Source organism: Hyaena hyaena, unplaced genomic scaffold, assembly GCF_003009895.1.
Source record: "Hyaena hyaena isolate Hyena2069 unplaced genomic scaffold, ASM300989v1 scaffold_294, whole genome shotgun sequence".
In the NCBI taxonomy this organism is placed as follows: domain Eukaryota; kingdom Metazoa; phylum Chordata; class Mammalia; order Carnivora; family Hyaenidae; genus Hyaena; species Hyaena hyaena.
This window is the reverse complement of record NW_024080923.1, coordinates 1,871,923-2,015,687: the sequence shown is the minus strand read 5'-3', so window position 1 is coordinate 2,015,687 and position 143,765 is coordinate 1,871,923. Positions and strand designations below refer to the sequence as shown.

The 143,765-nt window shown below is 44.3% G+C and overlaps 4 protein-coding genes, 1 long non-coding RNA gene and 1 pseudogene across 7 annotated transcripts; 3 read left to right on the top strand and 3 right to left on the bottom strand.

The window, feature by feature from the left end:
• Positions 1-24,073: 24,073 nt before the first annotated feature.
• EPDR1 (ependymin related 1) lies at positions 24,074-51,270 on the bottom strand. 2 transcript variants are annotated; one of them, XR_005530970.1, is made up of 4 exons: positions 50,981-51,270; positions 27,050-27,258; positions 25,262-25,840; positions 24,074-25,228 (listed from the first exon to the last, which is right to left on the bottom strand). XR_005530970.1 is itself a non-coding variant. In XM_039247243.1 (3 exons), exons 1-3 carry the CDS (start codon positions 51,268-51,270, stop codon positions 25,536-25,538), a joined length of 804 nt encoding a protein of 267 aa, XP_039103174.1. In that variant the 3' UTR covers positions 24,074-25,535. The 2 variants fall into 2 exon arrangements, 1 of the variants encoding a protein (XP_039103174.1); XM_039247243.1 differs by having other exon boundaries at positions 24,074-25,840.
• A 3,944-nt stretch (positions 51,271-55,214) lies between these two features.
• Positions 55,215-68,690, top strand: SFRP4 (secreted frizzled related protein 4). Its single transcript, XM_039247196.1, has 6 exons — positions 55,215-55,659; positions 56,922-57,002; positions 57,108-57,173; positions 59,294-59,492; positions 63,645-63,708; positions 66,007-68,690. Exons 1-6 carry the CDS (start codon positions 55,215-55,217, stop codon positions 66,190-66,192), a joined length of 1,041 nt encoding a protein of 346 aa, XP_039103127.1. The 3' UTR covers positions 66,193-68,690.
• A 2,069-nt stretch (positions 68,691-70,759) lies between these two features.
• On the bottom strand, positions 70,760-107,537 carry NME8 (NME/NM23 family member 8). Of its 2 annotated transcripts, none has more exons than XM_039247198.1 (18): positions 107,484-107,537; positions 107,310-107,349; positions 107,173-107,230; positions 106,868-106,974; positions 103,194-103,265; positions 98,141-98,257; positions 92,424-92,490; positions 91,915-91,988; positions 90,667-90,759; positions 89,366-89,553; positions 87,082-87,257; positions 85,060-85,204; positions 84,073-84,180; positions 81,713-81,864; positions 79,923-80,067; positions 78,791-79,030; positions 76,060-76,198; positions 70,760-70,889 (listed from the first exon to the last, which is right to left on the bottom strand). In XM_039247198.1, the coding sequence occupies exons 2-16, from the start codon at positions 107,340-107,342 to the stop codon at positions 78,793-78,795; spliced, it is 1,773 nt and encodes a 590-aa protein (XP_039103129.1). In that variant the 5' UTR covers positions 107,343-107,349; positions 107,484-107,537; the 3' UTR covers positions 70,760-70,889; positions 76,060-76,198; positions 78,791-78,792. The 2 variants fall into 2 exon arrangements, with proteins under 2 accessions (XP_039103129.1, XP_039103128.1); XM_039247197.1 differs by lacking the exon at positions 70,760-70,889 and adding an exon at positions 71,913-72,206.
• A 609-nt stretch (positions 107,538-108,146) lies between these two features.
• Positions 108,147-132,432, top strand: LOC120241866. The gene is made up of 6 exons (XR_005530971.1): positions 108,147-108,234; positions 118,220-118,316; positions 126,656-126,915; positions 129,215-129,303; positions 131,033-131,129; positions 132,197-132,432. It is a non-coding gene; the product is annotated as an uncharacterized LOC120241866 (long non-coding RNA).
• On the top strand, positions 110,020-110,777 carry LOC120241863 (annotated as a pseudogene).
• LOC120241862 (probable G-protein coupled receptor 141) lies at positions 123,046-126,689 on the bottom strand. Its single transcript, XM_039247244.1, has 2 exons — positions 126,620-126,689; positions 123,046-124,287 (listed from the first exon to the last, which is right to left on the bottom strand). The coding sequence occupies exon 2, from the start codon at positions 124,250-124,252 to the stop codon at positions 123,365-123,367; it is 888 nt and encodes a 295-aa protein (XP_039103175.1). The 5' UTR covers positions 124,253-124,287; positions 126,620-126,689; the 3' UTR covers positions 123,046-123,364.
• Positions 132,433-143,765: the final 11,333 nt, after the last annotated feature.

The following is a 143,765-nucleotide window of genomic DNA, read 5'->3' as shown; positions in this document are numbered from 1 at the left end:
GCCCCTCAGTCTGAATGATCAAATTTCTCAGAACACCCCAGGAAGAAAAGTTTATAGAAACTTTCACACTGAGAATCTAAGCCAGGTGAATGGCTGAAGTCACATGTAATTCTGTTAAAGCCTATGTATTTATTTTAATTGCTCACAAGGACCACAATAAAACGTCCACTGCTTTTCCTGCTTTCAGGCTCCAAGTTCATGACTCCCTCTGACTGGGTTCCACTGAGTTTCCAGAGATACACAGTGGCTGGAATATTGATGTAGAGGATTTAAAAAATGATCTTAATACCTGGTTGATTTGGTTTTGCTTGTCAGGCAAAGGAATTCATATACTCCCCTGCCCAAATTGTAGGGTTCAGGGTAACCTTGAAGTTTTGACACCTGGGGCATTTTCTTGTTCATCACGGAAACCAAGATGGGAGACTTTGGTGCAGAGAGCATCCCAGAGTCTGTCAGAAGTGTTCCCCGGACTGTGTATTTGCTCCACGCTGCTCCCTGTCATGCTGCATGGAAGGAGATATGGAATGACTTAAATATGCTTCTTCTGAAGACATGAAGAGACAGGAGTCCCCAGACTGGAGTAGAGCTCTTTGATTAAAAAAAATAAAAAGGCAAAAACACCTGCTGAGTAGGGTAAAAGAGGTCTGCCATTTGGTGGATCTCCAGTTATATCCACGTGGGTGTACATCTAGTTACAAGCACTGCTCTGTGTATATGTTCCATCAAAGACAACTATCATCTCAGTCACTGGCTCTTATGGAAACAGCTGCTTTAACTTAGCACAATGCCATGACAAACCCCTTGGGATAGCAGCCGAGATGGTCACTGAGTACACTGGTTAGGAAAGAAATGAGGAAAGAAGGAAGGAAGGAAGGAAGGAAGGAAGGAAGGAAGGAAGGAAGGAAGGAAGGAAGGAAGGAAGGAAGGAAGGAAGGAAGGAAGGGAGAGAAAAAGAGTGTTCCCCTGCTCTCAATTAGAAAAGGACAGGAATACAAGAACCAGAGAGAGGAGAAAAGGAAGGAGGTGCAGTTGCTGAAGGAGATGCCAAGCAATGTGGGGCAGTTTCCAAGAGACTCTTAAATTGTCCTGTTCAGTCTTGGGATGTGTTCTCTGCCATCTGTCAAGTCCTTCTGCCCGCCCCCAATTGCAGTAAAGACCTTGAATAGTTTGTTTGTGGAAATAATGGAAAGGTGCAGAGAATGATTCAGGAGTGTCTGAAAGCCCTGGCTGGGGGAGACTATGGGAATTGGTACCCCTTTAGGAATTCACAGGACACAGGTAATGAAGACAAAATGCTGGACATGGAAGAAAAAAACCCTACAGAACAAGAGACACATATATTGGGATTACCCAACCCTGGAACTCATGGCTGGGGAGTGATTGCTAATGGAGGATTATAAAAAAATTAAATTAAATTAAATTAAATAAATAAACTTTTGGATTTAAAGACAGAATGACTGAGTTGAGTAAAAGGGAATTCACCCTACATACATTTGCCCAATATATCCCATGAATGATGACTAGAGCAGACAGTTCTTGCCGGACAAACTTCACTTCCAATTCCTTAACAAAACATCCTTGCTGTGGGGCAAGTACAATGTCTTTAAGGAGGCTATGGTTGGAAGAGCCCCCAAACCCTTCAAAGATCTTCCCTATGTGGTTCTCTCTGAGTTCTCTCCTGCCCTAAAGGGGTTTGGCATTGGGCCGCTTGGAGTATCAGCCAGGTAAGATAAGAATGAGAATTCTGGGGCGCCTGGGTGGCTTAGTCGGTTAAGCGTCCGACTTTCGCTTAGGTCATGATCTCGCGGTTCGTGGGTTCGAGCCCCGCATCGGGCTCTGTGCTGACTGCCAGCTCAGAGCCTGGAGCCTGTTTCGGTCTGTGACTCCCTCTCTCTCTGACCCTCCTCTGCTCACGCTCTCTCTCTCTCTCTCCTAGAAATAAATAAAAAATATTAAAAAAAAAAAAAAGAATGAGAATTCTGCTTTCAGGTAGGGCCATGAAGCATTTAAGGGCCTAAAGCAAGTCCAGTGTGACCAGAGAGTGGCCCAGGAGGCAAATCCTTAATTAGTACTAGGTTACAGCCAGTAAAAAAACAAAAAAACAAAAAAAAAACCAAAAAAACAAAAAAAAGACAAGTCCAGGTGTCAAAGAGTATGAACTGAGTCAAGTCAGGAAAGCAAGCTTGACTGGAAGTAAGAAGTGCACCACATGAGAGAGATTTCAGAGATAGGGCAGAGGGGATTTTCTCCAACAAGCTGCTAGGGCCCTGGCTTGCCGGTCCTTGCCATCAGCCACGTGGTTTGGGTTCTGGATGAGCTGGTATCAACTTAAATGTATAGGTTCAGGACAAAGCATCTTGAGGAAACAGCCCAGAGAATTAAACGGGGGGCTGCATCTTCATGGACTATACTACTCAAGCGTTCTTGCTAATTCACCAAATCCATGACCTAGGCTTTGTGGTACAGTAGAAAGAACATCACCTAGAAAATAAAGAAAAACGGTTGATTCCCAACTCCTCTGACAAGATACTAGCTTTTTTATTACGTTCAAGAGACCCATTTTTATGTTCTGAGCCTGTAAACGTTAAGATTAAAAAAAATACCTACCTTTCTAGACCATTCGTGAGGATCCAATAAATATATCCATGAAAGAAGATTATGCAGTGTTCAGTAAATACCAGTTTAAATCTGTTCCTCCCTCCCTTCCTCTTCCCTCCCTGTCTCCCTGTCTCCCCCTGTTCCTCCTGTTTACCCTTCCCAGTAGATACCCGTAGAAGCATCACTGCCTGAGCATCAAACCCACCGAGACTGCCAGTTCAGTCCTATTTTCCAGCACTCACGTAGACCTTGCCACAGTGACCTTCAAGTGCATTAATCTGCTGGCTTCCACCCACACCAGCTCAGTGAGGGTGATGCTCTGTGCCCACATGGACGTAAGCAGAGGGTGATTGTAACCCTGAGTCAGGGTCCCTAGGGAAGAGGAGCAGAAACCTCAGCAAACTCAAAGCATGTGTTTTCTGTCAGGAGAGCACGAGGGGAACCATGCGTCCAGTGTTTCCATGTCAGACGGGGGGCGCCTTGCTGAGAGCACCCACCCATCGCTGCTCAAGCCTCCCTGAAGGTAACTCATTCCCCTTGGCCCTGTGGCGAATCCATGTTAACAGTCCAGAGGATGTGGACTTGGTAACATCTTCTAAAAAGAGGTTATACACAGAATTATAAAACAGCGTTCAAGACCATATTGATACTCACATGACCAAAAGCATGCGGTATTTCTTTTGTGAGGAGAAGGGAAGGACAGCTTCAGTCCAGGGAAAAGTTTTGGAGGCATTTGCAGGAGGTAGCTGAGACCAGGCAACAGGATGAGATCACTCAGGGAGAGTGGGGAAAGCAGTATTTTAGGAGCAAAGAAAAACGGCATTGAAAGGCTACTCAGAGTAACTGGAATATACCAGAATAAACTAGTATCTTCAAACAACCAAGGCTAAGAAGTTCAAGGAATTATGAAGGTAGGGGCTAAGAGTACAGCTTAACATACACGTTGAATAAGACAGAGAAGCATTTCAATGGTTTTCTCTTTCTCCTAGGATAAGTTCTCAAATACCTCACTATGCCCAAATGCCTTTCAGCCTCATCTCATACCATTCTCTCATTTTCCTACCTCCATCTCTCTTTTCCAGGCCCTAATGGAGGCTTTAATGGAGCTTTCTTTTAGTTCCTGTAATGAACCATGTTCCCTTGTACCACCAGGCCTTTGTACATGCTGTTCCTCTTCCCCTCAAGTACACTTTAATTGGTCCTTGCAATCTCAGATAAACCATCATTTCCTCTGAGAAGCCTTTCCTGACAGACCCAGGTCAAGTCAAGTTCCTTAATTATATGCTATAATAAAATCATAATTATTTCTATCCTAGAACTAATCTCAATTTATAATTTTTCATTCATTTGTGTTATTTGATAAAAAATATTTCACCCACTAGATTGTAAACTTTTTGAGTGTGAGACTCAAGGAATTCTTAGTACAGCCCTCAGGATTTTAACCAAACAGCAGTTATTGCCAATCATAATCATGTCTAATGTGGACAGAGACTTTATGTGTTCTCTGCCCATTAATATATGCCTAAGTAGCCCCATCAAAATCACTGTGGTGTTTCACCATGATTCGTCACTCGAGATATACCCTGGCACATGTCAAGCCTATGAAGTTGCTGGTTGGGTTGATATAAGATAAGCCATTAGGTAGATTTTCTAGCCCTTAATCTTTGGAAGGGCTACAGACTCCTTTAAGAATCCAGTTAAAGCTATGGATATTGAAGTGGGTTGAATTGCGTCTCCTCCTAAAAGATATGTAGGAATCCTAACCTCTAGTAACTGTGAATGCGATCTTGTTTAGAAATAGGGCCTTTGCAGATGATCAAGGTTAAGATGAGGCCATTATGCTTGGCCCCAATCTAATATAACTGATGTCCTTATTATAAAGGGGAAGTCTACACACAGAGACAGACACATACAGGGAGAAACGGTGTGAAGACACAGCGAAAGCACCATCTGTAAGTGTACCTGAGGACCCCAGAATCTAGGGGAGAGGCTTCCAGCCGCCCAGAACTACAAGACAATAAATTTCTGTTGTTTAAGTCACCGAGTTTGTGGTCCTTTGTTAAGGCAGCCCCAGGAAACTAATACCGATCCCCTATATTACACAACTCTGCATGTAGTTTTGGGGTGTTCACAGACTCACTAAAACCTGGGTTAATAATTCCTGCCCAGATGTTATAATATTCCTGTACCCAAATCCCCTGGGATAAGGACAAAGAAAGAAGAAAATTGGCATCAGTAACTGCTGGCTACGTGTTTGACCTTAGCTAGACACTTGGCATTTGTTTCTCCATTGAACCCTTATAAGCACTCCACATAGTAGATGTTAGTATGCTCATCTTAGACGGGAGGAAATCGAGACCCTGAGAGATTTAACATCATGCACGAGTTCACACATTGAGAGAGCAGTTGTGCTGGGAATATGGCCTGAGTTCATTTACCCTGAAACCAAGGCTTTTTCCATTCTTACCCTGCCTCCGAGCATGAGTGATATGTGAGATCCATAGCACATGATGTGTGGTTTCCGGGGTTATGAAGCTACAGAGAGACCAGGGTTATACATGTGTCAGTGGCTTCGAGGGAAACAGGAGAATAGCTTTTAAAAAAAAATTAAAGAAAGGCTAGTCGTTTCTACTGTTTTCCTTTCGTTGTTTGCCACTATAATTTCTTTTGAAATAAGGATTTTGGTGTAGAAGGACTTTTGCTCTTGCTAGGCAGAGATAGAGAAAACAAAGGATTAATTAAGTCATACTGATGATAATTATCAAAGGAAGTTTAGGATTTTTATGGATGGGACAGTAGTGTGGATGAGACAGCAAAGAAAGTCAATCTCATTCATCAAAAAACTTACTGATCACCCACTCAGTGGCTGACTCCGTGCTCTTCAGACAAAGTCTGGCCACATAAAGCCTTAAATCTAGAGGGAAAAACCAAGTTACATCAGTCAATACAATAAAGTTAAATGTTGTATCATAAGCAAAAAAGAGTGTACTATATAGCAAATAGTGAGGTAACTAACTGCTTCTAGTTGGGTAGAAAACTGGATCTAAGTTTATCCCAAAGTCTGAGTAGTGAGTACCCTGGCACAGGAGATGAGAGAGGGGTGATTCCAGGCATGAGAAACACATGCAAAGGTCCTGGAGCAACAGAGAATATAATACATTTGAAGACCTGAACACAATTCATCACAACCTGAGTGTGGAATGGGAAGCGCCAAAAAGTAGGCAGTGGACAGGGTTGCAGAAGCTAGACCCTGAAGGTCCCTGAAAGCAGCTGTGTGATGGAGCTGTCTCTCGTTTCCTCCAGAACTCAAGAGCAGTGGGAAGCCATTACAGATTGGCAACAGAGGCGGGGGTCCTAGAGAGAGGGCTACTGGCTATGGAATCCAGCCAGTCACTTAGTCTCTCTGGGTCTCAGTTGCCTCACCCTCAGAGACGATAAGGGCCATGGTAGAGACTAAATGACTTATTCCTTGCAGTCCTCTGAGAATGGTGCTGTAGGCAGCATCGGCTCCTGTATTATAACAGGAGTACAGGCAAGACCTGGGCCCGTGGTACTGGCAGGTGCGGTTTTCCAAACACAATGCCTTTCATTGCACCTGTCTCCTGAGCACTGCTCCCTGGTGGCAAGTGCCGCAGTGGCGCTGGCCCACAGTGCTGCTGGATCACACATGAGTTTCCAACAGGCGTGACCTATTGGTCAGAGAGTGAGGCGTTTCCTTCTACCATCCTCACACACACTGTGTCAGCTTGGTGCTCACCAAGGCTAATGTCATTTGGGGTTGTGGGGTGGTGGAGCCCCACTGTCTGAACGCATCTGAATCTTTATGCCATAATTCTTCTCTGTTTTGCAGCTTTTTAAAAAAATGTTTACTGATCTTTGAGACAGAGAGCACAAGTCGGGGAGGAGCAGATGAGGGAGGGGATGAAGAATCCAAAGCAGGCTCTGCTCTGACAGCAACAAGACTGATGTGGGGCTTCGGACTCCACGAACTGCAAGATCATGACCTGAGCCAAAGGTGGATGAAGGCTCAACCGACTGAGCCACCCAGGTGCCCCTGTTTTGCAGCTTTGAAAAAAAGCTTAAAAGGTTTGGGGTTTTGCTTCATTGAGGCCTGAAGGAGATAATACTTAAAATCATCACCCTGACTCACTTGTCATATAAAAAGTTCAGAAAATTCAGTTTAGTTATGAGCTTCCCTCCTGTCTCCTTCAGGTGCAGTTTTAGAGCCAAAATATGTGTGGGTGTGAGTGACAGTTCTTTCAAATGTGCAGTGCCATGGGACCTGAGGGTTAAGGTCACATGTATGCTGTTCCCAACTCCACACCAAGCATCTGAGGATGGGGATGGAACCCAGAGATGTCTGGGAACCAGATAAAGCAGACTCTCCTTGTTCTGAAGATTTCTTTTCATTAAAGACAGAATCTCATACGTGCTGAGCACGTGCACAGCCCTACTGTAGTTGTTCACCCAGACATTATCCTTTACTCCGATAAACCAGTCAAGTAATTATTAGGAGTCTCATTTTTAAGGCTATGGAAAATGTGGCCCAAGGAGGTCTATAGATTGGACCAGAATCTCACATGGGTGGTTTGACTTAAAAGCCCGCAGGTTTCCTGTCCCTCATTGTAGTTCAGTGTCATTGGGCCCGAAGCTCTACACAGGACTTAGAGCCTGACCTGTATGAATCCAAGCTGTTTCACTTCCTGGCTCTGTGGCTTTGACCTAGCCACTTAGTCTTTCTGTACTTCCAATTCCTTAACTATAAAATAGATAATAAAAATATACATCTAGTAGGACTGTTATGAGGTAAGTGAATTAGGACTTGTAAAATTCTTAGGACAGTGCCTAATGATTAGTAAATGCCATAAGCAAGTTGGCCATTACTATTATTATAACTAGAAAGAGTAGCTTCATCAGGGGAAAGTAGGACATTCCCCAACATCTCTGGGATAAAAGTAAATACATATATAACCAAATAAACACATTTTTTAAAAGACAAAAAATATTCAATACTCAACCACAAAATCTCATTCCAAGAAATCTTCCCTAAAAAAAAAAAGAAGACGAAGGAGAAGAACCTTCCAAGGCAGATACATGAGAACTGTTGGTTTTTAAAAATTGTTTTCCAGTAAAAACTAATTCCGTTATATGCATCTCTTACACCCCCTCCCGTTTCCCCCACAGCTTCACTAAGGATAGGGATTAACTGAATAATACTATCTCTGTATCTCTGTCCCATGATTATCTACCATTATTATTAGCACCCTGAAGCAGAGCACATCCAGAGAATTCTAAAGAAACTTTACACTCATTAAAATCTTCAACCTCAAAGTTTATTCAGCTTATCCTCAGCTCCAGCTGGGATGATAGAAAGGATGGGGATTTCAGTGACATTCCTTGATGGGGCTAAGCACTAAATCCTAAGTTGTAGCTGTGGTTATGGGTCCAGAACCCCCTAGAGGCTCTTTCTTCTCCAAGTTTGTTGTTTTGTAAGTTTAGTTCAATTAGCAAATCTACATTGATCTTTTGTGCAAATAACTACAGTGAATGTAAGGAAAGTTTAAAACAGGGACTGCATTTGAGGAAAATGGAGTCTAGGAGGGAATCCATGAACCAGTCTCACATTAAAAGTAGGAAATGACTGTCAGAGTCTGGCTGGGGGAGGTACTAGAGCCAAAATATTTGGTATTATTACCAAAGTGTCCCTTAGACACTGGAGGAAATGTGATTAAAAGCCTTTCAACATAATTTTATTTTTTTAATTGAGATACAATTGATATGTAACATATTAGTTTCAGGTGTCTAATGTAAGGGTTCGATATTTGTACCTGGTGCAAAGTGGTCACCCCATGTAGTTAACATCCATTTTTTTCTTGTGAGGAGAACTTCTGAAATTTACCTCTTTTTGCAACTTTCAGTTAGGTGGTTAATACCTTTTGACCACCTTCACATATTTCCCGCCTCCAGCCCCCACCTCTGAAAACCACAAACCTGATCTCTATGAGTTATCTATAGAGTATCTATAGAGTATCTATGAGTTAGGGTTTTGGGGGGTGGGAGGGATTCCACATATAAGTGAGATTATATGGTATTTGTCTTTTTTTATCTCACTTATTTCACTTAGCTCAGAGTTTGCCCAAGGTGTCACAAGTGGCAAGATTTTCTTCTTTTTTATGGCTGAATAATAGTCCATTGTATACATCTAGCACATCTTTACCCACTCATCCATCGTTGGACACTTTAGTTGCTTTTATGTCTTAGCTATTATAACTAACACTGTGATGAACATGGGGGTGTGTATATCTTTTCAAATTAGTGTTTTCTTTCCTTTGGATTAATACCCAAAAGTAGAATTGCTGATAATATGGTAATTATATAATCAGATTTTTGAGGAACTTCCATACTATTTTCTATAGTGATTGCACCAATTTACATCCCTACCAACAGTACACAAAGGTTCCCTTTTTCTCCACACCCTCGCCAATACTTATTATTTTTTGTCTTTTCGATAATAGTCATTCTAACAAGTATGAGGTGATATCGCAGTGTGGTTTTGATTTGCATTTCTCTGGTGACTATCGATGTTGAGTACCTTTTCATGTACCTGCTGACCATTTGTAGGTATTCCTTTGAAAAATGTCTATTCAGAACCTCTACCCATTTTTTAGATTATTTGTTTTTTACTATTAAATTGTTTGAGTTCTTTATATATTTCAGATATAAACCTCTTAGCAGATACATGGTTTGCAAATATTTCTACCCATTCAGTTTAGTTTCCTCTTTATTTTGTTGATGGTTCCCTTTGTGGTGTGGAAGCTTTGTAGCTTGATATAGTGCCACTTGTTTATTTTTACTCTTGTTGCCTTTGCTTTTGGTGTCATATCCAAAAAATCATTGCCAACACCAATATCAAGGAGCTTACCATGTATATTTTCTTCTAGGATATTCATGGTTTCAGGTCTTGCATTCAAGTGTTAGTCCCTTTTGAGTTAATTTTTGTGCATGGTATAAGAAAGTTGTCCTGGAGCGCCTGGGTGGCTTAGTCGGTTGGGTGTCTGACTTTCGCTTAGGTCATGATCTTGCGGTTCGTGGGTTCGAGCCCCGCGTCGGGCTCTGTGCTGACTGCCGGCTCAGAGCCTGGAGCCTGTTTCAATCTGTGACTCCCTCTCTCTCTGACCCTCCCCTGCTCATGCTGTCTCTCTCTCTCTCTCTCCTAGAAATAAATAAAACATTAAAAAAAAAAAAAAAGAAAGTTGTCCAGCTTCATTCTTTTGCATGTGGCTGTTCAGTTTTCCCAACATTGTTTATCAAAGAGACTATGCTTTCCCTATTGTATATTCTCAACTCTTTTGTCATAAAGTAATTAACTATTTATGCATGGGTTTACTTCTGGGCTATCTATTCTGTTCCATCAATCCATGCATCTGTTTTTATGTCAATACTTTACTGATTTGTTTGAAATCAGAAAGTGTGATGCCTCCAGCTGTGACCTTCTTTCTCAAGATTGCTTTGGCTAGTGGGGCCTTCTATGGTTCTATACAAATTTGGGGGATTTTTTTCTATTTCCATAAAAAATGCTTTTTAAATTTGATAGCAATTACATTGAATCTATTGATGGATTTGTGTAGTTTGGACATTTAGACAGTATTAATTCTTCTAGTCCACGAGCTTGGAACATCTTTCCATTTTTCTGTGTCTTCAATTTCTATCATCGGTGTCTTATAGTTTTCAGTGTATGGGTCTTTCACCATTATTTTGTTTTTTTAACTGTCAAATAACTACTTTTCTTGCTCACCAGTAGTTTTTCAACAGCAACAGCATCAGCTGGGAGCTTAGAAATGCAAATTCTCTGACCTGACCCCAAATCTATCAAATCAGAAACATGGGGGTGGGATCAGCCATCTGATCCATCAACTCTTCCAGTGATTTCAATTCATGCTGCAATTTGGGAACCACTGCTCTAGGATTTTTACTTTATTTCTCCACTCGAAGTTGGCCAAAGGCCTGTGGAGGACACAGGGGTTTTGCCTGAATATGGACATTTTGAAGAAAAAGGGGTCTAAAGATCCCATGGCCAGGAAACAGAAGACTCCAACATTTTAATAGCCCAACAGGTTGAATTAACACTTTATGGTAAAAGATAGAAAACTGATGCATAGAAGATTGCCTCAACTGTCAAATATTAATCAAGGGAGTGCCAATGTTTTCTTTTAAAAAAAAAATGTGGAGCCGACTCTAAGAAATGGCTAAATGATTCATTAAAACTTTAAAGTTCTATAGCAAACAGCCAGACTGCAAGGAGTTATCTTGAAATAAGTTTAAAATTGGTGATATTAAATGCTCATCTCAACAATTTGGAGATGGGAGTGGAGGAGATGGCGGCATAAGAAATTTTTTAAGGCTGTTGAGTTCATATCACCAAGACCCTTTCCAGAAATGTGCCAAAGTAGAGGTCAGCAGCTGTGTTTCAGAGTCCTTAATGTCATCATCAACTCTTTATGTCACTGAGAATTACAGACTGGTTTTTTAAAGTTTTATTTATTTTGAAAGGAGAGAGAGAGAGAGAGAGAGAGGGAAAGAGTTTTGAGAGCAGGGGAGGGGCAGAGTGAGAGGCAGAGTGAATTCTAAACAGGCTCCGCGCTATCAGTACTGAGCTGGACGTGGGGCTCCAATTCACAAGAGAAGAGATGACAACCTGAGCCGAAACCAAGAGCCAGTCACTTAATCGACTGAGCCACTCAGGGACTTTTTAATATTCATAAATCAAAGAAGGTGAAAATGTCATGATAATGTTGTTTACCTTGCATGTCTTTGATCACTACTGAAGTAGGACACCACTTATTGGTCATTTATCTTTCTTCCTTTGTAAATTGTGTATTTGTGCCCTTCACTTATTTTCTAATGGCTATAAATATTTTTATATTTATATATAAATATATAAATTTTTATTTATTTTATATTTTTATTTATTTTATTTATTATACATAAATAATATATATACATATATATATAAATATCTAAAAATATAAATGATCTGTAAAATGTATTATATAGGAAATACATTGTAAAATATCTTTCTCCATCTGTCAATTATCTTTTCATCTTTATATTACATACATGATATATGTAGGTTTTTGTACCTATACTTATATATATATCACATATATAATTATTATGTGATATTATATATATACACACATACATATATATGTGTGTCAGTTCATTTCCTCCAAGGTATTTTTGTTTGCTTAAACTTTTCAATCCAAGAAATGTTTCCCTACCTAATGTCTTGGTAGCCTTCAAAAATTCTAAGGTGGTTTCACACGGTTTTTACATCCATCTGTTTAATGCACTACAATTTATCTCCGTGCACAGTATGGACAAAACTAGAAGTGGGTTTTGTTTCTAAAGGCAACGCACGATTTTCCCAGTAGTGTTTGGGTAAGAGAACCCATCCCTTACATGGGTTTATGATGCTTCATTACAAAATGGTACATTTGTGTGTCTGTTTTAACACTTATCGCACTCAATGATTTATCTATGAATTCCAGAGTCTATCCAACTTTTTATTTAACACCTCATTTTATAACTAACATCTCATCGGGAGAGCCCACAACTGCTCTCTCTTCCTCTCTAGTCCCAATTGTTTATTTTACTAGATAAACATTAAGATTACTTTGTCAAATCTCAAAGAAAACCCTTTTGGGATTGGAATTGAATTAGAATCTCTGTAGTAGGTGGGAAAATATAGTTCTATAGACTAGTAGGTAAATTCAAAAAGTGATTTAAAAAACATTATATCCTGCTGGATGTTTATGAAGCTTATGAATTTATTTTTTTTAGCATGGAGACTCCACAAACTTCTTATCATGGTTATTTTCAAGGAGCCTTTGATGTTCTGGTGCTGGTGTGAATATAACAACTTTTACCTTTATTTTATTTCTGATTGTCCGGTATTTTAAAAAGTTGATTTTAAAAATATTTACCATCTGCATTTCTTCTATTGAAATAGATCTTCAACTGGGTAGCCAGAGGCCGGTTTCCCAGGGGGCAGACACATTCCCGGTTCACAAACGATGTGGGCTGGGGAAGGCCAGGCCTCCATTCCGAAGACGTGTGTGCCCTATACAACATTCGTCTCTTCAGAGTCCTCGTTATTACATGACAGGGAGGAGAGTCATATACACTCTGTCATATACACAGGAGAGTGCTAGGGCCATGCTTAGTCTTTAACTTATTTCTCACAGAGCTGGAGGCTGGGAAGTCCAAGAGCAAGACACACCAGCAGACGGAGTGTCTATTGAGGCCCATTTTCCGGGTCATGGACGGCCGTCTTCTCACTGTGCCCTCACGTGGTGGAAGGCGCAAGGGAGCTCTCACAGGCCTCTTTTTTTTTCCTTAAGTTTATTTTTTGATTTGTTTTGAGAGGGAGAGAGAGCGTGAGCATGGGGGAGGGGTGGAGAGAGAGGGAGAGAGAATCCCAAGCAGACTCCGCTGTCAGCACTGAGCCCCACGTGGGGTTCAAACCCATTAACCGTGAGATCCTGCCCTGAGCCAAAGTCAAGGCCGACACTTAATCTCAGGCCTCTTTTGTGAGAGCATGAATCCCATTCATCTAATTGTGTGCCCAAAACAACCTCCTAATATAATCACCTTGGAAGTGAGGGTATCAACGTGAATTGGGGGAGGAAACAAACATTCGATCGACAGCAGGCCAATTCTCCATTAGTAAAAGAAGGTGGGGCCCTGGGTGGCTCAGTCGGTTAAGCGTCGGACTTCAGCTCAGGTCATGATCTTGCGGTTTGTGGGTTCGAGCCCTACGTCTGGCTCTGTGCTGCCAGCTCGGAGCCTGGATCCTGCTTCAGATTCTGTGTCTCCTTTTCTCTCTGCCTCTCCTCTGCTGGCGCTCTCTCCCTCTCTCTCTCTCAAAAATAAATAAAACCATTAAAAATTTTTTTTCAAAAAAGTAAGTGGCTGGCTTCAAGTGCTGGTGGCTCTCTGAATTTTGTCGTCAGCACAATTCCATGTGAAAGAAGAAAAATTCAATTTGATATCCTATATGCAGCATCACAGGCAGACATGGCCACGCATATATGTACATTATTTGTAACTAATCAGTGTTGCTTATAGTTCTAATTGTACACACACACACACACACACACACACACTTCCAGACACTAGACTGAGGAAAGATTTTCTCTTGCTTTCTTTATCTAGTTCTCCAAACCTGAGGTACATTAAATCATAACTAACACTTGACTAGAATTTCCTTGATTCCTTCTTCCTCCTCACCTTCCACGTCTAATCCATGAACACATCCCACTGGCTCTACTTCCAAATACACCCTGACTCTGGTCCCTTCTCCCCAGCCCACCACTGCCACCCCTGTGCAAGCCGCCTCCATCCCTCCCCTGGGCAACCTCGACAGCCTCCGAAGCTCTTGCTTTCCCTCCCACTCCCCTCAGCTGCTTCTGCACAGCAGGCAGAAGGACCTTTTTTTTTTTTTTTTACAAATAGTTTATTGTCAAGTTGGTTTCCACATAACACCCAGGGCTCATCCCCACAAGTGTCCTCCTCCATGCCCATCTCCTCCTCCCCCCACACCCATCAGTCCTCAGTTTTTGTCAGCATTCAAGAGTCTCTCATGGTTTGCCTCTCTCCCTTTCCCCCACCATTTCCGCCCTTCTTCTCCCCCTTGTTCCTCCGTCAAGTTCCTCCTAATCCTCCTATACGTGCACACATATGATATTGTCCTTCTCTGCCTGACTTATTTCACTCAGCATAACACCCTCAAGGTCCATCCATGTTGCTACACAGGCCAGATGTCATTCTTTCTCATTGCCATGTAGGATTCCATGGTATAGATAAACCACATCTTCTTGATCCATTCATCTGTTGATGGACACTTAGGCTCTTTCCATGTTTTAGCTATTGTGGAGAGTGCTGCTATGAACATTGGGGTACATGTGCTCCTATGCCTCAGCATTTCTGTATCCCTTGGGTAAATTCCTAGCAGTGCTATTGCTGGGTCACAGGGGAGTTCTAGTGTTGATTTTTTGAGGAACCTCCACACTGTTTTCCAGAGGGGCTGCACCAGTTTACATTCCCACCAACAGCGTAGGAGGGTGCCCATTTCTCCACATCCTCGCCAGCATCTAGAGTCCTCTGATTTGCTCATTTTAGCCACTCTGACTGGCGTGAGGTGGTATCTCAGTGTGGTTTTGATTTGTATTTCCCTGATGAGTAGGGATGCTGAGCATCGTTTCATGTGTCTGTTGGCCATCTGGATAGAAGGACCTTTTTTAAAAATACAGGTCAGGGGGCCTGGGTGGCTCAGTCGGTTAAGTGTCCAACTTCAGCTCAGGTCATGATCTCACAGTTTGTGTGTTTGAGCCCCACGTTGGGCCCTGTGCTGACAGCTCAGAGCCTGAAGCCTGCTATGGATTCTGTATCTCACTCTCTGACCCTCCCCTTCTCATCCTGTCTCTCTCTCAGAAATAAATTAAAAAAAAAAAACAACATTAAAATCAGGTCAGATTTTGCAAGTCTCTGATGCACACCTTCCATCATTATTCCAAAGCTCCCCATTGTCCTTGGAATAAAGTCCACACTCCTTGGGTGGCTCAGTCAGTTAAGCATCCGACTTGTGGCTCATGTCATGATCTCACAGTTCATGAGATGGAGCCCCATTTCAGGCTCTGTGCTGACAGCCTGCTTGGGATTCTCTCTCTCCTTCTTTCTCTGGCCCCTCCTTTCATCCTCTCTCTCTCTCTGCCTCTCTCTTTCTCTCTCTCTCTCTCCGCTGTCTCCCTCTGTCTCTCTCTCTTTCTCTCTCTGTCTCTCATTTTCTCTCTCTCAAAATAAACAAATGAAAACTTCAAAGTCCACACTCCATGCTGTGGCCCCCAAGCATCTGGGATCTGGCCCTTGCCTGCCTCTTCTGCCCCATCTAGGACCACTCTCTTTGAAGGGCTTGCCCACAAACTGCATCCACTTGAGCCTGTAGGTTTCCTCAAACAAGATGAACTCCTTGCACACAGACCCTGGATCCTTCCATGACCAGTTGCTTCTTGTTGTCAGATGTCTACTTAAAGGGCACTGTATCAGAGGCCTGCCCTGGCCGTCTCCATCGGAAGTAGCTATTTATTCACTCTGCTCTGTCGTCACCTTCTTTTTGTTCTCACTGTCGTTCTTGTCGCTCTCTGACCTGTGAATGGTCCGTCTGTGCCTGTCTGCCCACCCACCACCAGAATGAAGCTCCCTGAGGTAGGATGGTGCCTGTCTTGTCCCTCAGTGCATCCCGCTGCCTGGCAGGAAGTCTCATAGACGGGAGGGTCTCAGTAATGCTTAATGAGTGAAGGGGTTCCTGATCACCTGGACAGGTGATGGAGCTCAGGAAATAGCTGTTTCCCAGTAGGGGAGACACCTGCTACTTTCTGACCAATCAGGCCGGACCTTTGGCAGGAGTGATAATCATGGGTGGGAACACCTTTCTACCTTATTCATACTTGTTCTGTTGTTCTTCAAAGCCTAAGAAGGGAAATGGCCATGACCCTCGCTCAGCCTAGTGCTCGAATGGCTAGTTAGTGGTGATGCTTACACACCTTGGCAAACTCCAGGTGGAAACTTCTTGTTTCCAGTACTATTGCGACTTTATATTTTTTGTTTCTTTATTTGAGTGGACATTTGACCATGAAATTTGGAGAAAGAGAAGAAGGTGCCACCACAACCCAGCTGCCAATCAAACCGGAGGTGATAGTGACATAGTTTTATATTCAGCCCATGTTCAAAACTGGTGGTAAAGAATGGTGTTTTCATGTATTCATATTAGCCTTTTCTTCATTTAATAAATGTGACTCTTATAAGTAACATGCTAATTGCATACACCTGCCAGATAAAATAATGATTGAAAATTGTTATCAGTTATCTTCCCAAGTCAAAGGCATTTGAAGTGAACCTCAGTCTTCTCATTTATGAGATGGGACTAATAATAATAATGGTAGTAAATAGTATCTAGCTTAAAGGTTGTTATAAAGATTAAATGAGAGAATCAGCATAAAACTCTGACTGGAGACCCTGACAAAAATTAAGTGCTGGTTAATGTTCTCTAAGATTGAGGTTAATATTATTTTGATTTTCTGAATCCTTAATCCAGTGTATGCAAAATGGAAAGAACCATGGGAACCGTAAATATGAAGAGAAAGTCACTGCTATTTTACAAACTAAGGTTATCTTATCCCCAGTTGTTCCTGAGCATGGCTAGGGAGAAGCACACAATTCTGCCTGTGGGTATCGAACAATGGAGAATAGACATGTATCTCAGAGAGCAGGCCGGTTAATGGGGCAAGGTGGGCCCGGAGAGGGCACCAACTCCATGGGTCACCACAGACCACATCTAATCCTTTCACAACTTACAAGGTCACAAAAGTTTGATTTTGTTGATTCACGGAGGATTGGTCAGACTCCCAGGGGAAAGATAACAAAGGTGGGAAGTGTCTGACATTCTGGGTGCCTATTACTCGCAAAGCTGTCTGTTACACACTTTATAAATGGGATTTCGTTTAATCCTAACAAAACCCTTTAAAGAAGTAAGTAGACAAAACTTAGGCTCATGGGGGAGTTTCAGTAACTCGTCCCAGGTAACAGGTGACCTGATCAGCATTTGAACACAGGTATGGATGATTTCAAGCCCTCGTCCTTTCTATTATACCACACAGCCTTCCTCAGAAGCTAAAATACACTAACAAACTTAACTGTGACAAGAGGCTGGTATATACGCTAGAACAATGCAGTATTTTACAATGGTGTTTTCAGCCATTCCAGCGAGTGGAATACTCAAACCTGCCACTTAGGACATTCACTTGTGATGACAGATTTCTCAAGAAGGAAATTTCCAGCCAGAAACGAATCCACCAAATCTGTAAGAATATTCCAGACCACAGAGTGTACTGAATTCTGCCTGACCCATACACCTGCCCAAATCTTCCTCTCAGTTTTTAGGGTTCTTCTTCATGCACGTTGGCTAAGGCTCTGACCCGCCAAGGTCTAGGCAAGGTAGCAGTAGGCATTGAGGCCAATACTTTCTTCCCAAGTCCTTGCTCCTTTTCTCTGGGGCCAGTTGGTCTGCTCTGTGGCCCTTTTTGCTCAACTAGGAATACTAAGATTTACGTGAGCTGCAGTTCCTAATAGAGTGGACAGACGTAATCATTTAGTTGGCTCTGGGCTGAAGCTCCTTTGGCTTCTACTTCCTCCAGTTGGTCCGGTCTACTTCACTAGAGTTCTGCAGAGGTACTTGAAGGCCAAAGCCTCAGCTCAATAATGGTGATGATTCCCTGGGCCCTGTCTTCTGAGCTCACGCCTCTGTGGATCCTTGACAGAAAGAGGGAAGTAAAACCTGGGTATTCTTGGATCCTGGCCAACATAATAACACATACCTTTAATCTTATATTTGTCCCCAACATTCTCCACATATCTGCCAGATCCCGCCATTTTCTCTCCTGGACGCGGTTCGGTGAACACTGCCAAATCCTTGGTCTTCGATTTCTTAGCTAAACTCCATGTAAATCAACTTCTTTCTTCTAAAACATTTTGTCTGAAAACAAAGGGATGACATTCCAGTGCATCAACCCCATTCTAGCAGCACCCGGTCGGGACTGCATCCCAGTGGTGATCTTGCTTTAATTGAACTTTATGATTTCTCCAGCTTTTTAGCCCTGGGCATGCAGACCTTCTCCTTCTGTGGCTTGAATCTCTGAAGAGCTCATTTATCCTTTCATTATGAGTTGGTCTTATTCTTTCAATCACAGAATTTAACCTTATTTCCAAGTTGGGAGGTAACTAACTTTAGCCCATTTATGTCCGACTTCATTCAGCAAAAGTGTTACTTATACTTTTCCAGAGACATATGGGACTCATCTAAAGGAAGAATTTATTAACAAACTTATTTTTTAACAGACTGCTTGTACTGAATGATTATACATAGCAAGAATCTGGGAAAAACCTTGGGGCGCCTGGGTGGCTTAGTCGGTTAAGCATCCGACTTTCACCTAGGTCATGATCTCGCGGTTCGTGGGTTCGGGCCCCGCATCGGGCTCTGTGCTGACTGCCGGCTCAGAGCCTGGAGCCTGTTTCAGTCTGTGACTCCCTCTCTCTCTGACCCTCCCCTGCTCACGCTGTCTCTCTCTCTCTCTCCTAGAAATAAAATTTAAAAAAAAAAAGAATCTGGGAAAAACTTTATCTCCATTCCAGGAGCATCTGCTGCAAAAACCATAATAAACTCTTTTATTATCCAAACTATATGAATTATCTGATTCGTTTCCCACTCTTCCTAACCCTTGACCCAGGAAATAGAAAGTTTTCATACCTAAACTGGGAAGATAAGGGGTTTAAGGAAGAGTAAGATAGACCAGTGAGTTTTCAAAATCACGTGGTAACCCACTGTTGTCCAGGAACTGTCTGCGTAAAAATATAGTTCCATAAAAGTTAAACTGAGAAGTGTTCCACAAGGTTCAATTACTACACATCTGAGCACACCAGAATACTGAACATTAGTTGTTCTTAGTAGACAAAATAAAAATTATTTCACATTTACTGAACTGAAAAGCAGTATTTCCCAAAACAGTAGACTTTCTCCTTCAGGCTCTTTTCCTTCCTTATAAAATGGCAACATCTACTATTGGGTGCATAGATCCTAGGCATGTGAATACTTCTGAATTTCTGGTAGAAGGGGCCAATGGTTCATAGTTCAAGGAAGAACTGTCACTATGGAAATGCTAACTTACAGGGGAGATATCTGAACTGAAAATCACTCAGGTGTTGCCAGTAATGGCTTGAGCTGTTCTCATATCTATTCAATACACATCAATAACTCTGGATTGAGAATTGATGATGATACACCAAATGATGTGTCCTCCTCTTCCTTCTCTTTCTCTCCTTTCCCTCTCCTTCCCTTCCCCTTTCTCCTCCCCAATCTATCATTATTCTTCAGTTCTCTTTGCTATTTGGGACATACACCACATGTGCTAGAATATATAAGATTTCTAGAATCATGATATGTGATGATATCAAATAGGACACATAAGGAGTATTGGGACCCTCCCAAAATCTTTGCAGTGCTATTGGTTGCTTTTTGTGTAGTGTGAATTCTGGTGATAAGAACTTGTGTGTAGTTGCTGATTTGAGAGGAAATTATAAAAGTTGGTTAAGTGAAGGGAAGTTTAGCCAAAAAGAAACTTCACAAAAGCAGACAGCTTTGTTGAGCTTGAGACTTCACTTTGAGTTCATCCTCATTTCCATGATGCTAATGTATACCATAAATCAGTAAAGATTCCTGAGATTGTGCAAGCCAGACCAATCTATGTATTCACTTTATTATTATCCCCAAGCCCTTAAAAAGGCTAAAGCTGCTAAGAAAAAGTCGTTTAACACTTTAAAACCAAAAGGTTCTGCCAAAACAAAGAGCCTTGCTAAAAAGAGACAGAATTGCGACTGTTGATCACACATACCCATTGACCAATGTGGTTACAGAGTGTTTCAGAAATAGCTTCTTTTTAATGTTTATTCATTTCTGAGAGAGAGTCAGAGCGTGAGCAGGGGAGGGGCAGAGAGAGAGGGAGACACAGAATCTGAAGCAGGCTCCAGGCTGTGAGCGGTCAACACAGAGCTAGACGTGGGGCTTGGACCATGAGTTCATGACCTGAACCAAAGTCAGACGCTTAACCAACTCAGCCACCCAGGTGCCCCAGAAATAACTTGTATCTAAGTTTTTTTCTCATCAAAAGTGTTCAATACAACTTGATATTTCCTGATATTCTACATGTTCCAATGGACTTTGATGAGAAACTTGGCTTTGCTGAGATGTACTCACTCCATTAGGTAGGACAAATACGACATGACTCTAAGCAAAGGTACTGTTTCCACCACAAGGAGTGGAACAAAACCAAGAGGCCCTACATTGATATAATATATATAACTCCCCACGTGTCTAACCCAAAATGCTACTGTTAATCAAATAGGTGTGTGTATTTAGTTAACTGAAAACTTCAGTAGTTTAGGTTGGCGCCTCCTGGTTGGGAAACTATTACGTGTTTTCTCAACCTGGAGAAAGGTTCTCAATCAAGGAGATTGAGAAGTTACTAAATAAAGTACTTCAGGTTCAAAAAATCATTTCATAAGATAACCCATTGACTTATTATTTGTACTTTTTGGGTAATTTTCTTTATTGAAACTATAGAGCTCAGCTGAAAATTACAATGACAGCAGTCATATTTTAGTAAGAAGAGTACCGGTTTTGCCATCAAAAATTATCCAAAGGGGGCGACTGCGCGGCTCAGTCAGATAAGTGTCTGACTTTGGCTCAGGTCATGATCTTGTGGCTCGTGGGTTTGAGCCCCACATCGGGCTCTGTGCTGTCAGCTTGGAGCCTGGAGCCTGCTTTGCGTTCTGTGTCTCCCTCTCTCTCTCTGTCCCTCCCCTGCTCATGTTCTGTCTCTCTCTCCTTCAAAAATAAATAAACATTTTAAAAAGTCTTTAATTATCCTAAGGAAGGATAAGAACACTTAGCTATATGATTTGAGCAAATGTATGTTAAAATAAATATGAAGTATGCCATTGGGAATAAGGTAGCAGCTGCAGCAGCCTAGCACACACATGTATGCTCAGATTACCTACACTGTGTATGTTGTATTCACTGCAAATCATTCCCAAGTTATAGAATAATTATAGCCCACTCTTTGATTGCTGAGGCTCTATTACATTTTCCACCATTAAGTATGGAATAGATATTATAAATGTGCATTAATTTTTGCTCTAATGGAAGCAATGTGAATTTTTAAATTGGGATACCATAAAAGTGAGCATCACTTTCCCTGAATACAATATACAACAAATTATAGGCACAATCTTTCTCTTTACCTGTAGCTGAGCTACTAATACTGCCTTAAAACAAATAAAAAGGTATTTTGGTCATCATCCTAGCACAATTCTTAGTAGAAAAGATGATCGATGCTGAGAGATCCATATATAAAGCCAACTTTGTCTTTTATTTATTTTTTTATTTTTTTAATATTTATTTATTATTGAGAAACAGAGAAAGACAGAGCATAAGCAGGGGAAGAGCAGAGAGAGGGGGAGACACAGAATCTGAAGCAGGCTCCAAGCTCTGAGCTGTCAGCACAGAGTCCGACACAGGGCTCGAACCCATGAACCATGAGATCATGACCTGAGCTGAAGTTGGATGCTCAACCGACTGAACTACCCAGGCGCCCCAAGTGTGTCTTTTAAAGAGATGCCTTTAAATCTCATACATTATTCATGAGCCTTTGTGTCCTCCAGCTGAAGTCATTTTAACTCAGTGAGAACAGCAAGGACGCCATTACTACATTTAAGCTGCTTTCAACTGAAGGAGGAAGAGAAGAGCTACATGCTTGGAAAAACTGAAAAACACCCTTTGTGTTACAGGTGAATACATAGGCAAAGTGATTTAAAGTCACAGAGGGGTGGGGCGCCTGGGTGGCCCAGCCGGTTGAACCGCAACTCTTGGTTTCTGCTCAGGTCATGATCTCACCATTCATGAGATCGACCCCACATCAGGCTCCGTGCTGACAGTGAGGAACTTACTTGGGATTCTCTTTCTCTCCCTCTCTCTCTGCCCCCGACCCCACTCATGCACACACACACTCTCTCCAAAATAGATAAACATTTAAAAATATATAAAAATAAAAATCACAGAGGGAACATGCAGAGGGTGGAGTTTATAAAGGAAATCCAGCAAGAGGTAAGTAAATGACCTTCCAAATGGTGTGGAATTTAGCGCCGGGGTGGGGGGTGGGGGGGAATGAAGAGACTGTCAGAAATGTCCCCAGAGGTCTCAACTCTTTGGCCTTCTTAACACATTTAAATAATCTTGAAACATGTTTCAGTTTTAGGAAGTGCAACATTATCTCAAATAGCAAAACTTTGTGCAAGAAAGTCACCCTGATAAGAGAGCGGTGGGGGACAGAGAGGCCAGGCCCTTCGCCTCCCGTGGGCCAGTGGGAGCAGGACGGAAGGCGGTGGCGAGGGATGGGCCCTCGGAGTTGGAGGCGGAGGGTAGAGAACACCCAGCACGTGCGTGGGTCCTGGCACCTTGTCTTGGGAGAGGTGGAAGCCGCTCCAACGTGGCCTAAGGTCAGAGGCACCGGGCGGTCCTTTCATTTGTAGGAGCAATGAAATTGCCCTCCCTGCCCTCCGCACCAGCCCTCTTCTGTATGACTCCCACGTCCCCCAGAGAGTGTTTCCATAAGACTCGTGACTAGGGAAGGCCCCCTGCCGCCCAGGGGGGGACCCAGGCCTCCCTTCTCAGGCTGGGGTGGCAGCTGGGAAAGAGAGAGCAGCATGAGCGCTGAGGCTGGAAAGGAGGCAGGCCTGATCAGCAGGCCAGGGGGCACGGCGCTAAGGAGCCTCCCCTTCCCTTGACACAGCAGGGGCCCAGAGGACACCAACAGAGGTGGAGTCAAGGCCCACTGATAAAAAACCCTTCTGCAGGGGCGCCTGGGTGGCTCAGTCGGTTAAGCGTCCGACTTCAGCTCAGGTCATGATCTCATGGTTTGTGGGTTCGAGCCCCGTGTTGGGCTCTGTGCTGACAGCTCAGAGCCTGGAGCTGCTTCGGATTCTGTGTCTCCTTCTCTCTCTGACCCTCCCCTGCTCATGCCGTCTCTCTCTCTCAAAAATAAATAATATGTTAAAAAAAAAACCCTTCTGCAAGAGAGACTTTATTCATACCTGCAGAATGGCTCAACTACTAAAACAGGCCAAGAGCAGAACGCAAGGGCATCTGCATGCCCCTGAACAAAGGAAAAGGAGTTCCTTTCCTTTCTGTGCACTGGGGTGGGCAGAGCCTGAGATCCCAGGCTCAGGGGACACGGGCCCCTCTGTAAGGGTTGGGGACCATCATGTGGGCAGAGAGATAGGAAGTGGGCAGACGCTGTCACAACGGCTTTATCGGGCAGGCCCAGCTCGAAGGGAGCTAGAAGGCCCCGTGTGTGCGTTCCAGATGCCGGCCTTGCTCGGGCCTCGCTCTGCTCTGAGACCCCAGGGGCGTGGGCTCTGGAGATAACGGGGGCTCAGTGTCGCCCTGGGACTCACAGAGCAGAGGATGGCTTCGCGAGAAAAGAGCAGGGGAGACAGAGGCTGTGAAGATCTCGCAAAGGCCAGCGAGCATAAGAGCCTGGACCTGGATGGAGGCTGAGGGGGACCCACAGGAGCTACACTGACATGCTCGGGACACTGATCGCCTGTAAGGATACAGGAGAGAAACGGGCCGAGAATGCCCAACTTCCAGCCCAGGAAACGGGGCCTTGAGAGAAAGAGCAAGCCTTTGAGAGAGGACAGCGACCCCAGGAGACACCTTATTATTCATCAGAGAGGAGTTTTGACTCCCAAATAACCAAGAGAACCCACATATATGACAAGACTAAATGTATGAAAGAACACGAAGTGCAATTAAACTTGTTTATTGAAATAAACTGTGAGTAATACAGATTGTTTTCAGCATGTTACAGATGTCACACATTTCTCCTACTAATAGGCGATAGCCAGATGAAACACAATCGCCGAAAAATCTAGAATAATAAATTTTATTACTTAGACTCTCCCTAGAGGTCAGCAAACCCAACCCAACCCTTGAACAGATGAGGAAACCAAGGACCAGACAGGCTGGCGTCCCCCACTCTACAAATGTTTAGGGCACTGACCATGTGCCAGGCACTTATTTGGTGCTGGGCATATAAAAGTAAGCACAACGCGGTACCCGTATTCAAGCAGCTCGTAGCCAAGCTAGTGGGTGACAGTGTCCAGTAAGCAGGAAGCGAGCACACAGCCGAAGCAGTATCATGAGAACAGCATGCTCAAGCTACAGGGTGCACCCGATCCGGGCTCGGGAGCAGCATTCTGAAGGTCAAGTGCCAGCTGGCCTGCCAGGGGTGAGCAGAGGTCATACAGACACAGAGGGTGTGAAACAAGTGCCCCAGGAAGGCCCAGGTGAGCCAAAGGTAGTGCATTTAGTTAATCAAAGGAGTTCAAGTACAAAGGAATCCCTCTTCTGGATTTTGAAGACAACAGTCTCCTGACTTCTGACTCAGTGCTATTTTGAGAATACTACCTGTCTTTCTAGATCCCCTGACAAATACGTGATGATTCCGCACGTATGTATCAATACTCTTGCATAGAAAAAAAGGTAGCATACATAGCTCATGCTTCCCTAGGTACAGACATCAAGATTTTCAAACCCTCTCGTTTTACAGTGTCTCTTGGAGGCATGATTACTTTGCTTTATGGCCTTTTGTTTCCTCCCCAAATTTACATCACTCAGGTCATGCCATAAAGCCCTTACTCCTGGAAGGGATTTTAAGGAATCACTAAGTCGGTGGCGACAGGTGCAGGAGGTGGGGCTGGGGGAGGACTCAGCCCCCGGCCCGGCAGTAAAGGAGCCGTTATCTGTAGAGCGCGTACAAGTTAACAGTAACACTGACCAAGATCGTCCTGCCTTTTACTGTCACCCGGTGGCAGCTATCTTCAGTCACGCCAGTGATGAAACACTGCTCCCCGCCAGGCACAGCGCTCCTGCCGGCCCCGCCCGTGCACGCCAGTGCGCCTGGATACACCTGCGCACGCGGGGGGGGCACACCTGGACACACCTGCGCACGCGGGGGGCACACCTGGATACACCTGCGCACGCGGGGGGGCACACCTGGACACACCTGGCACGCGGGGGGGCACACCTGGACACACCTGGCACACGGGGGCCAGCGCCCGTGCAGGCTGGGCGCCTGACTGAAGTCCCCGGGTTGCCCTCCCTTCCGTTCCTGTCCCCGCACATCCTCCAGTCCAGTCCCTTCTGTAAACAAGGCGCGAGTAGTCAACAAAGTATGTACAGAGAACCCCGATCGACGTGCATCTTCCTACAAGGAGGACATGTATCTCCAGGGGAGGTTCTTACTTCTCGAAAGCCTCACGTTCCTTTCGAGGTGGGGATGACGTCCGAGGCCAGCACCTCTGCGCTCACGGGCTTCCCACGAGCAGTCGCCCCCCAGCCACTCGGCCTGGGCCGTCTGGCAGGTGCTGGGCGGCGTAAACACCGAGGGGTCTTCAATGCCCAGCTGTATGTCGAAAAACCGCGTGGACAGTATCACGCTGTAGTTCTTGGTGAAGGTTTCCTGGACGGGGTAGCAATCCTTGGCTGTGTAAATGCCAATCCAGGTTTCATCTGTAAGAGGGAGGGAGGGTGACTTTGTGATGTAGAAGGCAGGCAGGACGACCGTGTTGTGTTTTTTTTCTCTTGTGGGAAAATATGCATAAAATTTACCATCATAACTATTTGTAAGTCGTTCAGGGGCACCAAGTACGTCCACATTGTTGTGAAGACATCACCACCCTCTGTCTCCAGAACTTTTTCGTCTTCCCCAGTTGAAACTCTGTGCCCTTTAGCACTAACTCCGCACTCCCCTCCCCTAGCCCCTGGCACCCCCATTCCACTTTCTGTCGCTGAGAACGGGACTACTCTAGGCAACTCACGTAAGTGGAATTATATAGTATGTTTCCTCTGCTGACTGGCTTATTTCACTCAGCATAATGTCCTCAAGGTTCATCTACGTGGTAGCATGTGACGGAATCCCTTCCTTTTTTAGGGTTAAATAGCAATCCATCGTCTGTTCTCACATTGTCCGTTCTGGGTATTCATTATTCTGCTGAGGGACACCTGGGTTGGTTTCCACCATCTGGCAGAATTCATTCATTCATTATTCACTCATTCATTATCATGAAGAATGCTGCTGCAAACCTGGGTGCACACGTATCTTCTTGAGTCCCTGCTTTCCGTGCCTTCAGATGTACACTCAGCAGTGGAATCGCTAGGTCATATGCTAATTGTATGCTAAACTCGGCGGCGGGGGTGGGGATGGAGGGAACTGTTTTCACACTGTTTTGGCCTGTTTCCCACACAAGCCCTAACGCCTGTGTATCCGAAACAGCTTCGGAGTGGGCATGCAGAGGCACCGCCGAGAACAGCTTCCATTCTATACACAAAAGCAGATGCTCAGAATAATGGGAGTGGATCTGGACACTGTAATTTGAGGAAGTGACACAGAGACTCTAACATATACCTTAGACAGACATCTTCCGTGTCCCAGATCTCAGGCTTATTAAACATCAGAGCCAAGGCTAAGCCCATAACAGCCAAGGTGGTAGAAAGGTACAGGTGGTGCTGGAAGGCGGGGGTGTTTCAAATAGGCTTACACCCTGGAGCTAAACGACTAGTAGAGTACACACGGGGGCTCCGAAGCAGGTTGGGGGGGGGGGTGGATGTTAAACAATTGGATTAAGCTTTTAAATGTTAACTACCTTCCTTAGTGGACTTAACCTTTTTTCCCATCATGCTTCCTGGGACGCAGCCCTTGGATATTTTTTGAAGCCTTACATGATCTAGCCGACTTCCTGTCAGACCACTCCTGGACGGTGATCTGCTCTAGGGGTCCCCCGATGTAGTACTGGTCCTCAAAGGTGGCGTTCTGAGGAATGTCTAGAGGGTCCCAGGGCTCCGTCAGGGTGATCTTGGAGCACTGTTTGGTGGCTTGTTCAATCTGAAACATCACTCCATCCTTATAGAGCAAAATATATTCAAATAATCTGAAAGACAGATATAAAGAGACTTCATGTTATAATCATCATGCCTTCGGTCAGCGCACCGTCCAAAGGCCTGCGATATAAGTTACTTCTGGAATAGAACAAGCAGAAAAAATAGTTTGGCTTGATAGGCAATCATTTATTTGTTTATGAGCACGAGGCGCTTTGATAACCTAAATACAAAATAATTAAGACTAACGAGTTCAAAACTGAATATCAAATAACTGAGCACCTATTATATGTCAGACTCTGTGCTTAGGCTACAAACATGGGGAAGACAGGGCCCTGGGTTAACGGCTGGTTTGTGACCTTGGAGCACAGGGACACAAGAGGATCTGGCTTCGGCTTGGTTGAGTTCTCCCTGCAGCACTGAATCGGGAATTACTGGGGTGCATCAGGAAGCCGCTGAGGTCAGACCACACACCTGTGCCCCATTGCCTCAACTGTCAGTCATGAGTAATGGGCTTTCGGGGTGAGGCACAGCTGCGTGAGAATGGGCCCTCCTCCCATACCCGTGGGAGGCCGAGATGAGCAGGCAGAAGGTGAGGGGACCCCGGAATGACTGGTTTCCCGTGCAGCTTGTCCACATGCTCTAGGCCTCGTCTCTCCAGCCCACGCGTACGCCCCATGTGTGGAGTGAGCCAGAGGTATCCCCGGCTGGACTGGGAGTCTGCAGACGCCCCCCGTCACCCAGCACATGGCACTGTCACATGTGTCACACACAGTCCCGCGTCTAAAAGTTAAGCAATCCAGGAGATGGATTCCGAAATGTGTCTGATCGTCAGTCCAAGACTCAGGCCACTGCTGTCGGTCCAGCAGAGCGGCTGCAGCCTTGAGCTCACCCAGTGAAGAGCCTCGAGGGGATACTTTCGATGAGCAAATAAAAGGCAGCCAACATATGACCTGTGGTATGTGAGGCTCACTCCACTCCAGCCTCCATCTGCCTCCAGGGCAAGCCATCCCACGTCCAAGCTTAGAAAGTACCTTCTGGAAAAACCATTATAAAGGATCACTATCTATCTGGTCAAAATGGTACCACAATTTTAGTGTTATGCTCCCGTTTTCTACGGAGCCAGCATGGAAATATACACAGGACCTCATTTTATATATTTAGATATACCTATCCTGCTTCATTCCAGGAAACACTTGAAATGGCGTATGAGGGTCAGACCCATGCACAGACTTTTAGAAGTGGGAGTGATCGCAGAAAGAGAAGGAAGCGTTCATTTGCTGCGACACTGCTCCCATAAACGTGGAGCCGACCTCTCATAATAATACACGTGCAGGGTTCACACCCTCAGAAAGCCCTTCGAAGGAGATGGGGTGGGATTGTCACTGTCCTCTCATGCCCAGTGAAGTCCCTGGCACGTCAGTCTAAACATTCATGGAAGGAGCACACACACCTGGGGTACCTGAGTGGCTCAGTCTGTTGAGTGTCCAACTCTTGATCTCTGCTCAGGTCATGATCTCATGGTTCGTGAGTTCGAGTCCTGAGTCCGGCTCTGCACTGAGCATGGAGCCCAGCTGGGATTTTCTCTCTCTCTGTCTCCCTTTCTCTCTCTCTGACTCCCTCTCTCTCTGCCCTCCCCTGCTTGCACATACTTTCTAAATAAATATTTATTTTTAAAAAAGGAGTACAAAGACATTAGTATCAATATTAGAGCACTGTCCATTCATAAACATGGGACTCTGTACAGAGACCTGTTCCACGGTCCTCTCGGTGACAGCAAGCCCCACAGAACACCTGCTCCGTGTGCCCTCAGCGGGGGCTGTCATCTTTATTCTTCTCCTTGCCATCAGCAGCCCTCCGTGTGCCTTCCCAAGTCCCAGGCATCTAGCCCAGACAGCCGTTGGTCACTTTTGCCAGAACTCCAGCGGTATGCTTCTCACAGCGCAGGACTGCGCCCTGGACAGTACGCACCACGGGCGGGGGGGGGGGGGCCCTTCCTGAGAACAGCCCTTAGCTCCCGAATCCACAGGGCGCAGGAGGTGGGAGCCTGGCAGCCATGCTGGCCCTACGAGGGCCGGCCACCCTCCACAGAGCTCCCGGGACCAGAGGTGGACATCCCACCCAGGGGAGACCATCGGATCCTCGCCCCCTAACGTGGAGTTGTGGCCGCGCAGGTCACAGGTAGGCTCGGAAGCCATGGGAGGCTGGTTCCAGTGTGTGAACTGAGCGAGAGTGAAGAAGAATGAAGCAGAGCGAGGCACCAGCAAGCTGGGATTCCAGCAGTTGGCCACCTCCTGGATGCAGGTCTGTTTCCTCTGGTGTCCGGAACCTTCCTTTCTTCTGCTTGGAACTTTTTGTGTGACTCATAACCAGGTCTCCTCTCGAGGGGAGTTGAGGACCCCACGGGTCCCCCTAGAGCCCCGGAGAGCAGCCGCTGGGACAGCCGTGTCGTGTGTGGCGTGGCGTGGTGTGGTGGTGCAGCCTGCCACAGACCCCTGGCCACCGCTGCCCGCCCGAGGAACAGCCACCGGCTGCGGAAGGGAAGGGGTTCTGCCTGCTCCACTCTGTCCCGAGGCCAGCTCTGCCCCTCCACAGAGGTCAAATTTACTTTTAAAATGAGAACTCTCTGGAGCATCCGACTTTGGTGCAGGTTGTGATCTCGTGGTCCGTGAGTTCGAGTCCTGCGTCGGGCTCTGTGCTGACAGCTCAGAGCCTGGAGCTGCTTCCGAGTCTGTGTCTCCCTCTCTCTCTGCTCCTCCACTACTCTTGGTCTGTCTCTCTCAAAAATAAATAAACATTGGGGCGCCTGAGTGGCTCAGCTGGTTAAGTGTCCGACTTCGGCTTGGGTCATGATCTCGCGGTTTGTGGGTTCGAGCCCTGCATCGGGCTCTGTGCTGACTGCCAGCTCAGAGCCTGGAGCCTGTTTTGGATTCTGTGTCTCCCTCTCTCTCTGACCCTTCACTGCTCTCTCTCTCTCTCAGAAATAAATAAAACATTTAAAAAAATTTTTTTAAATAAATAAACATTAAAAAATTTTAAATAAAGCAATAAAATTAGAACTCTGGACTTGAAGTCATCCTTATAAAATGTTAATGTTTATTACTTCTGGGTGGTCTGAGCACAGGTGTTTGTTACAGTGTTCTCTGTACTCTTCTGTTTTCAAAATATTTAGTATTTTTAAAAGAGGCCATAATCTGATACTGAGGTTGTGTTGACAGTGCCTTAAGTAAAACAGAAAATATTAATTTAATGGGAAACCCAAACTAACCGAATCATTGTTTTTTTGTTTTTCAAAATCCCAAATGGGTAGAAAAGCGAGTGTTGGGAAAGGAGCCGCTGAGGCTTGGGTGTGCGTGGGAACATATTCACAGTGCAGAGGTGAGGCTCTCCGTCGCAAACAGGATACAGGCTCCGGAGCCCGAGATAGAGCCATTAGGTCAAAATGCAGAGATCAGCCAGGGTTGAAATGAATCATCTGCCCGGGACGCTGTGCGGGTTATTCCCTGCACAGACCCTAAGGGCTGACGGTCTTCAACAGAAACTTGGGCCCGGGAAGCGAGATCAGAGCCTGGCTCTGAACTGAAGGGCATTGCGAGGATGGGCGCCGTCCGTGACACTCCCGGGGTGCAAGCAAGGTGAGGCGCTGGGAAGGGCCTGGAGGACAAGGCAGCAGGCCAGCCCTGGGCCAACGGCCGCCTGCAAACTCCTCCTTGCTGGCCAGATCCCGAGCAAAGCACGGTTCCCGGGAGGGCCCGGCGAGGCCTCGGCTGTGAGCAAGGTCAGGCCGGCCGGGCCGGGCCGAGGGGACAGCGGGCTGAGCTCTCACCGCAGCCTCGGTGCAGACGGGTGCCCAGGCCCCATTCTGCCTCTCACCTCCTGGCACCGAGGACTTCTGTTGCGTCTGACGAATTTCTCAGGCCGCACTGACCATTTCTCTTCTTTCCTGAAAAATCCATTTTCTTAAAAAGTAGCTTCTACCATCCCCATGTTCTCCAAAACACTGAAAACCTGCAGACGTTTTAGATCTTTTGAACATGGGCGTCTGGTTTTGGTAAAATTGATTCATGTTCAAAGTAAAAAAAAAAAAAACAAAATCCAAAGAGAAATGGAAGATGACGTAAAAATGGCCCCCCAGAATCTCGAACTTACGGAAATAACAACTCTGTACCTCTCTGTGTCTAAACATACAGTGATATTTTCATTTCAATTTCTTAAAAGCCGGTAAAATAGACAGAACATAAAATTTACTACCTTAAGCACTTTTAAGTGCGCAGCTCACTAGTGCTAAGTGCTCTCATTCTGTTTCGAGAACTCTTTTCATTTTGCAAAACTGAAACCCTGTGCCCATTAAACAGCTCCCCATGTCTCCCTCCCCCAGCTCCTGGCAACCACCGGTCTCCCTTCTGTCCCCGTGAACTTGACTTATTTAGGGACCTCCTACAAGTGGAATCATTCGATAGCCAATCAACTGTGTGACTGGCTCATTTCACTGAGGATAATGTCCTCACGGTGCATCCATGTTGTCGCACGTGTCAGAGGTTCCTTCCTTTTTAAGGCTAATATCCCACTGAAAGTATACAGCACATTTTGCTTACCCATTCATCTGTGCCGGGCCCTGGCTTGTGTCCACCTTTAGGCTACTGTGAATAATGCTGCTATGAATGTGGCTGTACAAATATTGTACTGAGTTTTCATTATGTGTCTTGGACACATTTCACAAAAATGAGTGAATATACTGTCTTCTTTTTTTTTTTAATGAATGAATATAATGTTCTCTAACCTAAATTTCAATTTTTTTATCTTAATGTTTGCTTTGAGAGAAAGAGAGGGAGAGCACGTGCAAGTGGGAGAGGGGCAGAGAGAAAGGGAGAGAGAGAATCGTGGGGCTCCATCTCACAAATCATGAGAGCACAACTTGATCCAAAATCAAGAGTTGGGTGCTTAAACGACTGAGCCACCCAAGCACCCCTCTAATGTACATTTAAAATTCAACAATGTGTCCTTGATAGCCTTCCATGTCAAAAAATATGACATCTATGGAATCATTTTTTCCTAATTCATTAAGAAATGTTTTTTGAATGTTTATTTCTGAGAGAGAGAGAGAGAGAATGCAGGGGAAGGGCAGAGAGGATCCACAGTGGGCTCTGCACTGACAGCCACAGGCCCAGTGTGGGGCTCGAACTCACGAGCCAGGAGATCATGACTTGATCCAAAGTTGGATACTCAACTGTCTGAGCCCCCCAGGCGCCCCTGAAATATTTCTTAAGTGCAGAAGAGCTGAAGGACTAGTACAATGATCACCTTTGTATCAACCACTTAGATTTTGGCACATTTGCTTTTTCTAAATATTTGCTAAAAACAGGGCCTGTCTTGCCTCTGGCCGCACTACCATTATCACACTTGAAAAATTAAAATTAAGTCCCTAATGCCAGCTAATGTCTGCTCCATAGTCAGCTGTCCCCCCAGAACTCATTTTAAACTCTTTTTAAAAATCAGAACGCAGTCACGTCTCAAGCATTATATTTGGTAGTTACACCTCTACTGTTTTAAAAATCTGGAACACTACTCCTATCTTTTTAAAAAAATGTTTTTAAATACGTATTTATTATTGAGAGACACAGACAGAGCATGAGCAGGGAGGGACAGAGAGAGAGGGAGACACAGAATCTGAAGCAGCTCCAGGCTCTGAGCTGTCAGCACAGAGCCCAACGCGGGGCTCGAACCCACGGACCGTGAGATCGTGCCCTGAGCCGAAGTCGGACGCTTAACCGACTGAGCCCCCCAGGCGCCCCTGTCTTCTTCCTCTTTTTTTTTTTTTTTTTAATGTGGGCTTGACTCTCTGAAGACCCCAGCTCTGCACACAGTCCCCGTTCTAGATTTTTGTCAGTGTCCTAACTTAAGTTGTTGCTCTAGAACCTGTCATCCCTCCCAACTGGACATGGGTTCTAAAGGCTAGATGTGCTCTGGTTAAAGATTTTTGGAAAGAAATGGAGAAGGCTGCGTACTTCCTGGTGCATCACATGCGAGGACAAGGGATGTCCCAGCCCACGCTTAGCGCTACCGACTTCCATCACGTGTCGTGACTCCGGATGCCTTCACCATGACGATGTTTCCCTTCAGAGTCAGCAAGTAATTGATCAATAATACTGTGTGAAGCTGGGGATAGCCTGTTGGCCAATAACTGTCACCTAAGATTATGTCCTGAATCAACTATGTCACCAGAGATGGGTGGGAATGGTACCAACGGTATAACAAATGACATCTATCTATTTATCAATCATCACTCTGGACCCAAGAATTTTTATGTACTCAGTGTATGACAGTTAAAGGCATTATTCCATTTGATGCTCAAATTGTCCCAAGTTCCCTCAGTGGCAGTTGTTTCCAGCTGGTATTTGTAGCTTTGATGTGGCCCCTTAGTGTTCGAGTGCTTGTGTATATGTATGTATATGTGTGTGTGTGTGTGTGTGTGTGTGTGTGTATGTATGCTTGTGTGTATATGTATATACATGTATGTGTTTGTGTATACACACACACTATATACATCATATGTGTGTGTACACACACACACACACCACGTTTTGCTTCAGTGGTCCCCTACTCGTGACCACTTAGATTATTTCCACAATTTGTTAATATTAACAAAGCTGAATATAAATTGGAGAGAAACCCTTTTGCCTTTCTCTGTTTACAACCCTATGAAAAGTTTATAGATTGGAATTGTTGGATCAAATAAAATTCCCATTTTATATTTTACAAGATACTACTGTTTCCCAAAAGGAATACCAGGATTTTTAACTGGATGTAGAGCTTCACTCACTGTTTTCATTAGAAAGGTGCTGACAGGGAGCCTGGGGGGCTCAGTCGGTTAAGTGTCAACTTCAGCTCAGGTCATGACCTTGCCATCTGTGTTCCAGCCCCGCATCGGGCACCTGCTTCAGATTCTGTGTCTCCCGCTCTCTCTTCCCCTTCCCTACTCACGCTCTTTCTCTCTCTCTCTCTCAAAAATAAATAAACATTAAACAATATTTTTTAATTTAAAAAAAAGTACTGAAAATTTGCCCAACTAAGGGCCCCTGGGTGGCTCAGTCAGTTAAGCATCTGACTTCGGCTCAGGTCATGATCTTGTGGTTCGTGAGTTCAAGCCCTGCGTCGGGCTCGGTGCTGCCAGCTCAGAGCCTGGAGCCTGTCTTCGGATTCTGTGACTCCCTCTCTCTCTGCCCCTCCCCTGCTCATGCTGTCTCTCTCTCTCTCTCTCTCTCTCTCTTTCTCTCTCAGAAATAAATAAAACATTAAAAAAAATTTTTTAAAGCATCCAACTCTTGATTTTGGCTCAGGTCATGATCTCAGGGTTCGAGAGATTGAGCCCCACACTGACAGCATGGAGCCTGCTAGGGATTCTCTCTCTCTCTCTCTCTCTCTTTCTCTGCCCCTCCTCTGCTCTCTCTCTCTCCTCAAAATAAATAAATTATCATTGAAAAAGTTTACCCAACCATACTAAGGCAGGGGAAAAATCTTTCTGTCTAGTTCAGGATAAGGTTACAGACACTATGAACTGCACTGTACCAAAGCTGAGGTCGAGAACTCCAGGTTCCCAGTCTATTACTGGTGAGCTGTGTGATCATAATTTCAGTCTCCCTATGTCTCAGAGGTAACGAGAGACCCAAATTTTGAAGCTCAAAGCATTTGTATGAAGATGATTTAAGACGGCAGATATAAAACTGTTCTATAAATGCAAGGGATTGTAGCTTTGCAGGAACGTCGGGAAGTGGCTCTGTTTACTGTTACCCATTAATGCTTAATGAGGAAACGACTCACTTAACTTGTGTACATAGACTTGATCGGCTGTGTAACAAAGAAGGTCTAGTTCATCCGGGTGGGACGAAGGATGAAGGGGAGACCAATCCTGAGTGCGATAGCAGACCCCTCGGCAGCAGCCCTTTCTCTCTTGCTGCCTCTCAATATAGAGGTTAAGTATATTCATCTATTCACTTCCTTAGTTTCCCTTAGAGCTAGGGGTACAGTTGGCTCTGGCCTTGGAAATCTAAGAGGAAGTCTGTTGGGAGAGGAAATGCCCTGGAGATTTCTCTTCTCCCATAAAGGCAGACTCCCTGTCCCGTTGTATGTCTTTCATTTCCTGTCTGAATAAAGGGAGAGAAAGCTCAGAGTGGAGGCAGCCATCTTACAGCCATGAGGCAACAGGTCAGCGGGCCATTTTGCAGCCGTGAGCGAACAGTCTCTGGAGAAGACCCAGGGGCCTGGATGATACTGTTGAGTCAGACCTAGGAGCACGTGTCACCAGAATTCTGAGGTAAACTACAACCATCCTCGTAGTTGAAGCCTCCATTCACCAATTTTCTGACACGTGCGGCTGAAAGCACCGTAGATGAAATAAATCAAATCCACTGCTTTATAGTTATTATCAGATCCATTTTTTTAACAACCCTCCCGGAGCCCTTCATTCCAGAATGCGCAGGGCCCGAGGATTTGGCTAAGCCCAGAACCCACAATACCAGAGCCTGACCTGGGCGTGGGGAAGCCTGAGCAGCTACTGCCCATCCAGCCAGGACGCAACTGTTTTTCTGTCTTGAATCAGAGCAGCGAAGGGGAAAAAATACAGTCTGAGGCAGAGGTTACAGACTGGCAAATTCAGCTGGCTGACACATTATTAGCTTTTTCCTTTCTTTCTTTCTTTTTTTTTTAACAGATGAGAAAATATGAGGCTTGGAGCATAACTAAGTAGTAAATGATGTGCCGGGATTGGACTCGGGGTCTGATCTCCTATCAGATCCGTTCTAATTCACTAATGCTATGATCCTTCCCATCCACATATAACTGCTTGGCCATCCGAGCTATCTTCAGTTACAGAAAAGGGAGTGGACAGATATTAGATTGTGATTTCAAAAGGACTTTGGCTTTTGTGGAAGAAATTGGACAACCTCTGGATTTGTTTAATATGCAATATAATATATTAGTAATTCATGCCAGCTCTGTGACTCGAGGCCGGAAGAATGGAGTTTCGGCCACTTGCCATTCTGGCGTGTACCGAGGTTGAGTTACACCCTACAGTAATTATGAGACATAAAAGAAAAACGCTATTTCAAAATTGTTGTGTTAGACACCAACTTCATCGTGTAGGCTGATACCAACCACATACAACAAAAGGAATATTAAATTACTGGATAATGCAGCCCTAGGAGAAGTAAAATCAAAGACTAATTTTGCGTGCAATTTAAGAAGCTGTACGGTGATGGAACTCCACTGCTTGGATTCTAGTTCAAAAGAGGAAAACGCTGCTCCAGAAACTGAAGCGATTTTCTTTTTTTCCAAAAATGTTTCAGGATGAATACTGGCACAGGCACATACTCTTTCATCTAATGGAAGATCATGAAAAATGTGTCATGAGTTCAAGCTGTCTTTGTTTTTCAGCATTAAAAGGAAGATCCTCATTAGTACCGAGGTACCCATGTTGTGATTGCACCTGGTGATTTCTGGAACCACTTTTCAGAAGGTATAAAGAAGTCTGGGAGAGTATTAGAACAGTCAGGTTCATACAGTCAGCACCCTGCTTTTCAGGAGAAACTTCTCAGTTGCACTGTGTGTAAATATAAACGCAGACACTCTTCCAGCTAACAGTTACTGACTCTGTAAATCTTATTTTTTACTTTCTTTGGGATGTGGGATAATACTGAATTTAAGAAGAGAATAATGTGTGACCACAACAATAGCTCTCTACTAAAAACATGATTGAAAATACATGGGTTATGTAAGAAAAACATGATTATCAAAATAGCAAATGCAGCAGAGGCGACACAGAGTACTTTGGGAAACAAAGAAACAAACAAACAAGAAACAGAACAGTGAATTAAAAGGTATGATTCCAGAACTCTGGGAAGAACATGGGAAGGGATGAAAAGGCTACTGGAAAGTTAAGAAATTTGGGGGAACACAGGGTGCCTGGGGGGCTCAGTTGGGTAAGCATCCAACTTGGGCTCAGGTCATGATCTCACGGTTCGTGGGTTTGAGCCCCACGTCGGGCTCTCTGCTGACAGTGTGGAGCCTATTTCAGATTCTCTGCCTCTCTGCGCCCACCCCCCCTTTCAAAAAAACATTAAAAAAAAAAGAAATTTAGGGGAACTGATATAAGAGAACCAACACATCTAAGTACAGAGATATTCTACAAGAAACAAAGAAATGTTTTCCTTCTTGCTTGTAGAGTATCAAGACTTCAGAAACAGCAGATGAAATCTCCCCTAGAGCTAGACATGACCTGGAGGTGTTAATGATGTTCCAGGATAACAGAAACGACCTATAAAAACTAGGGCAGGAAAAAAAATTATTAAAACTAAACCAAAATTAGTTTGGTATCGGGGCGCCTGGGTGGCTTAGTCGGTTAAGCGTCCAACTTTCGCTTAGGTCATGATCTCGCGGTTCGTGGGTTCGAGCCCCGCGTCGGGCTCTGTGCTGACTGCCAGCTCAGAGCCTGGAGCCTGTTTCAGTCTGTGACTCCCTCTCTCTCTGACCCTCCCCTGCTCACGCTGTCTCTCTCTCTCTCTCTCTCCTAGAAATAAATAAAACATTTAAAAACAAAAAAAAACAAAAAACAAAATTAGTTTGGTATCAGACTTCTCTTCTAGAGCTCTAAATGCCATATAGCAAATTTTTAACAAAAAATACTATTATTATGCAATGAATTGTTTACTTATTTTGAGAGAGAGACAGAGTGAGTGGGGCAGTGGCAGAGGGAAAGGGAGAGAGAGGGAGGGAGAGAGGAAGAGAGAGAGATCCAGGTGCCTCTGTGCTGGCAACACAGAGCCTGACAGAGGTCTCAAACTCAGGAAACTGTGAGATCATGACCTGAGCCAAAACCAAGAGATAGATGCTCAGCTGACTAGGCTATCCAGGCACCCCTATTATCCAATGAATGGTACACACCCCAAAGTTACCGTTATGTAAAACAGCAATAAGTAGATGTTCTCAGACATTCTAAATTTCTGGAAGTATACAATGGCAACAGTACCCTCTTGGAGGAAAATTAATTGAATACATTTTCTAGCTGACATAAACATGAATCAAAATAAAGGATTCAGATAGATAAGAATATTAGCAAAGAAGAAATTGCGGTGAATAATAAAAGGAATAAATAATGTATGTTTCTTTTGTGGCAAAGCTACTTAGAAGTTTGTACAAACACACAATAAAAAGTCCTCTGTGTTTAACAAGTGAGGAGGTTGACCTTTTAGAGGCTTGACTCAGCAGAGTGAAAGAAGGAAGCACTAGAAGCCATGCAAACACTTTAAATTCTTTTCAGCCTAGTGAGTAGGACCTAAATAAGCGTGCGTCCTTTACAAAAGAAGTTGTATTCTGGTAACAGAGAAGTGGATTCCTTAGGGGAACTGAGACATCACGTGGGTGGCTTCTCGAGGGTCCCCAGGGCAAGCCGGACAATACCTGGAGCTGGACGGAGTGGGGGGGGGGTTGAGGGGGGAGGCTGAGGGGGATCACTGTCCAAAATACGGTGTATGACAAAGAGTCATGCAAAGGGTAGAAGGCTCAATTCAGAGAGAGAGAGGACTTCCACATGCAGAAGAAACATATAAACCACATCAGAACATGGCGCTTAACCAATGGCATTTCGGTGGTTATTAAATCTGGAGCAGATTCTCTCTCCAGCACCTCTGCTCCCCAGGGGGTGAGCTGGTAAAACTGCACACTGGTCCACTGCCCTGTTCCAACTCAGACAACTCCATGGTTTCTCCGGCATCTTCCTCAGAGGAACATCTGCCTTTCACAACTTGACATCCTGGATCAAGAGATCCCTGGTGAGGCATTCTGGGAAGGAGGATTTATAATTCCTGGGAATACAGGATGTATCTCAGTAAGGGACTCAGTAAGGTGGCGGGTGGGGGGGGGGGTCTGTTTTAGAAGCTTTGGAGCCAATGCAGATGGTCTGGTTTACCACAGTGCTCCCTGCAAGTATTTTCCAGCAAACTCAGGAGACCTTGCATCAGGGGTGAACCTGGAGGCCACGCCAACCAGCGTGGTAGTTCATGGCGCCTCATACATTCCTCCGAAGTTACATCTCACCTGTAGCTGATGACGCTATGTCAGCCTGAGGAACTCATGTGCCCTTGGCCCTGTACCACCACCATCTTCCCATCTGACTACACCTTCCTTGGCGACTTCTGAGACGCTCCAGAATAGCAGGTTCTCTGGGTTCCACGATCTGAGTGTTTGTGTCCCTCCTCCAACCACCAAACTGATCTTGAAAACCTAATGCCCACGGTGATGGCAGGAGCAGTGAGGTCTCTGGGAGGCGATTCATGAGGGTGGAGGCTTCATGGATGGGATTAGCGCTCTTACACGAGAGGCCCCAGCACGTGAAGATACATGTGAAGATACATGCTGGGGCCCTCCACCATGTGAAGATACAATGAAAGGTCTATGACCAGAAGGGAGCCCTTCCCCACCCATGCTGGCACCCTGATCTCAGCTGTCCACCTTCCAGAACTGTAAACAATGAACTTTTCTGGTATTCATTACAACAGCCTGAACCTCCTGAGGCACTGGGGGAGCTTGGAGGGGTTACTTTGGTGCCTCCTCTCAGGCAGGCTGACGTTTCTCACTCATTGGCAGAGCTCACACTCCGGAACTTTCCTCGCTGATCTAGCGTTGGCCACAACAAAAGCAGCCTTCCGTGAACGGGGCAACACAGCCTTTTTGTCCAGCGACAGCTGCCTTCTGTTTAAAAGCTGTCTGTCCAAAAGCTTCTCCATTGTTTGGAGGGTCTGAGGGCCAGGGGGGAATCCCGGGGTGGGGGTGGGGGGTCAGATTCCTCAAATGTCCTCTCCATTCAAAGAGGCACTGATTCTGAAGGAAGCCATTGGCACTTGGGAAATTCGCAATGCCCACATGGGGGAAAATTCTCCAAAACTGGGACTGTGGAGCAAGTGAAACTCTGAAGATAGTGTTTGATGAGGGAAGAGCTGGGGACGAGCTCGTGGATGAAATGAACATGGCGGATCCATTTCAGCAGGTCATGGTAGCTCTCCTGGCGGGATCCACCTCAAGCCTGCTTACAAAACTATACAAAATATGGGTAAGCAGTGCCATCTGAGGTCAAAAATTGTTCTTGATAAAGGAGATACATGATGTACAGTATAAATAATTAATAAACCATAAAACCCTTCTGTAAATCCATAAGTTGATTGTCAACATATCATGAGGGAAAAGAAAATACAAATACAGAATATTGAGAAGGAAAAAAGGATTGATAGATAAGGTGGGGTTGTTTCAGAGTTCAGAGAATATCATAGAAATGTATTAGGATGATAAATATAATCTTGATGAAATGGAAGATTTTCTAGGAAAATATAAATAACCAAAACTAATGCAGAATTAAGCATAAAGTTAAGGGGATAAATGGCCAGAGGTGGGGAAAAACCCTTAGAGGGGTCTAATGAGGTCTTAGATCTTTGATCTCAAAAGGAGATCAATGAGCTACTTTTCCAAAAGGGGTTGGGTCCTAATGGCTTCAGGAATTATTTTTTTCCAACCCCAAGTCTGTAGAGCAATAGAGACATATAGAAAGCTTGCCAATTCTTTTATCATTTTACAAAGCTTTTTCTATATTAAAGTACAGAAAGCAGAAAAAATAAAAACTAAAAACAAGCTGGATTGTGGCTAGGGATTAAAAACAAATCTTAAATATCAGTGAGTCAAATTAAGCAGACTACTAAAAGACTAATACATAATGATAAATTAGAACTTATTTTAGGAGCACAAAGATGGTTACTGTAAAGCAATCCATTCGTACAAATCCCTAGGTTTGTGAAGTTTCGTATCCACCCCGATTAAATTCTTTATAAAATAGGTCAGAAAAACATGAAGGAGTGTCTTGGTGAAACCAACAGCCCATAGGAGACTTACGTGTAGAATTTCAGAGACAGTCACAACACAGTGAGAGTCACAATAGGTGTGACAGCACTGTAGGCATGTCATCGTGCACTTGTTCTTTCTTCATCATTTTAGAAATCAGTTAAAGATAATTAGCCTCCTGGGGCATCTGGGTGGCTCAGTCGCTTGAGCGTCCAACTCTTGATTTCAGCTCAGGTCATGATCTCAGGGTGGTGGGATCAAGCCCAGTGTCAAACTCTGCACTGAGCGTGGAGCTTGCTTGGGATTCTCTCTCTCTCTCTCTCTCTCTCTCTCTCCCCCTCTGCTCCTCTCCTCCACTTGCTCTCTCTCACTCTCTCAAAATAAACATTAAAAAAGAAAAGAAAGAAAGAAATTATTCTATTAATGGTTACTTTAGTATGAGAAACATGTACAACATTTTGTTAAATATAAAAAAGTGCAGACCATTTTTCCATCTTAATTTTCAAATTTCATACACAGGAATAGGAAAAGAAATCCAGACACACATGCATCAGGGTTCTTAATCTATATGGAGGGTCTATGAGCCATCTTTACTCTCTTTACTCTGCGCTTCTGTGTTATTTAGGCTTTTCTGCCATGAACACGCATAATGCTAGTCATCCAAAAGCCATAAAACTGGTGTTTCTTCGCTCAACACACATTAATTGAGTCTTACTACGTACCACGCACTTCCAGATGCTGGGGTTTGGGTGATCAGCCAAACCAGTAACATTCTCTCACTGATGGAGAGACAGATAAACACCGGACAAATTAACCGACCGGACAATGTCATGCAGGGATCACGCCCTGAGGAAAACAGAACAGGATGTGATAGAGAGTGGCTGGTGGAGGGGGCGTCGCAGAGGGTCCCTCTGGGGAGATAGCGAGCTGAGACCCGGTGAGAAGCCAGTTCAAAGATGAGCGAAGGGGACGAGTCAGCATGGATGAGCTCGCACAGTGAAAATAAGCCGGTTGTGAAACGGTATGTGCTACAGAATGCGTGCCGGGCGTCGAAAAGTCTCCTAGGACATTCAGAAGATGCTAAGAGTAGTCATACTGGTTGAGCAGTTATGGATAACTTTTTCCTCTTTGCTTACTGTACTCTGGATATCCTTCTCCAATAAATAAATGTGTCAGCATTATTACTCACTCCCTCATTCAGCTATCTCCCCCCAAAAATCTAGTTCTGTGAGGCTAGAGATACAGCAGCAACCAAATCAAAGTTCCTAACAATGATGCCTTGCTCTGGGGCGAGGGGAGGCAGAGGAGATGAGGAAACAGGTTTAAAAAACATTAAATAGTAAGTCAGTTAGCAGTAAGTATCTTGAACATGTGAGGCGGTGACGTGGAGTGTATGAGAACGGTGGCAGGTGAGACAGTCAGATTTGGGAAGGGGTCGTGCAGCTTTTTGGGGAAAACGCTTTCTGTGCGCAGGAAGCAACAACGCAGGTGCCAGCAGTGGGGGAGGGGAGGAACATGCTGAGCCCTGGGCTGGAGCACGCTGGCAACCAGGGGATGCTACATGACAAGGTCAGGGACACGGTATGGAGGGAGCAGACCCCTTAGGGCGGCTGGGCCCTTGTAAGGACATTTATTCTCAGAGACAGAAAGGCACTGGAGGCTTCTGATCAGACAAGTGATATGATACCATATTTTTAGTGGAATCACCATTCAAGCTGCTATGCTGAGAACAGAAAGGGGCAAGTGTTGAAGTAGGCGGACCCATTAGGAGCCTAGTGCAAAGAGCCCAGGCAAGAACATTGAGGGTTTGGACCTTCGGAATGGTAGTGAACAGGTAGAGTGTGAGTCTCCACCAAAATTAGAGACGATAGGATCTGCTTATGGATTACTCGTGGCCTGTGGGAGAAGAGGAAATCAGAGGTGGCTCTGACAGTTGGTCCTGAGCAAATGGAGTAGCAATTAGCTGAACCTGAGAAACCTGCAAGAAGGATGACTTTCGATGTGCCTGTTTGTTTGTTTTCAGGGGAGGCATCGGTTTGGGGTATGCAGAGTCTGAGATGACGATCGGAGATCCAAAGGAAGAGGTCAACTCAGCATTTGGATATAGGGGCTTGGGGGGAGGGTACAGGACTGGGGTCGGGGGAGCTCTGGGCTGGAGACACGCTTGTGGGCGTCTTCTGTGGGGAGATGCCATCTAAAGCCATGACTCAGCTGAAGGCACCAACTGAGGGGTACAGACAGAAGAGTAAAGGGATGGAAGGGCGCCTGGGTGGCTCAGTCGGCTGAGTGTCCGGCTTTGGCTCAGGTCATGATCTCATGGCTCGTGAATTCGAGCTCTGCGTCGGGCTCTGTGCCAACAGCTCGGAGCCTGGAGCTGCTTCCGATTCTGTGTGTGTGTCTCTCTCTCTGTCTCTCAAAAATAAAAATAAAACATTTAAAAAATTAAAGAGAAGAAAAAAGTAACGGGATGGCAAGCCTGAGCCGTGGGACCTTCTACCATTAATGGTCCACAGGAAGACGAGGAAGAGCAAAAGGAACTGAGAAAGAAAGGAAATGAGGTGGAAGGAAGGACATGGGGAGAATGCGGTGTCTTGAAGCCCCCGTGAACAAAGATATCAAGATGGAGGAAATGAGCATCGTAAAAGGAGGGCTGATCAAAGATCATTCAGTTAGTAACGTGAAGCGTGCTGCTCTCCAGCTGAGCAGTCTCAGGGGAGGTGGGTTGCTCAAAGTTTGGTTGGCGGAGGTTCAAGAGAGGATGGGGCGGGGGGGTCAAAAATTGGACTTAGCTTGAGATTTGCTTTAAATAGAAGGGGAGAATGGGGTTTCAGCTGGTGGGATCGAGACAGGAATTTTTTCTTTAAAAATGGGTAAAATAAAAGAAATTATAAAGGGGAAAATAGAAGATTTTTACTGGAATTGGGGAAATATAAGACTATCACATTTAGTCCAGGAAAAACAAACCACTAATTGGTGGAATATTTTCAGATCTTTGGGCACTGTGCCCCTGACCGCCATCTTCGAGGGCAGAATCAGGAAGAAACGGCTCAAGGTCAACGGAGTGAAGTAAAGATGCATTCCGGGCAGTTGGGGGGCCACCTCCGGCTTCTAGTTAGAAGTTAGTCTTATACCCACCAGCCCTGTGACTCTGTGGGGCTTGTCTTCCTTGGCACTTAAAGTTCCTTGCTGGCTGCTTCTCCTCTGCCTCCCCCCGAAGTCCAGGGTCGACACACTCACTGAACTAAGACTCAAAGCAAACTTTACAGGCTTCCAAGAAAATCTCTTCCTTGAAGAAAAACTCAGTTTTGCAAATCAGCATGGTTTATTTTCGAGGATCAAAAGGCCACAAGCGGTCAGATTTCCTGAGCTAATAATAAAAGAAAGTGCTGGCTCTTGGTCTCAGGAGAGATCAAGAGGAGGGAAGAAAGGCAAAAAGAGTCCATCTGAAATCTGAAAGTCATGATGTCTTCAGATAGAAGCCTAATCCAGGCAAAACAAGGTTTGCAATTAAATAAATCCATGGAGCACTTCATACTAACTGACCTCCCCCAGCCACACAGATACATTCTGAGGACTGACAACCATAGAGTCCTGAGAAATCCAAAAGCAGACAAACATAAAATATATATATATACATACACATACATATATGTGTATATATATATACATACACATACATATATATATATATATATATAACCCGATCTTCCCCTTTCTCTCGTTCAACAATGTTGTCTAAAGTCACAAGGTAAGGCCAAGCAAAGTAGCCATCAGCATGGCCTGGTTGAGGGTGCAGAGCCCGAGTGCAGTGAGGAGGACACCCATGTAGGAGGGGACATCCCAGCCATGCACAGTTGGTTATACTGCGACTGAATAATGGGAACCAGTTTTCTCTGAGAAGGGGCCTATGAAAACAAACCATGTGGTAGTGGGGTGAAATCGGAGGTTCTGGGGCAGATACATATATGGATCAGATCTGGACGCATAGCAATGTATGCACATGTAAATCTACGTGTATACGTAAGAGTGACTCTGTGTGTGTGTGTGTGTGTGTGTGTGTGTGTGTGTGTGTTGAAATCTATATTCCCTTTCCTTTGTCCCCTGAGAGGGTTTGGAAGCAGCACCACCTAATAGCCATGAGCATAATGAAAGCAGAGATCTTGGCATCCAAATATTATTTTCCGGTAAAAGTTACCAGAGCTTCTTGAGAAATGGCACAAGAAATGGCGCAAATCTTGACTTATTACAAGACTTAAGCAGAGAGGGTACAGATGATTTGGGGACGTCTTATTGTGGCAACAAAAAAAAAGGTGCTCAAAGAATAAGAGGTACATGTTAAAAGAACATAAAAGCCAACTTAGAGAGGTGCCCATTGGCCACATCTGGGATAACGTGAACGTCAAACCAAACAATGAGAGCAAATGCATTACAGTGAGAATCCTTGAATCTGTGCTGATACAAGTAAATGAACAAGTTGAATGTCATGAAAAATGGGGTGCGTACCTGGTTTTATTTTGTACATGTATCCATGCATTACAAAGTTAAAAGGTGTCACTTAACAGTGAAGAGACTTTGCGGCCACCAGTTAACCAAGCGATCAGAGGGAACATCGGGGAGCAGCAAGAACAGAATACTACCTCTGTGATATTCCTACCACGGGTGAATAACTAGAATATCATCGTAAGGAAACATTCAACTAAAAACCCAGAAATGAGGAACAGTCTACCAAATAACTGGTTTGCCCTCTTCAAAAGTATCAAAGTACAAGAAAGACTGAGGAACCGTTCCAGACAGAACACCTAAATGCAATGCTTGAATATAAACTGGGTCCTTTTTGCTATAAACAGTATAAAAGAACAATTGCATTTCAGATGGTAGAAATGAATCCGTGTTAATTTGCTGACTCCTAGGGCTGCGTTGCAGTTACACGGGAGAATATCCTTGTTTGCAGGCAATACACACTGAAGTATCTGGGAGTTGTAGGGATATCACGTTGGCAATTCACTCTCAAATGATTCAGGGGGGGAAACTGGCTGTGTACTATCACTGCAACCTTTCTGTACGAGCGAGATCATTTCAAAATAAAATAAAATTCTATATCTCTAGGGGTAAAAACCCTTATCCTGTTGTTGAAACACAATGACCGTTGAAGTTGCCTAGTGTGATAACAGCCCTTGGGATTAATCTTCCACAGCAGATATATGGAGGAACATTCTGGAAGCAGTGCTGTTCATGCCCTAGTGTGCTCAGAGCTCCCACACAGACGAGAGCCTTCTGAGTTTGCAGCCAAAGCACTTGAGGGTGGTCCCTCTTTTCTCTAGCCATTGAATACAGGTTTAGGTGAAAAAGAGAAGGGAGAAAAAGCATTTTGGTTTTATCCATGCAAAGGGACAAGCTGAGAAAAGAATTAGAATCCATGTCAAGTTCATCGCATCTTGGTAGAAACAGGAATCAGCCTGATGTAATAAAAGCATGATTAATATCATTAAATCATTAAATGATTAGTATCATTTAATCTCTAAGGAAGAAGGCCTAAATAGTATTTAGTATAAACATTGTAGATCCTTAAAATTAAATTCAAAGACAAGAAACTGATATCCTGAGAAGTAAGGGATATCATTGCAGTGGGGAAGCCAGGGCTCAAGGCCATGTCTGGCATCCCATGACCCTCTCACTGCACGTCTGTGCTCTCTCTACAACACGATGTGGCTTTCTCCAAAAATACGAAACAGAAACGATATTCTGCTCTCCAAGAAATAGAATGCCCAGGCAAAACTGAGGCTGCCAGGAACTGATCAGAGTTTGATTGAGAATCCATTTTCTTTTCATCTTTTTTTTAAATTTCTAGGAGAGAGAGAGAGTGAGACAGCGTGAGCAGGGGAGGGTCAGAGAGAGAGGGAGTCACAGACCGAAGCAGGCTCCAGGCTCTGAGCTGGCAGTCAGCACAGAGCCCGACGCGGGGCTCGAACCCACCAACCGCGAGATCATGACCTAAGCGAAAGTCGGACGCTTAACCGACTAAGCCACCCAGGCGCCCCTTCTTTTCATCTTTTACCCCCGCCCCCCCAAATCCCCGAAGGTGTAGGATTGGTAGTTGAATGGTCTTCTAAGATATGCTCCCTAACACAGCCAGGCATATTTTCTTAATCCCTCTCTGCTCACTCTGTATCAGTAGTGTCATTGATTCTAACCCCCAAGCCACCATTTTGTAAGTGGGCGCAGTGAGCTACTGGTGGCCTAATAAAATTCATTCAGTATCTACACTGCTTCTCCCACAAAGTTCAACACGTTCACTGAAATATGAAAATAATCTTCTTGCTTTTCCTGGGTCTTCCAAATGCGATACTTTTGAGTTTAGCCAAGGAGTCAGGAAGGACAGTTGGAACCAGAAAACTAAATAGTATCAATTACTAATATTTCCCATTCTCTGCTAAGGCTGTCTTATCTGAAGCTTATAAAGTCGTTTAATCTTTTCCATCATCTCAGGGAAAAGAAAGCCTGGAAAATCCTAGTCATTCCACAGTAACTATCAGTGGGATTTTCCATAACTATCTGGATGCAAAATAAAAATCTTAAGAAGTTGATCCAATTCTAAAACTTACTTCTCAACTTACTAATAAATATGAAGAGACAACCCATCCATTTTTTCTTCAAATAACATCTGGTTTCTTGGCCGGACTGCTATACCTGAAAAAGCTTCTGAGTTTATTCCAGCAAATCTACATTTAAAGAGCTTAAAAATGCATTTATGCACTTAAACATTCTTTCCTACATCTGACTTAAGGCCTGAGATGGGACTGTGAGACAGGAACTTGCCAGGAAACTGGGAAGATGGGGAATAAAACTGCCTTCTAAAAACTAAACTGTGAGATCAACAACTGATAGGCCAGGACAAAGGCATGAGAAATCACTGCATGGGGGGGGACAAAACCCTCTCGGTGCAAGACTTGGCTGAGACCAACCAACTAACGACAGAACACATGCACATAAAGGCTATAGTAATCGATCATGGAGTCATGGATGAGGAAAGGTTGCTGAGACAGCCTGAACAGTACTCGCCAGAGTGGAGGGAGTCTGGCCCAGCAGGGCTGGGGTAGCACAGAACCATTCTTGACGAGACCTGTGTCTGATGAAAATGAACGCATCACTTCATCGCAGCCCCATTACCCCGGGCCGGCCTGTCTTGTTCGTGATGGAAAGCTCAACGCTGCACGTACGGCCTGGCCGAGAGCAGGCGATCATTAGATTCAGTGACTCTGCTCCAACTTTTTGCTCACAACCTCCTGATTATAATTTGGCTCGCCTACAGGGAGAGAATGACCTAGTCTTGTGGATCTGAGCATCCTGGCCCCCGTGCCAGCCACAGCACTCGCTGAAACATACGTTGTAGCTGGGAAGCCTCTTGCTGTGAGTCACCTCCCAAAGGAAGGGCTCTGGAAGGTCCAGAGGGTCAAGCTGCTGAGCCCACAGGCTGGCAGCGAGTCTCTGGGCCCAGGTCAGTTTACCAGGATGGTGACAGTGATACTGGTGTCGGAGACGGCCGAAGCCACGCACTGAGCAGGGACTACGTGTCAGACACCGCACCACGTGCTCTACATCCTGGAACTGGGTGAAACCCCACGGCAATCCAATACATTAGGCACCATGAGTATTCCCATTTTGTGAATGAGGAAACTGAGGCTCAGAAAGCTTTAGTAATCTCCCCAACGACCCACATCAGGATGCCTGCACTCAGACCCAGACTTACCCAACTCTAAAGCTTAATCTCTTCCCTTGTGAGAATACGGCGTCTGGGGGAACGGAGCCTGACCCTTCTCCTGGCCACACCCCTCTGCTCAGCAGTGTGCTCTGGGCCATTCCGGTCCGTCTGCGACATGACCGTCCGTCGGTACGCCAGCCTCCCCATCAGGGCACTAAAGGCTAGCAATTTCTCCCCGGTCAGAAGCGCGCAAAGCCAACCGTATCTCAGTGAACAGCGCCAGTATCTCCTTCACGCCATCAGAAGCCCAAAATGGCCACCTCTCCTTGACTCTTCCCTCTCCTCACCTCCTCTTGTCGGTAAACCCCCTCCATGCGTCCCTAATGAGTCTGCTTCTCACCACCTCCACGGCGGTTACCCATCTTACACCTGGACCCCGACAAAAGTCCCCCAGATCAGGTGTTTGCTTCCACCCCTGCCCTCCTTTGCTGGAAACCATACACCCAGTGATCAGCCCGTAATGCAATCATGACATTCCGCTGTTTGAAAATCCTTCAGTGAGTCCCAACCTCTCCACATCCTCCGTCTTCAGGCCTAACAGTGACTGGTCTGCAGTCCTTGGTACACACGCAGCCTGTCTGCTCCAGAATGTGCTGGAATACACCCGCAGCCCCACCCCAGCCCCAGCAGTCTTCCCTCCTCAGGTCACTGGTGCAGGGGCTTTGAGCCTCACGCACGCGTCAGCTCCTGCATGGAGCCTGGGTTAGTGGCCCGTCGAAAGTGCACCCGTTACACTCAGCACATCCTTCATCTCACCGAGTGGGAATTTTCCTTCATGTAGCTCTGCTCCCAGACCGGGACCTCCCCAAGGCCCAGGACCCACTCTGTTTGAACAAAGTGCTTGCCATGGAAACAATGCACGAAGAATGAATGAGAGCCCGGTAATATAGCACAGGTACCGGAAAGCACCCAGCTTCCTGGAGTCCCAGCTGAGTGGTCCTGAAAAAAAACTGTTGAATCTCCCTGGACCTCAGATTCTCGGTCTATAAAACCAAGATCATTAAGTTTCCGCTGTTAAACGGTTGTAAGATTGTCACGTAATACTGGAAAGCCCTCAGCACAATGCCAGGTATAAAATAAGCACACAAACATTGGTTGTTGTTACTATGTCCTTTGAGACGGAGCCACGGTGTTCTTTAAAGGCCTCAGAGATATTTCCAGGCCCCTGTGATGACTCGATGACTCGGCTGCTCCAGATGTCCTCAGGCCTCACGTTTTACCTTTCCACACGCATTAGCTTCCATCCTCGAACATACGGCTTTGAAAGCTTCTGTTCCTTCAGTACTTTCTTCAAGACACCTAACTCCTCAACAGACGCTTTTAGGTGAAATAACATCATTTGCCCCCGATCTTACAGCTCCCTGGGGCCTTCAACCATGGGCTCACATGCCACCTCCTTATGCAAATGCCGCAGAGGGGCCCGCGTAACCCGCCCACACGCACAGGGACGTCACAGGGAGCGGACAGGTGGTGACCCCGAAACAGAAATCAGGCCTCAAAGGGGGCAGGAGGAAGCGGAGGTCTCAGGAAGAGGAGGGCCATTGTCGCAGCGGACATGGGAAGGTGAAGCGTGAGGCCAGGAACAACATGGCCTCCCTCCTGCGTGGAATACTGTGCAGCTACTAAAAATAGCTCAGGGTCCAGTCAATAAAATGGCAAATAAGAACGCATTAAGAGGTGGTGTGTGCAAAGAAAGATCATGACTTCTGATCACAGTGTGTCTAACTTGCTTTAAAAATTTTTAAGGAAGTTGGCCCAAAGGTCCACAGCTGTAACCGGGAGGTGATATTTTCCTTGACTCCCCACACCTTTTGCAGGGTCGCCCCGCGCTTTTCAAATGCAACCAGAATTCTTCGCAGAAACACCCTCCGCGCGCCTGCCTCGCAGACGGCTCCGGGAAGAGGGGGCGCGGCGCAAACCACACGCCCGGGGCCGCGGGGGCTCCGAGGGCCTGACGCAGCAGCGTGGGCACCGGGGCGGACCTGGGCACCGGCCCCGCCGCCGCCCGCGCCTTCTGCACCGGCCCCCGCCCAGCCCCCCGACCCGGCCGCCAGCGCCGCCGAGCGTCTCCTCGGCCCAGCGGCCGCCACCCCAGGGCCGCCGCGACCTCGCCGCCCGCCCGCCCGCGGCCCCGGTACCTCTTGCAGGGGATCAGCGCCTTGCGTTCGTCCAGCACCCGCACGCGCCGGTTGAGCCCGTCGTAGGAGAGGAGGGCGCGGCTGGTGCGCCCGGTGCTCTGCCGGTACCCAACCTGGCGGCCCTCCCACTGCTGCGGCGCCTGGCACGGGCGCGGGGTCCCCGGCGCGCCCCCGGCCCCCGCCCCCGGCGCCGCCGCCCCCAGGCCGCAGAGGCCGCCCAGCGCGCAGACCCAGAGGCCGCGCAGCAGCCAGGCGCCCAGGGCCCCGCGGAGCCGAGCGCGCCCCGGCATGGCGGTCCGCCGCCCCACGAGAGCCCTAGGGAGACGCAGGGGGCGCCGGGCAGGGGGCGCGGGGGAGGGGGCGCCGCGCACGGGGCGCCGGGCAGGGGGCGCCGCGTGCGGCTGCTTCCCCGCTGCGCTCAGGGCGCGCGCGGTGCGGGGGGGCCGGGGCCGCGGCCGGGAAGCTCCGGTGAGCGGCGGGAGCTGCTGCTGCCCGGGCCGCTGCCCGCTGCGGCTTCTGTCTTCGCTTTGCTCTCTGCTGCCAACAGGAAATGCAGTGGCAGCGGTGCCACTAGCACCCTGCAGGGCATCCGCGTGTTAAAGGGGGGGACGGGGTGGGGGGCAGGACGGGGAGAAGGAATCCGTTTTCGCCAGTAACCGGAGGGGCCGCAGATAACCACGAAACTAGGAGATAAGTTCATGTTCAAGGTCAGTGCCGCTGCACTTGCCGGGCCCCGCACCCCTTGCCTCTTTATCAGAAGTGGCACCTTCTTCCTCCAAATAGAAATAGAAAGGTCCCTTCCTGAAGAAATGATATCAGTCATTATCATGGCCATTTTCAAGCCACCACTCTTAGTACAGAGCCCAGGGGACTAGGGGATAAGCCCTTGCCCTTGGGCATAGGACTCAGGGACATTGCCTTCAGGCTTCACTTGCAGTGAGACTGCTACCCTCACCCAACACCTGACTACACCACAAGCCTAGAGGTGTGTGAGTCTGGGAGTTTAGCATCAAGAACAAGGTTAATTGGGTTTAAGTTTTATGTTTTGATTTTCTTTTCTTTTTTTTTTTTTTTTTTTTTAAGGTAGGCTCCACACCCAGCACAGAGCCCATCGGGGAGCACTTCTGAGAGCTGACGCTCACAATTCTGACATCAAGACCCTGAGCGGAGACAAAGAGTCAGACACTTAACCAACTGAGTCACTCGGGTGCCCCTGTTTTGTAATATCAGGATGTACCATATGGAATCAAGAAGAAAAAGAAGCAACATTAAAATATAAAATAAAAAGACCCTTGCTTTCCAAGTTTATAGCGTCTTTTCCGCTGATCTGTGCTTCAAGGATGAGGAAGTGAGCCAGGTGACGTGAGAGAGAACATTCCTGAGCGAAGGACAAGGGGACAAGAGAAAATGGGTGGAGGGCTGGAGTTTAAGGGGAGTGATTTGGAGCCAGATCCCTCAGGGCCTTGAAACCAGGGAGAAGCGCCATCCGGTGTGAGCCTTAGGAAGCTCACACAGGCCTGAGTGTGGAGGATGGGCAGGGAGAAGCAGGTGGGAGAAGCTGCTAGAATCCAAATGAGAGACGCCCACGTCTGAACTAGAGCCGAGGCAGGCAGAGAGTGAACGGAGATGGGAGCTACAGAGAAGGGGGAAGTGCTTTCAGGTTGGGGCCACTGGGAGCTCAGTCCTGGATGGGGAAGGAAGCCAAGTCAGTTCAGGATTGGCTGACTGCGAGATGCCTGCGGGGCAGGCAGGTAGAAATACCCCCGGGGGACCGTTGGATAGGCGCTTCCAGAAACCAGCGGGGCTACAGGTCGGGTGTCAGAAGCGATTGGCATCTAGGTGGTAACTGAAGCCAAGAGTAGAGCAGTGGTGGCAGGGGCGGGGGAAGGGGCCACGTGGGCAGTATCTGGAGACAGTTTTGATTGTCATACGGGGTGGGGCCGAGCCTCCACTGGCATCTAGTAGGAGGAGGCCAGAGAGGCCACTAAACTTCCCAGAATGCACAGGACCCAGGAAAGAATTACCTGACCTCAGCATCAGCAGTGCGGAGGTCCAGAAACCCTGCAGACGGGGTGTGGGGGGAGCAGGAAGAGAATGGGCCCGGAGCCCTAGCAGGGAAGCAGCCCTTTAAGGAGGCTGAAAAGGAACCACCAGAGAGAAGCCACTGACCAGGGGGGCTTCCTCAGTTACGTGAGCTATGGGCAAAGGACCGTCAGGTACAGGGTGGTGGATTAAGTGCTAAGGCGGGGCCAGAGTACGGAGGCCGGAGACACAGTCTCCCAACGAATCCTTCACTGCTGCCCCTCCCCAAGTGGAAACACTACAGCCCGGCTGCCAGGGGGCCCCCCGAGGAGGCCAAAGGGCTCTAGAGAAAAGGCCTCTTACCTTCTCAGCCTTTCTTAAAAGGCCATGGAGAAGTCAGGGAAATAAATGCCTGCAGTGCTGGGACTTGGTACTTGCGGTTAAACAGAGGCAGCAGGCTCCGACTGGCGACACATTTGCCTCTTCAAGCAACTCTCGGCAAAAGGGTCAGGAGTTCAGCCGCTTCTCAAAATCGTATTTTCTTCCCTTGTAGGAATTTGGGCTGCAAATATTTTTCACTAAGCCAGGGGGGTTTGACTCATTGGATTCTACTGCTGGGAATGGCTTAAGATGTCGTCTGGGTTATTCCCTGTGCTTGATACTTCGCGGGCCTGGTCTGGCATCTTGGGAGCTTGGGTCCTGTCCTCGCTGAAACTAGCATACCTCTCGAGGTGGGTGACGCTGCCCTTGGACGCTCTGGGCTTCCCCTAAATAGAGCCTGGCTCCTTGGATGAATCTGGAAATAATATGTGTGTCATTTGTCCTGTTAACTTGCCATGTTTAATTCATGTGCCCTAAAAAAAATAATAAGATGGTTCATTTAAAGTGCTTAGCCCCACACCTCACCCGTTGTAAATGCTCAGTAAAATGCCAGCCGTAGTTTCTGTTCATTTTATTTTTTAATCGTGGTCAGAGTCAAACTAAACTATCGTTGTGGGTCACAAGGTGACCACAGCCAAGCTGTGACCAAGCTAAGCTTTGGAGACAAACAAAAGCAAAAAGCAATTACCTGCTGTCTGTTCAGGTTTCTAATTAGACTATGTTTTTAAAGATTAACATTCAGAAACCATGTTTTCATATTCTAACGTCCCACGAAAGCATCACATACCAGAAATCTTACTGCATGGAGATTAGTGTACTTGCAACAGCAAGGCCTGCGTCTTCAGCGCAGACCTTAGCCAGCGGTTGGTTTTATTGCCTCTTCCTAATAAGAAGAGAAAAGAGAAAACAAAATGTACACACTTGCTTTCCATGGCACGCAGGGTCTCGCTCAACTCAAATACTTTGCAAGCACATCAAAAACTCAAGAGTTTAGGCTGCTGCTGGGTTGGAAATGACTTCGGGCCTGAAGGGGGAAAAGTTTCTTTTTCAGGTTGTCGTGTCCGCTACTCACAGGTGTTCACGCTGGAGGGAGAGCCGGGAGTGAGAGGGCGGAGGGGACGTCGGCGGATGGGACCCTGTCTAGGCGGGAGACGCCGTTGCCGCGCCCCAGGCAGCTGCGTTCCCGGAGCAGGTCCAGGCCACCGCCACTCCGAGCCCAGCTCACGCGTCTGGACCCAGCGGTAACCCCGACTCCGCGCAACCCGGGGCGTCTGCGTCCGGTCCCACGGGACTGTCCCTCTCGCTTCTCACGCCCCCTCCTGGAGGAAGCAAGCGTGCTACGAATTAAGGGGCGGCCGAGGCTCCCCCTTCCCTCCACCCGCCTCTGTCTACACTCGGGGAGCCTCTCCGGCACAGGGCGCAGAGTCCAGCTTGGGCGCCATGGCGCGTCCCTCCCTCTCCCGGGATGCTCCCCCGCGCGCCCTTGGGTCCGGCGTCGGAACGGCTGCCGCGGCGCTCGCTGTCGGGGCGGAGGGAAGGGACTGGCCCGACTAGAAAGGAAGGGGCTTTGGGGCCGCGGCCCGCAGGGGTGACGTCACCGCCCGGCGGGGGGGGGGCGGGGGGCGCGTCGGGCGCCCGCGTCCGGGGAGGTGCCGGCATAAATAGGGCCCCGCAATGGCCGGGGCCGGCCGCGCCGCGAGCTGCGGGGCCCAGGACGGGAGCTGCCCGGCGGCCCCCGCGCCCCCGCAGGCCGAGCGCCGGACGCCGGACGCGCCTCTCCGGGCCCCGCGGGCCCCCCTCCCCGGGGAAGGCGGGAAGCCGCGGCGGCGCCATGCTGCTCCCCGTGCTGGCGGCGCTGAGCCTGGGGCTGCGCCCGGCGCTGGGCGTGCGCGGCGCGCCCTGCGAGCCGGTGCGCATCCCCATGTGCCGCCACATGCCCTGGAACCTGACGCGGATGCCCAACCACCTGCACCACAGCACGCAGGAGAACGCCGTGCTGGCCATCGAGCAGTACGAGGAGCTGGTGGGCGCCAACTGCAGCGCCGTGCTGCGCTTCTTCCTGTGCGCCATGTACGCGCCCATCTGCGCGCTGGAGTTCCTGCACGACCCGGTGCGGCCGTGCCGCTCTGTGTGCCAGCGCGCGCGCGCCGGCTGCGAGCCCCTGGTGCGCGCCTACAACCACAGCTGGCCCGACAGCCTGGCCTGCGACGAGCTGCCCGTCTACGACCGCGGCGTGTGCATCTCGCCGGAGGCCATCGTCACCGACCTCCCCGACGGTGAGCGGGGCCGCGGGGCGCGGGGCCGGGGGGCGCGGGGCCGGGGGGGGGGGGCGCTCCCGGCCGCCGCCCCCGCCTGACACCCCGCGCGGCGGCCCCGCCACGGACGCCCGCGGGCGGTGCCCCCCAGCTCGCTCCGGAGGACCGGGGGAGGCGGGAAGGGCCGGCCACCCGCCGTGCGTAAAAGTCTCCTCTCCCCGCAGAAAGTTGGGGAGCTGAAGAACGCCTCATCCCGTAGAGGACGTGTGTGGGTCGCGGGGCGCTTCTAACGACACACGTTGACCTTGACAATGTAGAGTTAACAGCAACGAACACGTTGTATTCCGGGCCCAGGAGGGGTCCGAGCCAGCGTCCGGCGCTCCCCGTGTCCGGTTTAACCCCCGAAACGATCCCACCGGGGTTCGCCGCCCAGTGTTAGCTCTTGAAAACTCTTTTCCGGGGGAAAAAAAAAAAAAGCAGTACCAGTCATCACTCCCCAGCAGGAGTGCAGTTTGTAAATTTAGTCCTTCTGGAAAATTGCGATGTCTGTTTCACGGTCAACATCTTGCAGCGTCTTAGTTAACTGGATCTCACTTTCGCTTCCTTTTTTGGGTCGTTTTGCTGTTTTACTAGGACCAAGAAACACATGTAAATCCACTTCTTGAAGTGAAACCTAAGAATATTTTTTGCATGAGTTTATCCCTGACCCAGGTTATTGCTGTTGCCTTAGTGTAGTTTCTGAGGTTATGTCTCAGAGCGGCATAGCGAAGGGAAGATGGAAACTCCTCTCTAATTCAGGCCTTTAGGAAAAAACATATTTGTTGCTTAAATTATATAAATGATAGAGGGTTCTGCTTGGTGGGGGGGCTACAGCTGTGGACTGTTTCTGCACTGCAAAATGAGAGGTGCAGATTTGGAAATATCCTGGATATTTTGATTAGTGTCAACTGTCCACTTGGAAAAACCAACATTTTTAAATGGATTTGGGAGTGAGGGTAGCCGTCTGTGTCAGCCAGGTCAAATGGACGCGCATTCACATCAATTCGGACGTGCCTTCACATCAATTTGTGCTGGATGGGCAAAATCTCACTCAGAAGTCTTCTTTCCTAAGCCCACGAATGTCCGTATGAAAGAAGTAGTCGACAATCCTGTGCCACTTTTACAATGTAGTATTATTCTTTGGTAATGCCCTGTTAGTTTATTTCTCCAGATGGTTCTTTATTCCAGCTGGGTGAACGGGCTAAGTCACTGACCACACCCGTGCGGCTCTGTGTGTGTTTCAGACGTTAAATGGATAGACATCACGCCAGACATGATGGTCCAGGAGAGGCCCCTTGATGTTGACTGTAAACGCCTAAGCCCTGGTGAGTTCTTTCTCCTCGAGATCTTTTTTTTTTTTTTTTTTTGCCTCCTCCCCAGAGTGACTTCCGAACACTCTTCCAACTTTCTATCTCTTTTGTCTCCTTCAGACCGCTGCAAATGCAAAAAGGTGAAGCCGACTCTGGCGACGTATCTGAGCAAAAACTACAGCTACGGTAAGTCGTCTGCTGCACCCATTCGCTCGACGAGTTGGCCGCTGACAAAGCCAGTCACGAAGCCAATCCCAAAGTGGTTCCCTACGTGGGTTCTAGAAGGCACAATCACCCACTCTGGGGGTTCTAGAAGGCACAATAATAAAATGTCTTGCTCTTCTGCGTAAGTCAAGCAAAGACAAAGTAAGTTACCCAGGGAGAATAGCGATGTGGCTTGGCACAAATGTGACGTCAAGGTCCTATTGATCTTGGTGAGAGATGCCACCCAGCCAGGAGACCGCCCGGCCTGTTCTCTTCCTGAGGTTTCCTTGCTGCAGGAAGGGTGGGGGAGCCATCCATGAACTTGATGATCAGAGGCCCAGAGGCCCAGGAACAAAGACCTGCCCGTGTTTCTTTTTACGTATAAACACCTATAGATATTGAACATCTAAAAGAAACTGTGGAGAGAAAGGTTAATCATGAGACCCTCTGGCTACAAGTATTGACATTGTTTAAATGCCCTCCTTATTTGAAAGAACAGTCAACACAGCTATTTTCAATTTTTTAGGTAAATGTAATTCTACTGTTCTCACTTGAAAGTAAATGTAATTGAAAATCTATTCTTTTAAAATATCTGAGCTATTTTATGTTCCTTTGCATTTCTTTTTTTTTTTTTTTTTTAATGTTTGTTTATTTTTGAGAGAGAGGGCGAGAGCGAGCGAGCAGGGGAGGGGCAGAGAGAGAGAGAGACAGAATCCCAAGCAGGCTCCCTGCTATCAGCACAGAGCCCATTGCAGGGCTCCAACCCATGAACCATGAGATCATGACCTGAGTCGAAACCAAGAGTCAAACGCTTAACCGACTGAGCCACCCAGGTGTCCCCTCCTTTGAACTTCTTAAATTACTCCTGCTGGAAAACAGAACCCGTTTTGGCAAAATGGTCATTTTGTTAACTTTGTTTTCCATATTCCAAACCGAGGTTTGAAGTCCCAAATCTTATGTTGTATATCGCATGTGAAAGTAGGAAGACCACGGCAATATAAAGGTCTGGAAAAATAACCTCTTAGTTACATTGTTAGATTTGAGATTATACGTAGCCAGTGCAAGTAACTCTACTAAACAAAAAACAAAAAACCAACTGACTTTTCCACTAGCTTTTATTGTTGTCATTTTAAAACCGTTCTTCCTAGATGTTATGTTAATCTAAACGACTTACCCACCCCCACCCCCACCCCCGACACTATCCAGGCCTAGTTGCTAATCTGAGTTTCACTGTCTTGCTGTCCACGGTGTCATGGCCACATAGCTTCTTTGAGGATGAAACCATTTTCTATTTAAGTCCTTTGCCTTCTTCCTACGCCAGCTTTCTAGGACAGAATCCAAGACAGAGATCCATGCTAGGCTGATTACAATTCCATGGAAGGCAGCAATCGCAAGGGACCCAAAGGGCCAGAATTTAAAGCTTGATCAGACACCGTGGTGTTGATTAACAGCCATCTGTAATTACACTTATGTCTGTACACCGCAGACCCCGCTTTGACCAAAGTCTGTGAAATGACAGGATTAAAAACAGTGATCTTCAGAGACTCCGGCCAATTCAAAAATGTTACAACTTTAATAGCTTCCTTTGGAAGACAGGAAGTTTCCAGCATCAGACGGGCAGTTGGACCACACAAACCGTAAAGTGGCTTGTGAGTCTGAGAACAGACGATTCTTACTTCCGATAGTCACGAGGCAATGACATTTTTACTGACATGCCACGTAACTGAATTTCCTGATATGTTCTTGGCAAGCAAGCCTGCAAAACAGAACTGATTTTAGATTTTCAAGGCTGGGAAAATTCTGTGAGGTTCTCTTCCCACATCCCAGCTGTAGCCCGGTGAGGAGCAGTCGCTGGCCCAGAGGCAGAGCCCGGACCGAGCCCGCCTGGCCCTTTGCCCTTGCATCTTGCAGGATGATCGAGCTCTCTAAACACGACGCCGACAGTACGATTGTGTGGGCTTCTGGCCTGCGTCTGGGCCGCTGGGACATGACCATAATTACAGGAGGGAGTCTTTGAGAGAGCTCGGCACTTGGCGTGAGTACACCATCCCTCTTCGTCTGCAGAGGCCTCATCGACACTTGTCTCAATTTTTAAATTGTAGTCATCCACGCCAAAATAAAAGCCGTGCAGAGGAGCGGCTGTAACGAAGTGACCACAGTGGTGGACGTGAAAGAGATCTTCAAGTCCTCGTCGCCCATCCCGCGCACACAGGTGCCGCTCATCACCAACTCCTCCTGCCAGTGCTCGCACATCCTGCCCCATCAGGACGTGCTCATCATGTGCTACGAGTCGCACTCCAGGTAGGCACGGAGGGGGTGCGGGGGAGGGAGCTGTGCACTGCTTAAGGAAACGCGGATCTCGTTCGCCAGCCCCGCTCTGTTGTCAGTAGTTCTTTTTACAAAGACCATTAAGGGGCACCTGGGTTGAGCGTCAGACTCTCGATTTCGACTCAAGTCGTGATCCCAGGGTCGTGGGATCGAGCCCCACATCGGGCTCTGTGCTGAATGTGGAGACTGCTTGAGATTCTCTCTCTCAATCTCTCTTTCTCTCTCTCTCTCTGCCCCTCTCCCCTCTTTCTCTCTAAATAAAGAAATAAAAAATTAAAAAATAGACTCGTGAATAAAAATACAGTTTCAACAGATGCCTCTGTTGGGCTGTCACATACCCTAAAGATCATTTAATGCCTTGTGGCACTAAGGAAAAACAGAAATAGGAGTATTTAAACGGAATCTTTAAAAATTAATTTTGGAATTTATTAAGGGACTTCAAAAATTATAGGCAGATTGGGGCACCTGGGTGGCTTAGTCGGTTGGGCGTCCGACTTTCGCTCAGGTCATGATCTCGCGGTTCGTGGGTTCGAGCCCCGCGTCGGGCTCTGTGCTGACTGCCAGCTCGGAGCCTGGAGCCTGTTTCAGTCTGTGACTCCCTCTCTCTCTGACCCTCCCCTGCTCACACTGTCTCTCTCTCTCTCTCCTAGAAATAAATAAAACATTTAAAAAAAATTATAGGCAGATAAATTACAATGAGTTAAAACAATTCGTTTCAAATCATTCAAATCAATCTTAGTGTGGCAAATATTTTTTTTAAAGAGCTCTTTAATAATCAAGTAAAGGCAGCCATTTGAGATGACAGTTTCAGATTTTCCTTATATACAATATGAATTTACAATATTTGATAGATCATTACATACATACCCACATTCACGCTCACACCCACCCACATATGTCCGCGTATCTCTAGCTGGGAGTAGGTTTCCCCACATCTCTTCTTGGCATCTTTTTATTTATTCTTTGAAAATTTTTAATGCTCTTATTTATTTCTGGGAGAGAGAGAGAAACCACGTGAGCAGGGAGGGTCAGAGAGAGAGGGAGACCCAGAATCCAAAGCAACCTCCAGGCTCTGAGCTAGCCATTGGCACAGAACCCGATGCGGGGCTCGAACCCACAAACCGTGTGACCATGACCTGAGCCGAAGTCAGATGCTTAACTGACTGAGCCACTCAGGCGCCCCGGCATCTTTTTATATATTGGTACATTCCTTAGAATGTACAAATCAGACTCTTCAGACCAGGTTACAGGATGGGCCCCATAACAGGCTGCAGTATATATCTCCAACAAAATCACTCAATTTTTTATACAAGTCTTCCCTTTAATTCCCTGCCATTAATGCTCCTCTCTTCTGGGTACAGCTGTAAACTGTTTTTTCAAAACACCTTTTGCAACTGACCTCACTCGAATACTTACTTTTCTGATCCGTATTCTGTCTTTCCTGATCTGTACCCTCCCTTGGGTACCCCTGGCTTTTTTTTTTTTTTCTTTAATGTTTATTCATTTATTTTGAGAGAGAGTAAAGTAGGGCCGGAGAGAGAATCCCAAACAGGCTCCGCGCTGTCAGCGCGGGCTTAGGGCTCGATCTCACGGTTGTAAGACCATGACCCTCAACCAACCCTCAACCGAGCCACCCAGGTGCCTCATGGGTGTCCTTGGCTTTAACGCTGCTCTTGTACTTCTATCTTGTCTCTCTAAAGAATGAATGGGGTCTCCCGGGGGGCTCAGTCGGTTAAGCATCCAGCTTCAGCTCAGGTCATGATCTTGCAGTTCGTGGTGTCAAGCCCCACATCGGGCTCTGTGCTGACAGCCAACTTGGAGCCTGGAGCCTGTTTCAGATTCTATATCTCCCTCTCTCTCTGACCCTCCCCTGTTCACACTGTCTCCCTCACTGTCTCTCTCCCTCTCTCTCTCAGAAATAAATAAAACATTAAAAAAAAAAAAACAAACAATGAATGGATGTTGACTGAATGTTGCTGGGCTCTTCTCTTGCATATTGTTTGTATCTGCTACCGGACTCAGTGCAGTTCTGGGAATGTACCAGACTGCTGGTCATTAAATTCTATTTGAGGGGCGCCTGGGTGGCTTAGTCAGTTAAGCGTCCAACTTTCGCTTAGGTCATGATCTCTCTGTTTGTGGGTTCTAGCCCCTCGTCTGGCTCTGTGCTGACTGCCAGCTCGGAGCCTGGAGCCTGTTTCAGTCTGTGACTCCCTCTCTCTCTGACCCTCCCCTGCTCACGCTCTCTCTCTCTCTCCTAGAAATAAATAAAATTTAAAAAATACATGTATAAAAATAATAAATTCTATTTTGATTCCTGTCATCCTTTCTGTTCATTTAGAGATTTAATGTCATTCTGATTAAAATACCAATAAAAATATTTTCGAACGATTGGGAGTTATGCCTTCCCACATAATGCCAATGATCATTTGTAAGCACAGACCGACATGGGCGTGGAAAGGAGATTTTGAAAATACCATTTGAGAGGAAATTGGTTTCTGCCTTAGGAGAAACAGAAAATTGGAACAAAGCTAGACTTGCTAAAACCATGTGGTGCAAAAGTAGACATGTAGATAAATAAAACAGAGGAAGAATTCTTGAGACAGATTCTAATGTGTAAAATAACATGTTAGGAAGGAAATATGGCAAATCAATTAGACCTGAGTATATTAGTTAGTAAATTGTTGCAAATATTTTTATTTGGAAAAACAGTACATATTTGCAATTTATACTATACCTTAAGATAAATTTCAAATGGATTCAAGAGATATTTTTGAAACTTAATCATAGAGGGTAAAATTAGGTGAATTAGACATGTGAAATCTGAATGACAAAATACTTTGCAAGCATGAAATCAATGTAAGAAATTACAAGAGAAAATGTCAATACATGACCTTTGATGACATTGTATCATGGACATAAAAATTACCAGAGAAAGACAACAAAGGTTGAGAAAAATACTTGCAATAGTTATGACAAAAGACTAGTAGCCTTATTCTATAAAGAGTTCATATAAGTTAACGTTTAACACATGAAGACTACAATATATAAATAATATGTACACAAATCTATATGGACAAGTTCCAAAAGAAATACAAGTAGTAAATAAATTTACCTCCTTAATTCTCTGGTCCAAATTAAAACATGATCTGAATGAAATTTCAACCATTCTGAAAACAATTTAGCACTGTGCCTTGAAAACTTTGAAAAAAATACATACTCTTGGACCCACTAATTCTACTTTAAAAAATCTGTCCTAAGTGGGGGCGCCTGGGTGGCTTAGTCGGTTAAGCATCCAACTTTCGCTTAGGTCATGATCTCGCGGTTCGTGGGTTCGAGCCCCGCGTCGGGCTCTGTGCTGACAGCCAGCTCAGAGCCTGGAGCCTGTTTCAGAGTCTGTGACTCCCTCTCTTTCTGACTCTCCCCTGCTCACGCTGTCTCTCTCTCTCTCCTAGAAATAAATAAAACATTAAAAAAAAATCTGTCCTAAGGGAATAATAAGCCAGTGCACACTAGTATATATACAAGGATATTCAACACAATGCTGGTGATAGTAGCGAAGCAATGAAGGAGGTTCAACAGTAGAGAAAGGCCTAAGTGTATCATGGATATCATTGTTGCAATATTATATGGTTATGAAAGCTGTATGTTTGAATTATCTCTATTATATGATAAGATGCATATAATAGAATGATAGAAAAAGAAACGTACAGTGTGATCTGAATACAGTGTGATTTAAAAATATAGGTACAGGCAAGAATAAAAGGAAATGCTAGTAAAATATAAACGGTGGATACGTGGATTGTAGAATCAAGGTTTATAAAGAATTTTGGTTTGTAGGGCCCCTGGGTGGTTCAGTTGGTTAAGCATCCAACTCTTGATTTTGGCACAAGTCATGATCACATGGATGTGAGATAGAGCCCTGAGTTGGGCTCCTAGCTAATTGTGGAGTCTGATTAAGATTTTCTCTCTCTCCCTCTGCCCCTCTCCCTGGCTAGCATACTCGCTCTCTCGCGCTCTCAAAAAAAAAAAAAAAAAGAATTTTGGTTTTTTACAATTTTTTTGTATTTTTAACTTTTTCCTTTTTATAATCTGAATTGCTTAAAATAAATTTCTTTTTTTTTCCAGGATGATGCTTCTTGAAAACTGTTTAGTTGAAAAATGGAGAGATCAACTTAGTAAAAGATCCATAGTAAGTATAATTGGCAATACCACGAATAGCAATCTAAGTGCATATAAAGAAATTCTGTAGAACTGGGGAATTCTTCACTTTCTTCCATTTCCAGGCTCTCACAGGAGCCTGAAATCACAGCAGTATTTTTGTCTTTTGAATAAGTAGTTAAGAGCAAAGTTCTTCTCATTTCAACCTCAAAGATGATTTTGTTGCACTCAGTCCTGATCTAATGGTTATTTCTAGATTAAATTAGGGTTTTTTCCTTTGGTATTTAATTTAACTATTTTACCAAACAGTCAGGTACGAGCAGAGTTAACAACCATTGGGATTAAAACAGACATATACATGAAAGGGTGTGAACCCACAATTCGAAAATTCATGCTTTCTCCATACAAAGCGTCATCACTCTGCATATTTAAAATGATTATGAGACTTTTATCATAATAAATTATATACAAACTGTAATCATTTTGTGGCCAAATCCATGATTTTCAGTGGCATCGTCATAGAAATATTAGTAATTCAATTAGAAGAGTTAGAATAATTTTTTGCCCAGAGATATGCTATCACATCAGAGCTAAAGAAATCAGGTCATTGGCTTGAGATGTTTAAAGCATCCCCCCTCCTGAAAGTACAGATAGATAGATCTAGGAGAGTTTGTGCTGTCAGGTTCACAGTGGTCCTTCCTACTGCCTGGGTGGGGAAGAAGTGTATGTTAATACTGACTTCATGGAGAGGGGAGTTTGAACATAGCCTCTTCTGTGTGTTCCAGGATCACATGACTGTTACAGCTGAGCTGAAAACTCAGAGCTGTCAGGAGCACGCTTAGCCTTACGGGACAGAAAATTCTAGCAGGATGGGTTATCTCGTTTCCAAGACTACAGTAGATGAGAAACATCAGTGTAGAAAGCAGGTCCAGCATGAGAACCCAGGAGGAAAGAAAGCTTTCCAGAATCATAGCTATTTAGAGGCCCCTGGGTGGCTCAGTCGGTTAAGTGTCTGACTTTAGCTCAGGCCATGATCTCATGGTTTGTAGGTTCAAGCCCCACTTTGGGCCCCACATTGACAGAGTGAAGCCTGCTTAGGATTCTCTCTCTGCTTCTCCTCCCACTCATGCTTTCTCTCTCTCTCAAAAATAAATAAATAAATAAAAATAACTAGGGGCGCCTGGGTGGCTCAGTCGGTTAAGCGTCTGACCGGCTCAGGTCATCTGACTGGCTCAGGTCATGATCTCGCGGCTCGTGGGTTCGAGCCCCGTGTTGGTCTCTGCGGACAGTTCAGAGCCTGGAGCCTGTTTCAGATTCTGTCTCCCTCTCTGCCCCTTCCCCACACACTCTCTCTCTCTCTCAGAAAATGAATAAACATTAAAAAGTTGTTTTTAAGTATTAAAGATTCATAGCTGTTTGGGCCATTCACTTTTGCAGCAAATATTGTAATACCCTTCAGTAAGAATTTGAAAATATCACTATATAATAGCAAATGTAATGTGTTTACTATTTTAGAACACATAGAGTCGTGCCCTGAGAAGGTGGAGACAGTATTTCTAGTGCCTAGAACAATGTCTGGTCCGTGGTCATGCTCAGATTCTCTGCTGAATGAAATATAACAAAGTAGGGGCATTTGTGTTATAATAAAAAGCAGTGTCTATTCAAGTAGACTTTGTCAGTTTTTTCTTACATGCAGCTATTTAAATAAATAGTATTTCTTTCTATAATAAGCAGTGTATATAATTTTCTATCAAGGAAACTACTACCCAGAATGCCTCATTTCTCCTGGGTTCTGAGTAGCTAGCACTTGAGTGGATTCCTAGATGTGGGTGGGGCCTCTGTGTTCCTTTGGATGTAAGAGAATTAGGTGAGCCTGTCCATAAACATGGGAAGAGACCTTTGGACTTCCTAGTGAGGCTGGATAAATTTCTGCTCTTTGCCATGTCGCAGCCTGTTTAGAAGCTTTGCCGTGTAGGAGTGTTGCATCATCGAGCCTGTGGGCAAAAGTACATGGGCTGGGGCCTCGGGCTCTGGAGTCAGACTGGGTGAATTTGAATCCCAGCTCTGACATTTATCAGCTGTGGGACCATCTGCAAATAAGCTCTGTGTGCTCCCTTCCCAGTCATGACCATGGCGTCCACCTAGAAGGGCTGTTGTGAGTTTCAGTGAAACGAATGCGAATCAAGACTTCCTCCCATACTGAGCCCCTTTTCGAATCACCTGGTATATGATAATGCAGGGTAGCTAAATTGCATTAATTCTGATATTAGGGCCACAGCATGACACGGTGAGACGCATCTGATGGTCATGTGTGCAAATTGCCTCCCAGCAGTGGGAAGAGCGGCTCCAGGAGCAGCAGAGGGCAGGTCAGGACAAGAAGCGATCGGCTGGGCGTTCGGGTCGTAGCAACACCCAGAAACCGAAGGGAAAGCCGCCTGCTCCCAAACCGGCGGCCCCCAAGAAGACCATCAAAGCCAGGAGTGCCCAGAAGAGAACAAACCCCAAAAAAGTGTGAGCCAACAGCGGAGACTGCCTCTCGGGATGAGGCCGGGCACTGCCCAGCCAGCCTGGGGGCGCGGTGCCCTCTCCTTGCCTCAACGATGGCAGTCCCCCGCCACAGACTCATCGTACGGCCGTTTCCTTGATGATATGCTTCCATTTTTTCTTTTTCAGCTGCCACCAACCCTAGTGGTAGGTACGTCCTTTGTTTGGTACGGAACGTACAGGAAAGCGGGGAGCCGGGGGACAAAGCTTCTCGTGGCATTCAGAGGGGCCCTGGTTGCGCGTAGTCTGTGAGATCTCCAGGTGGGGAAGGGATGCCTGCTCCTTACCATTTGACCTAATATGTGCATTGTAAAATAAATGCCATATTACAAACAAAACACCCATTTTTTTTTTTTTATAATACGTTGTATTTCAGCTTCTGTTGTTCAAATGCTTGCGATGTTTCAAAATGTGATTGAAAGTAGTGATTCTCAGGAGGGAAGCAAGAGGAACGAAGAATGAATGTCTCAGAGATCTTTGTATGTTTACCATGTGCCCAAGAGTTTCTGTGATGAAAGGGAATTTTTGAACAATCTAGAAAAGTAGCATCTGGGAAATTTTAACGTACGTTTGTTTTTTGTTTTTTGTTTGTTTATTGGTTGGTTTTACAAAGAAGCCTTTCACCTAGAGTTTTTAGGTAGACACTCAAGAAACTAAAATAATAATGATGATAACTAAATAAATAAAAGGGAAGGGCAGATATACCACCTCCGGATCCTTGTTTTCTGGTTACCATGCCGTTGGGTGGAAAGGCTCAGAATGTACATTCGTGATGCTTCACATTAGTAACCATGCCGCAGCGCCAGAAACAGAGAGTGTTTTCCCTCTGATGATTTATATGCCAATGACTCTGCCCCCAAGAATTTTACAGCTGTGCACACACTGCTCATGTCACTTCCCAGGATGCCCTAGACCTCTTGATGCCAAGCCTGAGAGAATTTGCTCTCTGCCGGAAGCTGGTGCTTACAAAGGTGTTGTGGGCCCAGTGTGAGAGGGCCAGGACTCCAAGTCCCTGCTCTCAGCCACCGCTACACACCAGCTCTGCATCTGGGAGGGCAGCTGCAGTCACTCCTCCTTCCAGGGATGTAGAGGAACAACCTGAAAGCTTAGGTATAAAACCTCCTGTAGATCTGCCATTGCCCCCGCTTCTCAGAGAAGGCGTAGGTGACATGTTGCGCTCACACAAGATCATTAGACACACAATCTGATTTCACCTCTGTCCGCCGCCGGGACGCAGGAGTGAGGTGTGTGGGGAAGCCAGGGGAGCGTGGAGAAATGGGGTTGCCGAGCATGCCGGCAGGGGCTCCCCTTCTTCCTAAAAGCGGCACAGGTCGGGTGTGTCGCCACCGCCCCAGGGCGGCAGAGTTTAAGGAATCCAATAGATGGACTCACACAAGGGTACCAGTAAAATGCTCAGCGTATGTTTCTGTTATTTTAAAGGCCAGACTCCTTAGCCCTTAAGGAATGCTGGATACGTGTTAGCATCGCATCCACACTAAAGAAACCTGGGAAAGGCTGTTAGAAGGCCCTGGCAGCCTAGCTTACCTCCTTAGCGTTGCAGGGCTTCTTTGGGGAAGGGAATCAGAAATGGAACTCTCTGTGGGAATGGAGAAGCAAACATGTATGTAATAGAAAAAAAAAAAGTAAACACTATTTTAAGTGCAATACTGAATATAATAAGAGTTTGGAGATGACTACATACGTAAACACTGTTTGAATATTTAACTGAAATCATATACTGAATATGACACAACACTTGATACTTCTTTAGGAACATTGATACATTATACAATACTTAACTATGCACATTTAAACATTATAGGTAATCGGGCGTGTGTATCAGTTTGATTAATCGATAAAAAATTAAGTAGGCCACCGGTTATTTATTACGAAGAAGTCAAAAACGAACATCAGCCCACACTAGGGTTAAGATAAAAAGTGTGGTAGTGATCTTTGTGTGAAGGTCAGAGATTTCTTTTTCTCCCTTAAATATTTTCTCCATCAAAATACATGTGAGAGGAGGTGAATATTAACATATGGAGAAGAAAGCTGAGGTATTGAAATGAGAATTATTTGAAGGTTGGATTACTTTTGTGAGGAAAGAATAGCATTTTGCAATATTATGATCAGCAAATTTCATAATTAAGGACAATGGGAGGCATTTATATTTTCAATAATTTTGTTGGTTTTTCAATAATACAGGAAACATGTATTTTCTATAAAGTATTTAATAAATGCATAAAATAAAAATAGTGGAATTACAATCCTACCTAATCCTATTTATCACTATGCAGAGGTAATTGCTGTTAGTATTTTGGTATACAGTTGTCCAGGTGTTTCTTATGCATTTATATAATGATTTGAGAAAAAAAACTAGAGCTTATTATACATACTGTTCATTAACCTTCCTTCTTCACTCAGCCTCTTATTGAGATGAGTTCTCATGTCAATAAAGCTGATGCCACCTCATTTATAATGGCTCTGTTGTAGTCCATGGTTGCTTTACTCTACAAACCCTTGTGTTATTAGGCATTGATGTTGTTTTTTAACATACTGACTAGCTGAGTCAACATCTTGATAACTATTATCTGTGCACATCCTTCATCGGTCCTTTGGGATACATCAGGTTAAATAGCCTTGCTGGGCCACGGAGTATGTTCACCGAGGAAAGTCCCTGACTATGGTGTCAGTTATCCATCAGGATGTTGGACCACAGATAGGGAAAAATGTTGACTTTCCAAATCCTCACTAAGACCGTTTGGCCCTGCCAATATTTCTTTATACATTTTAGCTGGAAACCGGATGTCATCTTGGGCAAAGCTCCACTCCTCCTCTGTGAGCCATCACTGAGCACATTCTCAACACTCCAAATACTCAGGAAGCTGGCAAATGAGTGATTAGGCACTTCAGAAAGGGTACAGTTGATGGACAGATAGGTGATTGATAGATGATGATGATCAATGACAGATAAGATAGATAATAGATACAATAGATGATGATAGATGGATAGAGGGATGATAGATAAGACATATGATAGCTAGATGATAGATAAGATAGATTATAGATGATGATAGATAAATATGATAGATAGATAGATGATAGATAGATAGACGATAGATAGATGATAGATAGATGATAAATCTCTTGACTTGGGAAAGTCTATACAACCTTACAACTTCAATCTTTTTAATGATTCAAATTTAGTAATATAACTGGTCAGCTAGAGAAACCAAAGAATTAGGATGTAGCAGACATGCCAATAGATTTTCTTTCAGTCCAGCCTTCTTTTAAGATACATGAAAATTTAGATAAACAACCTTGGTTTCTTGCTCTTTGGTTGAAACCGATGCAGTGTGAATACACTTTTGCCTTTTGTCCTTGGATGCTTAAAGGGATGTCCATTGAAAACTTACAATAAGATTCCTTCACTTGAGCTGGTTCCACTTCTGTTGAGTGGAATTAGTCCCTGAATAAAAATGAAGAGCACGTATTTTTTGTTTTGGGGGTTTTTTTGCTGGTTTTTTTTAACCACAATTTTCTACCTGCTGTTATCACCCACTCAAAAAGCAAAAGTGGTTATTTGGAATTGTGGAATGAAAAATATGAATGGGACTTTAGACCTCATAATCTAGCTTGGAAAAAAAAAAAGACTATACTAGGGCTTATCTGCCACTTCACTTGTAGTTAAATTAGAGAAAGATCTGGGCCCCCAAAGCTACTCAATTTTAACTTAACAGGCCAAAGTGCTCTGATAACATAAAGCCAGGCTATTCGAGGGAAGGCTCATTTATCACCACACAAAGACCAAATAGAGAACAAATTGTTGCTTCTGGTTATAGAATAATATATGCCAATATTGATCATATTTCCTAATGGGAAAATAATTTTTGAAAAGCATTTTACCCTAAAAGGTATATCATGTCACAGTGACAGACATGTCAACCAAAAATTTTAGTTGTCACCTTTGTGACTTAACTGATAAGCAAGGAATGATGTGTTCTCCAGATCAATGGAGTATGTGGGATAGTGTATTTACCTTAACATTAGTACCCCAAAGGGAATGCGTGACGCTAGGAGGGCAATGAAATATCTCCCACCTTTTGTTATTCAAACAACAGAGATAAGCAGAGAAAAGCAGAAAGAGGAGAACCCCAAATGTCAAAATCGGCATTTCCGGCACTTCCAGACTCTGAGTATATGAATAGAATAGCGTTAACATGAATGCCTTTCCATATAAAGAAATAAAACTGTATTTTCATTTTCCACAACTGCATAATTTAGATGTACCAGAGTTTATTTTGCCAGTTACTTGTGAGAAGGGATGTTTAAATGTGTTTCCTAAGGCATATTAGATTTTTGTGACACAAATAATTTTCCGCTCGGATTGAATTTTCAGGACCAGAAAAAAATGAGCACAAGAGCGCAAAGCAGAAATGCTTTTGCGTATTTTGTCTAGTGAACACGCGTTACTTTTAGAAGATGCGACAAAAATATCATGAGAGAGAGAAAAGGGGAGCGAGGACAAAATGGAATGTAGTATGGTTTTAAGCCACGTGGACACACAAACGTGAAACCTGTTTCATGGATGACATGTACATTGGTCTGGGTCCTCGGAGAAGCAGGCACAAAATGGAGTGGACTGTGGAAGGATTCGGTTCAAGGAAATACCTGTTGAGAGATGGGAGGGGAGATGAACAGGGCTGGCAGAAGAGAAAATGAGAGGGAAGAGAGGTTGAGTGGAATCACTTCACACTCCCTCAACGTCTTAAGGAGAATTTGGCAAGGCTATTGGGAAGCGGTGAGACTAGCCAGACATCAGTGAGCCCCTCATCTCCCAGGAGCAGCTCTGCCACCGTGTTCTGCCACACTCAGTCACGGACGGGGACCCGCCCATGGAAGGCTGGTTTTGGCACAATGTTAGCAATGCATTTCAGACCACGGTGTCTGGATACCTGGTCAGTTATGGTCCCCATGGTTGGTGTCGAGCAAACAAATGTCTCTATCAACTTTGGTAATTGCCGTCTATAAACTATTTGAACCTGTAAAAGCCCAAAACGTTAATGTCTTCATGTCTTTCTGTTCTACTTCAAATTTATTGAAGGGAAAATGTGCCAATCACAACTATGGTCTTACAATATTTACCCTTCTACCTAACAGAGGTTTCTTTGTACTCTGTAAAGTATGTAAAGAGTATAAAGGATGGCAGTTATGAGGTAGTTAACAAGGCAATTCATGGCGGTAATAAAGTCCATGATGAGTAATTTTGCCTTTACAGGTCCACGCAGTGCCAGGACAACCATATAAGCATAAGCATATCCAGCTCAATACTTTTATGAGATCCATTTTATAACTGGATAATCGTAAATTATGTAACTGTAATATCTAGGTGAGAACCACTTAATGATGGTGAGTTTGGATCACATTAGTGATGTACTTTGAAAGAGAAAAGGAGCATACTTCATTAGCAAGTAAATCTAGCTAACAGGAAGATTCATAACCAGAGGGCTGATTCCAAGCATCACAACACTGTAATAACATGAATAACATGATGTAGTGCAAAGAACTCAGATTGAACAAAAAACGGTATTATGAATAAAATTCCATCATGGTATCAAGGGATATCTAAATAATTTCAAATATTTATTATGTCACTGAAATATTTCACATGCTGAAGATCACACTGACAATTGCTTAGTCGACGTTCTCCCTTTATTAAAAGCATGAAAAGACTGGCTTTGGAGGTCACCCAAAGTAGTTTCCAAGGGATGAGCAAGTTCAAACACAGTTCAGGCAAGAATCAGTATCAGGGCATCCACCCCAGTGAGCGGAAATGGCACCAGCAGAGTCCAGGAAGAGGGCCACAGAATAGGAAACCCGTCCATTTTCCTGACGCCGTCTATTTACAGAGAACAGGAGCCAATGAACAGATGCTGGAAAGTATTTGGTGCCAACCCAGAACGCTTCAGGTCCCGTCTTGGAAGGGGGCTATAGGGACAAAGTGGGGCCATCAGAAAACTTGTGGCTTCAGGGTCAAGGTGCACAAGAAAGCCAGTCCTACAGGAAAGGGGTTGTCTTGTACAGTGCAATTCATAATCCAGTTCTGCCCTCAATGGCTTTAGCCACGGTGGCTGAGATTTCTGAGACGTGTGCTTTCTGCTGCAATTCCAGCGGAGATTCAAGATCAGTCCATTTGGCGGGGACGCTGACAACTTTCTAGCCTCTTCTAACCTTTCTTCAAGAAAATATTCACAGGTTCTGCCAATCTCAGCTCCCATGTGCCTGCCTCGTGCGGCTGCCGCCCACTAACTTCAATCTCAAGACCAGCACCCGCACAAACTAGGGTTTCACTGAACATATCTCTTTGGGGCATTGATTATTGGATTTCTCACTACTTAGCTCAAAACGAATTCTGTAATCCTAGAGGAATACCCTTTCCCTGTCTTGCTTATAAAAATCTTTATACAGAGAAGACCACATAGATAGACAACTGAGGGAAACATGCCATCTGCTGGTGAAATGTGTTATTAATTTTGTTGTTTTAATGCTTTTGAAGTTCTGGACCCTTCCTGAGTGGTCCACGCACGGTGCCACTTGACAGCTAATAGTACTACACCTGAAGGAGTGGGGAAAGGTAAGGAAGGTGAAGGTTTTTACTATACTTATTTTTCTGCACAATCAAAAAAAAAAAAGCCAGTAATCGATTTACCCTAGTTTTTTTTTTAATGCATTCTGAAGAAAAATTGAGAAATATCCTTACTGTTCATTCACATGTGCTTCTCAAACATAATATTGGAACACTAGAGTTGTGAGGTGAGCAAGGTATTACTAATACTAACTAATCAAGAGTTGATGTCAGCAAGACGGCAGAGTAGGAAGCCCCGGACCATCCTTTCCCCTGCAAATTCACCAACTCAAGGACAATTCATGGACAAATTTCCTTTGCATGAAGTCCAGGGACTAAGTGGAAAGCCCTTGCACTCTACGTGACCATGACGCCAGAATCACCAAAGCCAGTAGGGAGATGCGGGACGCCCTGTGCCTGGAGCCCCCGCACCCAACACAGCAGCATGTGATCAGGAAGAAACCTCCTAACTCTTGGCTTCTCCCAGGGGAAGGAAGGAACAGGTTGGGGTGTCCAGTGCCCCAGCTTTCCAGAGCGGGATCCCAGCAGACTGACCTAGGTCTCGTCAGCCTTGGAGGCTGGATGGATCTAGCACAGCCTAGTAGGCAGGGGAGTACAGAGATGGAAGACACCGTAGCTCCCCTTCTTCCCAGTGCAGAGAGGGCAGGTCAGAAGGCCCAGGTCTGGAGGGGGGCAGCTGGAAAAGGCAGCATGGCTACGCGGGGGTTGGCCCTAACAATCTATCCAGCCTCTGGGGTGGGTGGGGGAGCCAATTGCCCCAGGCAGATAGGTGGTCAGTTGGGCTAGGGTGGCTGTGGCCACACAGGCCTACAGGGCATGGATACCCAAGGCTAGGGGTGGGGGAGCAAACTGCACACTGTCATGTGACTCCCAGCATCCAGGGAGGCTAGGTCCCCGTCTCCATGTCCAGACTGTGTAGCCAGGAGCCTGAGTCACCTGTGTGGGTACCTGCAAGCCACAGCCTGCCAGGTCCAGCCTGCTGTAAAACAAAGGCTTAGGGGCATCTGGGTGGCTCAGTCAGTTAAGGTTCTGACTCTTGATTTCATCTCAGGTCATGATTTCAGTTCATGAGTTCGAGCCCCACATTGGGCTCTGTGCTGACCGCGCAGAGCCTGCTTGGGATTCTCTCTCTCCCCTCTCTGCCCCTACCCTTCTTGCACTCTCTCTCTTAAGATAAATAAACTTTTTTTTTTTTTTTTAAAGGCTTAAACATAAGACATAAACAGGTAAAGCTCCCAGAAAAAAAACAAAACAAAACAGGAAAAGCTGCATGATACTGGTCTTGGCAGTCATTTCACAGATAAGGCACTAAAGGCACAGATAACAAAAACAAAAATAAATAAGCGGAACTAAATCAAACTAAAAAGTTGCCACACAGTAAAGAGAACAGTCAATAGAATGTAAAGTCAAGCTGTAGAGTGGGAGAAAATATTTGCCATACATCTGATACCAAAATCTATAAAGAACTCATAAAACTCAGTAACAAAGAAAACCCAATAACTCCTCTAAAAAATTGGGCTAACAGGGCGCCTGTGTGGCTCAGTTGGCTAAGCCTCCGACTTTGGCTCAGGTCATGATCTCATAGTTCATGAGTTCGAGCCACGACAGGCTCTGTGCTCTGATTCTGTGTCTCCCTCTCCCTCTGCCCTTCCCCTGCTCACACTCTGTCTGTCTCTCTCAGAAATAAATATGCATTAAAAACAATTTTTTTAAATAAATAAAATGGGCTAAGGACTTGAACAGACTTTTCTCCAAAAAAGACATACAAATGACCAACAGGTATATGGAGATATGTTCATCGTCACTCATCACCAGGGAAATGCAAATCAAAACCACAGTGAGAGGCCACCTTACACCTCTCAGGATGGTGCATATATGTGTCTTTAGTAGGATGTGGGCAAACTGGAGCCCTTACACCCCTGGCAGGAATGCAAACTGGTCCAGCTGCTGTGTAAACACGGTATGGAGGGTCCTCATAAATTAAACAAAAGAACCACCAAAAAATATAGGACTACCAATGTTACGCAAGAATCCCACTTCGGGGTACTTATCCAAAATAATTAAAAACCGGATCTTGATGTTACCATTCCCACGTTCACTGGAGCACTAATCACAGTAGCTAACATGTGGGAACAGCCTAAAATGTCTATGAACAGGTGAATGGATAAAGAAAATGTGCTGCCTACGCATGATGGAATATTATTTAGCCTTAAAAAAGAAGGAAATTCTGCAAAATGTGACACTCTGGGAGGGACCTTGAAAAGAGTATGTTAAGGGAAATAAGGCAGACACAGAAAACAAGAACTGCACTATTCCACGTGACTAGTCCTATTCAAAAAATCAAAGATGGGAACGGTGGCCGCCGGGGGCCGGGGGGAGGGGGAAATGGGGCGTATTAATCAACTGACATAAAGCTTCAGTGAAGTCACATGAATACACTCTAGAGATCTGCTATCTAACACGCACCTAGAGTCTACAAGAACGTATTGGGCCCTTAAAATTTTGTTAAGAGGATAGAGCTCGGTGTCCAGTGTTCTTATCACAGTAAAAAGAATCCTAAATGATCAACGTTTGTATCTCTCTTAACGTGATAGTTTAAAAATTAGGAGGAAACGTTAATCACACAAGAGCATCATTCTCACTCTCTTGCTTTCCAGTATGTTCTCTTGAGTGGAATGGAAAGGAGGGTTCAGAGCCAGCAGGCTGGGATTTACACATAACTCTGGCTGTGCACGTAACTTTGCTACATGCATCACTGAGGCAAACGTCATCAGATGACATCCTGAGAGGAGGAAATGCCAAAACCAGCGAACGCTTTGGCTTATTCTCAACTTCATCCCTGGAGAGAGCTGCCTTGTCTTAGCCTTAGGAAACAAAATACATGACCTGGGCCGGCCTGTAGTTAGATTGTAAATCACGTAAATCGACATGACACGTCTTCAGAGTTTATTCCTGAAAGGCTTAGAGTCCATTTTTGGCCAACCTCTAAATATACGTTAGGGCTGCATTTCGTATGCATCTCTTCTGTGACTCCACTCCTGCCTTTACTGGATCCATCCTACACTCTTCTTCCCCATGTTGCATGCACCCCTCCCCCCCATTATGTTTTGGACCTTGGGTGCATTTATACAAGCTGCCTTAACTCGTCTCTGAAAGATAGAGTAAAAATAAACAGTAAGATTTGTTTGAGGTTACCTTTTTTATTGTTGTTACGCATTCCCATATGTTTTTCACTTTGAGGTGAGTGTTTAACTTGAGGGAACATTGAGTTTTCCTCCAGAGAGTATCTATCTTCCTTTTGATTCTAACTTACATGCAGTGTCTTCTCCAAGTCCTAAGAAAAGAAGAATATACTTGATGAGCTACATAGAAAGCTAATTTTAAAGTAGGTTGTGGGTTTCCATTTTACACACAAATCCCTGACCTGTGATACAGTTGCCACGCTTCTGAGATGCGATAATACTGCCTGATTCAGCAAGTTCACAATCAGCAAGAGTTTTCAACCCATGAACAAATGCCGTGGACAGGGCTAATTAAAAACATTAACTGTGAGTAACTGCAGCTTTCTATTCGATCCTTTCCAGGTTTCAGAATTGCTGGTTGACCAAATGTGGGGATAGAATTTGGAGGGAGCTGCAAAAGACAACAGGTCTGAGTGTGCAGCTTTTTATGGCACATGCTGGAAAGTCTAGAACAAGAGGAGAAGGTGACGAGTGGGTAAGGAGCTGCAGCGCCCAACACGCAGCTCTACGAATTTCCTGGTGGTTGTGGTGGTGGTGTTATATTTTGTTTGGAAAAAAAAATCCTTTATTTGGTATCTCTTCAAGAAACTTTAGTAAAGGTTTACTTTTTATTTAAAGATTTTGATGCTGGGATTACATGCATTTTTTAAAAACGTGTTGTAAGACAAGCTTCAATGTGTATTGTTTGAGGAGAGGGTTTGGAGAACTCTGTTGGGAGGGAACTTTGTGCTCTCCTGAGGAACTATTCTTCTTTATTTTATTTTTAAGATATTTTTATTGGGGTGCATGGGTGGCTTAGTCGGTTGAGAGTCCAACTTCAGTCCAGGTCCAGATTCCATGCTTCATGAGTTCAAGCCCCATGTTGGGCTCTGTGCTGACGGCTCAGAGCCTGGAGCCTGCTTCCAATTCTGTGTCTCCCTCTCTCTCTGCTCCCCACCCCCCACTCTATCTCTCTGCCTCCTACAAATAAAGAAACATTAAAAAAAAAAGATATTTTATTGTGGTAAAATATATATAACACAAAATTTACAATTTTAACTCTTTTCAAGTATACAAGTCAGTGGTTTTAGTTATGTCTGCAACCATCACAACCTATTTCCTTTCTTAAAATTTTTAACATTATTTTTCATTTTTGAGAGAGAAGGACAGTACGAATGTGCACACACTCGAGGAGGGAGGGGCAGAAGGAAAGAGAGAGAGAGAGAGAGAGAGAGAGAGAATCCCAATCAGGCTCCGTGCTCAGTGTGGAGCCCGACACGGGGCTCAGTCTCAGGACCAACCACGAGATCATGACCTGAGCCAAAATCAAGAGTGAGATGGTCAACCGACTGAGCCACCCAGGCTCCCCCATCACAATCTATTTCCAAAAATTTGCATCTCCCTTAAAGGAAACTGGATCTCATAAGCAGTAACTCATGTCTCCCTCCTTCCAGCCCCAAGAAACTCTAGTCTAGTTTCTGTCCCTATGAGTTCACCACCCAAGGTGTCTCTTAAAGGTGGAACCCTACAATCTGTGTCCTTGTGTCTGGTTTATTTCATTTGACATAACGTTTTTAAGGTTCATCCACATTGTAGCACGTTATCAGTTCTTCATTCCTTTTTACAGTGAAATAATATTCCATTGCAGGTGTACAATTTTTGTCTACCATCCTTCTGCTGATGTTGTTTCTGTGAGTTTTGTCTCCCCAGTAGATTTGCACTTTCCTGAAGGTAACAACCTTCATTCGGTCACTTCTGTATTAACCAAGAACCTACTCTTCAAGCAGACACACAATGCATATTTTCCCAACATAAATGTTCATGGGTTTCACACTCATGCCTTGGTCTATGATCGAATGAGTCTTATGGAATGAGCTTCACTATGCCCCAATTTATTTTTATTTTATGCATCTAATATTTTGTGTTTTTTTTAACATTTTTATTTTATTTCTAGGATAGAGAGAGACAGCGTGAACAGGGGAGGGTCAGAGAGAGAGGGAGACACAGACTCTGAAACAGGCTCCAGGCTCTGAGCTGGCAGTCAGCACAGAGCCCGACGCGGGGCTCGAACCCACGAACCGTGAGATCATAACCTAAGCGAAAGTTGGACACTTAACCGACTAAGCCACCCAGGCGCCCCACATCTAATATTTTGATACAACATGCTTATACCTGGAGAAATCATAGCCTAGATGACAGTATTAGGGGAGCAAGATACTCTTCTCTCCCCAAGGAACCTGGTTGGGTGTGGACGGATTTCTCTCTGTCCCACTGCTTTCTCATTATGCTCTGGATACTCATTCTCAGTTTGGCTTATCCAAGTGGGGACAACCCTCCACATGGGAAGAGGCCATATACAGTCCTTTGCCAGTCAGCAGCCAAGGCCATACACTTGTATGTGAGCCTGCTCTGAAAATAAAGAAGGAACGTAGGCTTTATGGGAAAAGTCGCCTAACGTAGGCTCTGTCTCCCACATTGCCCAAGACAGAAAAGTTTTCAAGCTTTCTATCAACAGCTAAGCAAACTCTATCCATATACATATGGTGTGGCTTCAAGGCTGCTATGGAATAGCACAGTGTGTCTGGCAGGAAGTGTTTGATTCAGACACATGGGGCAAGTGCTGGTCCTTCTAGGACACTCTTAACCCGGGGCTCGAGCACAGTAACAAGAAAGCAAAGCAAACAATAATTAAAAAGGTATTGTACTTTTAGTTTCCCTCAGGATTCTCAGGAATCAACTCTTCAAATATTCTGTTAATGCTCTCCGTTGCATCATAGACATTAGATGATCCATGGACAGCGTTTTTCAAAATGCTTATTCCAAAGCGGGCTCGGATAGAATCTGGGGACAGTAGTTTTGCTTCATCTGGATCTATGGGACCCATCAATCGTCTCCATTCCAAAACAGCATTCCACTTGGTCAGAATCATGACCAAAGACAGACCCCTGCATAGAAGAATACTTTCAGTAGATGTGGGCTATTTACACCCATAGAGAACCGCATACATGGTAAAGACAGAACGCCACACTTGGTCTGTACTCCTTGTCCTTATTAGTGTGATTTTGTGTTTTCTTTTCTTTTTAAGTTTTTATTAAATGTTTATTTATTTTTGAGAGAGAAAGAGAGTACACACATGTGAGTGGGCGGCGGGGCAGACAGAGAGGAGACAGAGAATCCCAAGCAGGCTCCCTACTGTCAGCACGGTGCCTGACACAGGGCTCCATCTCACGAACCATGAGATCATGACCTGAGCCAAAATCAAGAGTCAGATGTTTAACTGACTGAGTCACCCAGGCATCTCTTGTACTGTCTTTTGGTTTTTCCATTTCTCCCTCTTCCAATAGATTTTTGTGCTGAATGAGTGCTATAGTTTAATTCTAGAGATATACTCCAGGCACTGTTCCAAGTATTTCCAATGTACTAATTATATAACCCTCACAACAAACCTATGAGATAGATACTATTATTATCCCCATTTTACACATAAGGCAACTGAGGCACAGATTAAATATGTTGGCAAAGCAGAGACTGAAACCCAGATCATCTCTCTGTATAATGTTGAAGACCTAAAGAAAGAGAGGAAGGAAGGAAGGAAGGAAGGAAGGAAGGAAGGAAGGAAGGAAGGAAGGCAGGCAGGCAGGCAGGGAAGAAAGATGGGTAAAGAGAAGGGGGAAGGGAAGGAAGGAAACAGAGAAGAAATGAGCCCCAAATATTAAAAGGGTGTCTTTGAATGAATGAAATTACATGGGATGTTTTCATTACATTTTGTACCTTTTGGTTTCTATAATGAATATTTACTACTTTTATAATGCAAAGGACTATATATCAGAAACTTACTCAGATAACATCTCCAATACATCTTTATAAAAGTCTTTATTTTTTATTTTTGAATAAATTTTTTCTGTTTCTTCTTCATTTAGGTATATTTCTTTCATCTGTGTTATTTCAAATCCAGCCTCTTGAATATATTTCAAAATCTCCTCTAGGGAAAACAGATATTTGGTAATTTTGTAGAATGCCTCCACTTTTCTTCCATATTCAAGTAGACTGAAATAACTAAGGGCAGTAATCGTTTTACTTGCATACTGTGGCTTAAAAAGCAAAAACTATGCAAAATGAAATTGAATTGAAAAGCACCATGTTAATACACTAACGCAGATGTTCAATCTCCGAGATGCACCTTTCCAGAACGCACCGAAAATATCTCATAGACTAGAAGGAGGGTGGGAGTTGTATGCCTCTGTGCTGAAAGTGAAGAATGTTTTCAAGTCATTGCTACAAATGTCAAGGAACTCCTTGCTAGATATGGATTGAAGCGGGGAGCTGATTTGAACTCTTCTCTCTGAAGTAGCGCAAGGCACCATTGAGGGAACTGAATAAACCTTGTCAAAATCTCACCAGCCGCCTAAACTTTAAAGGCTATGTTCAGTAAGCCAACTGAGGGATTGGGAGCTTCCTGGTACAACAGTCTTTTCTTTGGTCCAGATCAAAAGCACTTAGAAGTGCTGTGCTGTTTTCTAAAGGTCAAGTTGGGCATAACCAATAGAAAGGCTGAAGAAGGCTGGACTTCTATAAAGGGGGTGACTGGGATCTGCCCTAGGGGAAGCACTGTGGGAATGAATGTGAATGGAACACTAAACACTTGTCTGCTCAGAGGGCCTGGCCTGGAAACACAGCTTATAAAGGTGGTCATTCTTATAAAGAGCAATGTGTAAGGCTCCTGAGACCACAGGCAAGTAAACCATTAACTCTCGCTGGGAAGGTCAGAGATGACTTCCGGAAAGGCCAACCCTTATGTTAAGTACAGAAACAGTCAGATCTGATCACCAAGCAGACAGGTAGAGAAGAACATTGTAGGCACAGTGTAGAATTTCTAAAAAATAATGTTAATGAAAACACTATGCATTACAATCTATGGGAAGGGCACCTGTGTGGCTCAGTTAAGCATCCGACTTCAGCTCAGGTCATGATCTCACTGTTCGTGAGTTCAAGACCCATGTCAGGCTCTGTGTCAAGAGCTCGGAGCCTAGAGCCTGCTTCAGATTCTGTGTCTCTCCCTCTCTCTGTCCCACCCCCGCTCTCTGGGAAAACTCTACCAAATCTTCAAACAGCAATGTCACTGCTGCTTAAACTCCCCCAGAGTGCCAAACACAAAGACATTCATATCTTTTATGAAGTTTTACATTGTTATTTAACCTTGCACAAAAAAATGAAAAGGGCAGACCAATCTCACTGTCAGTCTCAATGTGAAAAATCCCAAATAAAATATATGCAAATAGAATCCAAAAGCACATGTAAAAAATATCTCATGACTAAGTGTAATTTATACAGAAATGGAATAATGGCTTGATATCAGAAATATCATTAACATGATCTTTCATACTAATATATCTATGGCGAAAAACATCATCTCCATCAACTCTAAAAGGACTTCAACAAAGTTTGGTATTACATTGATTATGAGAGAGACAGAAAGAAGAATGAGGGAAGGAGGGAAGGAGAGTGAATATGACAAAAGTTAATTGTTAAATCTAGATTGAGGGATATGGGTGTTCACTGCATAGTTTGAAATTTTTCACAAGATTTGAAGGGAATGTGAACATTGAGTTTTATTTCTAAATATTTACCTCTTTGTTCCCGTGTTACATGAGGTTTAATCAGCGCTAAAGTCTGCTCAGGAGGAAAGAAATACTGGATTTCCTTTTCCGCCGTTTCTAACGAATCACTTCCATACAACTGGTTGATAGGCAAGCCTTCCACTGCAAATTGCACGCATAAGCTTTGAAAATGAAGTCAAGTTAAGAACCATCAGAGCAACACATAACACAGCATAAGCTAGCACAACAGAACACTATGTATACGAGTTGTTCAAAAGTTATCAGGCAATGAGCAACTCATTCCTGATCTAGGCATTATGCAAAAGGCAATGACAGAGTGGCTTAGAACATACAACTTCCTTATTAGGAGGTAACAGTCATTAGGAAGAAAGAACATGGACATTTAAATAACCATGATGTGAATATTTACAGCTAACTCTGAAAGAACGAAGAGATTCCTGGGTGCAGTGAAAATGCACTACCTGCTGGCTATGTGTCATTGGGTGACGAGTTAACCTCCCTGTGCTTGAGCTGTCTCAAATACAAATAATAAAACTGTTTTGGAAGGAGATTTGGGGGATGTAATCAGATGATACATTTAAAACATATGGTGCCTATTAAGCTCTCCTTATTCATTTCCCTTCTTTCATCACTAAATATTATCAAGCTCTAGAGATGGCATTTGACCGTAAAACAAGCCTCCCAAATCACAAACACTGAATCCAAAAGATGCCGCGATGGAAGCATCCAGCAGAGTATGTACAGTGATAAATGAGGAGCATACAGGATGGGTTCATGTAAAGAGGCAGGATTGAGGTTGATGGCACTGGCCGTGTTCTGTTAGGTGGTTTATTTCTGTTCTGCTGCCTTCACGATAGATGAACACATACACCTCCTCAATCACTTGTGCTTCTTAATGTGTTTTCAGCTGCCCCTTTTACTGTCTCTTTATCTATGTACATTTCAGTGGAGGACATACTTGCTCCTTATTTCATTTTCTGCCCTTTATGCACAGTCCTGAATTGCCAACCCACAAAATCCAGCTATAGCGAATAATGTCCTTTCCTGTTATAACCTGACTTTATTGGCCACTTGGCTTTCAGTCCTCAGACCCTCTTCCTGCCTCTCTGCTTCTACTGATGCATTCAGATTTCCTTTTTGCCCCATCCAACTTGAACTTCCCACTTGACCCTTGGCAGTTCTCACACCTCTGGTTTGAAGACGTTTGCAACCTGAGACCCTTGGAGCCTGTGATTGCCAGGGGTGGGGGATTTACACAATGAATGTATAAGGTACCACCGGCACTTACTCTGTCCAGCGCAGAGAACACCAACCAGCCCCTCCGTGGTGCTGTTAGACGTGATTATTGAGAAATGTGTGTGTGAGGGGAGGATAGGACGGAGGGAGTAGGTGATGAGCGTGAGGCGTTGCTGTGTTTCTCCTTTATGCAAGTGACCATGTTTCAGATTAAGCAGTGCAGTGCAGAATCTGATACTCAAGTAAACAGGTAAGGGCAGATCTCTGCTGAGTTATTCCAAAAGCAACCTGACAGAACGGGGTGGAGCCAAGGAAACTGGGAAAGGAGGAACCAATTAAAAAAAATAATAACAGTCAAGATTAACTGTGAACTTGTAGCAACACAGGGGTCATAAGGGCTTTGGTTTGAATCCTCACTATAATAGTCGGGGGCGGGGGGGCAGTTGCTGAGTGCCTTCCCCTGGAGAATGTGTCTCTGTGCTGGTGCACTACCTCCACACTTGAAACCATAATTTCTAGAACAGTATGGCTACAAGTGTAGGCCTTGTGTTGATGGGAATTCCTGCCTCGAATGCCATGCCTTTCGTTTCATTAAGAGATTCTATGACATTCTGCTCATACTACTTATAGACTGTCTAACCCTATTATCCTTTACAGTAATTGTAGGGCTAAATAAGGGGCAAAATGTGTCCATGCAGAGCAAGTCAGATTCCAGATTTCCTACCCAAAAGAAAACATGTCAACGTTTACATGTGATGCTTCCTTAGTACTGTCATGTATTATGCCAACATGTATAGCAAGTTGCCTGTATCTGATAGAGCATCTCTGTTCTTTCTCATTCCAAGGGTGGGCCTTTCTTCTCCTGAATTGATGTCTACCAAGGCCAGGAGATGGCCTTTTGGCTGGGTACTCACCATTTACTTCCCATCCCCACGCCAAGCATCCCACAACCTGCCTGCAAAGCCTTGGCTATATTCGGGCTGCCCTTGGGCTGGGCCTCCCGTCATAACCAGGGCAAGTGGTTTTTCTGCGAGCCTCTCTTAGACTGGAGCTGTGGCTTTCTTACCCATCTTCAAATCAAAATTAAAGAGTCTCCCATGAAAAGGGTTTGGGGCCCATGGTATGAATCTTACCTCTCTGGAAGATATTCCTTGGCTTTTTCAACAGTGCTGGGTCCAATTAACTCTTTCCAGTGTTGTAAACAATTGTCTCTCAATAAAACAAGGGCTAAAGATGGACCGCTGTTAAAAGAACAAAGGCTGTGAAGTATGGCTCTGTGGCTAAATGGTATAGACAATACAAGTCAAGATGATTCTTTTATCAAGACTCTAAGATTAATTTCCATTGGTGTACTGCCAAGAAAATACTGAGCACCTTATAAAAGTATGGAAGCAGACTGAAGAAGGGGAGGGAAAGACCTTGGTTCTGATAGATTGGTTCCTATATAGTATCCCCATATTCCTGCTGATTTATATACGCTTGCTGGATTTCTGTCCCAGCTGCTATTTCACTTACCCTTCTAGAAAGCTGACAGATTTCTAGCATCTTATTCTCCTTGGACTAGTGATCTTTAGGATTACCAAAAGCCCTGAGAGTCGGTGTGTTCTCTACTTGGACTTGACGTCACACACCTTGGATTTCTGGCATTCGACTCAGTGAATGAAGTCCAGGGACCACCTGAGCCTTTCCATTTCTCTAGTAGCACGTCAGGAGGACAAGAGCAGATGGGACAGTTGAGCAAAAAATCGAGGTGGGGGTGAGACTGGCAAATAAGTAGACTCAGCACATGTTTACAGAACTGAGGGGTGTGGCAACTTGACCCAGGCAGGGTCAGAAGAAGTGTAATGATTCAAAACTCAGTCAAATAAACCACAAGAGACTCTTAATGATAGAGAACAAACTGAAGGTTGATGGAGGGACGAGGGTGGGGGATGGGCTAGATGGGGGATGGGTACTAAGGAGGGCCCTTGTTGTGATGAACCCTGGGTATTACATGTAAGTGAGGAATCACTGAATTCTACTCTGAAGCCAACATTGCACTGTATGTCAACTAACTAGAATTTAAATACATAAATAAGACTAAATCAGAATGTGTCTTCTAAACCCAAAATCTACTTTACCTGGTCATTTTTTCGATAAGAGTTTCAAAATAATCTTCATTTTCAAATTCCTTGCATAGTGTTTGCGCTTCCTCTTCTGACAATACGATTGGTCTTTCCATCAGTATTTTAAAGCCTTCATCATCAATGATATTTAAAACATCCTCTAAATTAAAAGTCACATGATAAGTGTTAAACTGATGGGTTACTGGCTATCCATACCAGACAGAATGTATTATGATGGTGGCATATAATGCATCTCGTCCTCATATGAAATTTAGAAGTTGGCAAAAATAGGGGCATCTGGGTGGCTCAGTCGGTTGTGCGTATGACTTCAGCTCAGATCATGATCTCACAGTTCGTGGGTTCAAGCCCCCTATCAGGCTGTGTGCTGACAGCTCAGAGCCTGGAGCTGCTTCACGCTTCAGATTCTGTGTCACCCTCTCTCTCTGCTCCTCCCTTACTATAAGGCAAGCCTCAGACATGAAATGCACACAAAACTAAGAACAAATCCTTCCCTTTGACCAGTGAAACTGAGAAGACGGGACTCTGTGCTCTGAACAGTGTGGGGAAAACCCTGTTACTTTTTTTTTCCTCTCTCCCACTTTTTTCTCACATTCAGGAGGCAGTCTTAAAAGTAGGCTCTTGCCTGGGTGGCCCAGTTGGTTGAGCACCGGACTTTGGCTCAGGTCATGATCTCACAATTCATGAGTGGGAGCCCTGTGTCGGGCTCTGTGCTGACAGCTCAGAGCCTGGAGGCTGCTTCAGATTCTGCCATCTCCCTCTCTCTCTGCCCCTCCCCTGCTCATGCTCTGTCTCTCTCTCTCCTTCGAAAATAAACATTAAAAAAAATTAAAAGTGGGCTGTGCCCAACCACACAGGCTAAAAGCCCAGATACCCAGCAAGAGGGCAAAGAGCAGAGGCTTATGAGATAGACGCAGAGAAGGTGGGCAGTGGGGGGAAAGCGACTGCCTAAATTGCGTTTGAAGTAGTGGACTGATCAGCCCCAAGCTGGGGCTGATAAGTGGCAACGCAATAAAGGCTTGAGGATTGAGCTTCGAACTTCAGTATCGGGCGTCACTCAGGTCTCTGACTGATCTCCAAGCTGTGTAGTCCAGAAGAGCATACAAAACTTTGAAAAACTTTGAAACTGACATTGGAAATAACCCATAGAAAGTGGGATGGGACATGTGGTCTTAACTTAACCCGACCGACTGACTTCTAAGACAAACAAGAAATCAACATTTTCCAGAAGATTTTAACAAGATTCACCAGAGTCTCATAACACAATACTCAAATGACCAAGCACTAGAATACAATACAAAATTACACAACCTATAAAGAACTAAGCAAATCTTAGGGCACCTGGGTGGCTCAGTTGGTTAAAAGCATCCCTCCTTTGATTCTGGCTCAGGCCATGATTTCAGGGTTCATGAGATTGAGCCCCACATTGGTTTCTCTGCTGACAATGTGGACCCTGGGTGGGATTCTCCCTCTCCCTCTCTCTCCCCCTTACCCACTCACACCCACTCTCTCTCACTCTCAAAATAAATAAACTTAAAAAAATAACTAGCATCCTTCAAGTGCCAAGCACTTTATGTTTTCTCATTTTTTAAAAGTAAGCTCTACTCCCAGCGTGGGGCTGGAACTCACAACCCGGAGATTAAGAGTCACACACTCAGCCAGCCAGACGCCCCTCATTTTAATCTTCTGAATTTTACACATGAAGAAATAGACTTGGTAAAGTATCAAATCACACAATTAATGAGGAGTTGACCCAAGCTTTGAATTAGGGCATTTCAAGTATAAAGTCCAATCTTTATTATATAATAAGTCCTACCACGTTAAAATCTACTCTAACAAATTCAAATGTTAGAAGATAATTTGCAAACTCTTTAACTACAATAATGTTTTATTCTTTATCATTGAGAGATTAATATTAACTAACTTTCTTACTTCAGGTGTTCTTTTCTTCAATGTTAAATTTTAAAATAGTATCTTTTGGTGCAATTATACTAGGATTTATTTATACTTATTTCTTACCTTTCTTTTCTTGAAAGAGATCTGGTCGAAGTAATGCCAGGATCTTTTCTAATTTTAGGTTTTTCATATTTTTAAAATCAGGGAAGAAGATATCAATAAACTTCTTAACATTATCCATATTCTCTTCAACATCACAAAGCTGAGATATATGTTGTCTTTCCAGATATTCCTGTAAACTGTGGAAATCCAAAATATAATTTAAGATTATTATAAACTGAAGTTTAAGAAAATTAAAACTGGTAATAACTTCACAAATATTTTAATGGTTTAATAAAACAAATAAAAATTAAATCTCATATAAAGTTGTATCTTTCTATCAAATCTCACACACACACACACACACACACACACACACACGTGGGGGAGGGACAAAGAGGGAGGGAGACATAGAATCCGAAGCAGGCTCCAGGCTCTGAGCTGTCAGCACAGAGCTCAGTGCAGGGCTTGGACTCAGAAACTGTGACAGCATCACCTAAGCCAAAGTCGGATTCTTAACTGAGGGACCCTCCCAGGTGCCCCTTAAACCAATTTTTAAACTAAAAGTTGGCTGCTTCTAAGCATCACCATGTACCAGCAATTCTAAATAATGTTAGTGGTATATTCCTACTTCTTCTTGAAAAAAATATTTTCTCCACATTCTAAATAATTCCTGTGGTTAGTGTTAAATTTTAGTAATATATGTGTGGGCCTCAAGTTGGCATTTTTATTACTTATGTTTAATAAACAGTGTACTCTGGCTTGTATTCTGCATGTAAGAATCAATTCTAAAATAACAGAGCTATTGGCAGATTGCAATTTCAATTTCTGGAATTTTCCAAGCAACAAGAATTTAATGTATCTCTATTAACATCCAGTGAAGCCCAATTTTGAAAATGTCACTAGTAAATATTCTAAACTTAAGGCTTGCAAACAAAAATTGCAATTTCTGTGCTAGAATAATATGTATAAATATGCAGATTTTTTTCCCAACAAGAGCTGGGAAAACAGCTTCCCAGACAAACTTGCTCTCCACCGCTCCATGCTGTCTGCTGGTGGCCGCTGCTCAGGATGAGGAAGGGCCAAAGGCAAATGGAGTCTCTACGTTCAGGAAGGAAACACTTCAGACTTTGCCAAAGCCAAATTGACACATCTCACTCCTTCCCCACCCTGCCAACTGCCTACAATGTTCATCTTATTACTGAACAGTTGGAGACAACTGCTTCCCCAAGTCAGATGTGACACGGACTTCCCAGAACAGTGGCACCCGTGAAATAGTGACTTCTCTTACGCCAGCCGCATTAATGAGTGTTTCACTGAACATATTTTTCATGGCCCAGAAGTCCTGGTATGAAGTCTGGTGTCTAAGCGCAGCTCTCCCCACCAAACCTCCCCTCTGACCACTGACCATCATTCCCCCTTAAAACTGTGGAAGTAAGTACTACTGTTCACAAAGCCCTTGGTCAGCAGCCGACTTACCTATACGTCCCTCTATCCCACTTAAAACTTGCAACGAATGACATTAGTTCCTGCCACCTTAAAAAGCATGACATTGGTAGGAACCAGCAGATGTAGCTACTCAAGAAAAGTCACTACACACGCTAGTAAGACAACAAGGAACGTTCTGGAGATTCCTGGCTAGAAAATGCAACCGGGAGGCTCTGTCCAGCAGGAAGAGCCACATGATGAAATCTCAAGTCTCAGCTACTCTATACTGGTGCCTGCTCACCCACCTTTCTTTCAGACATAGTTCTGATGACTCACGTTAAATTGGACTTTCTGAGTCTTTGAGGGAATAAAAGATGCAAATAGCAGTGCACGAAACCAGCACCGTATATGTTACTTATATGCATTTCCAACTATTTAAAAACCCCATTAGTGAAAATATAGAATCATTTCGTCCTTAGCAATGTATTACCAACAATTACCGAAAGTAAAGGGGAGAGGACGTCTGATGTCTTTAGGATCCAGGGCAGGTGGCAGTGAATGTGGGGAGACAGCAGAAAAGAGAGAACCTGGCAGCGATTACCCGTGGTCCCAATCTACCCCTGGGGGGGAGGCCACACTGGTGCTGGGAGGCCACACTGGTGCTCCCAGTTTTAGAAGACAAACATAACCTCTAGTCCTCCTGACATAAACTTTCAGGGAAATCCCAGCTTTGCCGAACACACCTCTTTTTAGATCGACTGGAAGAAATACTTGTGGTTCCAACATAAAAACCTGTGTTCTTAGATGTTGAGCTATTTGGACCCTACACTTCATTACGTACTAATACAACACAAATGGAAGTTTCCTGGACTCGAGTTACCTGTCCCGCTTCTTCTTCGTCACTGCAGATGTGGCAACCTGATGGTGATGATCCTCATAGAATTTAGTTTCAGTCTCAGGATTGGGTTTAGTTTCTTCCCAGGCAGGCTGTTCTTCATTTCCTTGAGATATAACTAGAATATGGCACGGGCCACTTGTCATAAAAAGGACAAAATCTTCAAAGCCAGGCTACAAAGTAAGGGGATAAACTGCTTACTTCAGGCTTCTGATGTGAATAGAGGAAAATGGCAGTCACTATCCAACTCAAGCAATATCCTCCCCTTTACGATCACTGGGCGAGGGAGCTTTCTCTTCATAATCCCCCTGCTAACAAACACATCTCTGAAGGATGGAGGTTCACAGTTAACAGGTATCGACCTTAAAGATGATCTAATAACCATTCTCAAACTTCAGGATGTTTCCAGATCATCTGATGGGGCTTGTTAAAACACAGATTTGGAAAGTCCAATTTCAGAGTTCATGATTCATTAGGTTTAGGATGGGGCTTTGGAATTTGACTTTCTCAAAAGTTCCCAGGTGATGCTGAGGCAGCTGGTCCAACCTTTTCCTGGGGCCAAGAGAGATGGTTGCAGTGTCACACCCAGTTGGCAAAGTGCCGCCCACCAGAGCTTTCTCTGACGACAAAACACATTCTGTGCTCTCCAACACAGGCAGCCACGGGCGGCGATGGGGACCTTAACATGTGGCTCTTGCAACTGCAACTCTGAATATTTGATTTGATTTGATTCTAATGACTTTAAATTCAAACGGCCACAGGTAGCTAAATGGCTACCAGGCAGTACATTTCTGGAAGCTGGGTCTTCTGACCTCCACACCACTGTACTTTCAAACACAGCACTGTCTTTCTTAATACCTCCCTCCCCAGGCAAAAGAGACAATAGCTCGAGACATAGGCTTTTAGGTAATGAAAGGATTAAAGCTTCCCTGTGAGGTTTAGGACAAGGAGCCTTCAATTGGGGATAAAAAACTGCAGGAAAGGCCTGGATGCTGACTTCAGAGGCCGATGCAGGGAGTCTGAGAGGACCCACGTTACACAGGTCTTCCCTCCAAAAAATACAATCAAGCCATCTGCTTTTGCTCACCTGCCACTATTTCTACTGGAGATTTTTCTATCACTGCCTTCTTTGATATTATCATGATCCGGACACCAACAGGGACAACAGAAGCTTATTTGGTTTGTTAAGCTTCTTTGTCTGTTTTTCTAAAATGAGAATTCAAAACTTACAGGAATCTACTGTCTTTGAAAACACAATGGCTTTTTTTTTCTTCTAATTTTCTTACCTGGTCCGCTATTCGACTATAGAAGTCCCGCACTTGCTGTTCACTGAGCACTCTCTTGTCTTCTATTTCTATGACAAATCCTGCCTTGAGAATCTCCAAGTAGAGAGGAAGGTCAGATCCAGACGGGTCATGGGACCACATGTAAAACAAGTCAAGGACATTTGTTTCTTGTGCTTGACAAACCACCCGGGTTTGAACACATTTTCAGGTAAAATATTTCAGCATGATCCATAAGGCACTAGGTTTGAAGAGGCTTAAAAATACATTAACAAAGAAGGCCCTTTTCATGCCTCCTGGTATTTAAATTTTCAAGGCTTGAACCAGCAACTCCACAGTATTTCTATTATTTAAGTAACTTTCCCTCAAATGTGAAAGAACTAACTAAATTCCAAGGGAAGATATCGTGCTTTCTGAATCATTCATAAAGACACAAATTTATGAGCATTTTTAACCATCTATCTTCAAAATTGTTTTAACATTGTTTTTTAAAAGTCTTTCCTTTGTTGAGGCTGTAACTCATAATCTAGTATTGTTTATATAGCAAAAAACAAAACCTATCCAAATTATGGGAAAGGATAGAATTTAACATTTATTTGTGATTTGTCATTTAAAAAAAACCGTATTTTAATGATAAATCCAGTTTGCATGCCACTCAAGTATAGTAAAATGTAACAAAGACAAGTTTTGAGATAAGGCAAATCTAATGAGGTACTAAACAATGAAATATAAGTATAATCCGAGTTCAAAGCAACTCAGGAATTACATTAAACAATACCAATAATTTGAGATCTGTTTGCCCAAATGTCCATCAACTGATGAATGGATAAAGAAGATGTGGTTTATCTGTACAATGGAATACTAGTTGGCAATGAGAAAGAATGAAATCTGGCCATTTGCAGCAACATGGATGAAACTGGAGGGTATTATGCTAAGTGAAATAAGTTCATCAGAGAAAGAGAGATACCATATGGTTTCACTCATGTGGATCCTGAGAAACTTAACAGAAGACCATGGGGGGAGGGAGGGGGAAAAATGTTACAGAGAGGGAGGGAGGCAAACCATAAGAGACTCTTAAATAGCAAGAACAAATTGAGGGCTGATGGGGGTGGGTGAGAGGGGAAAGTGGGTGATGGGCATGGAGGAAGGCACTTGTTGGGGTGAGTGCTGGGTGTTGTATGGAAACCAATTTGACAATAAATTATATTAAAAATAAAAATAAATAAAGTAAAGTTGGGAAATATCACTTACTTTTTCTTTAATTTCTAGAGATTTTCTAGCAATCACGGCATCAGGTTTGATAATAGTAATACTGTATTGTGGCTCTAGGGAAAAAAATAGAAGAATTTCATTTTCTTGGCACAAAGTCTAGATAATGATGGATGTGGCAATTAGAAATGTAAACTATGGTGTACTTGGGTGCCTCAGTTTGTTAAGCATCTGACTTGGGCTCAGGTCATGATCTCACAGTTTGTGGGCTCGAGTCCTGCATCAGGCTCTGTGCTGACAGCTCAAAGCCTGGGGCCTGCTTCACATTCTGTGTCTCTCTTTCTCTCTGCCCCTCTCCTGCCGGTGCTCTGTCTTTCTTTGTCTCAAATAAAACATTTTTTAAAATGTTAATAGCAAGTCTAATATTAGCTGACCAGTCACTTACAAATGACACTAATGTCACCACCAGTTTTTTGTTCTTACAAGTAGTGCTGCAATGAACATCCATGTACATGAATCCTTTTCCGCTACTTTGAAGGAAATTTACCTACCAGAACTTTCATAGAGTGATTCCTCGCCATCTTCCGCATCTGAGTCCACAAACAAAATTTCATGATACTGCGGAAGAGAAATACAAATAGAAGTTATATTTTAATATGATAAGTTTTTAGAAACTTTGTTTCTAATAAATATCGATAATCCAACAGATAGAAGGTAAAGTGGGAATGTGGCTGCATTTATCTAAACTACTTTTCCCGATCTTTCCACTGAAATAACATAAAGGACGCTGAAAGTAATTGGGGTGGAAAGGCGATCAGAAAGCATGCATATATGCTATTTGGAAAATGATCAACCCCCAAAAAAGCCTTAAAATTTAAGAAGAGCACAAGGAATAAAATAAGAAAGCAGCAGACATTAATAAGTAAGAAAGTGATAAATACATAATTATTATGTTATAGATCAAACAGGCATTTGATGAGTTTCTAGATCCAATCCTGACCATAACTCTTGGTCAACTAGAAACAGCAAAAATACCTTCTTAACTTACAAAAAAAAAAAATTTGTATTGCCCAAAACCACAGCCAATTTTTTACTGTAGAGTAAAAAACTAGCAAGGATGGGGATGGGGTTGCCTTAATTTTTTGAGAAGCCCTTAAAGTGCTTCTGTGACTCTGTTTTGACTACCTGAAAGGTATATATATTTACATATATACATTTTTTGGCAAGAGAATGCATGATGTCAGAGTCTCACTGTAATAAAGACCCCCAAATGTATGGAAATGACTATACAGGAAGCATTTGTTCTTACTATAATCAGGAATAAGATATTTATCTCAGCTATAACTTCAGATGGATCTGACATTATATTTGCTGGATGTATGCTGGCCATAGGGCAGCCACTAACCACATAAAACTATTTCAGCCCTTGAAATGAAGTTAGTCCAAATTAAGATGTGCCATAAGTGAAAACTACACAGCACATTCCAAAGATTTAATATGAAAAAAAAAAGATTACATAATACCTTATTTTTTCTATTGAGTACATCCTTAAGGTGAAATCTTCCTAATACACAGGATTTAAAATTTTTAATTGCACTCTTTTCTGTTGTTTTTAATGTGACCAGTAGAATATTTTCAATTATGTATGTGGCTCACAACATGACTTGTATTTTATTACTATCAGACAGGGGTGTGCTAGATCAAGCAATTAGATAAGAAAACTAAATAGCAGAAGCATTAAACAAGATGGAATAATATAAACATATGAAAACATTTCTTACACTCATACCTCTATTAATCAAAACAGGATATCATTCTGCAAGAGCAATCAGACCAACAATAAAATAACCATGGAACAAAGCACACAAAGAGAAAGCTGGATAGAATATAGCCATTAAGAGTTTATATTTAGGAGTCATTCTGCTTGATATGAAATTCTGGTTTCACCATCTACTGGCTGCCTCTTTCTGGGGAAATGACTTAATGTTTTGAAGCCTTGTCTTATCTTTTGTAACTATCTCATAAGATTTCTTGAGATTCCCCTTCAAGATTGCAACACAGAGGGCTCCTGAACATACCTCCTCCCATAAACACATCATATCTACAGCAATATACAAAATATTTCCTCTGAAAGAAATCCAGAGCAAGTCTGAGAAACTCCTACCCACCTGGTAAATGAGAAAAACAATCCCACATATTGTGTAGAAGAGGCTGAGACACAACTCAACCATAAGGCTCACCCCTCACCACAGTGACACACCACTGGGAGGGAACAACCAGCATCTCCCTGAGGAGTAAAGGGTTGGGCTTAACATATAAAGCCCCCAATTTTAAGACTTTCAACTGAGAGATATGTTCCCAAAATACCTGGCTCTGAAAGCCATCTGGGGCTTGCGTCCACGAGTCCTAGGGGCTACGGTGAACATACAGTTCTTAACAGGTTGGTAAGGACGGGTTGTGGCCATCCTATCGAGGCTCAGTGCACCAGCAGCTCACTGACATGACCAGTTTTTCTCTGAAAGAAGCCTCTTCGAAACTCTTGAAAGCTGTAGGCTGAGAGTCAAGCTCCTAAATGAACACAGTCCTAGCAGCTAACTGCTTCCTTCCTGGAGACCAGGGAGGCCAGCAGGTGCCATCTTTGCACTTTCCATCTGCCCAGATCCAGGTGGCTGATCTCCATGTGAACACGCCTTGAGCACACACCTGGCACCCCACCCCGGCTTTTGTGGCCGCTCCCAAAGGAACATATCCCTTAATAGCCTGGGTCTGGCAGCCAGCAGAGCTGGTGATCATGTGTTCAACACAACCAACAATGGATAAACCATCCATATAGAAAATCAGTGAGAAGACTCTGGACTTACACTCTTTAGACCAGAGGGACTTAACATTTACAACACATTCTGTTCAAAAGCAGCAGAATACACATTCTTCTCAAGTGAACATGGAACGTTCCCCAGGATAGATTATATGCTAGGCCATATCAAGCATCTTTTCTCACCACAATAACAGGAAACTCAACTACAAGAAGAAAACTGGAAAATTCACATATCTGTAGAGATTAAACACACTACTGAACAACCAATGGGTCAAAGAAGAAATCAAAAGAGAAATTTAAAAATACCTGAGACAAATATATATATATATATAAAAGAGGGGGCTGCCTAGGTGGCTCAGTCAGTTGAGCACCAACTTTGGCTCAGGTCATGATCTCACAGTCCATGAGTTCAAGCGTCACATCAGCCTTTATGCTGACAGCTCAGCCTGAAGCCTGTTTCGGATCCTGTGTCTTCCTCTCTCTCTCCCCACCTTCTGCCTCTCTCAAAAACATAAAAAAATACTTGACACAAATGGCAATACACCACATCAAGACTTACAGAATGCTACAAAAGAGTTCTAAGAAGGAAGTTTATAGTGATAAGTGCCTATGCTAAAAAACAACAAAAAAAGGATCTCAGATACACAACCTAACTTCACACTTGAAGAAGCTAGAAAAAGAGAACTAATAAATCCAAAGTTAGTAGATGAAGGTAATAACAGAGATCAGAGCAGAAATAAATAAAATACATACTAAATAGATAGTAGAAAAATCAGTGAAGCTTAAAGCTGGTTTTTTGGAAAAAATAAAACAATTGACACACATTTAGCTAGAACATGAAGAAAAAAAGACAGAGGACTGAAATAAATAAAATTAGAAATGAAAGAGGAGACATTACAAAAGATACCATACAAATACAAAGGTTCTTAAGAGATTACTATGAACAAATAGGACATCACTATTGCAAAAAGTTATGTGCACACCCATGTTCACTGCATCATTGTTTACACAACCTAAGGTCCACGGATTGATAAAGATAATGTGGCATAGGGGCACCTGGGTGGCTCAGGTTAAGCGTCCAATTTAGGCTCAGGTCATGATCTCATGGCTTATGAGTTTGAGCCCCACGTCGGGCTCTGTGCTGACATCTCAGAGCGTGGCGCCTGCTTCGGATTCTGTGTCTCCCTCTCTCTCTGCCCCTTCCCTGCTGTGCTCTCTCTCTCTCTCAAAAGAAATAAACATTTAAATATTTATTTAAAAAAGATAATGTGGCATATATATGGAAATCCCACCATTTGGTGACAAAATAGATGGACCTTGAGGGCAATATTCTAAGTCAAATCAGTCAGACAGAGAAAGACAAATACTGTATGATCTCATTTATATGTATAATGTAAAAAAACTAAACATATCAATACAGAGAACAGAATGGTGGTTACCAGAGGTGGAAGGTGGGAAGAGGGGGAACTGGGTGAAGGCCTCCAAAAGTACAAACTTCCAGTTATACAATAAATAAGTTCTGAGGGTATAATATACAACATGGTGACTATAGGTAATAATACTGTACGGTATATTTGAAAGTTGCTGAGAGATTGGATCTTGAAAGTCCTCATGACAGCAACAGGAAAACCTGTAACTACAGGAGCTGACAGATGTTAATTAAGATGTTAATTAAACTTAGGTAGGTGATCACATTTCACAATGCCTACAGATATCAAATCATTATGTTATATACTTTAATACAATGTAATTTGTCAGTTAAACTCAATAAAACTAGGAAGGAAAAGATTTGTCAACATGAAATGAGGAGATCTGTTGGGAAATCTTAGCATGCCAACAGTAGGAAGTCCTCAGTAATTCCTAGTTATTACAATTTTCACAAACATGGAGGGGTGGGGGTGGGAGAGACACAGAAACAGAGAGAAGGGAAGGGGGGAGATTCCGTGACAAATAAGAAAGCCTGAAAAGTAAAGAAAAACGTCCTTGCATGAGAAAAATCACCATTATAAATGTAAATTCCCTATATTTGTCATTTGTCAGGTTTCCATCAAAATGTTCATTTTTGGGGGGGCACCTGGGTAGCTCAGTTGGTTCAGAGCCTGGCTCTTGATTTCGGCTCGGGTCATGATCCCAAAGTCAAGATTGAGCCCCTCATTGGGCTGTGCACTGGATGTGGACCCTGCCTGAGGTTCTCCCTGCCCCTCCCCGCCTCAAAAAGTTAATTTTAATTTTAAAGAATGTTCATTTTTTCCTTTTGTGCATACTATGGACATTAGCACATAACATAGCATATTAAACATAAAGTGCAAGCATTATCCCCCAATTTACTGCTCTCTTTTCACATTTTAGGGTGCCCTTCAAAGTTTTAAATAATCAAATCTATTAACTTCTCCTTTTTTGGTATCTGTTTTGTGCTTTGTTTACAATGCCTTTCTCAACATAGGACAATACAAAGGCTTGCCAATATTTTCTTCTAATACTTTAACACGTTTTTGTGTTCAGCTCTGCAATTGATCTGTAATTTATTTATGTATATGATATGATAAAATGATATATCTTTCTTATACAGTTGACCCAATATTTCTAAGCCTGTTTTATTGAATTTTTCTATCCTTTCCTGATTTAAACTGTTATTTTTTATAGCAAATATTTATACAAGCTTGAGCCTACACCTTCTCATTATTTCTATTTTCCAGTATTTCTTGGCTCTTCTCTACTTTCCGTCTCTTAAATTCATACTTTCCCTTTTTTCTGTGGTTGTTGTTGGTTTGGTGTGTGCGGATGTCTCGTGTGTGTGTGTGTGTGTGTGTGTGTGTGTGTGTACACGTGCATCTCTGTTTCAATAGCCCCAGTAGCTTTTATTTATTCTGATCACTTCCTCTGCAGCTTCTTTTCTTTCAGTATTATGTTCATACTTGCACATGCTTTGTAGCTTATTTTTCAATTTTTAAATACCTTTCATGACACAGACAATGTACCTCACATGCAGGGTCTTATTCTAAGTATCCTGACCAGGTGGTCTCTTACCTTCATTTGTCAATCTGCCTGCTCCTCTTTCCACAGCAGTACGTACAGAGCTAGAAGACGCTAAAATAATACTCTGTTGTATGGATCCATATACTTTATGACAAAAATTACGGACATTGTATGGAACCTATTCAGTGTTGTTCAACAGTTAGATTGATTTCAAACGCTTAACAGACAACTTCGCCATAAATGCCCCTTTCTATATTTGTTTCATTATCTTTGCAGGGAAAATTGCAGTGTAATTGCTCAGTCAAAGGATACATGTGTTTTTAAAGTCTTTCATACTACCAAAAAAAAATCTGTACCGTTTAGACACTTAGATGATTACAAAATTTGGGGAAATTCTTTAGGGAAACAACAAAACAGATGTGATGCATTTCTTAAGAATAAAATAGTCAGTAATCTATTATCTGTATTAGGTATTACCTGAGGGCGCACCATTTCACCTGCTTCAATTCTCCTCTCCTCATTGATCAAGTCAATAATTTTTTGATTAACAAGTGGTGCATTTGCACCATTGACCTTTGCAATAATTTTGCCGTTCTATAAGGGAAAAGAAAGCATAAGGGAAACTGTCATTTTCAGGATAAGTCCGGAATTCAACTTGACTAAGTCACTCCACCTGGCCCCACACCCCCGTCAATCCTTTAGCTATTACAAATAGCTATTTTAATCTTCTTTTTTTCTTCATGTTTATTTATTATTCATGTTGAGAGAGAGAGAGAGAGGGAGAAAGTGGGGAAGGGGTAGAGAGAGAGGGAGAGGCTGCACACTGTCAGTGCAGAGCCCGACGTGGTGCTCAGTCTCATGAACCAGGAAATCATGACCTGAGCCGAAATCAAGAATTGAACATTGAACCAGCTGAGCCACCCAGGCACCCCTGCAATTAGCCGTTTTAAAATACGGAATTGGTGATGCGAAATGGGACTTGATTTGAAAAACCCAGCTCTTTGAGTTCTACTTCCATGTTGCCTGACCTCCTTCAACCAAAGACAAGGCACCCCCGCACTACCTTCAACAGTTCTGTACGGGCCTCCCAACCTTGCCTTCCCCAATTATTTTTGACACTATGTCCCTTCCCATCCATCCCTCCACATATATTTTGCTAAAAACCTGTTTACTGGCACAGCACCAGGCATGACGGTGTGGAACAGCAGTCCTGGTACGCGGCCTAATTAAATTACAAAAAAAGGAGAAAAAAACCCAACAGAGACAAAATATGTAAAATGACAATCATGACAAGTACCACTAAGAGGGGTACAAAACACCAGGAGTATCTACAAGAATTTGTCCTGGTCAAGGAGATGAGCAAAGGTGCTTACCAATATCAGAAAGGGATTCTTGGGTTAAAATGTGTAAAATAGGTAAAAGATAAGCAGGCAAAATGGAAGGAAGAGTATTCTAGACAAAATGAATAGAGATGCAAAGGTCCTGAGGCCAGAAGGTAAAATGGTAGATGAAAAGGCCAGCTGAGAAAGCGAGGAGATGCCTGGTATGAGAAGAAGCCCAACAGTGAGGGGGAACCAGGCCACGTAGAGTCTTGTGGGTCATGGCACTGCACAGACTTTAACCCAAATGCAGTGGGAAGCCTTAAACAGAGGCAGTGCCCACAATTTCAACTGTTATTTGTAAAGATCATTTCACCTACCATGTTTAGAGTCAGAAGGGAGTAGGAGAAGATGTCTGTATACAAATTTGGGGCCATCCTAGAGGTGATGATGAGAGAGATGATTGCTTCCACTATCAGACCACACCACCTTTTAAGTTCACTGTTAAATGAATCTGTGCTTTCCAGGAGCTTCCTCTTGTTTTCCTGGTGTCTTTCCTCTATTTGAAGAAGCTCAGCTTCTAGTTTTCGCTGGTGAGCCATTAAGGACTGGGCCTGTCGTCTGGACCTGCACTCTAGCTCTTGTGACAGCTGACTGAACGTCTGGCACCACACTCTCACTAAGGATTTCACTGGTGAGGCGGTGGTTTCTCTGGAAACGGGCGGTGGCCGTATGCTTCACTGAAAAGCCACCATCTGTGGCAGTGGGATAGAGATGGAAAGAATGGAAAGATGCAGATGAGTGTGAGAAAGACTTGGGTAGTGAAACTGACAGGCCCAAGGTCTGGAGTCTATTGGGTGTGACGTAGAGAAAAGTCATGAAGCTGACTTTCCTGTTTTTGTCAAGAAAGTAGACGAATTGTTAATGACCAAATGAGGTGACACTTAGAAGACCACATTTCCTGGGGATGCGGGGAGAGTCTGGTGTTGGACCAGTACCTTGTGAGATGCCTTTGAGACAACGAAGAAGGATGTCAGAGCACCAGGTGGATACACAACTCTGGAGCTCAAAGGATAGGAATCAAGCTGAAGATGTAAACTTGAGTTCTTCATACATAGGTGGCGCAATGGAAACTGTATGCAGAAATTTTCTAAGAAGGATATTAGCATGATAAGATCAATATTTACTGGCTGAATAAAGAAATATAAACCTACAGGGCACCTGGGAGGCTCGGTCAGTCGAAGGTCCGACTTTGGCTCAGGTCCTGTTTTCATGGTTCTTGAGTTCGAGGCCCACACCAGGCTTTGCACTGACAGAGCAGAGCCTGATTCAGATTCTCTGTCGCCCTCTCTCTCTGCCCATACCCCCACTAGTACTCTCTTTCAAAAACAAATAAACATAAAAAAAAAAGAAATGTGAACCTGCAAAGGAGATGGAGGGGAATAACACGTAGGTAGGCAAAAGGGAAACCAAGTAACAAAGCCAAAATAAGCCAGTGTTTCAAGATGGAGGGCATGGTCCCCACATTCGATACATTTGAGAGGCATGGACCGATGAGTCTGGAAGTGTCCATATGTTTAACAACAGGCTGGTAAGTGGGTTCGTTGGCAGCACCAAATTTGCTTGAATAATCAGACAGAAGGCAGATTGAATGGGTTTGAGGAATTCATGGAATGTGAAAAAAAGTGGAGTGAAAATAAATATGCAAACTCTTCTGAGAAATTCAGCTATGAGATAAAAGAGATAGGTGATATCTAGAGGGGGGCATGGCACCAAGAAAAAAAAAGTTTTATTTTTTAACAGGAAATATTTAATCATCTTCAAAGGGCAATGAGAAGAAGGATCCAGTTGGGAAAGATTTAAAGAAATACTGACACCCAAGTTGCCATTTCCCACTAAAAGGAAACTTCCAACAATTCTGGGGGCTTTCTAATGTCCCTTGAAAAAGCCCTTCCTGCTGAAACTAACACAAAGAGCCACTGTGGGGTATTTATATAAACAAGGAGTGGCTTGATGGTGCTTTTGTGGTCACAGACTGAGATTCTTAGATAAAGGATTATAGATGTGGTGCACTGAAGAACAAAATCTGAGGCAGAACTACGTGAGCAACTGGTTGAGGTGCACTGGAAAAGAGTCCACTGCTGGTTAGGTCAGGAATGGAGAGGCCAGGACGTTGGGCGGGTGGCCAATGTGGATGTTGAAGTCCCGGGGGTGACGGAAGAACAGGGCTTGGAAAAGAAGCCTTTGAGACACAGGCCAAAGTCCTCAGTCATCGACAGAACTGATTTGAAGACCAGTAAATGACAGGAGTGAGGTCAGGGGAAGGGAGGTGGGAGGTGTAGCCAAATAGCTAAATTAGCAAGGAAAAGGCCTCTAATTGGCAAGGAAAATAAAGTTATTAAAGTGAGGAGTCAAGGGAATATCAAGTTTACTTCTGGCCTCAAGACACATAATCTGAGACACTCATCACCACTCTGGGCTGCAGAGAAATGTGTCCTCAGTAAGGAGCCAGATTTAAGGTAGGTTAAGGAAATGCAGTGAAGGCTCGGAGCCAAGACTAAAGATCTTAGGAAGTGTGCTAATCGCTTCTCTCAATTTCAGATGTCGCACAACGAAAGGGTCTGGGAGATTGGGGTAGAATTGGGAGAACTGGGCCAGGAAGAGAAAACTCCGAGCATTAGAAGGATGAACATTGCAGGATTGGGAAGAAGGGTGGACTCCTCCTCCCGGCACTGATTGCAGGTAAGAGAACGTGGACTCGATGGTCCAGTCTGGGGGGGGGGCGGTGATAGGTCTACTGAACAGACCTGACAACCTTGCAGGGTGATGATGGCGGTCCCAGAGCTCCAGACCCTACATGGTGGCCCCCCTGGCCAGTCTCTCTTCCTCAGTCCCGTGTTCCTAACTGCTACTGCTACTGGTCTCCTCATTGTTCCTAATATTTGCCCACCAAGCCCATTTCTTGGTGTTACTCACTCCGCTGCCAAAACTTTGCCAGGTCCAGGGTCAACGAACAGTGACCCGGCACAGAGACTGTATTTTGACACAGTTGAAAAGACTTACTGTCTGGCCCTTTACAGAAAAAGCCCGCTGATGCCTCACCTAAATCACCAAATCCTACATGTCCAACCAAGAGCAAGATCTGCAAGGCAATTTTTAATATTCAATTAACCCAGTAATTCAATTCCTAGAAATAGTTGCAAGGGCATTATTTAGTAGAAGCAAAAAGTTATATCCAAGAATTTTTTAATATTTATTTATTTATATTCAGAGAGAGAGAGAGAGAGAGAGAGAGAGAGAGAGTAGGAGAGGAGCAGAGAGAGAATCCCAAGCAGGCTCCACACTGTCAGTGCAGAGCCCGACATGGGATTCCCATCTCATCAACTGTGAGATCATGACCTGAGTGGAAATCAAAAGTTGGGCACTTAGCCAACTGAGCCACCCAGGTGTCCGTATCCAAGAAATATTTTAAAATAGCTACTTCTAAACCAAAAAAGTAATAATCAAAGTATCCAATAGCCGAGGAAAAGCCCAAGCCCTTACTGTCCCCACTTCTCTGCTTCTGTCACAGCTACGCTCTAATTTAGCTTCTACCTATATATACTCTCCTTTTACAAAACAGCCCTTACTGTGTCTTCCTGATTATTAAAGTTGTATTTCATCACGGAATATTTGGAAAAGATTAAAAAGTAAAAAGAAGAAAACTCAAATATGGCATCCTTCCCCCAAACATAGAAAACTGCTATTAACAATTTGGTAAATACTCTTCCTGTCTTCCTTCTATACAGTTGTACGTAGAGAGAGAGAAACACATATTCTAAAACAGTGATCATATAGATATTTCCTTGTATTCCTACACATGAATACTTAGAGCCAATTCTCTCCTGCTGCAGAGAAAAATTTCTCATTTTTCACTCCTGTAAATCATCATTCATCATACCGACTTCTGATCATTTCCTCAGAAAAGGTAAATACCATCCTGTTCTCTTCCCTGATAACCTCAGTGTGAGGTAGTCTAACCACCTCAACCCATTACATGCCCCTAGAGGTCAAGTTACAGAATATATTAATAGACAAAGAAAGACAAGGCAAAAGAAAAAATCTACAGTTACTATAATCAGAAAATAGTAGCACCATGGTAATTTTACAATGCTACTTGCTATTAACTGTAAATTGGAATCCAGTAATGTGTTTTAGATGAATATACTTACAACACTAAAGAGAAAAACAGGTTCACATTTATCTCTAAACGGCTGCAAAGCTATAATGCTGTCAGCTTCTGCCTGAAAAAAAAATATATTTTATATAATAATAAGAGACTATATCTAAGTCATTAGATACACAATGTTGAAAAAATGCAGATCACATAAAATTTTCGTTTTCATGTTTCTACAGCATTTTCTGAGTATGTTATATTTGTTCTAAGGTTCAAACTGCATACACTGGTGATTCAGGCCATGTGCCATTTATCCGCAGCCTTACCTCTCCCTGTTCACCTCTGTGGTGCCCAGCCCGCCACTCAACTCACCTACTTCCTGTTTGTCATACAACAGCCACGCTTCCCTCCCTCCTGGCCTGCTCTCGCCCTTCCTTCTCCGACCCAGGTCAAGCGTCCCTCCTCCAAGAATCCCGCCTTCTTCCCCCTGCTGCAGATCCTCTCCTGCTCCACACAGACCTGTACTGCCTCCCTCGGAGGCTCCAGGGTCCCTGTCAGCGCTGTCAGATGGGCCTAGCTCACTTCCTTTCACCAGATCCATGAGGTTTCATCTCCCCCCTTGCACGTCACCCTCCTGCGTCAATCATGGAGCGTACAGGGACCTCCACTGTCACCACTGTTACTTAACAGAGTACTGGAAGTCCTAGCCTTAGTGATCGGACAACAAAAAGAGATAAAAGACATCCAAGCCAGCAAGGAAGAGTCAAACGTTCACTCTTCACAGGTGGCATGACACTCTATGTAGAAAACCTGAAAGATTCCACCAAGATGGCTAGAATCGATATCCAAACTCAGTAAAGGTGCAGGATACAAAATCAATCGCATTTCTATATACCAATAATGAGGCAGCAGAAAGGGAAATGAAGGAACATTTCCATGTACAATTGTGCCAAAAACCGTAAGATATCTAGGAATAAACTTAACCAAAGAAGTGAAAGAGCCATACTGTGAAAACTATAAAACACTTATGAAAGAAATTGAAGGGGGCCCAAAGAAATGGAAAGACATTCCATGCTCATGGCTGGAAGCAAAAATATACTATCCGAAGCAATCTACATATTTGATGCAATCACTGTCAAAATACCAACAGCATTTTTCACAGAGCTAGCACACACAATCCAAAAAACGTGCACGGAACCACAAAAGACCGTGAATAGCCAAAGCAATTCTGAAAAAGAAAAAACTAGAGACCTCACAATTCAAGTTGTTGTAAATTGATTACCGGCAACTGTATATTAAATATTACTGTTTTCCTCCATATTAACATGGCATCCCTTGGGCCAGCGGTCAGAATGAGATCATTTGGTAGGGTCTTCTCTAAGAGATGGTTTTTGCACCCTAAGGCAATTGTTTTCAAACTGGGATTTCTGGAAGTTCTACAACCACTGGGAAGAGGCCAAGAAAGAGTCCCTCAGCCCTGTCAGCCAGAGACGCTGTGTTGTAATCTTTTTCTTTTTTTCTTTTTTTTAGCATACTGGAGTCTAATTTCTTTTCTTTTTTCTTAAGCTTTCAAAGTTTAGAAAAATAAAAGGAAGGAGGTGAATTTTACCTTTGAAAAATTTTTTTAATGTTTATTTTTGAGAGAGAGAGCAAGTGGGAGATGGGCAGAGAGAGAGGGAGACACAAAATCCAAAGCAGGCTCTAGGCTCTGAGCTGTCAGCACAGAGCCCAATGCAGGGCTCAAACTCACAGAGCATGAGTCATGACCTGAGCCAAAGTCAGACACTCAACTGACTGAGTCACCCAGGCATCCCTGGTTTTTAAGTCTTTTAAAACAACACTTAACAACAACAATAACAAAATGATACTGGCCATTTAGCTTAGGGTGATTTCAATAGTTAATCAAACTTCTAGGTCACTCACAATGGAAGTTTCCAAACTATATTAGTTTTTATTATCTTTTACGGGCAGGCCATAGCAAGAAAACCACATTAATTTATATGAATGTCCGATTGTTGAGCGTGCTCAAACATAACAAGAAAGACCACTCAGGGATGATGCACAAAATTTTTTTGTTAAGTTCAACACATGCAAGTGTTATGAATAGTAATCTGAACATATTTTGGGAAGAACTTACTAGCACTTCCCCACTGGACGGCTACAGTAATAGAACAGATTCCTTGTGGAGGAGGTTGAGCAATTCTGTCTGGCTGGGGTACGATGGGAGGTCACAGTCAAAGTTGCTGGGGTTGGGAGGAAGCCCTGTTAAGACCTGTATCCTCACACAGCTCTGAGCTGAGCTGAAACGGGACCCGAACAAACTATGTGATCTAATTCTCCTTCCACACTCATCCCTCCACCACCATAGCCATGCTGAGCTCACATGTATGGCCCAAGTTGGTTTCCACCCCGGTCCTACAAACAAAGAGGAATTTAATGTCTCTAAACCACCTGGGAACACAGATCAAGTTATACCTTCTCGGTGTCTAAGGACTTTTGGCCTTGCCTTCCTATGTCCAAGTTCCCTTCCAGGTAGCCTGACATGTACGCGGGGGGCCTGCCTTGTGGTTGGTGTCTCCCCACTGACCCCAGTTTCCTTTTAGACACTGGCATTTTCCCATGATTCCCTTGCACTCCTACCACTTCCAGGCAAACTTCTCCACTGCCAACTGCCAGGACTTGAGAATTTTCCAACCCTTGATTCTCCATGACCCCTTTGCCAGCTGTTAGAGCCTTCCGATACTGCCTTTTAACTTCTTACACCAACCCCTCGTCTACTGGATGTGGCAATTCCCATTAGGCCCCGTTCTCTGTCCTCTGAAGTTCATTTCTTCTCCCCGCCAAGGATCAAGGCTCAAATCGTACTCCAGATCCACTCAGGTGGCTCAGAGGAAAGAAGTTTTTAAATTTAAATTAATTAAAATAAAAAATTTAGTTCCTTGGGGCATCTGGGTGGCTCAGTTGGTTAAGCTTCCGACTTCAGCTCAGGTCATGATCTCGCTGCTCATGAGTTCAAGCCTTGCATTGGGCTCTGTGCTGATGACTGGGAGCCTGGAGCCTGCTTCAGATTCTGTCTCCATCTCTCTGACCCTCTCCTGCTCATGCTCTCTCTCTCTCAAATATAAAAAATAAAACATTAAAAAAAGTCAGTTCCTCAGTCACACCAGCCACATTTCAAGGGCTCAAAAGCGACTTGTGTCTAGTGGACACCATATTAAACAACAAAGCTCTAAGCAGTTGCTAACTTCATGTGGATAAATTGAAGCCCAATCAGTTTAGCTGGAATATTTTAATCCCTCGTCACATCTGGGTGGGAAATGAGAGAAAAATCACTATCATCGGATAATCGGTAACTGGGTTATTAAGTGACCAGAGACTTTCCCAATGCTACCCATTAAATGGCATTTGCAGCTTTTATTATAAAAGACACACACCCAACATACAGTTAGGTGAAATGAGACAGATCAATAGACAGACATCCGTTTTTATACTTTTCCAATGTTCACACCCATGGTGAACCATTTCAACACTAAAGGAATGGGATAAAAATCATGATCGTTCAGCTTGTTTCAGATCCAGTAGAACTAAATATATAGTAAAACTGCCAAGTAAATATTGTGCATTTCGAAGAGCTGACAGGTTGTTTAAGTTAAGACAGTCCTTAAGGGCAATACTGAAACATTTGAAAGTATCAAGAAAATAACAGTTTAGTGGAAAGGCCATCCTTACTACAACAAAATGCAGAAGTTCATCTTCGTTCAGTTCATTTTTCAGTTTTCTGAATAAAGGCTGCATGGCTTTGCACGGCCCACACCAGGCTTGGTAAACATCGATCACTGGAAGATGGGAATTATTTATGAAAAATCAGAGTCGAAGAATCCAGAAGAGCCGCTTATCCTAATGCTGGGGCAGGGGCGAGGGCACAGACGAGCAGGTTTTTAGGCTGTTCGTGGGGAGATGCACCCCGTGTTGGGGTGCCGTCTGGTGCCCTGGGCGGATCTCCAAATGGCGGGGCAGCGGGGGAGCCCCCGTACCTGTAAGGCCTCTGTTCTGCAACGTCTCATCCCACAGGCTCTGACTATTAACGACTGCCTGCAAGGAGGAAGGCGGTGTAAACACGTGCTCAGGCACCAGCGCCCCGAGTACAGGTCGTTGGCGACGTCACACCCACCTGTAGCTGGATTTCTCGCTTTTTGCTCGCCATTTATCCGCTGTCACACGAAAAAAAAAAAAGGGAAGAAAAATAGAAAATGTTTACGAGGAAACGTAAATGAGTTATTCTCTGTGCATTCAGGAGGCATCCCCATGGGCCGTACACGTCTCCCCGGGCAGTGCTGGGTCATACACGCCTGTGTTCCGGGGAGAGGGGCCAGCGCCCCGCAACGGCTCGTCGGGCCGGACGCACGGTGAGAACGTGAGGAGGCCCCGCTCCTTAAAGGGCCGTTTCCCCCCGTACTGTGATCCTTGCACACGTGTGAATGTGGAGCCGCCGACGGGCTCACGGATCCGGGTTTGAGTTCCAGGCCGGGGCCGCTGGAGCGTTCCGCGGCGAGAAGCCAGCGGGGCCCCCGCTCCACAGCGCGGGGCGCCCCGAGGGTGACAGCAGCCCCAGCACGGGACGACGGGGCGGCCGGGCAACTGCGCCCCCCGAGCGGCGCCGCGTTCTCCAAGCCTCGCACACAGCGGAGCCTCCGCTGAGGCTACGCGGGACGCTTCTGAGGGAGGGACACTCCCTGGGGACCCCGACCGGCGCCCCGGGGGAGGCCCGCGGCTTCTGCGAGCACGGCTCCCGCGGGCCCGGGTACCTGGTGCCGGAACAGGCGCGCAGCTTCCCGCGGAAGGGGTCGGACGGAGGCCCCGGGACCGCCCCGCAGGGGGCGGGGCCAACGGCTGCACCAACCCCCGCCGCGGCGCCGCGAGCCTGGCCCCGCCCCGCGGGGGCGGGGCCGCGCGGCTCCCAGGAGTCTGTGCGCGGGCGCTGGGCGGCGACGTGCGCCCGCCGTGGAGCCGCCAGCTTCCCGCGCTCCCCCGGGGAGACCCGCGCCGCGGTGCCCCTGCGCCTGCCCCTCCGCCCCGGGCGGCGCCCTCCGCTTCAGGTGGGCCTCTCACCTGCGGCTCGGCGGCAGCTCTCCCGGCCCCGCCTCTCCCCCTGCGGGGCCTGACTTACGGCGGAACCGAATCCCTCGGACTGGCGTGGGCGGTTCTCTGGAGCCCAGCGCGGCACCCCTCCCGGCGCTGCGCCTCCTCTTTCTTTGCCTTCTTCTTCCGTTATTTGGAAATAGTTTCAGACGCTGGGGCGCCTGCGGGGCTCAGTCGGTTAAGCGTCCGACTTCGGCTCAGGTGATGATCTCACGGTTCGAGGGTTCGAGCCCCGCGTCGGGCTCTGTGCCGACAGCTCAGCGCCTGGAGCTGCTTCGGATTCTGTCTCCGTCTCTCTCTGCCCCTCCCCCGCTCGTGCTCTCTCTCTGTCTCAAAAATGAATAAACTACAAAAAAAAAATGAAATCCACTCATCTTTAAGAAAAAAGAAAAGAAAAGAAATAGTTTCAGACGTTGAGTAAGTGACACACAGAGCTCCCACACCCCTCCCTTAGCGTATCCCAAGGTCGGCGTCTTTCAGGACCATCGTGCTGGTATCGTCGAAGCCAGGAAACTAACATCAACCCAGTACGTCCCGGCGCCGCACAGACCTGATGCACACTCTTTCCCGTCGTCCCCCGCATGTCCGGTTTCTGGTCCAGGATCCACCCAGAGCCCTAGATTGATTGCGTGTAGCTGTCAGGCTTCCTTGTTCTCCTCCAACCTGGGACAGTCCTTCTGGGCCGTCTTGGTCTTTTATAACCTCGACGTGTGTGTCCTATCGCTTTGACGTGTGTGTCCTATTTATTTCATTGTGTACAATTGCATTGGTAGAATTTATATCAGGAATATTTTTTAACGTAACTTTCTTCTTAAAATATTCTCCCTTCTTTTGCCAAAGTATGTCCCTTATACTTAACATCTTTTTCAATTTCCTCTATTTTTTCGTATTCGTAGAACATGATTTGCTGTGTCTGCTGACCATCCTTGTTGATCTTTTTCCTTTTGGTGTCGTAACATCCGCCTATGAGCTCGTATTTAGGAGAGATCGCTTTTCCAGTGAGCCCCTGTGTCAGGACTGTGGAAGTATAGCTCACAGTGCTGGCTTATGTGCCTTGCTTGGCCCCAACAATATTTAGTGTACCAGATAAGTTGTGTGTTAATTTCTTAGCTTATATTTCCTATTTTACTCAACTGAAAATCTGAATCCACATCTATGGATAGCACAATTCCAAGACCTGAATTTCTCATCAATGACTTTTTATCCACTTAGAATTCCTATGGATGGCAAGCCTCCTTGCCCTTGTTACCAAGCCAGCTGGGGGAGAGGTGTTTATAGTCCCATTTCAGAAATGGAACAGCCCATCTTTATTTCCAGCAGCATCCAGGTAGTTGCAGCTACCTTTGAATATGGACATTGAGCCCTCGACACCGAACCCCCATAATGTGTGAGGTGCATATCAGAATCCCAGCCCCACCTGTTAAGGCTTGCTCTCCAATCCAGCACTCTAGTGTATCCTTCCTGTTTCAGGCATGCTCACCTCTACAATTTCAATTTCCTGTTTTTCTTTCCTAAATATTTCTTCCTCTTAGTTTTCAGCTAAATGAAAAATCATTGAAAAAAATTTTAACTGTGTTATTTTATTCAGTATTTCCACATGTTTAGACCTTCACTGGTCATCTTTCTGCACTAGCTTGTTCAGCCACGGTGGCTGGAAATTAATCTGACTTTTCATCTCACACCTCCCCTGTGGTTTTATGATTTTTAACTTCGTTTAAAAATCAACTCTTTTCTGGCTGGAACCATGGAGGGTGCAAAAGAGAAGAAAAAGAAGGTTCCTTTTGTGCCAGAAACCCTTAAGAAAAAGAAAAAGGGAAGGAATTTCGTAGAGTTGAAGACCGAGAGTCTGAAAAAAAAGTTTGCCCAAAAGATGCTTCCAAAGACACAGAGGAAGCTTATCTATGACAAAACTTAGCATTGCCACAAGGAATATAGGCAGATCTCCAGAAGTGAGATTTGAATGGCTCGGAAGGCAAGTTTAAAGCTGGGAAGTTCTACATACCTGCAGAATCCAAGTTGGCATTTGTCATCACGATCAGAGGTATCAATGGTGTGAGCCTAATGGTTCAAAAGGTGTAGTGGCTTCTTTGCCTTTGCCAGATCTTCATTGACACCTTCTTTAAGTTCAACAAGGCTTTCGTTAACATGCTAAGGATTGTGGAACCATATGTAGCATGGGGGTACCCAAACCCGAAGTCAGTGAATGAATTGATCTACAAGGGTGGTTATGGCGACATCAATAAGAAGCCAATCATCCTGACAGGTAACACATTGATTGCTCGATCTCTTGGTGACTCTGGCATCCTCTGCATGGGGGACCTGATTCATGAGATCTGTACTGTTGGAAAACATTCCAAAGAAGCAAACTACTTTTTAATGGCCCTTCAAGTTATTTTCTCCACAAGAGGGAACAAAGAAGAAGACCACCCATTTTGTAGAAGGTGGAGATCCTAGCAACAGGGTCAGCCAGATCAATAGACTTATTAGAAGGATGAACTAAGGTATCGACCATGATTCCTTTTGAAATCTGGTCAGTTAATAAATGACTACTTTCAAATCAAAAGAAAATTCAAACTTTCCTCAAGTTTTCTTAGTTTCCTCCGGTAAATAATTTTCAGAGAGAATGTTTCTGAGCCATCCTTAACCACTACCTCTCCAGTGGTCTTACTTTTTTTCCCCACTGCCCCCATAATGAAGGTCTTTCTCTTCACCATTCATCAGAGTGAGACTGGCTGTATTTGGATAGATAAGGTGAGTGGCTTGATCTGGGAATTTTTTGTGTCCCCTTTTACTGGGGAAGAATTCTCTAGTAATATCTATAGCTGGAGTATAGGTAGTGAGTATCACTTCAGGTAAATCCCCTATCCTCAGCAAGTTGCACATAGGTCACTGTGTTCTACCGAGGTGGCATCTTTCTTGTGGCCTTTTTATTTCTATGGTTTGCAGGAGAAATAGCTGCCAACATTCCCTACGAGTGTTCATCTTGATTCTGAGGAACGCACCTCCCATCAGCCCTGCCACACTCACTGTTTGTCTTTCCGATATGCTTAGCTGTTTCTTGGTATTAAGTTAACTGTTAGCTCCCTGGTTTCTGGAGCCCATCTCGCAAGCTTTTGTGGTTAAAGCCCAGAAAGCCATGTGGTAAACCTTTGGGAAACCTAAGTTTTCCTTCGGGCTCCTGTTGACAACAACACGGGTGTCACAGACCATCCTCTTTAGGGATCTCTTTCTAATGCCAAATAACGAGTTGGGCCAAAGATCAACCAAGGGTCAATTTACCCACATGACATCCTGAGTCTGGTGGAATAGCAGTTATTAGAAATGTGTGACAGTCCTTTTGAAATACCAGATGGTGAAGTGCAGTGATAATATATACCCTTCATATGTATCCTTGATAGGGGAAGGTCCTATTAAGAAATCATTCTATAAGTAATTCTCCTCACTCTGGGAAGGAGAATCCTGTCTACAAAGGTCCATTGTATCCCTTAATCTTTCGGTTGCTTCCTGCATCCCAAGTATGCTCACATCAGTTGGAAGTCTTTGTTAGTAAAATTCTTTGCTAACCCAGAAATACGTCATTGTGCCAGCACCTAACAGAAAGAATTTAGCAGGTGTCACAAATGTACATGCACTAACTTCAAGCAAGTTCTTCACGTAACATTTTTGCTATTTAAAGGAAAACATCACTGATACAACAAGAAGCTTCAATCTAGTCTTAAATGAGCACAAACATTTACCAGCGATCAAGACATGCAAGGCAGTCGGTGAAATCAGGTTTTGAAACATCATTCCCACTAACTGCAAAAAACTTGAATGTTGAAGCTTCAAAACATGAACTTGGTGAGCTTTTGCTTTGGGTCTTCCCAGAACAGACTTCAAGGACAAATGCAGTTACTTAACGATAAAATGTATTTATATTTATTATAGGAGACGGGAAGTTATAAATGCCAAATAGCCTTTGAGAGATCTTACTCCTGAAGGTATCTAATAGTTCATTTTTCTCCTTGTGTATATTTGACATTGTCCTTTTATGATTCATTAAAAGCATTCTCTCCTATGCTGACTTGCCTTTTTTCCCCACTCACACAGCACCATATATAGTGTTCATATTTTTTTCCTCCGGTCATAGTTTTCCTACAACGTTTCTCATCTGTATATTCTCTGAATCCCTAAATATATATGATAAGCCAGAGAAGAACTGGGTTGCAGAATTATTTTTGCTTTATTCTCTCTCTTGAGCTACTTATACATAAACACTCAAAATTTGTTAGTGAATTAGTGAATTTGAAAATAGCAGATATTCTTGACACATTCATGTGAACTCTTTAATGAGGATATACTAAACCTCTATTTTTAAATTCAAGCAGTCTGGCCCAGATGGGCTATATAAAGTAGTCTGCAATCAGGTAGACTATAAAGAAAATAAATGGCTTAGGGATTTACTCTAATTCATCACTTTAGCCAGAGATAGAATCCGACTAGTCTTTCTAGGAGAACTTTATGCAATTTTTAATTTATATACCCTATTTTTCTTAGATCGAAGTTTCCAGATTCTGAATTCCAATTTTAATTTTTTTAATGTTTATTTATTTTTGAGAGAGAGAGAGAGAGTGGGTTAGGGGGAGGAAGAGAGAGATGGAGACACAGAATCTGAAGCAGGCTCCAGGCTCTGAGCTGCCAGCACAGAAGCCGATGCGGGGTTCGAACCCATGAACCGTGAGATCATGATCTGAGCCAAAGTCGGACGCTCAGTTGGCTGAGCCACCCTGGTGCCCTTGAATTCCAATTTTAAATATCATCTGAATAATAGTACTGAAGCATTTATTCTCTCTTTCCATTGACAAAATGAAGCCTCTGAAAATCATGAAAACTCATAATATTAAAAATTCACATTGAAAGAACGTATTATTACTGTAATCTATTGGAAACTGCCAGATTGATAGATCTGGGTTGGGAAACTCATTCTGTGTAGTCTTTAAGTCAGAGCAAATCTGCTTGCCTGAAATTAATCAGGATGAGGCTTTGAAAATCGGATCTTCCTCCCTGTTCACAGATTCAGAATTGCAATAAACCACAACAGCTGACTACCCTTCTGCACACCCGGCCCTGATTTTTCGGGCAGTGGGAATATTATTTTCCACACGTCATGATATTTCTTGCTACATTCACATAAAGCCATGATTCTTAATAAATCAGACGAGGAAAGAAAGGCAGGTGTGGGAGAGTGGCAGAATTACCTTGTGACATCTGAGCCGTCATCAGTGCTGTGCTGGTAAAGGTTAACAACTAGCTCTCTTGGAAATTATTACAAATTTTTGCAAATTTTACTGGCCTAAATAATGTGTAGCAAAAGGTAACAAATAGCTAGAAATATACGAAATTCCATTGCAAATTCCACATAACCAGTTAATTTTTACGGAATGTTTTCACTGATTTTTCCCAGACTCTTGCATTCAAAGCCTATTTATAGTTGCAATTCATTCACAGCTTCCCAGATTCCAAATATGAATAAATACTTGGCCACTTTTGCCATTAAAGTCATGTTCAATGTAGAAACATGTCTAAATATCGGTTTTCATACAGTTTTATCTCCTTACCATGAGTGGCTTCAAAAAAGTAGTCATTTTCTCATTGCTTTTAAAATATCACTCTAATCTTGAACACACGGGTAATGTTGATTATGTTTTAAAATATATCTACTGGATGGCAAAATACTGACAAACGCATGTCCTCAAATTTGAAACCCTTATTGCAAAATAAAAATAAGCTTTCGCAGGAGATAGCCAGTAAAAGTCTATGTGGGAAAACCATTGTCATAGGTAGGTTCTCTGCCTATGAAAAAAGCCACAGAAAGCATCGCAAAGATTCTACTATTTTAAGAACATGACTTTTGGCTAACACTATGGAATATGTTAAGTAACTTGGGCAACCATGGGTCCATAAGTTGTTTTGGAATGGACACAGGAGCCTGTCAGCATCATTCAGGAATAATCATTGTATTCAGGATTTGTACCACCTGGTTTTGCTGGAGCTCAGGAGTGAAGCGTGAAAGGCGAGAGGAAAATCAATGGCCACATGTAGCTAGGATGTGCCTATGTGGGACCAGCTGCCTGCAAGAAACACTCAACAGAACTTGAGCTTCCTGGTGCCTCTGCATGTATGTGGGTGGTTAATGACCTAGAGACAAAGCGTGTACTCTGCAACACGGAACCAGAGGACAAAGAAGCCTTTGAGAGCCCTGCTGATAATGAGTACATACATATTAACAAAGAATAATGTCCTTCTCATTTTTTCAGGTTAGAAAATAAACACAATTAGAAAAAAATCTACCTTTTTCTTCCTTTTGTTTAATGTTTATTTATTTTTGAGAGACAGAGACAGAGCATGAATGGTGGTGGGGCAGAGAAAGAGGGAGACACAGAATCCGAAGCAGGTTCCAGGCTCGGAGCTGTCAGCACAGAGCCTGAAGTGGGGCTTGAACCCAAGAAATAGGACATCATGACCTGAGCCAATGTAGGATGCTCAAACGACTGAGCCACCCAAGTGCCCCTTTCTTCCATTGTTTAAAATTTGTATTTATTTTTGAGAGAGGGAGACAAGGGGTCCTAAGCAGGCTCTTTTTCTTCCTTTAACCTCACAGATTATTTTTGCACACCTCAGGGAAGTTGTCTGAAACACACTGGAGACTCCTAGATATAAAATCAAGATATTCTCAAAATATCTGGGCAGGAGACAGAGATTTGCAGATAACTGGCATATTAAGGACATAGGAGTAGAGGTGATGCCTTCCCCCTTTGCTGCCCCTCCCCCAGGAAAGTATGTCATTTGAAAAAGTGAGGCCCCAAGAGGGTACACTAGGAACATCAAGGTTTAGGAACAGAAAAAGTGAAGTTAATGAAGAAAATTGAGAAGGAATAGCCAACACGGTAGAAGAACCAAGAGCAGATAATGTCATAAAAATCAAAGGATGAGACAACTGTAAAGGCAAGAACTGTCAACATCGCGAAATGCTACAGAGTGGTCCAACTAAAAAATGGTCCAACGAAATGTTGCTCACGTGCACTGAACAACAAAGAAGGCAGTGTGGATGTCACGAGAGTGTGTTCAGTGGAGTGGCCTGGGGAAAGTCACTGGAGGGAATGTCAACTGAGAAAGCAGAGGCAAAGAGAACCAACAGCTCTTTCCAGAAACTTAAGGATGAAAAGGGGGATGGTTGCCACAGGAATGCGGGTGGTGGCAGGCTGGTTTAAGTTCCTTTTCAATCGAATGGAAGAAATTTGCTACACTGTATTTAAATGCTGATTTTTAGAAGTCAGGAGGGCAAAGGTTGAAAAATAGTAGCCCTTGAGGATATGGGAAAGGACCCCAGAGGAGAGGAGTGAAACTCCTCCCTGTAGGACCAAAGAAATGTTACAGTAAGTTTCTTGTCTCCTGTTTTTCTCTATTTTATACATATTTATATCAAATATCTTATGCTTTTACTGACTTTTCTGCCGTCTGTAGGCAAATTATTTCTATTACAAGTATCTTAGATGTTCCGTACAGCCTGGAAATGTTACCATTTAAGAAGTCTATACCCAGGGGCTCAGTCGGTTAAGCGTGGGACTTTGGCTAAGGTCATGATCTCCTGGTTTGTGGGTTCCAGCCCCACTTCCGCTTCCGATCTTCTGTCTCCTTCTATCTCTGCTCCTCCCCTGCTTGCACTCACTCACTCTCTCTCTCTCTCTCTCTCTCACTCAAATAATTATTAAATAAGTATTAAACAAATAACAAATAAAATTGATACCCATAAGCTATATTTTTATCCGGTCAGTCCTCACCAGCCCCTAAGGACCTGACTTTATTGTACTCGCTGACCTTTGTCCCACTTTTGTCCTCAAGCTCTGCTTTCCAGCTTAGCTCTCAAGTCAGGCAAAAAGAAAGCAAAACTGCCTAGAGCAGAGCGACTGACCTTCCCAGCCCTGCAGCCTGGAGTCTGCTTCAGATTCTGTGTCTCCCTCTCTCTCTCTGCCCTCCCCAGCTTGCACTCTCTCTCTCTCTCAAAAAATAAACATTAAAAATAATAAAAAATAAATAAAATGGGAAGATTTACAACAGATGGATGACACAAAGAGGTTGCAATTCTAAAATAATAATAATTAAAAAAATCTAATGTGACATCGGTGTGCTAATTGGAATGAATTGCGGAAGAGAAACCGGAGATAAGATAGAAACCTCTTGCAGCAACCCAGGAGGGCTGGGCTAAGGGCCTAAGGGAAGGCAGAGATCACAGATAAGGGGCAAAAAAAGACTTATGATATATTTGGGGGTTGGTATCAACAGGACTTGGGAAGTAGCACTTTGCAGGGGTGAGCAAGGAGGAGAAACCAAAGAAAACTCTAAAGTTTCAGATTCGATGAGTAAATAATGAAGGATGTAAAAAGAGCTATCAGAACGTGAGGGAAAATCATGAGTTCAGGGGTTTTAGGATGACACAACAGAAGGAAAAGACTAATGAGTCCAATCATTATTGCCAGTTAAGTCAGGATTATTGTGATCCATGTAATTAGTGAATCAGGGAATTAGAGAGCATTAGGGCAAAAGCGCCTGAGTCACAGCTGGGTCAGCCTTGCTCTGCGCAGTCAGTAATTTGTGAGTATGTAATGTTTATTACCTGAAGGCTTTTTCTTTTTTTTTTTTTAATGTTTTTATTTATTTCTAGGAGAGAGAGAGAGACAGTGTGAGCAGGGGAGGGGCAGAGAGGGAGATACAGACTCTGAAACAGGCTCCAGGCTCCGAGCTGGCAGTCAGCACAGAGCCCGACGCGGGGCTCGAACCCACGAACCGCGAGATCATGACCTAAGCCGAAATCAGACGCTTAACCGACTAAGCCACCAAGGCGCCCCACCTTAAGGCTTTTTCTAACTGCCCCCCCACACACATACATTTTTTTGTGTGTGAAATTCCCATGAGGCAATATTGGGCAGTAGGAGTCTTTGTGACCTTGGGCAGGTTTCTTAACCTCTTTGTAGTCTGGTGTTGTTCCTGGAGATGATAATAGAACCTATTTAATCACTTTTGTGAGGATTCAATGATTTATTTAAAAAGAAATTTTTTTTTTATGTTCATTTATTTTTGAGAGACAGAGCACAAGTTGGGGAGGGCCAGAAAGAGAAGGAGACAGAATCCGAAGCCGGCTCCAGGCTCTGAGCTGTCAGCACAGAGCCCAACGCGGGGCTTGAACTCACAAGCTGTGAGATCATGACCTGAACCGACATCAGAGGCTTCACCAACTGAGCCACCAGGCGCCCCACCAAATGCTTATTTGTGTCACAGACACCTCTGGCAGCTGAGATCAGGGACGGCAGTGGGGCGAGCAGGGACAATGGGACTCTGTTGGGAGGGCCCAGGCTAACCCTCCCCACACACATTGTACCGCATCCGATTCCATGGGTGTCTATCGTCCGTCCTCCTCTTCCCAATATATACAAAGATGTTAAAATAATAACACTCCGCTATTGGCAATGTGCCCTTGCCTTGCCACTGCTATTTGCACCTGATGCAATTCCATTTAATTTGTGTAGCAGCTCTCTGAAATAGGTTCTATTATTCCCATTTTGCATAGGAGGAAAATGAATTTCAGAGAAATACAAGGCCAATGTCCTGCTGGAAAAGGGTCCTCAGGTACGGCTCTAGGTGGTCTCTGGATAATCTGATCTGTGCTGATGTATTAACCATGAGCCATGTACAGCTGCAGAGATGCAACTACTCAGAATTAGGATATGCGACAAGTGTTAAATACACACTAGAGTTTGAAGTGCTTAACGTGGATAAAATAATGCAAAAAATCTCATTAATAATTTTTATATTGCTTACTTCTTTAAATGATAATATTTGGGACAGAATGGGTTAATTAAGCATATTCTTAAATTCAACTTCACCTTTTTCTGTTTGCTTTTTTAGTATGGCACTTGGAAAATTTTAAATTGCATATGTGGCTCACCTTTGTGGCTTGCATCACATTTCCACTGGGCAGCACGGACCTAGAATTTCATTTTTGGTGAGTCATTAATTGTCCCGAGTTGCATAATGAGATGCCCCCCAAATCTAGTGGCCCAACTCAACCATTTCATTGCATGGATCAGGAATTCAGGTGGGATTGGGTGGGCCACTTCTCAGCACCGGGTGACGTGGACTGGGGTCACTTGGTGGTATCCACAAGGCAGCTGGGTGGTCTCGCGGGCCCAAGTGGCTTCATTCGCACACCTGTGCCTTGGCTGGAAGGCTGGAGCCCTCGGGGCTCCTCTCCCCTTCATCTCCATGGAGTCACAAACATCTCCAATGTTCTCCCTGGCAGGGAGTTGAACTTCTGTGACTGTGCAGGCTTCAAGAGCAAGGGGCAGGGAATGGAGGCTCCCAGCCTCTTCAGGCTTCCTTCTGGAAACTAGCAGTATAATTTCTCCTGTTCTGTTGTTGACACAGTCACAGATTCCACTCACAGGGAAGGGTAAGGGACAGAGATTCCACCTCATGATGGAAGTTGGGTCCAAGAACTTGCATCCACTTTTAATCTAGCAAGTTAATCTAGGGCGGTGATTCTTATACTTTAGCTTACCTCAGAATCACCTAGAGTGGCGTTAAAAGTCATTATCATTGGGTCCTGCATCTAAAATGTCTGAATCCAGAGAGCCTGTGCGGGGCTTGAACTCACAAACCATGAGATTGTGACCTGAGCCGAAGTTGGACCCTCAACCAACTGAGCCACCCAGGTGCCCCAAGAATTTATATTATTAATAAGGTCCCAGACAGGGCGCCTGGGTGGCTCCGTCAGTTAAGCGTCCAACTTCAGCTCAGGTCATGATCTCACAGTTTGTGGGTTCGAGCCCCGTGTCAGGCTCTGTGCTGACAGCTCAGAGCCTGGAGCCTGTTTCGGATTCTGTGTCTCCCTCTCTCTCTGTCTCTCCCCTGCTCACGCTCTCTCTCTCTCTCTCTCTCTCTCTCTCTCTCTCAGAAATAAATTTTAAAAAAATGTCCCAGATGCTGCTGCTGCTGCTAGTGGTGGTCTGGAAGCCACGCTCAGAGCCCCAGGAATCCATACATCAATATGACTAACAGAGAACAATCCCTTCCCACTCTGTCCCCTTTGCAATCTTCACCTGAATCCACCCCAATGTATTTCCATAGAGTGTCGTATTTTCCTACTCCTATTCTTCATGGATAGAAGTAAAGCTTATACAACACCAGACACAGTCCTTAATGGCTCAGCCAACAGGAGAGGATGTGCTCGTCACCATGAACAACTGAAGCAGGCAGGAACTATTAGACTGTACGTGTCAGATCTGAATGCCTTATGTAGCAGCATTCCATGGGCGTAAATAAGTCACTCACTGCATTTGCTATCTGCGGCTGTGTGACACATTGTTCTGAAACTTACTAGATTAAGACAACACACATTTAGTATCTCATAGTTTCATGTCAGGAAGCCAGGAACAGATAAACCGAGTGGTTCTGGCTCAGGGTCTCCATGCGGCTGCACTCGATGTCAGCCAGGGCGGCAGTCGCCTCAAGACCCAAGTAGGAGAGGCTCTGCTTCTGAGCTCATGCCCCGTCTACTGGCAGGTCTCGGAAGATCCGCTTCCAAGCTCACTCTCATGGCTGTGAGCTAAAGAGTCTTGATTCTTTGCCACACATGCTGCCTCATGACACGGCAGGTGGTTTCCTCCAGGGTGAAGAAATCCAAGAGACGGCAAGAGAGACAGAAAGAGTGCCCGAGATGGAAGCCGCAGTCTTTTTATAACCTAACATTGGGAGTGATACCTCATTTCTCTGCCCTCTTTAATTCCTAAGAAGTCAATAGTCCATAAAGGTGAAGATGACACAGGAGCAGTAATATACGCCAGGGATCGTTAGAGGACTTCTTAGCTCTGCTGTCCACAATATTAAAAGGAATCCATAGGACCCAACAAAGTGGTAAGTTGAGTACTGACTGTATCCTAAACTTACATAATCAGTCACAATCCATCTTGAAGTTACTTAGGACATACCATATCCCCTTAAAATGTGACTACATATACATATATTTTTTATTTGAGAGAGAGAGAGAGAGTGCATGAGTGGGCGAAATGGTCAGCATGAGAGAAAGAGAACCTTAAACAGGCTCCATGCTCAGTGCAGAGCCCAACATGGGGCTTGATCCCACAACTCTGGGATCATGATGTGAGTTGAAATCAAGAGTTAGACACTCAACTGACTGAGTCACGTAGGTGCCTTCAAAAGTGATTGAATATATTTTTTAATTTAAATCCAAGTTAGCTAACATATAGTGTAATAATGATTTCAGAAATAGAATTTAGTGATTCATCACTTACATATAACACCCTGTGCTTGTCCCAACAAGTGCGCTTCTTAATGGCCATCACCCACTTAGCCCACCCAACACCTCGCCAGCAACCTTCAGTTTGTTCTCTGTATTTAAGAGTCTCTTACAGTCTGTCTCCCTCTGTTTCTATCTTATTTTTTATTCCCTTCCCCTAGGTTCATCTGTGGTGTTTCTTAAATTCCACACATCAGTGAAATCATATGATATTTGTCTTTCTCTGACTTATTTCACTTGGCTTAATACAGTCTAGTTTCATCCACATTGTTGCAAATGGCAAGATTTCACTACTTTTGATTGCCGAGTAATATCCCATTGTATGTATATACCACATCTTCCTTATGCATTCATCAGTTGATGGACATTTGTGCCCTTTGCATCCTTTGGCTATTGTTGATAGCGCTGCTATAAACATCGGGGTGCATGTGCCCCTTCAAATCAGCATTTTTGTATCCCTTGGATAAATACCTAGTAGTGCAATCGCTGGATCATAGGGTAGTCCTATTTTTAACTTTTTGAGGAATCTCCATACTGTTTTCCAGAGTGACTGCACCAGTTTGCATTCTCACCAGCCGTGCAAAAGGGCTCCTCTTTCTCCTCATCCTCATCATCATCTGTAGTTGCCTGAGTTGTTGATTTTAGCCATTCTGACAGGTGTGAGGTAGCATCTCATTGTGGCTTTGATTTGTATTCCCCTGGTGATGAGTGACGTTGAGCATCGTTTCATGTGTCTGTTAGCCATCTGGATGTCTTTCTTTGTAAAAATGGCTATTTATGTCTTTTGTGATTTCTTCACTGGATTATTTGTTTTTTTTTGGGTGTTGAGTGTGATAAGTTCTTTATAGATTTCAGATACTAACCCTTCATCTGATATGTCATTTGCAAATATCTTCTCCCATTCTGTCAGCTGCCTTTTAGTTTTGCTGACTGTTTCCTTCACTGATTGCATATAATGTAAGTGCATTGCTATTTATCTTGTTCTGTGACAGCAGGATTATAAAATGATTCTCCTATAGTATGTAAAAGTATTATTAATAATTATAGAATAATAATGACAAGTTCTTATAGGCAGAAAGAGGACTAAGCCCCCATTTAGTTACAGGCTTAATGATGACACAAAGTGAGAGATTAACATTGACCAATAGCATCCAAGCGTCTAAAATTTATTTTTATAAGAGTCAACATTTTAAGTCTATTTTAAAATTATTTGCAAAATGTTGCCACTGGATTAGGAAAGTAAGTAATATTATCCTGAGTATCGCCTGGCAGGCACTATGCTGCTCTTTTAACACATGTTGCTATCTTGTTTCAGCTTTATCAAAACCCTACAACATAGGACACTGGGGCTCAGAGATTATAAATACTTTATCCATAGTGACTAAAAAGTTTTGAGTCCACATGCCCAGATTATTCCAAAACTCTTTTGTGTAAACTATGCTGCCTTGTTAGCCAGTAAGGGTTTGGTTATTTGTGTCTTTAAACTTAATATCAAAGGTAGAATTTTTATAAGCAAATCATAAGCGCATGTCAATTTCTATTTAAAAAATTTTTTAATGTTTATTTTTGAGGGAGAGAAAGAGAGAGACAAAACATGAATGGAGGAGGGGCAGAGAGAGAGAGAGAGAGAGACATATCTGAAGCAGGCTGCAGGCTCTGAGCTGGCAGCAAAGAGCCTAATGCAGGGCTCGAACTCACGAACTGAGATCATGACCTGAGCCAAAGTCAGACGCTCAACCTACTGAGCCACCAAAACACCACAGGGTATGTCGATTTCTATGTCAGGTAATTATTAACACGATAAAAATAATTAAGACAACGAACTTGGATTCCACTTATCTCAATCCAAGTTGGTTGTCTTGGTTATTTTTATTGAATTTAACTGATACCAGAGTTGATTTTCATGATATAACACTATGTGGTCATATAGGGTGGCTTGAACAAGGTTAAGAATAGTCCCCCAGTCTCAAAGGCTTGGGCTGTAATATAATCTGTCAGCACACTTAGACTAAGTCCAGTTGCTTTCCACCTTTTCCAAATTCTTTTTCTGCTTAATGGAACCATGTCTGGAAAGGTAGATCTGGAAGGCATTCTGTTTCCTGAGTACCTTTTAAGTGTTAGTCAGAATCAAACCATATTAATGCTCCATTAATCCTGAAAGTGTTTCCTCCAAATCTTTTGACTATCTAAGCTGGTTCTTTCTTCCAAATACCATGGCCAGCAGCCATAGTTTTACTATCAGTCATGTTCAAGAGACATGTATCTCAGGTTGAGCATGAATTGAATAAGTTAAGGCTCCTAGAGCCCATATCTTCAGGTTCTCTGGACCTTGAAGAGTAGATAGTTTGGAGGCAGAGGGAAAGAACATTCTAAGAACAAAGCCCAGCAACGGCAAATGCAAAAAGAACAGCCTGGGTTGTTCCATAGGGAAAGGCAACTGTTGTGCTTAGCAGAAGCATCCCTTGAGAAAGGGGTAGGGGTTGAGTCTGGAAAGGACGTTTGGGGTCAACTTGTGTACAGCTATGGAAATTGAAAATATTGTAGTTAATGGAGAACAGATCATCATTCTCTGAGAAGAGGGAAGACAATCAATCTTTTACCTTTTCATGGAAAAACAATTTTGGTGACAAGAACAGAGAACTGAAAACTTTTGACATCATGGTGGGCAGTCATTCATTTGAAACTATTTTGTCACAATGATAAAAAACTGATTACAAATCAAGTGAGGAGGGTACTTAATGGACAACTCCAGCTACAAAGCACACCATATCCAAGCAACAGACAGTAGTTAAAGCAATAAAAATTTCATTATAGAGCACTAACTTAGAATTGTCTATTTCTGAATAATTTTGAATAAAGTATACCCGGAATACATGGTGGGGTATAAAACAGACCACTATTACCAGAAGGAAGAAGAAGCTCTTGATTTGAGCTCTGTAGTCTTGATGGGCCCACAGGTCAGGCCAGAGAGCTTTCACCAGTTGGACAATGACACCCATCTGTATCAGGAAGAGGATCACAACCTTTGTGATCATAATAACAATCATAGAGTAGTTCAAGGTAATGAATTTTCTGCGGTTGAGATCTGTGTGGAACTCAAAGCATCGTTGTGGTCTTGAGGAACTTGGATTTATGCCATATTGTAAGAATAATATTGGCAAAAAAATGATGCTACCCACGGTCCAAATAACAATGCTCAAAACTACCACATGATGCTTTTGTAACTGTTGCATTTGGAGTTTCTTAAAATAGATGAGCAATCGGAATATGACAATGGCCGCATAGAAAACAAAGGTGCCGTACATATGACCATATATTATGCCGCTGACCAATCGGCAGAAAAGGGTTCCAAACTCCCAGACACCTAAGATATAATAGCTGAGGCGGAATGGAAGGCTGATCAGGAGGATTGAATGCAGGACTATGATATTGAGAATGATCGTGGTAATCACTGATCGGCTTTTCCTTCTGAGCATCATACATGACATCAATGCCATTCCAGTAGTCCCTCCGAGCAGAACCACGCCGTACAGTGTTGTCAGAATCACCCTGCATTGCTTGTCGCAGTAGCTGTGGTCTGTGTTTGAGGCATATGACCGAGTGGTCGTATGGTTGGACTCCATGTCTCCCCACAAAATGCTTCAAACACCAGAAACCCCTAAATCAAAAGTTTTGCAAAATTATAATGGATATACTAAAACTACACAGCAACTGCACTTTAATAGTCTTGGGTTTTGCAATCCCAGCTGATTATTTACAGATCTCAAGCTGTCTACCCAAAGTGGAGTCACAGACTCTACTTAACTACCCAAACATGCTGAATCAGATACAGTGAGGCTCAATCACAAAAATAAGTTTGCTTGAATATAAAATTCCCAACTGTACACACAGCTGTTCTATTCACAGATGTGTCTAAGCTCACATACCAGGACTGGGACTGCTCTGAGACATGTTAGCCCCTGGCATAAAACTTAAGGAAGGGCCAAAAACTCATTAATCAAAATAAACAACACTTTAACAGAATTTACAAAAAAAAAAAAAAAATCAAAGTTGATGCAAAAAATTCACGAGGAATAAAATAAAGGCAGAGTCAGTATATATGCAGCACACTCTCATATCGGATCTACAAGGGCCATTCCTCCTATCTTTAGGATTCAATTTGAGATAACGTAAGGAGGATCTTAAAAATTGTGTGCAATTTGTAAGAAGCAGCATTAGACAACATTTAAAAGTATTTCAAATAGGGACACCTGGCTGACTCAGTCAGTAGAGCGTGCGACTCCTGTCCTTGGGGTCGTGAGTTCCAACCCCATGCTGGCCGTGGAGTCAGCTTTGAAAAACAAATAAATAATTTATGAAATATTTTCTACAAATTGCTTTTCAGCAGGGAGCACTCTCTCCTGCACATATGCCCTAAACCCTCTCCTTCTTGCTAACCTTGAATCTTTTCCTAGACTTGTTCACCTTGAATCTTTTCCTTGTGAAAAGTTGGGGTGGGTGGGTGAGTTCTGTTTAGTTTTTATTTAAGTTTTTCAGGGGTGAAGGGGTAAGAAGGAGCGACGGCATAGCAATCTGCCATCCTGCAGGTAAGTGCCAACTCTCACTGAGTCCCTGTGGTATGTACATGAGTCACCAGGCTCCACAGAGCTCTGGCTGTAAAATGGGAAAGGGCAGACCACCTACATTAAAAGGTGACTGGAAAACTAAATGAGTTAGTGTGCCTGATATAGCTTTATAAGTATAGCAAAAAAAAAAAGAAAAGAAAAAGAAAAGAAAAAAAAAAGCACAAAAAAGTTAATGATTCTCAACATGAAGCAACAGAAGCAAAAAGATCTTTATCTCTTTCTCCTTACCCTACACCTAGGCAGATATACAATTATGTTACATTAAATTGTTGTGGCATCGGTAACTACTTAATGAATATCTCAATAAAAAATAAAAAATAATCCCTTTTGGTCTGCTAAGCTTCTGCTGAAAAAAAATTAAAAAGTAAAAATAAGTAAAAAAACTTTTTCAAACCTTTGACTGGACTCAGGCATCAACGGGTCAGACTTCCCTGTCCAGAAGTGTCAGTGCTGTTTTTCCTCATATACAGAAGCAGTGTTTGAGTTTTTGTAGCTGAGTGAGAAGGTACTCTCCAGTGAATGCCTAACTATCTTAGAATTTTTCTTCTGCTATTCCAGAATCTCCCTGTAGGGAATAAGTAAATTTTTTGCTTCCGAAACATTATACTGGACCTGGCATGCTTAATGCTATCAAATAAGATTTTATTGGAACTCAAAAACATAATTAAACCTGCACAACCTAAGCCTTATGTGCTGAAAGATGCATTGTAACGAAGTGCACATATTTAAAATATACAATGCTTCCATGTTTTGTGTGTGAAACAGAATCATTTTATATGATTTATGAACAAGTATGATACTAATTCACTTTTCAAATTTTGGCAGTCCTCGGGGCTAAGAAGACAAGACTCAAGCTTGAAATTATTTTAAAGCAGTGAAAATAAATTATTTATCAGGGCCACAGTCTAAATGGACACAGATCTCAAGGCAGCATGGCATTTGGAAAGAGGCTGAACTGCCACTTACTAGCTGCCTAATCATGGGAGAAACACTTAACCCTAAAGTTGTCTCTTCAGCTGTAAGTACTGATGGGAAGATCTGTTTTGTCAGAAGGAGGTTAAATTGTTTCTATAAAGAACCCAACAGATTCCCTGACATAGAATTGGTCATCAAAGCGCCAATGCCACTTTTCCCTCTGTAATGTACACAAAATACCTCCTAAACACAAGCTCCCATTCGTTCGTAGTTACTTCTCAGAACTGACCCACAAATATGTAAATGCACAGGGATTAAGTTCCATTGCTTTTCCCCCCCTCCTTGTGACTTTATGATACTGCCCACCCCCAATATGGTCCTTCAACAGCTTATAATTTCTAGATATTTCTTTGCTTGTTTTCTATGCAGGCAACAACCCAGACTACTTACTTGTTCTTTTTTCTTATGATTTACTTCTGGTGGAAGACTCAGGCCACCCTGGTCATGTCCTGGTAATCTACATCTACGTAAGAACTGTTTGCTCGAATCAAGACTCCACTAACAGCAACCGTCAAGAGGAATCTTGGGATAGATGGTGGATGATAAAAGCGTTTTAGACTGATGGCTTCTGAAGTCTGGAACAGTCAAGATGGAGGACCCAGATAAACCCTGGGCCACAAACGGATGTTTGTCTGTATAACTTGTGGTTAAACAGATAATAGCTCAAAAGAAAAAAATGTATTCCTGTAAGTAAAGACTTTTGTTTTTACTATTAGTGATGTTTTTGCGGAAATTTTTCTTAGTAACCTGAAAAACGTAAAGAGTTTAATTTTTTTTTAAATGTTCTTTGTTATCATTCTTATATGTTTTACAGAATGACCTCATGGAGTACTTTCTCTGAGACTTTCATATTCTCAACAGTATGCTCAAAATGTAGTTCTGTGTTTCAGTTTTTAGAGACTCCGTTCCCTCATTAACTGCATTTGTTTTTGTTTTTTGTTTTTACAAATAGTTTATTGTCAAATTAGTTTCCACATAACACCAAGTGCTCATCCCCACAAGTGCCCACCCCCCCTTCCCCCCACATCCATCAGTCCTGTTTGTTTCTCAGCAGTCAAGAGTCTCTCATGGTTTGCCTCTCTCCCTTTCCCCCACCATTTCCGCCCTTCTTCTCCCCCTTGTTCCTCCGTCAAGTTCCTCCTAATCCTCCTATACGTGCAAACATATATTTGTCCTTCTCTGCCTGACTTACTTCACTCAGCATAACACCCTCAAAGTCTATCCATGTTGCTACACATGGCCAGATTTCATTCTCTCTCATTGCCATGTAGTATTCCATGGTATAGATAAACCACATCTTCTGGATCCATTCATCCATTGATGGACACTTAGGCTCTTTCCATGTTTTGGCTATTGTGGAGAGTGCTGCTATGAACATTGGGGTCCATGTGCCCCTGTGCATCAGCACCCCTGTATCCCTTGGGTAAATTCCTAGCAGTGCTATTGCTGGGTCCTAGGGGAGTTCTATTCTTAGTTTCCTGAGGAACCTCCACACTGTTTTCCAGAGGGGCTGTACCAGTCCTCATTAACTGCATTTGGATAGATGGTTCTTTTGAAGCTCAGACCTCTGGCGATCTAACTTCCACAAGAGGACTCATTTCATTTTTCTCACAAGTCTTTCCTTTTCTTACCTCAACCTTACTGCCTAACTTCAAAGTCATCTCCAGCATGTTAAGTCCTCAGAGCATAATTTTAAGGAAGCATTGGGTCCAGAACAGGCAAAGATGCGAAGACCAACATGTCTTCTAGCTGGAACCAAACCCAACCCAAGGTCATGTTACTGCTCAGCTATAGGAATTCAAAAGGATAAAATATCACCCATACAGCATGTTCACGTTGGCCTGCATTTTGGTCACGGACAACATTCTCATTTACATTGGAAAGTGAGTGCCATCCCCATGTGCTCCTTTTGCTAGTGATCATCCAGCAGTGCTTGTGGCCACAGAGATATAAGACGGAATCTAAAGGCAATAGAGCCATATGCTTAATTATTTCAGGGAAAACAAAAAACAAGAAAACAATCCTTAGTTGAAGATAAGATTTCCAACTGTTACTATCAAAAGCAAAAGTATTCCAACTCAACTCCACTGGAAAATTTTCACCTAGAACCAATCTTTCGACCAGTTTTAAACATCTCTCCTTAAATCAAATTAATTCAAAAGTACAAAATCTAGTTTATATGCCTAGATTGATCTGGCAGGCCTCGTTTTTTCAGATAAAACGTGTTTCTAGAATGTGTAGGATAAGGGAGGTTCCCACAGAAACCATGCTATATTTAGAGGTTGCTTGTCTGCCGATTGACTAACTGGAAGGTGAGTCAGGTGTGATCAACCGTGCAGACAAAACTCAATTCAGTTATAATTTGGAGCTAGGGCCAGTTCACACTAATGACGTAAGGATTTCAAAGTATTAAAATGTATGCATATTGTATTTACGGCTCTGCGCAGTCCATATTTTTTCCCACTATACCTGGAATTCAGCTCAACTTTCCTTGGACGGTGCTCAGATTGTCACGAAAAATAACAAAACCTTCATATGAGAGCTTAGAAATCACCTAGTCCACAAGACTACAAACAACTGTCTTCATTAACAGAGGAAGCTACCACGGTTCAGAGAGTTTATAAAATCACCACAGGCTGCAAGGCCACTTGGGGAGTAGACAATGGTGACAACTACAGCCTCATTCCAAGCCCTCATACCTATAATACCACGTTGTATACCTACAATACCATGTGAACTTGAGATAATTTCTGGGAGCTCCATTAACAGTCTATGGCTTCAGGTTCCATCTTCTTCCCTATGATATCTGGAATCTTATTTTTGGAATGAGCCTCCGTGCTTAAATAAAAGTATATTTTAAAATGCTAGGAAGTTAACATTCTTCTTTAAATGCAGTTCTTTGCCCCCAAATAAACTGTTAAAGTAAGGCATTAACCTTGATGATTATCCTAAGTCAGCTTTCAAGAGTCATTCTGTCCTGTGCAGGAGCGACTCCGAAGTAGATGCTGTTGGAAATGCTGCCATCTTGCCCACTCTTCCCCCTCCAAGGAAGGTACCATCTGAGAAGGCTATTGGTGGGTAATCTCTGCTCCTGGAATGATATGGTGGGGGTCGCTGGTCATTCTGTGGTTGGTTGTTAAATCGTGACTATGAAATATCCTTAGGAAAGTAGTAACAAGATCTGCAACTGCTGATTCCCAAACCCGTTTATATTCATAAGTCATTAACCAAGACCCTGAAGTACCAGGCGTGATGCACTGTTTGGCCTCAAACACCCAGAGGCTAAACCCACCCCCGATACTGGAGGCAGCACCTGGGACTCGGACCTCTCCCAACTCCCAACCTGGGCATCTGTGTTCTTGGTCCTTCTCTTTATCTCTGTCTGTGAGTCCATGTGGGTGGCTCACTTCGTCTTGCTCTCCCCCAAGGTGCAACATAACTTGCTTCCACGGAGGCATACAAAAGTCTTGGGTGGTTGAGAGCCATGCGTATCAGTCTTCAAATATGTATAAATGTAGACTTTATCCTGACAGAGTGTTCTCTATACTTGATAAAAGGATAAATGATTTAAAGTATAGCAAGAAAGATGGAGATTAGACATTAAGGAAAAAATAAACACTTATGAAGGCCGAGATTTACACTGGCCCTTCATTAACATGCTCAGCCTTGACTTATGCCACGCCACGGGTTTGCTTTTGTGTCTCCAGCCGACCCAGGTCTTCGCACATTGTGTCCTTGTGCATCTGTGAGTTCCTCTTCCTGGTGTGCTTCTCTTACTTCCACAGGTCAGGCTGCCTCTTACCATTCAGTTCTCAGCATTGATGTACCTCTTCGAGAAAGCTGTATGTGACTGCCACAGTGCTAGGCACATTCTAGGGGACTGCCCAATGCCCTGTTTGAATCTTTTGCATATAATTTGCCACCAGATATTTTTATTGCTTAATTGTGAATTATGGGTTTATTGTCTGCCAGGATATACTACTTCCAGTATCTCCATGTACTTAGCTTTGGACCTTTAGATTGAGCAGCACCCTGACTGGCTTTTCAAAGTCTTGGTCAATGATTGTTAACAGGTATGAGAATTAAGAGATGCTGATTTGTTGACCACTTTCCTAAAGATGTAATTCACCAGATCCTACCTGGGTAGCTTCTTGTTACTTCCCAGTGCCCAGAACAGTGCCTCGCACATACACGTTGAATGAATTCAATATTTGTTAAACGTATAAGATACATGATTTTCTATGAGTGGCTGGGAAGAATCCTTTCGAAGATAATTGTCCAATCATTTTTAACTTCATTCGCACAAGATTTCTGGGACCAAGGTAGAGCGAGATAGCTGGAATTGACCTAAAAGAGGCTCTACTGAATCCAAGTAGATCATCTCACAGGAGAAGAAACTGAGACCAGGAAGGCAGCCTGAGCGGAGGCCACACAGATGCCCTATCCCTCCGCCTTTGCTGACCTGCTCTGCCACCCTACTGACCATCGTCCAGGCCACTACAACTGGAGGTTCCGCCATATCCCAAGAGTCCTGTCTCTTTTTAGGTGACTGTGTTACTTAACACTTTGGAAACATTCCAGAGCATGAAGACACTCAGCTGAGAATGAGGAAACATTATGTTCAACATACATTTTCCCAATCATCTTCTTTTTAGCTTCAGATCTCCAACTGGTGTGAGTCATCTCTCGTGCCTTGGGGTGCTCATCTAATTTGAGTATAGAAAAAGCCAGTTACCTCTTCAGAGGTTATTTACACTGTGGTTGAATTTTTCTCCTCTGCGTTTTTCTACTCCCTTATGACAGGAACATACTGTTCCCTCAGAGCAGGGAGAGGGAATTGGAGGCTGTGCTAACACAGGATAGATGCTCCTGAAGAATCAGATGCAATGCAGGTCACGAGGTAAGTTCAGCTGCTTTCTGAAGTGATAATTATCTGAGTATCTCAACATCTAGAGGTCATGCCAGTCAGGATGTGATTAACAATGTATTTGATTAATGTGTCAAGAAAGACTTGGTAAGAATGTACAGGAATAATCTTCGTCAGGTATAATGATACACAGAAATGGTGCTAGAATACACACACTGCCTGTCACTGTAGTGCTTTACAAATGAGCCTTCTAGGGGTGCCTGGGTGGCTTAGTTGGTTAAGCATCTGACCTTGGCTCAGGTCATGATCTCACAGCTCCTGAGTTCAAGCCCCACGTCAGGCTCTGTGCTAACAGTTCAGAGCCTGGACGCTGCTTCGGATTCTGTGTCTCCCTCTCTCTCTCTCTCTGCCCCTCCCCTGATCATGCTCTGTCTCTCTCTCAAAAATAAATAAACATTGGGGCGCCTGGGTGGCTCAGTCGATTGAGCATCTGACTTCAGCTCAGGTCATGATCTCACGGTTTGTGGGTTCGAGCCCCATGTCGGGCTCTGTGCTGACAACTCAGAGCCTGGAGCCTGTTTCAGATTCTATGTCTCCCTCTCTCTGATCCTCCCCTGCTCATGCTCTCTCTCTCTCTCTTTCTCTCTCAGAAATAAATAAAACATTTAAATAAATAAATAAACATTTAAAACATTTTTTAAAAAATGAGTCTTCTAGGGCAATATCTATCAAATGTTACTGTGCTTGTGAATCACCTGGAGATCTTGTTAAAATGCAGATTTTGATTTAGCAGGTCTGAGGTGGGCCCTAAGATTCTGCATTTCTAACTGGCACCCAGATGATGTCCAAGTGGCTAGTCCATGGGCCACATTTTGTGTAGCAAGATTCTATACTACGTTGTCCAATATGGTAGCCATCAGCCACATGTGGCTATTTTGATTAGGTTAAATTAAGCTTAACCATTCACTTCCTCAGTCACATTCACTAACCACATTTCAAGCGCTTAATTACAGAAGGCTCTATTGAACAGATTTACTAAAGAAAGCATGACTCATTAAATGATTCCAAGTCCCCATGGTCTCACCTCCCCTCTTTCCCAGATAGCTTCCAGCTTTTATTTGGACAATGGCAAGCACTGGTTGGATAAGCAGGTATGCTTAGAATGGGAAGAGATGGGATAGAAGAGAACCAGAGAGAAGGGTGCTTGAGGAATACGAAGAATAAAGGGATTTCAAGAAAGGTGCGCTCCACAGAGTCAAATGTTGCCGAGAGGACAAATAAGCCAAGGTTGGAAAACTGTTGACCGTGACGTTGAGGAGGAGGAAGAGGGCAGTAATTGGTGGAATATAGGGTCAGAAGGGGGTTTTGAAAGATGAAGGCTCTTTGCTATTTCAAATTTATAGAATTGGAAAATTTCAGTCTTGGGCAGTAAAGAAGATTGGCCTTGTAGATAGAGTAAAACCTTGGATTGTAACTCGTCCTGGGAGTGTTCCGCAAGACGAGCAAACATTTCTGATAAATATTAACTTGATAAACAAGCGATGTCTCGCAGTTCAGTAGTATGTGGTGCCGATTGTCACGTGATCACAACCAAGCCAATGGTCCTTGAAATTTGCTTTGATATGTAAATGCTTTGGATCATAAGCATGTTTCCGGAACGAAGTATGCTTGCAAACCAAGGTTTTACTCATATATTGGTTTTGGATTTTCGAGTCAAAATGGGTCCTGTGGGGACCTGGTTCACTCTTCACTATTCAAAGAACTCAAATAGATACCATTAGCCATTAAAGATTTCGGAGTCTCCAAGTCTGAGGCGCACCCCTCAAGACTTCACAGAATCTTCACATTTTTTGGCAAAGTAAAAAAAAATAGTGATTTTGTCTGTTTTACCAGTGACAGTGGAACCTTTTGCTCTTCACTCTTCCGTGGGCTCTAGTTGGAATGAAGAGCAATTTCACTAATCACCTTTCACTCAAAATTTCACCAGACCCTTAACGATAAACTCTTCAAGGAGAGGCCAAGCCCTAAGGGATTTGGCTGATCAAAATCTGACACCTTGGTCTGAGTGTGAAAAGCAGCTTTAATTAGGTGCACAGGGCAGCCTCTTTTTCAAAGAGAGAAGAGTTGAAATTGCGGCAATTTCCCTGTTATTAGTACATTTTAAAAAGAATACAAAAGCTTATAGGAGGTGGCGATGATCGCATCTTGCTGCCACTATAGCAGGAAAGCCCATTCAAGAAGAATGGACTCTGCACACAGCAGAGTGCAGACAAGGCTTAATTGCCCGGAGGCAGCGTAACACCTCCAACACCTTCTGGACGGCTCCAAATTGCTGACAGACTGTTGCGTCATCGCGTTATGCGGAGGTGCAGGGGAGCTGGCACAGTGCTTGATTGGACGCCTGGGGCCAGCAAGACAACGAGAGTTCAACTCGGATGAGCAACGTGCGATTTGGGGCAAGCAAGAGGATCTTCGAATCGCTTTACTTTTAAAATAGGCAGCAAATAAATTTTGCCGTCTTAAAAGGGTTTGTTTTTTTTTTTTTTTTTTAAGAGGAATCCAATGCAAAAACGGATACCTACATCAAAAGCACCTTGATTTCTTAATTTGGGCGGTGCTGCCTAGCTCAGGCTCTGAGTATCCTCAATGTTTATGGCTAGGGGCTGGTTTTCTTTTAAGGTATTAAAAAATGTCTGAGTTTCTTCTGATGCATGGATTTCAGTCATGTGGACATCAACTCAATGGGGATTTAGGGATGTCATAATTAATTTTGGGCTTAGTTATGGGCACTGGGGAGAAAGATTGAGCCAGGAGAAGATGACGCCAAGGAACTGGATGGCCTCCACCCAAGGGGTCAGCCTCATGGGGACAGCTGGGCAGTCCAATGGCAGGCTCCGAGGAAGTGACAGATTCTGGCTGGCTCAACCTGGTGTGAAGGGCAAAGAGGCAGGAGGATTCCAAGTGGTGGATGGAACCCAAATCTGGGCAGGTGGAGGTGATGAACCGGGTGGCATGCTCATCTGTGATCGGAAAGGCCCAGTGAGAACGAGTCAAAGATAAGTCAGAGCACTGAGCTTCAACCCACATGGAAGTCAGCTGGGCAACTCATTAACACGGCACCTCCTGATACCGTGTGGGTGGAGCAGAGCATCCACACCCGCAGCAAGCCACCTGGCCATCCCGATCCAATCATCCAGAGGACACCCCTAAGGATGGTGAGACAGGGCCTCATCCTTCCAGGTGTGAGAGTAGCACACCAAAGGCTTAGGGTTTGCCTCAGGGTCATATCCCTGGAAAGGAAGCTCGTGTTCTAAAGAAGAAACTCCAGCAGAGTCGTATTCTTACGGAGCGACAACAGACTGGCAGGTAGGAGCTGCCGAACTCGGGGGGGGGGGGGGGGGGGGGGCCGTCAGATGGGGTCACTGCACACGCGTGGACAAAACATCCTGCCACGCTCCCTGCCCTGATTATGGGCTGAGAGATGTGATCTTAAAAGCAGAGCTTACAGGAATAGCCAAATCCAGGATGTGGATCACACCTGGATTAGCTTCAGCAGGTGTTTGTAACCCTGGCCCCAAGTCCGAGCGCTGGTCACGAATGTCTGATTACACTACAGTGTCACTTGCCCGAGCACTGGCTGCCAGAGGGCTGGAGGAAGAGGGTCTGGCCATTTATCTCTTTTAGCCGGAGGCTGGCCCTGCTTCCCATCAAAGGTCTATTACCAGGACATTCCATTACTTCTGAGTAACTTAAATACAAAACACAGAACACAATGTTAAACAATCATATCGCAGGAATTTGTTTCTTCTTCAGAGATTGCTTGTAGAAAGAGCACGAACTTGGGCATCAGCCATCAGTCACACACACGTGTGCATGTGTGTGCACGTGCTGTGTAACAAAAGTTGTTCAGGTACAACTGCTCCTCCTTCCCTGATATAACCTCAAGGATCAGTTAGAGGTAGAAAAAGAAATTTAAATATCAATTAAGTTTCCAGGATCTGAAAGAAAGTAGAAGTCACAGTGCTTCTCTGGAGGATGAAATGGTATTTTTCTTGTTTCTCTGTGAACAAATTGATCCGGTGCCTAAGACCTTTCCTGGTCATGAAATAGGTTTCCTTTCTTAGCCTCCATTTCCATCCCAAACGAGAACTGTCATGAGCTCAAACGTTTTAGACAAGTGTCATTTTGCCTCCAAATCAGATCCCCGCCCCGTGCCCGTTTCCACCCATCCCAGGCCCAGACATGAATGTGAGTTGAGACTCAGGTCTGACCCTGACACCCGGCTCAGTACCCTTAGGATCCCCTCACTTATGAAGGAAAGAGGCCATAGTGCATCTGTGGGGACCTAGCCTAAATCAGGCCGCAGACCAGTAAGATATCCACATTCTCCGTAGCCCTTACCGCACTCTCGGCTTCAGATGGGATGGGATCTAACAACCTACTCTTGGGGCACAGGGCACATGTGGGCGGGGGCCTTACTGCAGGCTGATTACACTCCTGGACTATTCAGGAAACAATGTAAAACAAGCCCTTGTTTAGACAGTGACCTCCTTTAATCCCTAGAGAGAGTGAAGAGTAGCAACTTTAATTTTCTTTAATTTTCCCCAAGAGGGGAAAGGGGATTTGTTGGCAACTGTTGGGTTGGCGCCACGGCCACCCCTCTGGCTGGTGGACCTCTTCATACCGTTGTCTCGCCCATTTACCCCCCACGGCCTCGCCTGGGCTTCTCCTTTTATTTCCCTTGATCGTCAATTGCCCTCTGCCGTCAGACACCTGAGGCCTATCTGGTTGTCCCCCAGAGGGACCTGCTTGGTTGCAGGGGCGGCTGCAGGAACGCAAGCCTGCCTTCTCCATTCGGAGTCAAGCATCTTCAAGGCAATCAGGCCAGTTCACCTCTAATACTGTCTCACACCACATCTTAGCACGAGCTCTGTCTCTGTTCTGTACCTGGGCGTGTGTCACTACAGCCCCCCTTCTGTCATTCTGACGAGATCTCCCAAGTCCCAGGACGCCTTCGTGGCTCAGCCAGTTAAGCATCTGGCTTTGGCCCAGGTCATGAGCTCGGGGTTTGTGAGATGGAGCCCCGCGTCGGGCTCTGTGCTGACGGCTCCGAGCCTGGGGCCTGCTCTGGATTCTGGGTCTCCCTCTCTGCCCCTCCCCCACTTGTACTCCGTCTCTCTCTCTCTTTCAAAAAGAAATAAACTTTATATGTATAATATTTAATACATCAAACATTTACAAATATTACATAATATTACATATTAGTATTTATATATCTCTCTTCCAAGTCCTGCCTCTCCGCCACCCCAACGGTGCGCCCGCAGTTCGCGGGAGGGGACAGCCCAGGAAGGCGCACGTGGGCGTGAAGACGTGCCTGGCCCTGCGCCCCAGGACTTAGACAAGCAGACCCGAGCCGCAGGCCGATATCCGTGATTGGGCTAGAATCAGCTCAAATCCACCTAAGAAGTAACTCATTAATTATGATCGGTAAAGTCAGTACTGTGGTTTGCAAGGATTTGCTTTTAATTTATTTTTTAAATATTTTTATTTATTTTTGAGAGAGAGCGAGACAGAGCATGAGTGGGGGAGGGGTGGGGCGAGAGGAAGACTCAGAATCCGAAGCAGCTCCAGGCTCCGAGCTGTCAGCACAGAGCCCGACGCGGGGCTCGAACCCACGAACCGTGGGATCATGACCTGAGCCAGGTTGGATGTTTAACAGACCGAGCCAGCCAGGCGCCCCTGGGACTTGCTTTTTCATATAACCAGTGTGTCCCACTTCACAATTTAGGGTTAAAAAACCTTATATCGTTTTCAATGTTCAAACTATGACGACAAACCCCAAATACTCACGTTGTTGGAAATACTGATTTTACTCTGAAGCCTCCACCGCAGGCCATTTAGACAATCTCAAGAGGAGCTAATACTCCTGTGTCAGTCGTCCTTGGTGCTTCTCCTGCCGCCCTCTGTCCAGGGTGCCACGCCGGCTGTCCCCGTCACTGCGGGTCTCCGCGACTGCTGATTTCCGGATGCACGTGTAGGCGCGGGTGTGCGGGGCTGGCGGGGACCCAGTGCGATGAGCCTCCGGGATCGCACAGCCGCAGGGCAGGGCTCTGCTGGGCTGAGGAACCGCCGCGGACCCGGGACCAGCCCGCCTTGGAAACCGAGGGCCCTGGCGGTGCTGCTTCGCGCGCTGCTTGCAGCTGCTGCCCTGCGGCGTTTCCCGCCACCAGGTGGCGGTGTTTCACTCTCCGACCTGCGCCGTCAGGGCCGTTTCCCGGCCAGCAGATGGCGGTGTTTCACTCTCCGACCTGCGCCGTCAGGGCCGTTTCCCGGCCACCAGATGGCGGTGTTTCACTCTCCGACCTGCGGCCGTCAGGGCCGTTTCCCGGCCAGCAGATGGCGGTGTTTCACTCTCCGACCTGCGGCCGTCAGGGCCGTTTCCCGGCCAGCAGATGGCGGTGTTTCACTCTCCGACCTGCGGCCGTCAGGGCCGTTTCCCGGCCAGCAGATGGCGGTGTTTCACTCTCCGACCTGCGCCGTCAGGGCCGTTTCCCGGCCACCAGATGGCGGTGTTTCACTCTCCGACCTGCGGCCGTCAGGGCCGTTTCCCGGCCAGCAGATGGCGGTGTTTCACTCTCCGACCTGCGCCGTCAGGGCCGTTTCCCGGCCACCAGATGGCGGTGTTTCACTCTCCGACCTGCGGCCGTCAGGGCCGTTTCCCGGCCAGCAGATGGCGGTGTTTCACTCTCCGACCTGCGCCGTCAGGGCCGTTTCCCGGCCAGCAGATGGCGGTGTTTCACTCTCCGACCTGCGCCGTCAGGGCCGTTTCCCGGCCAGCAGATGGCGGTGTTTCACTCTCCGACCTGCGCCGTCAGGGCCGTTTCCCGGCCACCAGATGGCGGTGTTTCACTCTCCGACCTGCGGCCGTCAGGGCCGTTTCCCGGCCAGCAGATGGCGGTGTTTCACTCTCCGACCTGCGCCCGTCAGGGCCGTTTCCCGGCCAGCAGATGGCGGTGTTTCACTCTGCGACCTGCGCCGTCAGGGTGGCACACGGCGACAGTGCCGGTGGCTGCACACAGCGTTAGGCCTTCACGTGGATCATCTTCCCATGAAAATAAAGAAATGGTAAAATAAATGGAATCTGTATTAGGAGGGGACACAGCATCCACCTTAATTCGTGCCTTGATTCAGCCCTCGTCGGAGAATATCTAGGCTCTGGGAGTGCAGCCCGGTCACTCATTTAGATCCTTCCTGGACAACGAGTTTCCTCCGAGGGGACCCTGTCGGCCTTTTCTGATAGCTGCTTTCACCTGTGCCCACTTCAGTCCATGAAACTTGCTTTATCTGAAAGTTTTAAACCCTGGGGCGCCTGGGTGGCTCAGTCGGGTAAGTGTCTGACTCTTTTTTTTTTTTAATATATATATTTTTTTACTTCTAGGAGAGGGAGAGAGAGACAGTGTGAGCAGGGGAGGGTCAGAGAGAGAGGGAGTCACAGACTGAAACAGGCTCCAGGCTCCGAGCTGGCAGTCAGCACAGAACCCGACGCGGGGCTCGAACCCACGAACCGCGAGATCATGACCTAAGCGAAAGTCGAAGCTCAACCGACTAAGCCACCCAGGCGCCCCGAATGTCTGACTCTTGATCTCCGCTCAGATGTCATCATCTCACAGGTTCCTGAGTTCCAGCCTTACATTGGGCTACACACTGTCAGTGCAGAGCCTGCTTGGGATTCTCTCTCTCCCTCTCTCTCTGTCCCTCCCTTGCTTGTGCTCTCTCTCTCTCTCTCTCTCAGAATAAATTAAAAAGCTTCAAAAAATAAATTAAAAAAATAAAAGCTTTAAAGCTCAAAGAGATACTTGTGTTCCATTTACCTTCCTGCCTGAAAGGCTTTGGCTCCTAGAAAAAATTCTGCAAATTAGAAATGATCTATTAAGAGATGCATTTTGTCTATCTTTACAGATCAGGATTTCTAAGTTCTAGGCCTTTGCTGAGCCACAAAAGTGTGACAGATCTCTTCTTTCAGAACAGTGAGTGGGGCTGGCTCACATCATGAGGAGGGGCCAGTGACAGCTAAAGGATCTCTCTCAGGAGACGTAGAAAACCGCAGTCCTCTGTCTCATGAGAACATAAAATCTCCTTCTCCCGGGCACTCGGGAGAATGCTACTTTGGAAATTTGAGGTTTTCGGTATGTGTTTATGTTCTATCTAGCGTGATGGCTTTTCTCTGTGTTCCCGCATGTTCCCTTGAACAGGAGAGGAAAAGTGTGGACTTAAACCTCTAGCAGAAGAACTGTTCCCCGACCTTCAGCCTCCTGACCTGTTACCAAGATATGTCTCTGGCTCTCCGCCATCTAAGACTTTTGTTTCATTATTTGAGACTATAGCTATACTAGAAATAAATGACAGAGAATATCCACTTTTTAAAAAATATGGGTCTGTTGCAACACGCTTGTTTGATGCCTGTCAGTCGGCTTCGCACCTAAAGTTGCTCGGAAATGCTGCCCTGGGTCACCTTCCACAGGGGGGAAGTGAGAGGGACAGAATGGCCTGCCTGGGCCTCCATCTCCTTTCTGTCCATGAAATGGAGGGGTCGGATGGGATGTTCTGTCTGGACCCCTCTGGTTTCAAATCCCATGCCTCCGTGGAAGCAAGTTATGTCACACCTTGGGGGAGGGCGCGACAGAGTGCACCACCCACATGGACTCACAGACGGAGATAAAGAGAAGGACCAAGAACACAGATGCTCAGAGCTGGGAGAGGTCCGAGTCCCAGGTGCTGCCTCCAGAATCGGGGTGGGCTTAGCGTCTGGGTGTTTGGGGCCAAACAGGGCATCATGCCTGACCCTTCAGGCCTTGGTTCATGATATATGAGTATCAATAGGTTTGAGCATTAGCATTTGCAGCTTAGGTTACCTTTTGTTACTTTCCTAAATATACTTCATGGTTGCAGTTTAACAACTGTAGAATGATAAGGGACCCAGACCATGTCACCCCAGGAGCAGGGATTACCCACCCATGGCCTTCTCACATGGCACCTTTGGAGGAAGAAGAGTGGGCAAGATGGCGGCATCTCCAGCAGTATCTACTGTGGAGCAGCTCCTGCACAGGACAGATTGACTGTTTTCTGACAACCAACTTAGAATAATCACCAAGGTTAATGCATTACTCGAACAGTTTTGGGTGAGAAAGGAACTATATTCAAAGAATATAGCCCTGGGTGGCTCAGTGGCTTAAGTGTCCAACGTTTAATTTCATCTCAAGTCATGATCCCAGAGTGGTGGGATCCCAACCAGCATCGGGCTCCGCGCTGAGTGTGGAGCCTGCTTAAGATTCACTCTCCCTCTGCCTCTCCCTTCTTACACATATGCTCTCTCACTCTCTCAAAAATGAAAGCAAGCAAGCAAGGAAGAAAGGAAGAAGAAAGAAAGAAAGAAAGAAAGAAAGAAAGAAAGAAAGAAAGAAAGAAAGAAAGAAAGAAAAAGAAAAAATTTTAATCCTCTAAGATTTTAAAATAAACTTCTTTTAAAACATTAAGTTTATATATCCTAATTTTAGAACTTCAGTCTTTTATTTTGTCCTTTGAGAATGTTCAGTTAAGCACTTGGGGAATATTTTACTTAAGGAAGAAAAAAATCAGGATGAAAAAACCGTATTGAATCTAGTTCTACTTCAAAACTCCACCTTCTCTGTGAGATTCAGTCTCTCTGCTCGTTCTCACCAACAGCAGCCAGGGGACGTCACCTACCCCAGCTGGAAAACTGAAACTTGTCCTCATCTGTGGTGGAGTTTACTGGCCCTAAACCCCTAACCCTCACCTTAAAACCTCTTTGCAAATACAATGAGACGACCTCAGGATTGACATTATTCCAACTTTGTTTTTAATTGTTCTCCATGGGTAGGAGCCATTTCACTTGTAAATTTACCTTTTCCAAGATTGAATGGATTGCTTTCTCCTTTTTCTTCTCTTTTTTTGGTTACAAATTTATTTTCTTGTGATAAGTACTTTTAAGATCTACTGCCTTAGCAACTTTCAAATGTGCAATATTTATTGTTATAAATATGTAAACTGTTATTTAACAGTTTTATTAAATATAGTTGCCATGCTGTACATTACATCCCCATGACTTTATTTCTTTTATAACTGGGAGTTTGTGCCTTCTGACCCCCTTCGCTCGTTTCACCTGTCCCCTGCCTCCCGTTTCTGGCAACCACCAATCTGTTCTCTGTAACTAGGGGCTATTTTGGGGGTGGGGTTAGGGTTGTTTTTGTTTTTGTTTTTTTTTTATTTAAAAAAAATTTTTTTTTATGTTTTATTTATTTCTAGGAGAGAGAGAGACAGCGTGAGCAGGGGAGGGTCAGAGAGAGAGGGAGTCACAGACTGAAAGAGGCTCCAGGCTCCGAGCTGGCAGTCAGTACAGAGCCCGACACGGGGCTCGAACCCACGAACCGCGAGATCGTGACCTAAGCGAAAGTCGTACGCTTAACCGACTAAGCCACCCAGGCGCCCCAGTTTTGTTTTTGTTTTAAGATTCCATATATAAGTGAGATTATACACTTTCTTTGTCTTTCTCTGTCTTATTTCACTCAGCCTAATGCCCTCAAGGTCTATCCATGTTGTTGCAAAAGGGAAGACTTCATTGTATATAAATAGCACATTTTCTTTATCCTTTCATCCATCAATGGACACATACGTTCCTTATCTTGACTATTGTAAATAATGCTGCAATGAACGTGGGTACATACAGCACTTAGAATTAGTGTTTCTGTCTTCTTTGGATAAATATCCAGAAATGGAACTTCTGGGTCCTATGGTAGTTACATTTTTAATTTCTTGAGGACCTTCCATACACTGTTTTCCACAGTGACTGTACCAATTTACATTCCCACCAACCATAACAAGGGTTCCCTTTTCTCCAAACTTTCTCCAATACTTATTTCTTGTCTTTTTGATAACAGCCATTCTAACAAGTGTGAAATGATATCTCCTTGTGGTTTTGATTTGAATTTCCCTGATGATGAGTGAAGTTGAGCACCTTTTCATGTGTCTGTTTGCCATCCGTAGATCTTCTTTGGAAAATGTCTATGCAGTTACTCTCCCATTTTCTAATCAGTATCTGACATTTTGCTATTGAATTATATGAATTCCTAAACATTTTGTGTATTAATCCCACATCAAATATATGATTTGCAAATATTTTCTTCCATTCCGTAGGTTGCCTTTTCATTTTGTTGATGACTTCCTTTGCTGTGCAGAAGCTTTTAAAGTAGTTCTACTTGTTTAGTTTTGCTTTCATTACTTTTGGTTTGTTATCAAATCCAAAAAAAAAAAAAAATCATCACCAAGACCAACCTCAAGGAGCTTATATTCTGTGTTTTCTTCCAGAAGTTTAGCAGTTTCAGGTTTTATGTTCAAATCTTGAATTTATTTTGAGTTAATTTTTGTGTCTGGTGTTAGATAGTGGGCCAGTTTCTTTTTCTTTCTTTTCTTTCTTTCTTTCTTTCTTTCTTTCTTTCTTTCTTTCTTTCTTTCTTTGGCATGTGACTGTCCAGTTTTCTCAATACCATTTATTGAAGATTGTTGTTTCCCCATTGTGTATTCTTGGCTCCTGTCTCATAAATTAACTGACCATAAATGCCTGGGTCTATTTCTGGGCTCTCTGTTCTACTCCATTGACCTATGTGTCTGTTTTCATGCCAATACCATACTGTTTTGATTACTATAGCTTCATAATATAATTTGAAATCAAGGAGAATAATGCCTCCTGCCTTTTCAAGGTTGATTTGAGTATTTGCACTTTTCTAAAGTAGTTCTATGCAAATTTGGGGGTTTTTTTCTATTTCTGTGAAAAATGGCATTTAATATTGATAGTGATGTACATTGCTTGTGGTAGCGCGAACATTTTAACAATGTTAATCCTTCTGATTCCATGAACACAGAATACCTTTGCATTTATTTGTATCTTCTTCAATTTCTTTCATCCGTCTCTTATAGTTTTTGGTGTACAAGTCTTTCGCCTTCTAGATTAAATTTTTTCCTAGGCCTTTTTTTTGGATGCAATTAAAAGTGGGATTGTTTTCTTAATTTCTCTTTCCAATGGTTTATTACTGGTATATGGAAATACAACAGATTTTTGTATTTTATTTTGTATCCTGGAAATTTACTAAATCAGTCTATTAGTTTATACCTGGAAAATCATAAAAGCGGTTTTTGAAAACACATATTCAAAGACTAGATGTAGCAACCCCTGGAAGCCCACTCTGAAACAATTTGCCACTTTACACATCATAACACTGTCGGCTGAAAGAGAAGTGTGGAGGCAACCAGGCTTTACATCTAGTTGTACAATAGGTTGTTTTGCAATTATGGAAATTAGTTGAGTTTATACAGAATCACAATCTCCTTAAACCTGAGTTTTTAACTCAGATATTAGAACTATACCAAGGAATTCGAAAGTGTGATTGGATGGCCTTTGAGAAATGATTCAATCTCTACCATATTTACTTATCAGTAATAAATGCTATTTATTCATTATGCTTAAAAAGAGATGCTAAAATACCTATATAAGAATCATGGGGGCACCTGGGTGGCTCAACTGGTTGAGCATCTGACTTCAGCTCAGGTCATGATCTCACAGCCCGTGAGTTCAAGCCCCACGTCAGGCTCTGTGCT

Bases quoted from the DNA above. Each gene is read 5' to 3' on its own strand.
- EPDR1 (XM_039247243.1), bottom strand. From the start codon at position 51,270: ATGCCGGGGCGCGCTCGGCTCCGCGGGGCCCTGGGCGCCTGGCTGCTG. The intron at 27,259-50,980 runs GTACCGGGGCCG...TCTGTCTTTCAG, and splicing joins GCGCTGATCCCCTGCAAGAG to ATTATTTGAATATATTTTGC. The intron at 25,841-27,049 runs GTAAGGCTTCAA...TCCCTCTTACAG, and splicing joins CAGGAAGTCGGCTAGATCAT to ATGAAACCTGGATTGGCATT.
- SFRP4 (XM_039247196.1), top strand. From the start codon at position 55,215: ATGCTGCTCCCCGTGCTGGCGGCGCTGAGCCTGGGGCTGCGCCCGGCG. The intron at 57,003-57,107 runs GTGAGTTCTTTC...TGTCTCCTTCAG, and splicing joins CTGTAAACGCCTAAGCCCTG to ACCGCTGCAAATGCAAAAAG. The intron at 59,493-63,644 runs GTAGGCACGGAG...TTTTTTTTCCAG, and splicing joins TGCTACGAGTCGCACTCCAG to GATGATGCTTCTTGAAAACT.
- NME8 (XM_039247198.1), bottom strand. From the start codon at position 107,342: ATGGCGAGCAAAAAGCGAGAAATCCAGCTACAG. The intron at 106,975-107,172 runs GTACGGGGGCTC...CCCATCTTCCAG, and splicing joins GCAGAACAGAGGCCTTACAG to TGATCGATGTTTACCAAGCC. The intron at 84,181-85,059 runs GTAAAGTAGATT...TTCTTTTAACAG, and splicing joins CTTATCGAAAAAATGACCAG to CGGTCCATCTTTAGCCCTTG.
- LOC120241862 (XM_039247244.1), bottom strand. From the start codon at position 124,252: ATGGAGTCCAACCATACGACCACTCGGTCATATGCCTCAAACACAGAC.